Genomic DNA, 142820 nt, shown 5'->3' on the forward strand with positions numbered 1-142820 from the left:
TGGAGCCATCCCATGCAAGACAGTGATTGGCACCTACCTGCATGGCGAAGTCCATGGTGATGCAGCTGACCTGGATGATGTCAGGAGCAGTATCACAGTGCCTTGTGTCCTGATGGACCTGCTTGAGGTTGCTGAGTGTTATCCAACCCTCATCATCACTCCTCCTTGTCCTCCTCATCACCACTGGACTCATGCTCTGAGCTCTGGTGCTCCTCAGGGGTCTCTGGGCTAACAGAGGTGGCTTGAGCTTTCTGGGGTGGAGACAATCAGTGATGGCACATGCAGTGGAGGTCAGAAATGCCAGCCAGACCAGGGGTGGCACAGCCAGCAAGGAGAGGAGGCAGTGGGTCTCATCATCAGCTCCTGCAGCTCCTCCTCAATGCTGGAGAGGGGGTCTCACCAGCTCTCAGGGGCTGGGCTGAGACCTTCCCTGGGTGCTTGTGGTGTGGGGGAACACAGGATAAGGGCTTTTTGCCCACTGCTGCCCAGGGACTCTGCAGGGCTGCATCCCCAGCCCCAGTGCCTTACCTTGGAGCACTGCAGCTCTGTCCCTTACCTTGGAGGGCAGGAAGAAGCCAGTGAGGTGTAGGGGGGACCTTGGGGTGCCACAGGGCAGAATTAAGCCACACCTGGGGAGGGACCAGGATGCTGGAGGACTCTGAGGATGGGGCCCCATCCCTGGGGAAGATATACAGACCCAACTTCTCTTGGGGGTCCCAGCAGAGGCAGCCGGGGCCATTGGTCTCAGCCCGCAGCTGGCAGGTGAGGGCAAGAACCTGCAGGTCGATGGCTGAGAGGCCGGGCTGGTCCCTAGTCTTATTGGAAAAGTCAGTCACTGGAAGGGAAGGGGAAAAAAAAAAAAAAGGAGAGGAAGGCAAAGAAGGAAAGGGAGCAGTTCGTCTGGGTAGTGGGGAGCCCCTGCTCCCCCCCCCCCCCCCCCCCCCGTAGGCTTAAGTTGCAGGTTTAAGCTAATATATCAAATACAATAATGTGTATGAGTTTAATGTAGTAAAGTAATTATTACATAATTAGTAATATTACATAATGTAGTAAAGTAACTATATTACATAAAAATGTAATAAAGCAAGTTGTTCTAATTTGCTGACATGTAGGGAGTAAGGAATGTCCAGCTGAAAATCAAAACCAAGATGCTTTGCAGGTAAAACTGCCCCTTCCTTCCTCCAGTTTTCTATTTCACATACATGTGTCTGGAGTGTACGTAAATGGTTGCACATCATGCGATCTTCCAGCATTGGTTACCACATATATTCCCACAGAAACAGCTGAGGTTATTTGCTGGTCATGATATGGTGGCACCTTCACAATAAGGTGATTCTGCAATTCAAAAATAATTTAAAAATCACATTAGAAACCTTATTTCATTATTATTTACCTTTGTAAGCTTAAATAATAGGTTTAAACTAACAATAATGTGTGTGCCTTTAACATAGTAGAATAGGCCAAACTGTTCTAACTTGCTAACACATAGAGAGAAAGAAATGTTTGGCTGATGGGAAGGAACATCACAGGACTGATAACAACTAAGGAGACAGTAAATAAGACAAAGGATGCCAACCTTCAAGATAGCAGAGTGGCATGCAGCACGGAGCGAGACTGGAACAGAACAGAAGCAAGGACCTACCAACTGCTAACTCAGCACTAGGACCTTGTGAGCATGTGCAAGCACTGAGATCATTCAGTAAACACAGGAAGATTGACAGAGACCACCAAAGACCCCCACTCAGCAAGAAAGTGCATGCGTAATTAAAATGCAAATATTATAATTAGTTCATGAAAAAAAGTAAATATGCATGAGTATGCTAAATATATAAGCCGCTGCTGGTGAGTAACGGGTGCTTTCACCTTTGCGAAATGATTCGCGTATGCGCCCAGCGCTGCAATAAAGAATGCTGCTTTCTAAAATTCCAAATTGAGTCTTAGAGAGTTTCTTCGACTGTCTTTTATGGTAACACCCCGAGGCACAATGCCTGGGCCATGCTACAGGGCTCCGCAGGACCATCCTGGTACTTACCGAGGAGTAAGAGATCGGGCCCCAGGCGTCGGAGGTGCAGCTCGTAGTGCAGTGCGGCCAGGCAATGACACACCGGCCGGTCCCGGATCTCGGCCAGCACCTCAGTCACAATGTACAAGTTCTGGGCGATGTCCTGCGGGCAGCACCGTCAGCATGGGCCAGATCCCCCGGTTTCCCTCAATCCCTCCAGGTGCTCCCCAGTACCTGCAGTGGGGTAGTGCTCAGGAACATGCTGGTGTCAGCCACAATGTGCACCCTGCACACCCCATAGCCCCATTGCGTGGCATGTTAGGAGCTGTAGTCTCATGCAGAGTATGCCGGGAGTGACAGCGTCCACAACCCGCATGACCGCTTCCAAGCAGCGTGGTCAGGTAACCGATTTATGTCACATAACAGAGGATGCTGTAGCTGGAAGTGGAGTGGTTATTGGTATTTCAGGCTGTGGGGCAAACCAAGACTTGGTCTGGATGCGATGCTTCTGTCTGATGGTTAGGGCTTGGGGAGAGGGAGATGAGATGTTATGTTGGGCTGCGGGTGCTGTTCTGGTCCAGGCTTGGTGAGGTAAGGCTCAGCCTTGGGCGGCGGGTTCCTTGGACTGGGTTTCCTTGGTTGCTGCTTCCCCTTTGTGGTGCCCTTGGACGGACAGCCTTTGTTGCTCACAGGGAGGCGGCAGGGCTGCCTCCTGCTCTGGTGGACAAGGGTGGGCCGTCGGTAGTAGGAATCTCAGGCAGGGAAAGCTGGGGAGAGGCGGCCTTGTCCTTCGAAGGAGAGAAACCTGTAGGCATGAGGGAGCACACCGGGACCAGGCTAGCTCAGGAAGGGTGGAAAGCTGCGCCCTGAGCATGGAGGGGGTCCTCTGGAGGTTGAGAGGTATTTAACGTGATCCGGGACGTCAAAGTAAGCAACAGAGAAATGAGGCAAAGAGAAAATGGGAAGAGTCAAGATTTGAAAAAAAAAAAAAATATAAAAAAAATAGATGCAGCCCAAGTGGGATGGGTCTTTGTTGGCTTCTTATGTAGGAGGGGTGTGGTGAGGAAAGCAGTGGCTGGCTCTTGGGGGTATTGCACGTCACAAGATGCTCAGGCAGGGATCAGAGTCCCCACTATGGGCCTGTCCTGGGTTCAGCAGTAGCAGTCATTTTTCTCCTTCTTAGTAGCTGGTGCAGTGCTGTTTTTTTGACTTTCAGCCTGGGAACAGCGCTGATAACACCGATATTTTTAGTTGTTGCTAAGTCATGTTTACTCTGACCAAGGACTTTGTGAGTCTCATGCTCTGCCAGGGAGGAGGGGAAGTCGGGAGGAAGCAGAGACAGGACACCTGACCCAAACTGACCAAAGAGGTATTCCATACCACAGCACATCATGCCCAAGATGTAGAGCTGGGGGCAGTTACCCAGAAGGGTTTGATCACTGCTCGGTCAGGCTGGGTATTGGTCGGCAGGTGGTGAGCGGTTGTATTCTCTTCCCGTTATTTCCCTTATCATTCTTATTGGTGGTAGAAGTAGTGGGTTTGTGTTATACCTTAGTTACTGAACTCTTATCTCAACCTGTGGGAGTTACATTCTTTTGATTCTCCTCCCCATCCCTCTGGGAGTGGGGGGAGGAAGGGGGGGAGTGAGAGAGAGGCTGCATGTCTGGGCTTAAACCACAATAGGGCCCTTGCCCCTTAGCGCAATACCTGAGGTGCAGGTTGCTAATAGTGGCATGAGAAAGGCCTCGAAGGACAAGTTTTGCTGTTGGTCGGTCCAGCGGGCGCATGTACCTGTGTTCTGTGGGCCTTCTTAATGGCACTAATGAGGTAAGCAGTGATGTGGAGCTGGAGTGTCATAACAAACATAAAGAGGTAACAGTAACTTGAAGGAAGGTCAGGGTGATCTGTGGGCTGGGATAATGGCAGTAGGAGTAACTGTAGTAATAGCAAGTGCATTTAGTCTTATGTAAGATCTCCCTCCATAAGTCAGCTCTCCTCCACTGGTGAGTGGGTGGGGATCAGCATGTCTTAGTGAGCCTCCTGCCTCTATCTGATAGAGTTGAGACAGTGGCCAGTGTGGTACCAGGCAAGGTTTTCCAGACAGAGGTGGGGATTGTACCAGGCATAGGCTGGCTCTGGGCAGAGTGTGGGGTACTGGGCAGGTTTGCCATACTGGGGGTGGTGAGGTCAGGTTGTGTGGGGCTGGCATGGAGAAGGGGATGGAGGGCAGAGACACTGGTTCATAAGAGGGGGTTAAAAAAGGATTATGGCTTTGGGATGGAGCTTGGTAAAGTCTAATTATGGTGTAGGGAGGGGGTAGGAATGAGAGACTCCAGTGCAAAGAGGGAGGTGATAGAGGCTGGAATGTTGGATAGGCTCTTCTCCCCTTTTTGTCCTTCCCTCCCCCAATCAAATTGGCAGGTGCTCCAGGCCAGGGCCAGGCAGGAGGGGTGCCCTTGGCTTTGGTGGTTTGGGGGGAGAGGATCAGATTTAACCCCATCTGAACCCTTGTCACTGCCCCGGACAACAGGACTGAAAGTCCTTTTTGCTCTTGCCCAGGGATGGGCAGCAAATGCCCTCTTCTGCCCTGTTGTGTCAAGGGCTTGTGCAGGCAGGGACCCTCTGGTCTGTGACCTTGATACCTACCATAGGCACAGCCTCTCCAGCTCTTCTGCCTAGGAAGTGCAGAGAGGAGTGCTGCCCACAGGCTCAGGAGGACAGGACAAGTGATAGCTGATTCTGTGGTCCCAGACAGAGCACCTTGTGCTTCTGCATGGTATGTGACCTCATCCTTCTACTCCATGGTCAGTTGTTTTGGCCCAGCCATGTGTTCTGCTGGGTATTGCAGCCTGCATCCTTCCTGCCTGATCCCTGTCCCTGGCGAATGATTCCAGGGGGAAGCTGCAGCAGAAAGGGCAGGGGGAAGCGTTGTGCCTGTGGTGACAGTGGCATGGTGCCAGAGTGAGGAAGTGGTGAGTGCTTGGGGAATTGGAGATCTGGGCTTGTAGCCTGCTCTGCAGTGTGATCTTTGTGTTCGAAGCAGCTGTGTGTCTCCATCCTCTCCACAGTGTGTTAGAGTAGATGGGACCAGTTTTCCTGTGGGATTTTGCTGCTAGGAAGAGACCTAGACTGTCCTTGAGGGATGTGGCTGCTTCCCCATACTGTGACTGTACCTTCCTCTATTCTGCTGGTGTCACTGCCTCATCCTTTCCATGGGATCCCCTGCATGGTTGCCATGCAGGCTGCTGGTGAGCTGGTGGTTGTGCTGCTGGTGGTGAGCTGGTGGTGGTGCTGCTGCTGGTGAGCTGGGGTAGACTGCTGGTGTGTGCTGCTGCTCTGCAGCGTAGAGCAGGGTGTGAGACAGTGTATCTTTGGAGACTGCTTGCTCCTCATGCTGGCTGTAATCAGCAGCCACCTTTGGGTCAGGGTGAGCTGCAGCCACCAAAATGAGGTGTCCAGAGGGCTGAGCACTGCCCATCTTGGCTCAGATTTCCTCAGGCTGTGGCAGTGCTGTTGAAGAGGGGTTTGTCTCCCTAGGGTGCAGCATTGTCATTGCCTCTGGTGCAGGGCTGATTTGTCAGGAGTGAGAGGGAACCTGTGTTCACCAGGTGTGTACCTGTCCATTGCCAAGTCTACCTGCCATGTGGGTCACTTGCAGTCATGGCTGGGCTACATTTGAGCTCAGAGGGGCTGACCTGGGATCCCAGTGCAGCCTTGGCTTCCTCCACACTGTGGGAGCGGTGCTAAGGGGTGTCTTCCCTCTCTGCTTCCAGACAGGGGTGATGCCATGGCCGCTGTGAGCTCCAGCAGGGCCAGGGCCGGGCCACCCTATGAGAAGTCCCAGCTCTCTGTGAAAGGTGGATTCTGCTGCCTTGCCGGACATGGGGTGGGGAGCCCCATGGTGGAGAACCTGGATTTTGGGTGTTTCTGGTCTGGTTGTATGTTCTGCCTGCACCCCAGGGTGGGAGACCTTCTCGGGGGGAGCAGGGGCTGGGGATGGCAGCACTGCCCTGCATCCTATGGATGGACACTCAGGTAAGTGGGGCAGCTATTGGCTGGGCTCTGCTGCTTCCTCTCCTCGGCTGCCATTGGGACATGGCTCCATGGCCCTGCCAGGGCCGTGTTGGTCCTCCCGTGGCCATGAGATTGCTTCCGACACCTGGAGCTGCGGCCCCGGCTCTGCCACACTGCCTCTCTGCGGGCACTGCTGGCCTGGGGGCAGCTGAACCTCAGCTGGTGGGTGCCTCTACCCAGCATCAGAGTTGAGGCCACAGTGATGGACCCCTTCTCTGGTCTCTGCAGGAATGTCACAGCTCAGAGCCACTTGGACCTGAAGGTGTGGAGCTGCCATACCCTGAGGAACGAGCTCCTGGACACTGCCTCTGTCAGCCTCAGCAACCTGCTGAAGAGTGGTGAAAAATGTATGTATGAGCCAGACCCCATGGGGGTCCCCAGCCTCTGCCCTGCCTGGGGGTCCTGTGCTCCACAAGGTCCTGCCCCTCACCTGCTTGGAGGTATGTGGTGGGGAGGAAAGGTGGTAACTGCAGCAGCCCCTTTGCAGTCCCTTCCCTGGAGGGGAACGAAGCAACATTGTGTGCCCTGGGCCACCTGTCAGGGCTGGGGAGCCAGCATGTGACAGGAGCTATACCTCCTCTGTTAGCCAGAGTGCTGCAGCCTGCATGGAAACACAAACCCCACAGCTATTTGCTGCCATTTGTGGTCTCCAGAGTGTGGCTTGTGACAGCAGCTGCAGCATAAAGGTAGCCATTCAGGGCTTGGGCTGTGCAAGCAGCTGCACAGGGCTGGAAAAGGTTTATTCTCTTTCCAAGCACAGCTCTGCTGCTTGTGAGATACAGACCTGGTATTGAGCAGGAAGAGGGGCCTCCTGTGCCCTGGGGTGATATTGGGCTGGTTCGGACTCTCCCCAGTTGTCAGGGGCTGGGGTGAGTTGCTTTCCCTGGCACTGCCAGCTGCCAGCTATGGAACTGTGAGGGTGTCCCCTGTGTGGACAGGCTGCTGTGCCCCTGGGTGGCACCTTGTCTTGCTGGGGAAGTGTGGAAGCACCTTGTCTTGCTGGGGAAGCTTCATGGGGAGCTGTGCTGCTGCTGCCACCACCATCATCTTGCAAAGCCAATGAGGTCCTGAACACCTGCCCCAGGTATTTGCAGGGCTAGGCTGCCTGCCTAGGCAGCCTGCAGTAGGGGTCTCTGCCACAGGGCACCCTCCCCTGCAGCTTTTTCTTCCCGAGGTGTGCAAATGACATGCTGGGCTCTTGGAGCCACTGCTGCTCCCACCCTACCTGCCTGTTCCTCTGCAGGGGCACAATCGGCTCTTTCATTAGCAGACCTCCCAGGGGGCTGTGTGGAAAATGAGTGGAAAAGGCAACTGGCTGTTCTAGCTTGTCTGTTAACATCCACCAGAAAAAACATATCAGATGCTGTGTGCTGAGAGAGAGGGCTCTTAAAGCTGTAGAGCCACATGCTCTTGTTTGCCCATCTTGTCTAGCCTGGAGCCTATTCCCTCCTCTCTGCAGACTTGCTGCTTGGCTTTTGCTGCAGCTCTCAGTGGGCCAGAGACTGCTGCCAATCCCCCAGAGGTCCCATGGGAGCCTGTGTTCCTGGGAGACCCCTTCCTAGAGTGGGCTCCTCACCTGCTGAGAAGAGGGGAGCCTGTTCCCTCTGCCTGCCAGCCTGGGGAAGTGGCAGGTCATACAAGGATGTGCAAAGGGCACTTGGGATTTCAAGCCATCCCAAGTCAGACACTTAATGTTCTTATGCATCCCATGACCCTCTGCCTGGGGAAGGTGGAGAAATGCATGTGCCCTCTGCTGCTGGTGGGGGCCTGGCCATTGTCTCTTCATCCTGGAAAGCACTCAGCAGGAGTGTGTTGGTCCTGCTGGGCAGCAGACCCACTTTCTAGCTTAGCTGCGTTTGTTATGGCTTTGGTGAGGTTTTCTGTAAGTTACTGATATGTGAGTGGCCTTTGGTTTATGTTCTTGTAGTTGTTCTACTTGGTGCAAAAGAATTGTTCTGGTTGCTCTGCTTTTGGGCAGGAGTGGTGTTCTTTCTGCTGGTGATGTCTGTTGCAGTGCATGCAGGGCTCCTGCCTGCCAGGAAGATGTTGGAGCTCTCCCTGTTCTTCCTGTTGGCTCTTGCCAAGCAGGCCTCACTTTGGGTGGAAGACTCTCAGCTAAGAGGCCTGGAGCCTGGAAGAAGAGCTCAGTGATGAGCCTGGTCAGGCCTGAGGTCCTAGGAAGATTGGGAGGGCCTGCTGGAGCTACCAGCCTGATCTGTCAGACAGGAGCTCCTGCTCTGGGTGGGTCCACCCTTGCTTTCTGGCTCACAGTGCTTCCCACCACCTTGGCAGTTGCCTCAGGGCCTCTCCTCTGGCAGGCAGGACTTTCAGAGGGGATTGCTGGGGAGATGATCAATCACAGAAAATGAGCTGGAGACTTGCACAGAGCTGAGCTGCTCCCAGGCTCCTGTAGAACAGCTAATTCATAATGGCACAGCCCCCTGCCCTGGCCCCCAAGCTGCTGCCTGCTGCAGAGGCACCTCTTTGTTCCCAGGCTCCAGGAGCTCCTCACCTGCTCCTCCTGTGAGGCCCAAAGAACAACCCTGTCTGGCCTTGCACCACAGTCTGTGTGGAAACCAATACTGGGCCTTGCTGTTTTTTCCTGGTCCTACTGTGTGCTGAGTAGTGGATGTCTGCACAGGCTCTGGAGTGAGCCAGGCTGCAGCTCACAAATGAAAGTGCTTGCTTTTATTGCTCGCTGCTGGAGTTGCAAGTTCCATCAAGAGGCTTCTGTTTCTGGAGGAAACCACATGCCAGGGTTTTACAGATCCTGCACAGTCTTTTCTTTCCCTACTGCTGTGCCCCAGGCAGAGCTGCTGGAACTGGGCCTTGTGGGACCCTCCAGGAAGTCAGAAGCAAACAAACCCCCCCCCCAAACCTCTGGAAAGCTGCAGCTTCTTCCTCTGTAATGTCAAGGGATGTAATGTCAAGGGAGCTCTGCTGCATGCCCCAGCAGCAAAGGCTTTTAGCAAGGAGTTGTGAAGGCAGAAACTCAAACCAGTTGATGTGACTGGTCAGTGAGGTGCCTGTGTAGTGGTTGGGCCATGGTCTCATCAAAATGGTCATCCAAGTCAGTAAGTCACAGTGGGGGCTGGACTGTGCCTATCCTGTGTCACCTTTTGGGTGTCACTTCCCAAGTGTCCTGTAGACTGATGGGACCATGACTACCAGCATTCTCCCTGTGCCCTGGCTACCTCCAGGTTTTCTTTGGATGGGAGGCTGCTCTCTATGCCCAAGCCAGTGGGTCGGCAGGGTCTGCTGGCTCTGGTCAAGTTGTACCCTGTCAGGGCTGTTTTGCAGACAACCAGCTGTGCCTAGTCAGAGGCAGTGGGCTTTCTGGCCTTTTCTCATCCTTCCCTCCTAGGCCTGTGATGGTTTAGAGGAACAAAGCAGAAGTCTGAGGTCCTCCTGGTTATACCTGGCAGATAAATGGAGTGATACACAGTTACAGAATCATAGAATAGTTAGGGTTGGAAAGGACCTTAAGATCATCTAGTTCCAATACCCCTGCCATGGGCAAGGACACCTCATACTAAAACATGTCACCCAAGGCTCTGTCCAACCTGGCCTTGAACACCACCAGGGATGAAGCATTCACAACTTCCTTGGGCAACCCATTCCAGTGCCTCACCACCCTCACAGTAAAGAACTTCTTCTTTATATCCAATCTAAACTTCCCTTGTTTGTTTTAACCTGTTACCCCTTGTCCTGTCACTACAGTCCCTAATGAAAAGTCCCTCCCCAGCATCCCTATAGGCCCCCTTCAGATACTGGAAGGCTGCTATGAGGTCTCCACGCAGCCTTCTCTTCTCCAGGCTGAACAGCCCCAACTTTCTCAGCCTGTCTTCATATGGCAGGTGCTCTAGACCCCTCATCATCCTCGTGGCCCTCCTCTGGACTTGTTCCAGCAGTTCCATGTCCTTTTTATGTTGAGGACACCAGAACTGCACACAATACTCCAGGTGAGGTCTCACAAGAGCAGAGTAGAGGGGCAGGATCACCTCCTTCAACCTGCTGGTCACTTTCCTTTTGATGCAGCCCAGGATACGGTTGGCTTTCTGGGCTGTGAGTGCACACTGCCAGCTTGTGTTAAGTTTCTCATTGACTAATACTCCCAAGTCCTTCTCCACAGGGCTGCTCTGAATCTCTTCTCTGCCCAACCTGTAGCTGTGCCTGGGATTGCTCCAACCCAGGTGTAGGACCTTGCACTTGGCATGGTTGTCTCTAAGTTGCTGGTGGCTGAGACTGAGCTGGAGCCAGGAGCATGAGCAAACCTTCCTACTGCCTGGGGAGACTTAAATTTTACCAAGGACAGTAAAGTTTATCCCTTCCCCTAAACTCTGGGTTCCCCCTTGGTTTAGGGGTGGCTGTGGAAGTCCAACTTTCCCCTTGCCCCTTCCTGGGGGGGCCTGTAGCCACAGCATGGAGTCGTGCCTTTAGCTGCAGGTATGCACAGCAGTTAAGCTAGCCCTCATCTGAGCACCAGGGAGGTGGGTGCTGCCCACCTGACAGTCCTGAGCTCTGGGGCAAGCCGCTGCGGCTTGGTGCTCCCACTGATGTTATTTGTTGCCCTGCCTTCTCTGTCTGGTGCCAGGGTGCTTTCAGGACAGGGTTCTGGCTCTGGGATTTGATTCATCTGCAGATTGATGGAGGGGGTAAGTAGGTTGCTGGTTTTCAGGGTAGCCCAGAGGATCTACTTGTCTTCTGGTTGTATAATAAGCAGCAGTCCTGGCTGCTCTGGAGTACAGATTTGATTGTGTAGAGCCATTTGAGTGGAAACTGGCCTTTGCATCCAATGGAGCTGCAAAGAGTGTTTGGGGAGCTGAGAGGGTGGGAAGCACTGTCTGTCTGAAAATCTTCCTGGCTGTGTGTGTGGAGATGGAGCCACCCCACTCAGGGAAGTGGCAGCTCTCTGGTGCTTGTGCCTATGGGTGTCAGATGTATGTGGCTCCTGGAGGTCCTGAAGGGCTCAGCCTGGGGCCGTTATCATGCTATCTGCTACCAGCCTTGTTTTGTGGAACCATAAATCCACTTAATGGGCTGGGTGGGAATTCCAGCTCACCTCTGCTAAATGGGAGTTCTCATGCTGCATGCAGGGCACTGTAAGTAGCTGAACTGAGACCTTATTCAGGCCCAAATCACCCCCATACCCCCTCCCAAAATAATAATAATCATTTTGACATTCTGGCTGCTGGTGGGACACAGGCAGCCCTTTGTGCTCAGCTGCTCAGGGGACCCTCTGGTAGTGCAACAGAAATGTCCCTTTGTGCATCCTGCATGCTGGATGGGGACAGTGAATGAAGGTTCTGCTAGTGTTTATTTTTTTAAAAAAGCTGAAGGGGTGGAGGGGGGCGAAGGAAGCTGGCTGGGAGGTTCATGTTCACATCCTCCACTTGGAGACACCTTGTCTTAGCTCCTGCACTGCCGCCCCTCAGCTGGGCACTGGCACAATGAGGGCTTGTGCATCTCGGCTGCCAGGTGCTTGCATGGGGGAGGGTGGGGGGTGGAGGGGACCCCTGGAGTATGTGGGCATGACTTCCACATGGCTCAGAGAAAGTGCAAATTCCTATGGCTTGGAGCAGCCAGGGAGAAACAGGGTCTGGATTTGTTCTGTTTTTCTGGTTGTGCTTAGTAGCATCTTCTATCTTGGGCTCTTAAAAATGCCATTGAGATCAGTTCCCCTTGGAAGCAAACTGGGAGCAACTCCTTTAGGCAGATGGGTAAGACCAGGCTTAGAGAACCCCTTGATGGATGATTGGTGGGTAATGAGCAACAGAGTTGGGCTCCAACCTCCATACTGTGCCACCATGAGGGTGGGCTTCTGCTGTGCCTGGGCACTGGGGGCACCTGCCTCCTTTGCACTAAAAAACTGAGACTCTATCTCAAGATCAACATGTCCTGCAGCCCTGTTTTCACTGTAGGCCCCGGGGGCCCTGCCAGCATCTCACACTGGAGCTTGAGATGGCATGTTCCCATCTTCCCCCTCCCACTGGCAGGTACCACACCCTGTCCCCGTGACAGACCAGGACAAAGCAGGGTGGTAAAAAATGGTGCAGTTGTGTCATGAGTAATCTGTGTATAATAATATTATTTGAGCATATGAGTCAGGAAGAGTCTGTGCTGGTGTCCTGGGCTGGTATACCAGACTGGTGCTGCCAAACTTTCCTGGCTTTCTGTTATGGCTTAAGCCCAGCCGGCAACCCAGAACCACGCAGCCCCTCGCTCACTCCCCCCCCCCCCCCTCCCCCAACTCCCGGAGGGATGGGGAGGAGAATCAAAAGAATGTGACTCACACGGGTTGAAATAAGAACAGTCCAGTAACTAAGGTGTAACACAAATCACTACTGGTGCCACCAATAATAATAATAATAATGATAAGGGAAATAACAAGGGAAGAGAATACAACCACTCACCACCTGCTGACTGATGCCCATCCCGACCCAAGCAGTGATCAAACCCTTCCGGGTAACTGCCCCCAGTTTATATAGTGGGCATGATGTTCTGTTGTATTTGTGGTTCTGTGGTATTCTGTGGTTCTTTGGTCAGTTTGAGTCAAGTGTCCTGTCTGCTTCCTCCCGACTTCCCCTCCTCCCTGGCAGAGCATGAGACTCACAAAGTCCTTGGTCAGAGTAAACATTACTGAGCAACAACTAAAACCACCGGTGTTATCAGTGTTGTTCCCAGGCTGAAAGTCAAAAACACAGCACTGCACCAGCCACTAAGAAGAAGAAAAATGACTGCGACTTCTAAACTCAGGACACTATCCACCCCTTATTCCATACCATTCACATCATGCTCAAATCCCACATTTTCAATACACTATCACTCCTATTTCACACATATATATATATATATGTACATACACATCCACACAGAGAGAGAGAGAGAGAGATCGTTCCTTAGAGCATGGACCAATCCCTATAAAGTTGCTGAGTCCATCCGGTCCATGATGTCAGGCTCCATCTCCTGTAACAGTCTTTCAGAGCAGCAGAGGCTGTGTGGTGTTAGATCGTTGGAGAACTCGTCTGGTTTCATCAAAGTTCATTTTCCGTTGGGATGATGGTTGGAGGGAAGTCAGGGCCAGTCGCTGGTGACTTGAAGACATCTAGTTGGTGGGCTATAAAAGTGCTACATAGCAGGCAACAGCACACAATTGAGTTCATTGGCTGTTTTCCCCCAAAGTCAAATAACCTTCAGGTATACATCAGAATTCCCCATCTTCCCACATTACCCACCAAGTACGTCCGGGACCCTGAGCAAAAGCAATCCCACAAGTGGGTTTGCCTGTACCTGAAGCAGGAATAACCCAGACTGTCTTCCCCAGAAAATTCCTTATGTGCACCACAGGAACTTTATCCCCTTCTACATTATGTAAAAGTTCTGACTGGGCTGGGCCAGCCCTGTTGGCAGATCCTCTGGTGTTGACCAACCAGGTGGCCTTTGGTAAATGTGTATCCCAATGCTTGAAAGTCCCACCACCCATTGCTCTCAGTGTAGTTTTAAACAGTCCATTGTACCGTTCGATTTTCCCAGAGGCTGGTGCATGGTAGGGGATGTGATATACCCACTCAATGCCATGCTCTTTGGCCCAAATGTCTTTAAGGTTGTTCCAGAAATGAGTCCCATTGTCCAACTCAATTCTCCCTGGGGTGCCGTGTTGCCACAAAATCTGTTTCTCAAGGCCCAGGATATGGTTCCGGGCAGTGCTGTGGGGCACAGCATATGTTTCCGGCCGTCCAGTGGTTGCTTCCACTATGGTAAGCACATGGTGCTTGCCTTGGCAGGTTGGTGGGAGTGAGATACAATCAATCTGCCAGGCCTCCCCATATTTATACTTCAGCCATCGTCCTCCATACCAAAGAGGCTTTAACCACTTGGCTTGCTTAATTTCAGCACGTGTTTCACAGTCGTGAATATCCTGGGAAGTAGTGTCCGTTGTTAAGTCCACCCCTTGATCATGAGCCCATCTGTATGTTGCATCTCTGCCCTGATGGCCTGAAGAGTCATGGGCCCAACGGGCCAAAAATAATTCACCTTTATGTTGCCAATCTAAGTCCATCTGAGCCCCTTCAATCTTAGCATCTTGATCCACTTGTTGGTTGTTCTGGTGTTCCTCAGTGGCCCAACTCTTGGGTACATGAGTATCTACATGGCATACCTTCACCACCAGGTTCTGCACCCGGGCAGCAATATCTTGCCACAGTGCAGCAGCCCAGATCTGTTTACCTCTGCATTGCCAGTTGCTCTGCTTCCATTGCTGCAACCACCCCCACAGGGCATTTGCCACCATCCATGAGTCATTATAAAGTACTGGCCACTTTTCTCATTCAGCCATGTCCAAGGCCAGCTGGATGGCTTTCAGCTCTGCAAACTGACTCGATTCACCCTCTCCTTCAGCAGTTTCTGCAACTCATCGTCGGGGACTCCATTCAGCTGCCTTCCATCTCTGATGCCTTCCCACAAAACAGCAGGACCCATCAGTAAACAAGGCATATTGCTTTTCACTTTCTGACTGTTTATTATATGGTGGGGCCTCTTCAGCATACATCACCTCCTCCTCTGGTGAGATTCCAATATCTTTGCCCTCAGGTCAGTCCATGATGACTTCTAGAATTCCTGCACAACTGGGATTTCCTTTTCAAGCTTGTTATGTAATTAGTGCAGCCCACTTTCTCCATGTAGCATCTGTTGCATGATGTGTAGAGGAGACCCTGCCTTTGAATATCCAGCCCAGCATGTGCAACCGGGGTGCCAGGAGGAGCTGTGCTTCAGTACCAATCACTTTGGAAGTAGCTCGAACCCCTTCATAGGCTGCCAGTATCTCTTTTTCAGTTGGGGTATAGCTGGCCTCAGATCCTCTGTATCCCCGACTCCAAAAGCTGAGAGGTCGAACTTGATTCTCCCCTGGAGCTTTCTGCCAGAGGCTCCAGGCAGGACCATTCTCCCCAGCTGTGGTGTAGAGTATATTTTTTACATCTGGCCCAGTCCAGACTCGTCCAAGGGCTACTTCATGAGCTATCTCTCATTTAATTGGCTCAAAGGCTTGTTGTTGCTCAGGGCCCCATATAAAATCATTCTTCTTCCAGGTCACATGACAGAGAGGGCTTACAATCAAACTGTAATTTGGGATGTGCATTCTCTAGAAAACCACAACACCCAAGAAAGCTTGCTTCTTTCTTATTAGTTGGTGGAGACATTGCTGTTATCTTGTTGATCAGATCTGTGGAGAGGAGTGGGTCTGAGAGCACCCCCGGCACCCCTGAGCAAGAGTCCCAGTGCCAGCAGCTACCTCCTCTCCCAGGTAAGGCTTCAGCCCCTGCCCTCTCCACCTTGCACATGGGCTCCCATGGGAGCAAGCGTGTGGTGGGGCAGGAGCTGGAGCATCAACAGGCTCATACCCTGCCTCCATGATGGCATGAAAGGAGAGGTGCTGCTCCAGGCCCTTCTCCAGGTGCTCCACCAGCTGCACCTGTGGCTTAGCCCCTTCCCTTGCTGTCCTGCGTGGACTGAGGAAATGGCTTCTGTACTTAAATGCAGAAAAGGGCTCCTTGTGGCAGAGCATGTGTGGAGACATCAACTGACATCTGCTAGGGGAGCGAGCAGAGCTTGTGCTGGACAGGGGCTGGTACATCGCTTTCCCTTGGCTCCTTCTCTTCCTCATTGGGAGATGAAGCTGGTGAAATCTGGTAATCTTTAATGTGGCCACTCTCTGGTGTTGCCAGTTCTGCAAAGGCCTACATTTACCTTCCCTGGTGCTGCACTTGGAGTTGCAGGGTGCTGTAGGGATGGGCTATGCCATGGCATGGCAGTGGGCAAGGAGAGCACTTCAGTGCAAAAGCAGGGGTTCTTGTGTGCTGGTGGGTCCCTTGTGGAAGGAGGAATGCAAGGAAGGAGGGTAGAACTAGTAGGTGTCTCAGTCATTTTCTTCACTCATTCAGGGTCCTAGCTGTCTGGATGGGACCCCAACAGCATGGCTGCAGCCATGGAGGGCAGATACCAGCTTCCCAGTACAAACTGCTTTGGAAGCAGACCAAGGTAAGGGTCCTGTGCTGGTAGCACCTCTCAGTCCATTAATCAGTGGTTGCTGCAGCCTTAAGGCAGATGAAGTGTCAAGATTGTCCTTGTGCAGCAGATGCCGCTCTGGATCTCCCAGTGAACCCCAGCAAAGCAGCCCAGAGAAGGTTTGGAGCAGGCCAACCTCTTGGATGACAGCAGAGCTGGAAGGTGCTGGGGGTGGCCATACAGCCAAGGTGCAGCTGACCTGAGCCTTTCTTGAAGTATTTGTTTCTCAAGGAATATCAGGTCTGTGATGGTCCAGTTTCTACCAGTTGCTCTACTGGCAGCCAAAGGAATGGTCGGTTGGGGAGATGTGGGGCAGGCTGTGACTAAGTACAGCAGTTGGTCTGCAGGGGTCCCTTCACATGGGGGTTACAGGCACCCTAGATCTTGCCTCAAGCAAGGCACTGGGTCAGGCTGGGAAGCCCAGTGCCCCTCCAGGTGATGGTCACATGGAGATTCTTCGGAAGGTCCAGGAAGAGCAGGAGAAGCAGAGCAAGCAGAGCTGTATGGAAATAACAGCTGCTTCCAAAGGAAATTATCTACCTACCGTGGAGGCAGCTGACTTCTCCGGAGTAGAGTATGGGTCCTTTGTGCTTGGAAATGCTGTTTGATGTTTACTCTGTTTATACACAGAGCCATGTTTATTTTCATGGGCTTGTTGATGGATGCTGGCAAATTTGCTCATAGGGTGGAAATAAAAGGGTCATTCTTTGCTCCTCGGCTATTTCTATGCTGTCCCCTCAAGGGAAACTGCTTGGTCAGGACTTCTCTTTCTTCTGAACAAATGTCATCTTGGGATTTGCTGCTAACCTTGGCAACAGGGTGTGAAATTCCACAGCCCTCTGTGCAGAAAGAAAGCAGAGCCCAGAGGTCCCCAGCTGAGAGCTGGTGCCGTGGATGCCAAGTGAGTTGCCACAATCCCCGGTTTGTCTTGTAGTGGTTCTTCTGACAGCAGGGAATGAAGCAGCTTTGTTTGCTGCTTGTCCTAAGGAGAGGCTCCAGCTGGTGAGCCACGTTGGTGTTACGTTCTGTGAGAAACCGCTGTTACCTGTCATGAGCTTGTGCAAGCTTCAGTGATTTCTTCAGTGCAGCATCATTTGCTTTCTGTGCTTGTGTGATGTCCAAAAGTCACCTCTCAGTTAGCAATGGGCATGAGCATCCCTGAGGGCTGGCAGGAGACACTCCTCTGGGTCCCTCAGATGAAGTATTTCTCTTTGTGAGACCCCTTGCCCTGCAAAGCCCCACGTGTGGGTGCAGGATGTCCCCAGGCATGTGACTTCTGGTGTGACACAGCAACAACAAAAGGCTGCTATCACCAGTTGCAGCCCTGGCACAGGCAGAGGGGAGGCAGGCAGTGCTGCATGGCAGGTGTGCTGCCTGCTGCTGTGGGGGGCTGCTCGGGGCCTTAGGGAACAAGCTGGGAGATGGGTCAGCTGGAAGGGGGTGGGTAACAGGAATAAACTGGGTTCAGGGTTTTGGAGCCAGGCATCTCTTTGGCTGCATGTCCTGCTGCCATGGGGCAAGGGGCTGTTCTGCCCCAGCTCCAGGGTGATGCTACATTGGTGCCACCTCCGCTCCGGGCACTGCAGGCGTGAAGGCTAGGTTCTGGGGACATGGCTGCCTCCTCCCCCCTTTGCAGGCATAGGGGGAATTTCTCAACTCTATGTTTCAGGAGCTGAGACCCCCTGCCCATGTGGTGCCGGGGTTCTCCTGGTTGTGTTTCCTGGTGGTTGTGCCCCGATTCCCTGCAGCCAGCACTGGCTCCTGGCTGCGTGTGCTGCCCTCCCTCCACTTTGGCTGCAGTTTAGGATCTGGCGTGCTGAGACCAAGACTGATGCTTCCACCTCTGCTGGCATCTCATGTCAAGACCTGGCCACCACAGTGGGAGAAGGTGGCCGTTCCTGGGTTCCATGCCCAGGCCCCACATCGATGTTGTGGTGTGGGGGCTCTGCCTTGGCAGAAGGTGGGGAGCCAAAAGGTTGATGTCTCCCTGGCTGACACCAATTTCCTCTTTGGCATCATCTGTTCCCTCTGCTTCCAGCCCAGGAGTGGAGATGGGGCAAAGCATTCGATGGGGCAGCCACCCCAGGTCCCCAGGCAATGGGGCACAGCAGGGGTCTTGTCAGTTGCCTGGGTAATGGGCTGCCCTCTGCACACCCCATTTTGTCCTACCAGCATGGCTACAAGGGGCTGTTCCCATCTGTGCTCTGCCTTGTTTTCTCCCCACTCTTATTTTAGGAGCATGTTCCCAGCCCCACTGCTCTCACATGGCCTTGCTGGCTTTGTTTCCACATGTCTATTAAAAGACAATTCCCAGATGGGAGCACTCATAGGAGGGCTGGGCTGGGCAGCAGGCTGCCTAATTCAGGCCTGGTAACTGTGTGGCCAGCTGGCAGCCTGGAAACATCTTGTTTTGGTTTCTAAAAACTGTCTGGACAGCTCTGAGCAAATCTGTGCTGAGAAGGGCAGGGACCAGATCCATCCTGTTCCTTGGGCGCTGCTCCCAGTGGGACCAGCTCCTGCAGTGGTACCACCTACCCCAGTCCCCTCTGGCTGGGGCTCTGGGGGCCATGCTGCCTCCCAGCCTTGCCATGGGGTGAATGTGGGGAGGTGGGTCCTGGCCAGCTTTTGGGAAGTGTGTGGTGACACTGTGCCCTGCTGAGCCCCATGGATGGGCAGTGAAGGGCAACCTTCACCTCCTAACCAGGGGAAGAAGAGCCTGTTCTGCACCTGCAGCTGCTCCAAGTCCCCAGGTGCTGGTGGATGAAGCAAACCCCCAGCACACAGTAATGCTCTAGGGGTAGCAAGGGTTTCTGGGGTGAGTTCACTCTCTGAGGAACCCTTTTGCAGGGCTGCCATCCTGGGAAGGTCTGGAGCAGGTCAAAGCAACCTCAGCAGCTGCTCTGCCCATGGCTCTGATCTATTTTTGACAACCATCTCCTGCTTTCCCATGTCTCCTCCCAATCCCAGTCCTTCCTTTGCCCACTGTTGTGAGTTGCTTCCCAAAGAGAGTGGCTTTGGAGCCAGTGGGAGGAACCAAGGGCTTGCTGGAGCTGGTGAGGGTAGCATGACTGATATTGCACCCTGTCACTGCCAAGCTTCTGTCCCCTCCCAGCTCCAGCCCCAAGATGTGGGGACAGATTGCAGGTTTTGCGCTTTTAAGGGGAGGACTTGGCTGCGGCAAACAGACTTCCTCATCCCTGCAGTCCTCACCCTCTGTGGTCACTGCCCTGGGCTGTGATCCTGGGTGGAGGTGGCCAGGCTCAGCCTCTGCTCCCCTGGCCTCGGATGCAGCATTGCAACATCCCCCCAACCCCCCCCCCCCCCCCCTTCCCCGCTTGCGGGAACAACCAGGCTCTTCATGAACGTGAAAACCCAGCCTTTTCCTGAATGCCTCCGGGCTGCCTCAGGGGTCTTGAGCGGTCGGAGGGGGAGAGTTTTCTTGGGGGGTGCTGCAGGCAACCTGCCTGCAGAGGTCAGGCTGCCCTGGCTGGGGTTATGGTGGCAAGGGAGCTTCGGAGTGGCATAAATAGAAACCCCCTGAGCCAGTCACAATCTGGTGTATGATTTAAGCTCTCATCTTTCCCAGCTGCTTGTTCCCTCCTTTGCCAGAGGCCACAGCTGTTCCAGCAGCAGCAAATGCCTGCACCTTCCTCACCTGCTTTTCTGAAAGGCTTGTAGCCGGGCAGGAGGCACCAGTGAGGGTTCCCACTGTGCTGCAGGAGCCGGTGTGGAATCTCTTCTGGGAGTTTTGCTGCATGGATGGACAGAGCAAACTGGCTTGGTGCTACAAGCAAGTTTCTGGCCATGACAGCCTGGGGTTGTTCCTTGGTACATAGGGTGGCCAGGGTGAATGTTGCAAACAAATGCAAGGTTGCTGTTACCCAGGTTACTCTTCCGTGGGACTCTGCCACTGGCAGGTGGGTGCTGGGACCCATGAGCAGGTCCCTGGTGTATCTCACCTCCTGCATTTCTTTCCCTTGCAGGGCACACCAACATGTGGCTGGAGTGGCCAGGCAGAACACAGGGAGTGGAGAGCAAAGTCCTAGAGCCAGGAGCAGGCACCAGCAGCAGGGCAAGAGCACACAGGATGCTGGCATGGCCAATGACACAGGTGAACCAGCACCCATGGGAGGGGGAGGGCAGAGCTTGTGGGGCTCTTGTGGGAGAAAATGCATTTCTGCTAAGATCATAGAATGGTTCGGGTTGGAAAGGACCTTAATGTTGCAGCAGGGAGGAATCATCATGACCATTGTGATCAATAAGCACAATTCGTTTATTGGGCTTCTACCTTCGGTTAATATAACGGTGAATGTGCAAATACTAGGCACTTGATTGGTTCTGGCACAAATAAGGCATTGCGTAAGCTCATTATTTTTGCAGTTAAACTGTGTACTTTTATATCCTCTATTTTTATGTGCTTATCTTGTTTATTAGTTAGTGTCCTTGTCTGTAATTGGCCAGAGCATGGCGCTTCCCTCCAGATGTCCCTCAGTTCCTCATTATCTGGTGCTAGTAAGTCTGCACCATTCTCTAAACAAATGTTCTATTTCAGCTCGTTGATGGGAACGTGATCTTTCTCTGTTAGCCACTTCTCCACACCTTAAAGATCATCTAGTTCCAACTCCCTGCCATGGGCAGGGACACCTTCCACTAGAGCAGGTTGGTCTTGTATTGCCTGGGAATTTCCTATCTGGGAATTAATTGATTCGTATTGATTTGATAAGGGGAGGACCTTAAAAAGCTAGGTGGATTTACCAGGTTAATAAATGGTTAAAACAGTGGTGCCATAGTCAGGGGTTTGGGTATCTAGAACATGGGACTTGATTTGGGAGGCCAGGTCTACTGGAGGCTGGTGAAGCTGGTCTAACAAAGGGGAGGAGCGGTTTTGGTAGGAGGCTTGCCAGGCTGGTCAAGAAAGCTTTAAACTAGATGTGTTGGGGGAGGGGGGCATCATTCCATCCCAACACACCCAGTCAGTTGCCAGCACCTATAATAAATGCTCGGAGCAATGCAGAGACATTTCAACCGCTCCAGCCAATAAGCCAGCTTCATTTGGAGCTCAGCTCAGATGCCTCTATAAGAATGTCCGTACTATGAGAAATAAAAAAGAGGAATTAGATGTGTGCATGTCTACGAGGATATGATACAATAGATATCACAAAAACATGGTGGGATGGCTCCTATGACTGGAGTGTTGGAATGTCCGTACTATGAGAAATAAAAAAGAGGAATTAGATGTGTGCATGTCTACGAGGATATGATACAATAGGTATCACAAAAACATGGTGGGATGGCTCCTATGACTGGAGTGTTGGAATGGAAGGTTACAGGCTCTTTAGAAAAGACAGGCCAGGCAGATGGGGGGGGGGAGTTGCTGTTTATGTTAGGGATAGTCTGGAGCATATGGAACTCTGTCTGGGTACAGGTGATGAGTCAACAGAGAGCTTGTGGGTCAGGGTCAGAGGGAGAACAGCGATGGGGGACATTACTGTGGGGATGTGTTACAGACCACATGATCAGGACTATTCTGTGGATGAAGCACTCTATAGACAGATAGGAACAGCCTCACATTCACAGGCCCTTGTCCTCATGGGGGACTTCAGTCGTCCTGATATCTGTTAGAGGGACTGTACGGCCCAGCACAAGCAGTCCAGGAGGTTCGGTTCCTCGATTGAATGGAAGACAACTTCCTTCAGCAAGTAATAGAGGAGCCAACAAAGAGAGGTGCCATACTTGACCTCATGCTCACCAACAGGGAGGGGCTGGTTGGATATATGATGCTCCAGGGAAGCCTTGGTTGTAGCAATCATGCGATGGTTGAGTTTGAGATCCTCAGGACAGTGAGAAGAGCGTGTAGCAATCTCACTGCCCTGGATTTCAAGAGAGCAGGCTTTGGCCTCTTCAGGAACCTGCTTAGTAAGGTTCCATGGGATATAGCCCTGGAGGGCAGGGGGACCCAAGACTGTTGGTTGATATTCAAGGATCACCTGCTACAAGCTCAGGAGTGTTGTGTCCCGACTGGAAGGAAGGCCAGGAGACCTCCTTGGATGGATAAGGAGCTGATGAGGAAAATTAGAGGGGGAAAAAGTGGCTTATAAAAGGTGGAAACAGGGATAGGCGGCCTGGGAAGAATACAGGCGGTCTGGGAAGCTAGGGACCAGGTTAGGAAAGCTAAGGCCCATTTATAATTAAACTTGGCTATGGATGTGAAAGATAACAGGAAGGGATTCTATAGTTATATTGCAAATAAAAGATGGAATAGGGACAACGTGGGGCCTCCCTGGACACTATCAGGAGAACTGTCTACCTTGGATTTTGAGAAGGCTAAGGTTCTTAATGACGTCTTTGCCTCAGTCTTCACTGGCAAATGCTCTGACCACACCACCCAAGTCTTGGAAGGCAGATGCAGGGACTGTGAGAATGAAGACCTTAGGCCCACTGTAGGAGAGGATCAGGTTCAGGACCATCTTAAGAACCCGTACATGCACAAGTCCATGGGACCTGATGAAATCCATCCATGAGTCCCAAAGGAGCCGGTAAATGAAATTGCTAAGCCCCTGTCCATCATATTTGAAAAATCATGACAGTCAGGTGAAGTTCCAGACAACTGGAAAAAGGGAAATATAACCCCCATTTTCAAGAAGAGAAAATTGGAAGGTCCGGGAAACTACAGACCAGTCAGTCTCACTTCTGTGCCTGGCAGGATCATGGAGCAGATTCTCCTAGAAGGCATGCTAAGGCACATGAAAAACAATGTGATTGGTGACAGCCAGCATGGCTTCACTAAAGGGAAATCCTGCCTGACCAATTTGGTGACCTTCTATGATGGGGCTACAGAACTGATGGACTGGGCAGAGCAGTTGACGTCACCTACCTGGACTCGTGCAAAGCGTTCGACGCTGTCCCACATGACATCCTTGTCTCTAAACTGGAAAGACATCAATTTGAAAGATGGACCACTTGGTGGATAAAGAACTGCCTGGATGGCAGCACGCAAAGAGTTTTGGTCAATGGCTCAATGTCCAGTTGGAGACCAGTAATGAGTGGTGTCCCTAAGGGATCAGCGTTGAGACCCGTCTTGTTCAACATCTTTGTCAGTGACATGGACAGTGGGATTGAATGGGCCCTCAGCAAGTTTGCTGATGACACCAAGCTGTGTGGTTTGGTTGATATGCTGGAGAGAAGGAATGCCATCCAGAGGGACCTTGACAGGTTGTGAGGTGGGCTGATGCCAACCTTACAAAGTTTAACCATGCCAGGTGCAAGGTCCTACACCTGGGTTGGGGCAATCCCAGGCACAGCTATAGGTTGGGCAGAGAAGAGATTCAGAGCAGCCCTGTGGAGAAGGACTTGGGGGTGTCGGTCAATGAGAAACTTAACATGAGCTGGCAGTGTGCGCTCACAGCTCAGAAAGCCAACCATATCTTGGGCTGCATCAAAAGGTGCGTGACCAGCAGGTCAAAGGAGGTGATCCTGCCCCTCTACTCTGCTCTTGTGATACCTCACTTGGAGTACTGTGTACAGTTCTGGTGTCCTCAACATAAAAAGGACATGGAACTGTTGGAACAAGTCCAGATGAGGGCCATGAGGATGATGAGGGGTCTAGAGCACCTGCCATATGAAGACAGGCTGAGAAAGTTGGGGCTGTTCAGCCTGGAGAAGAGAAGGCTGTAGCAGCCTTCCAGTATCTGAAGGGGGCCTATAAGGATGCTGGGACTCTTCATTAGGGACTGTAGTGATAGGCTGAGGGGTAATGAGTTCAAACTTAAACAGTGGAAGTTTAGTTTAGGTATAAGGAAGAAGTTCTTTACTGTGAGGGTGATGAAGTACTGGAATGGGTTGCCCGAGGAAGTTGTGAATGTTTCATCCCTGGCAGTGTTCAAGGCCAGGTTGGACAGAGCTTTGAGTGACATGGTTTAGTGTGAGGTGTCCCTGCCCATGGCAGGGGTATTGGAACTTGCTAATCTTAAGGTCCTTTCCAACCCTAACTGTTCTATGATGCTGTGATTTTGGGAGGGGGGGAGCAGAAAGCTGATGTGAAATGCTGCCTTTCAGCTCTAGCTCCTGGTCCTGCTTCCTTTCCTGAGGCTGTGACTGGTCTCTGGTTTGGTGCAGTGCTGTACTGGGTATGAATGCGTTGTTCTGTTCCCTGTTCTCACCCAGCCCTTCCTCGTGCCCTTGCTGTCTGTGGGATACTCCCTCAGGCTGTGGACAGAGGTTTTTGTTCCCGAGTACAACTTGGCTCCTTGGCTTTGCTTTTAAAATATGTTTTATTGTCCCAGCCCCAGCCTCCCCAGTGTCCTTATGACTGTGCTGTCCTTGTCACTTGTTTACCACTCACCCAACCTCTGTGTCTCCAGCAAGTCCTGTTGGTGATGGTTTTACACTGGAGGATGGGTAGATGAGTATTTTTGGTGGCTGGGATTAATACTGACACCCTTAGTTGTGCTCTGTTGGAATGCCTCTAGAAACCAACCTCTTCCTCCTCAGTTTGGTACATTTTGGTGACATTATAATGTTTTTTGAGCAGACTGTTGCAAGAACGTTCTCCATTATATTTGTCACAGCTGTAATTTCATCAGACAATAAAAGGAGATTATTTCAAGGCATGTTTTCTGCACAGCCACATTGTTTAGCCCTAGCTGTGTTCACCTGGAGCCCTTCCTTATCAGGTGAACTTTGGATCAGCTTTTCCCCTGCTTTGTCCATGACTGAGATCAAACCGATCACAATGTAGTTACCTGAGTCATTCTGCAGGTTCCCTTTGAAGACTGGCACAATGTGATTGAAGCTTCTAAAATTGCTCTTTTCCAAGGCTTGTTAGAAATGAGTAGTAGTCGGAGACCTCGTCAGCTTAGTCTTGCAGGATTCTGGTGGAAGTTGCTGTGAGCCTGCTGACCTGGAAGTCTTTCTTGCCTGTAGGTGCTGCCTGAGGGGCTTCTTTAGTTGCTCATGCTGTGTACCAAGATTTCTCTGGTGCTGCAGGATGCTGTCCTGCTACCCTCCAGCTGAAAAGCAGAAGTGTCCTGAGCAGTTTGCCTCTTCTACAGTGTTTGTAGTTCTTCAGTCCCCTGTCTGTGGGGGTTTATACAGTTTTGAGGCTTTTTCCTACAATACTTTTAAATACTTAGGCTTGTACGCACAGATACTTCGCTTAGTTTTCTGTTTCTCAGGTCTAACTTGTGGAGCTCCGTCTGTATCCCTTACTACTTTGTTACTTGTTGCTGGTTTTTTTTTTTTAATGCTTTTGCTTTGCCCCTGGAGCCAGGATGTCTTGTGGCGAAAGTTATCCTCTGCTGGACTGCCAGGTCTCAGGGTTTTTGGTTATCTAATAAATGTTCATAAAACAAATTCCCTTTCATTTTTCTTGTCTGCATTTTCTTCCTTATCAGTTTGCTTTGTAATTCCCTTTGCTTTGTCTCTTCCACTTCCTTTTTCCATAAGCTCAGTGGAATCCAGCAACATTTAGCTCTTACCAGTGCAGCTGACTTGCTGAGCCTGGGCTTTCCTCTGCCTGGGAGGATGCTGCACAAGCAGTTTCTGAGCTCCTGCTTGTACCTGAATTCCCAACAGGCACACAGTGTGTTTGCAAGTTGCAGAAGAGATACTGAGCTTTTTTCTTGGAACAAAGGCATTAGCAGTGGTTCCCAGAGGGATCTGACTGCTGGGTGAAGGAGGTGCTGCCATTGCTGTAGGCTGAGAACATTGCAAGTCCTGTGTTTGGGTGGTTAGTGGCTGCCACCCACCACGGGCTCTGCTTCTAGGGCTGCATGGGTGCAGTAGATTAGCCAGGACCCCATTACCCTTTCTGGGTGCTGACATCTCTGTTCTCTGCCTTTCCAGTGAACGGAGATGCAGTGGGTGCTGCAGACACTGAAGAGGAAAGGGCAGCAGCAGGAGCAAGCATAGCTGATGGCTCAGTCACTCCTGCTCTTCCTGCCTTGACCAGCTCTGTAGAGTCAGAGGAGACAGCCTCCAGCTCCAGTTCCCTGCCAGCCCTGGCAGTGGTGCTGGCCCTGGGTGTTCTGCCCCCGGGTAAGCTCTGACTTCTGCTTGAGACTTTTGTTCCCTTGAAGGGGCCAGTTAGGGGGGACATGAGCAAACTGGGGCACTGCTGTGTGCTGGAAGAATCATAGAATCATAGAATAGTTAGGGTTGGAAAGGACCTTAAGATCATCTAGTTGCAACCCCCTGCCATGGGCACCTCACACTAAACAATGTTACCCAAGGCTCTGTCCAACCTGGCCTTGAACACTGCCAGGGATGGAGCATTCACAACTTCTTGGGCAACCTGTTCCAGTGCCTCACCACCCTCACAGGAGGGGGCTGTGCTGCACTGGGAGTTGGTGGAAACGATGGTCCTGAGGGTGCCTGTTGGGGTTCCCTGCATCCCTGGTCACCTGGCACAGCCTGTCCTCTCTCATCTGAGCCCTCTCTCTGGGACTTCACTGTTGTGGATCCCTCCTCTGTGCTGGGGTCTGATCCGTATCTGTTGTGGGTCTCAGGTAATATACAGTGATTTGTGTCTCTGCATCAAGCAGCTTCTGGGCATCCATGCCCAGGGGAGCAGCAGAGTCCTCTGCTGTCCTGGGGATGCTGAAGGGATCAGTCAGAGAAAAATGCATGAGAGCATGGATTTCCAGGGAGCTCCCTCTGAGCAGAAGGGCAGGAGCATGCACTCCACAGACACTGTGGAGACATTGGCCACTGTTGGGGGGAGGTGGGCAGGATCCTCACATAGCTATGCCTGTTCTTCTCCCTGGTGTGGGTGCTGTGCATCCTCCTCCTCTGGGGGATGTGGGGAAGGGCATGGGAGGAGAACTGGGGCTAGCTGAGCACTGTTGGTGGGCATGCTGGCTCTTGGTGGGGCTGCAGTCAGGCTCTGGGCTCAGCTCCTCTCTGTGCTGCAGCTGGGTTGTTCTCCCCTTGTATTTCAGACACCTTTAATTCTAGACTGAAAATGCAAGGGGGGGGGGGGGGGGGCTGAAAATGGCTTGTGTTTCGTATGAAGGGAGCTGTTTATTTTCTTTTGGCTGAGGTAATGCCTGGAAGGTCAGGACCTTGTTCGTGTGTCAGTCACAGGTAATTAGGGTTAACAGCTCAGTGTGTCTTTGTGCAGGGTGTGTGTTTCTGTTCTCTGGCCTGGGCACTTCCTGTTTCCAGGCAGCTGGAAAAGTCCAGTGCTCTGAAAAAGGTCTTTATTCCAGCCAGAGCTTGTGCCCCTTTCTGCTCCTACCAGGTAGACTGAAGGTCTCCTTTTCCTCATCTCTGCACAGCCTGAGTTGGAAACAGGCTGTTGTTTCTTTCCAGGGGGGGAGAGGAGCCCGTGGGTATCTCAGGATTGGGGTTTCAGAGGCTCAGGAAGGTTGCAAGCATGGCTTTCTGAGAGACATCAGACATGCATTTACCTGGCCCAGACAGGTGGAAGGGTGGCCCATGTCCCCCTGTGCCTGTCTCCCTGCAGTGCTCACATGCCAGAAAATTGGGCATGTCAGAGCAGGGAGGAGGATAAAGCTGTGTGCTTTGGGAGATGGCTGGAGAAGAGCAGTGAAGGGGTTGTGAGCCATCCTCTAGGCTGAGCTTGTGGAATTTGTATCTCTGGAGACACCTTAGATTATCACCCTGTGTATCAGTCCCTCCCTGTCCTCACTCATAGGACCTGCAGGGGGAAAATAAAGCAAAACCCTCTTGCATGTGCTGTCCAAATCTTATGCTCATGCTAGGCTGGCTTGAGTAGCAGCTGACCTGCTCGGTCAAGTGGAGACCATGTACCAAGGTCTTCCCAGATGATGGAAAGCAGAGAATTGAGTCTGTTGAGCTCTCCATGGTGTGAGATCTGCCCTGAGAGCTGCCGGACCAGGTTCTGGGTTAATAGAGTTTTGCTAAACACAGATTGCACAAACACACTGTGGCCCTGGGGTGGTGTAAATGAGCTTCTGGGGATCTCTTGAGACTTGATCTAGGGCAGCTGATTTTTGGCTGGCTCACCACACAAGGGTGTTACTTTGACTAGTGGTTTGGGACCCAGCTTGGGAGATGGGGGTGCGGCTGCCTGGGCTGATAGAGTCAGTGATGTCTTAGGCAGAAGGGATGCAGACAAACCCAGGCCACTTCAGCTCTGGCAGCAGTGTACTCTGCAGAAAGCCGTGCAGGATAGCCCCTTGCCGGCCTGGCTCCCAGGGGATGGCTGTGCAGAGAGCACAGCAAAGCCTGTGAGTTCTTGCTCTGCCGCTCACAGGAGCAACATCCCCTGCACAGGTGCCAGTTGCTCTGGTGCTAAAGAGGTGGAAAAAGCTGTTATAGAATCATACAATAGTTAGGGTTGGAAAGGACTTCAAGATCATCTAGTTCCAACCCCCCTGCCATGGACAAGGACACCTCACACTAAACCATCCCACACAAGGCTTCATCCAACCTAGCCTTGAACACCGCCAGGGATGGAGCACTCACAACCTCCCTGGGCAACCGATTCCAGTGCCTCACCACCCAAACAGGAAAGAATTTCCTCCTTATATCCAATCTAAACTTCCCCTGTTTAATTTTTAACCCGTTACCCCTTGTCCTGTCACTACAGTCCCTGACAAAGAGTCCCTCCCCAGCATCCATATAGGCCCCCTTCAGATACTGGAAGGCTGCTATGAGGTCCCCACGCAGCCTTCTCTTCTCCAGGCTGAACAGCCCCAATTTCCTCAGCCTGTCTTCATACGGGAGGTGCTCTAGTCCCCTGATCATCCTCGTGGCCCTCCTCTGGACTTGTTCCAGCAGTTCCATGTCCTTTTTATGTTGAGGACACCAGAACTGCACACAATACCCAAGGTGAGGTCTCACAAGAGCAGAGCAGAGGGGCAGGATCCCCTCCTTCGACCTGCTGGTCACGCACCTTTTGATGCAGCCCAGGATACAGTTGGCTTTCTGGGCTGTGAGCGCACACTGCCAGCTCATGTTCATTTTCTCATTGACCAGCACCCCCAAGTCCTTCTCTGCAGGGCCGCTCCGAATCTCTTCTTTGCCCAGTCTGTAGCTGTGCCTGGGATTGCTCCGACCCAGGTGTAGGACCTTGCACTTGTCGTGGTTGAAATTCAAAAGGTTGGCATCAGCCCACCTTACAAGCGTGTCAAGGTCCCTCTGGATGGTATCCCTTCCCTCCAGCATATCAACCAGACCACACAGCTTGGTGTCATTGGCAAACTTGCTGAGGGCGCACTCAATCCCACTGTCCATGTCAGCGACGAAGATGTTAAACAAGAGCGGTCCCAACACCGATCCCTGAGGGACACCACTCATTACCGGTCTCCAGCCAGACATCGAGCCATTGACCACAACTCTGTGTGCGGCCATCCAGCCAGTTCTTTATCCACCAAGTGGTCCATCCATCAAATTGATATCTCTCCAATTTAGAGAGAAGGATGTTGTGTGGGACAGTGTCAAACGCTTTGCACAAGTCCAGGTAGATGACGTCAACTGCTTTACCCTTATCCATCAATTCTGTAGCCCCATCATAGAAGGCCACCAAATTGGTCAGGCAGGATTTCCCCTTAGCGAAGCCATGCTGGCTGCCACCAAGCACCTTGTTGTTATTTATGTGCCTTAGCATGCTGTCCAGGAGAATGTGCTCTAAGATTTTGCCAGGCACAGAGGTGAGACTGACTGGTCTGTAATTCCCCGGATCATCCATTTTCCCCTTCTTGAAAATGGGGGTTATATTTCCCTTTTTCCAGTCATCGGGAACTTCACCTGACTGCCATGATTTTTCAAATACGATGGCCAGTGGCTTAGCAACTTCATTCGCCAGCTCCTTCAGGACCTACGGATGGATTCCATCAGGTCCCACGGACTTGTGCACGTTCAGATTTTGAAGATGGTCTTGAACCAGATCCTCTCCTACAGTGGGCCCAAGGTCTTCATTCTCACAGTCCCTGCATCTACCTTCTAAGACCTGGGTGGTGCAGTCAGAGCCTTTGCCAGTGAAGACCGAGGCGAAGAAGTCATTCAGAACCTCAGCCTTCTCCAAATCCTGTGTAGCCAGTTCTCCCGAAAGCTTCCTCAGGGGGCCTATGTTGTCCCTAGTCTGTTTTTTGTTTGCTACGTACCTGTAGAATCCCTTCCTATTATCCTTAACATCCCTGGCTAGGTTTAATTCTAACTGGGCCTTAGCCTTCCTAACCTGGTCCCTAGCTTCCCGAACAACATCCCTGTACTCTACCCAGGCCGCCTGTCCTTGCTTCCATTTTTTATAAGCCTCTTTTTTCCTTTGAATTTTCCTCAGCAGCTCCTTATCCATCCAAGGAGGTCTCCTGGCCCTTCTGCCGCACTTCCTTCTAGTTGGGATGCAGCACTCCTGAGCTTGTAGCAGGTGATCCTTGAATATCAACCAAGAGTCTTGGGCCCCCCTGCCCTCCAGGGCTATATCCCATGGAACCTTACTAAGCAGGCTCCTGAAGAGGCCAAAGTCTGCTCTTTTGAAGTCCAGGGCAGTGAGCTTGCTACACGCTCTTCTCACTGTCCTGGGGATCTCAAATTCGACCATCAATGTCCTTCCTGCTTTCTGTATGAGCCCTGCCTCAGTCTCCCAGTATCTCCTTTAATCTGTGGGAGCCAAGGACAGCACTTCGGCCTCTTGGAGGGGTGGCAGCTTTTCCCACTGCATGCTGGTGGGTGTGCTGAGCCCCAGCCTTCCTGCTTGTGCCGGGCTGAGTGCAGATGGAGTCAAGAGTGGCTGGGTTCATGTGGGTATTCAGAGGTATTTATTCTGCTCAGATAGCTGTCTCTGAATATCTGTACCAGATGTGGCAGGCACAAAGGCATCTCACACATCTGGGGCTCTGGAGGGTGCTGGAAGGTGTTGTGAATAATTCCAGCCCCAACAGAGACCAGAACCTCCTTCACATCCTCCTGGCTTGGGCAGAGCGTGCTTCCTTATGGAGCCAGGGAGCGTGTGTGGCACAGGAGCAGCTGATTGCAGCGCTCAGGGCCTTTGGTGCAGGATCCTGGTTCTCACATAGGGGCTTCTGAGCAGACCAGTAGCAAAAGGGGAGAGGGTAGGAGAGGCGCTGGCTCCTCATCTGGTTCCTGTCAGTGATGATCCTGCATGGGGACAGCTGGCCGTTAGCACAGTGTGTATACACAGCTCTGTTTCACCTGTACAAAGAGGTACATTATGCTGCCTGGCAGAAGGCATGGGGCTGTGGTTTCTTACATAAAGAGGGCATTTTGTTTGGACTGCTGGGTTGCCTCAGCAATGCCACTTCACACCGTCTGTTGCTCCTGGTATCCACTGCTGGAGCCCTGCGGGCAGCTGGAGGGAAACAAGTGAGGGCTGACACGTCACAAGATCCATGCTTGCAGCAGTGGTGCACATGGGTGAGAGCTCCCACAGTCTAGTGCTTGCTCAAGCACTGATCTTCCTTGCTGGTGGCCATGTGGCAGCAGGCACGGGACAGGAATGCCAGCTGGACTTAGTGTCCCCAGAGGAAAAGCCCGTGGTTGTGTGTCTCCCCAAACTGCCCCTTGTGGGATGCAGGGAAGCTCAAAAAGGCTGAAGCCAGCTAAGACTGGGCAAGATGATCTGAGCAAGGCTGGGTGTCCCACCATGTCCCTGTCTCTCAGGCCATTGCTGTGTGTTAGCAATGACAACAGCTCATCCCAGCTTGCTGTTTAACAGTGGTAATTTGCTGTTTGTAGGGCAAAGCAGCCCTCAGCAAATTTACTTTCCAGATCACCAGGGAGCTGCTGACCTGAGGAGCATGTGAGCTTGTCAACTGTTTGTATAGGGTGTGAGATGGGAACAGAGGACATCAATCAGTAGCTGCCACCACCATCAGCTTTCCCTAGTCCTGCGTGTCTCTTTGCAGTCATGAGAGCACCCAGAGGAGTATCTGAGAGGGGTCCAGAAACTCTCTGCCCTAGAGGAGTCCTCATTGTGGGATTTCTGGTCTCTAGAATCACAAAAATGGTACCTGGGGGCTTGAGAGCCTCTTGTCATAAAGGACTTCCAAGTCTTCAGAGCCATATTGATCACAGAACCTGTTGTTAATGAGTCTGGAGGACCTGTCCCCTCCAGTAACAACTGCTGGCACACCAGTTCTGTGTGCACAAGGCTGAGGTCCTGTTCATCTCTGAAGCACTGTATGTCAGCATGGATAGAATGGGTGGGATGTCAGGCTCGGGTTGTCCTCTCTGTAGGCAGGTGGTGCTGCAGCTTTTAGATCCATCCAAAGGAGGCTGTTGCATACAACTGACCTTGGAAAGACAATGCTTGAAGGGTTTTAGTGGGATACTGACTTCTGCAAAGTCTCACGAGTGGAGTTGTGCCTTGGAGTTTTGGTTGTGAATATTATTCCTCCACCTGAGCCTTGTGCCGGGTCCGTATCTGGTTGCTGGTGCCAATCTGAAGTGCCTGCAGTGCAAGTCTGGGAAGGGGCTTCCCAAAGCTCTGCCTGAAGTGGGCAGCATTCCAGCCAGTGCACTTCCTCAGCCCTGCCTTCTCCCTGAAGATGTCCAGGGACCTTCTGCCATCCATCTCATGGGGTGGACATGCTTGTGTCTTCAAGAATTCCCAGCTATGCTGATTTTAGAGATTTTAATTTTATTTTATTTTTTTTTTTTTGCTGTCCCAGTGCTTTTATGCTCATGAAGCACTGGGATCAACCTTAGTGATCAGGAAACTTCAGGCATTTTCCCTCTGACAATGCCCAATGCTGCCCAGGGGTAACCCAGGAAAAGGGGTGGAGAGACAAAGACTTCCTGATGCCAGAACAGCACCGGGTAGTGCTGGCTCTGCTCTCACATGCTCACCTCTTCGGGCAGTGTTATGCTTGGCAGTGCCTCACTATCAAAGGTGTACAGGCACAGCAGGTCCTGCCTTGAACATCAGAGAGCATGACTGGTGTCCCTAGACCTGTTGTACAGATAAGACCCAGTGTTGCTGACTGGTAGCAGCACCTGCAGATGTTACCTGGTCTCTGCAGATGCATTAAGTTGACAGTGCTTTTGAGAAGCCCATAGGAGCGAAGCCAGCAGCTCTGATTTGGGTTAGACAATCTCTTGGCTTAATCCTGAGCCTGGCATTCATTTTCCCTTCCTGCTTTTGGGGAACTGACTCTATCTTGGAGTGCAAGAGTGCCTTCTGCCCAGGGCAAGGGTTTCCAGGCTGCCTGCATGGCTGCTGGACTGCTGGAGTCCCCAGCTGATGGCACCCTGCCTGGGCTTGGGAACATGGCAGAAACTCCCCATTTCTGCCTTCCCACCACTTTTGAGAGCAGTGACAAGGCTGTGATGTGCGTGACCTGTGGTTGTGGCTGAGGTCACTGTTTGGTGGCTTCAAAAACTCCCTGGGGAGTTTTGAGGGTAAGCAGGGTTGGTGCAAGCCCAGGTGATGGGACATTAGTGCTTACAGCATCTCCTTCACAGGGGCTGCTTTCTGCAAACCCCCATTTGTTGCTGTCACAACAGAAGCTGATATATTAATTTTCTATAACATTTTGTGATGATTAATTGAGACAGGGAATTGCTTGAAGGAGTCCAGCGCAGAGCCACAAAGATGATTAAGGGAGTGGAACATCTCCCTTATGAGGAGAGGCTGAGGGAGCTGGGTCTCTTTAGCTTGGAGAAGAGGAGACTGAGGGGTGACCTCATCAATGTTTACAAATATGTAAAGGGTAGGTGTCAGGATGATGGAGCTAGGCTTTTTTCAGTGATATCCAGTGATAGGACAAGGGGCAATGGGTGTAAACTGGAGCATAGGAAGTTCCACGTTAACATCAGGAAGAACTTCTTTACTGTAAGAGTGACAGAGCACTGGAACAGGTTGCCCAGGGGGGTTGTGGAGTCTCCTACACTGGAGATATTCAAGGCCCGTCTGGACAAGTTCCTGTGTGATGTACTGTAGGTTACCCTGCTCTTGCAGGGGGTTGGACTAGATGATCTTTTGAGGTCCCTTCCAACCCTTGGGATTCTGTGATTCTGTGATTCTGTGAATTGGGAGGGAGACCAGGGTGAGCAGAAGTGTGGCAGGAGAACAACGGATCTGTCAGCAGCTGCCACCTCTCTGTTGCAAAATAAAAGCTGACAAGGAAAGCTCAGTGCTCCATGGAGCTTTTACCTTTGCCAGGGCATACACTTTCATGAATTAATTAAGGCAAAGCATGGTTTCAGTGTAGCCTTGTAAAGCCAGGCCTTCCTATCACACCGGCTCCCCTTAGGGGCCACCTCCCAACCAAGTGCCTTGTGGCCATGTGATGCCTTTAAACAATATCTGTCAGCAGTGAGAGGGAGGGCTGCAAAGGAGAAAATTCATCTCCAGCCCAAACTCAAAGGCTTCCCTTTAAAGATGTATTAAGAGAAGCCAAATAAAACTGGCATAAAAAACTCACAGGACATAAAACTGACCCTGTGTGAAATCTTATGCTGACCCTCCTACTTTCTGGAAGAAATGATGAATTTATGCTCCAAATGATGCCTGTTTCCAGAAAGCAGGCTGCTGCAAGCACCTCTCTGATCATCTTGATCTAGCAATCCAAACAACTGCCATGTAGACCTGCTCTCATTCTTTATTTTAAAGAAAGGTTAGGATGCTGTAGCTAAGCAACGTGAGGAGGTGGGCTTGCAAATCTACTAGCTGCAGCTCTCTGGACATTCTGGGTAATAAGGTGATTGTTAATTACAGTCACTGATCTGGGGGGGAGGCTGGGCTGCACAGCTGCGGTCTGAGTGGATGGGCACATGTGCAAACAGCTTTGCTAGGGAGGCTGTTGGGGCAGGATTTAAGGTAGATGAAAGTGCCTGTGACATCGCTTGGTCCTATGTGCAGCAAGGCTCTGGTTCTGGTTGCCCTGCAGATGCAGGGGCTGCAGCTGCTAGATCCATGTTGCTTGTTCCAGCTGAACCCTTCACTTCTCTGTGTTTGAGGAGAGGACAGGTGCCATCTCATCTACCTTGGGTTTCCTTGACATCCTCTCCCGAGGGGTGCTGCTCTCCCCAGCTGGCCCTGGAGTAGGGGACAGGTGCCTGGGGAGTCCTGCAGTGGGATGCAGTCACTCTGGCTGGCATTGCAGAGGGCAGTTTGTTTTGGGAGCTCCCCCTCAGACAGAATTTGGGCTCTGGGCTAGCAAATATCAGCTGTCTCATTATTACTTTTTTTTTTTTTTTTTTTTTTTTTTTTTTTTGCAGGTGGGAACAGCGAGAGCTGCCTAATGGTAAGACAACAAGACCATCACCTGGGAGAGGCCTCTTCCTCCAGGGTGAGGGGCTCTGAGGGCAGCTGGCATCTTAGATACTCAACTAACTTCTTGTAGCAGACACACAGGAGTCTGTGCAAAAGGGGGGAAGGTGGCAGGAAAGTCTTTTCATTCCTAAAAGGAAATAGGGTGAGATGACCAAGTGTTTACTGGCCTGAAAACACATGCTGTATCCTCAGAAAGGTCTTTTCAGCATTTGTAGAAAGGAAAAGGCTTTCCAATCTGATAGATTTTGACCTCTGTTAGAGGATTATTTTTTTTAACAGTCCACAGAAACCACTGAACACCTGAGCAGCAGAACAACCACCTGTGGGCAGAGCAGAGGGGTGGGCCTTTAGTATGGGATGCCAGCAAAGTCCCCCTGAGGACCAGGAGAAGGGAGAGGGCGGGCTTCATGTCATCTGGAAAAACATGCTTCTAGATGAGGACTGAGCTCCTGGTGAGCAAAAACATGCATGCTTAGTGTGCCCCAACCTGGAGTTGGACCCTGGGCTCTCTCAGAGGGGCCTCTTATGTTCTCAGCCACACTGGGGTCTGCTTGTGCTTGAGAAGACAATGCTGCTCAGCTCCATGAGACCTGCAGGAAGCACTCTGCAAAACTCATGTTCAGGAGGGCCATGCTTTCATTTGCAGGAGTAAACAGTCTTCAGGTCACAAAGACTATACACAGCCCTGGGATCCGTGTGCTTTTCAGAAGCTTGTTGAATTCTCACCTCTTTGTGCTCCTAAAAGCAGAGAACTCAGTACAGCCAAACTGTACAAGTGTTCTCTAGACTGAGTTTGTTCAGGGCTGGAATGACTGAAGTGTGCTTTAACCACCAATGTAATGTGTGAAAGTGAAATACAAACCTGTCCTGTTCTTTTCCATGGGAGCCTTCAGGTTCCTGTGGGCACACGCTATCTTTAGTTAAGCTGTGATCTCTGCAGCTGCTTTCTGATCCTGCAACAGCTTTAAATGTCTGCTGTTAAAAGAGGGAAGCTGTTACCTGGAAAGGTAGGTTTAGGAGTACCCCACATATGTTCCTTCCCTTCTGTGCAGGTTTCCAAGCCAGTGCCTTGCCTTTGTCGGAGGTCAGCTGTCTTGGAAGAATGCTTATGGCATCCTGGTATGAACTTGGCTAGTGTGTAGGCATCCCATCTAGGCTTCATGTGCCTTGCACAAGACTTACTTGTATTTTATATTTCCTTCTGGTGGATCTTTGCCCAAAAGAGCCCTTTCAGCTGTGAAACTGGTGGTTGTGCTGGAGATGGGAATGAGGGGTCCTCATGTTAAAGGGTATCTTAGTCTTGTGAGAGGAGCCAGAGAGCAAGTGTCTGAAGTCAGCCTGTAGTGTCAGAGCGCAATGAAAAGTCATGGTCTCCATAGCTGGACATCTGGGTCCAGGCAGCTCTTGTGTCTTCCTCTCTTGGAGGACTATGAGTTGCTTTTCTCACCTGTATTTCCAAGGGGCAGAACTCAACCACAAATTCTCTGCTGAGTCCCTGCATGAGGAACATGAGGGGAGCATGGCAGCTGGGGAAGTGGCTTGTAACCCCATGCTTCTCTCAGTTGTGCTTTCAGCACATTCTGGGGCAGCAGCTGGATGTTCTCAAGCTGCTGTTAAGTATCTGGGGCCCCGGGGGCAGCCCTCAGACAAGGGTAATGGGAGGGTTCCTCTGTGTGCCACCGTGGTCTGTGCCTTCTGCTGTGCCTCCTGACCTCTTTGGGGTTTATTTCTGCTGCCTTCACACCAGCATTTGTACTGAGTTGACATATGGCAGCTGGAAGCATCTGCCAGCAAGACCCACCAAGCTGTCTGAGGATGAACAGTGACATCTTCCTCTGGTGCTTCCAGGTGGGAGAAACGTGTGGATCCTCGAGGTAGGTATTACTACATAGACCACAACACCCAGACCACCACATGGCAATGCCCCACGGCTGAATATGTCAGGAACTATGAGCAGTGGCAGTCCCAGCAAAACCAGCTCCAAGGAGCCATGCAGAAGTTCAGCCAAAGATTCCTGTATCAGGTGAGAGCTAGGGTAGTAGTGGTGTCAGGGATCTCACCCGGTTCACCCACCAGTCTCACCAGGGAGACACAGAGTGTGGGGAGGTGCTTGCTTGTTGGGCTGTGTTAGAGCCCACAAGCTCCTCTGCATGTGGAGAACTGCCTGGGAGTAACTTTATTTTTATAAAACAGCTTGCATGGCCCTGAAGGGTGGTGGAAGGTGTCCTTAGCATCCTGTCCCCAGTGTCCCTGAAGTGCCAGCATGGCTGGGCACATGCTTTCTCTCATGGCTCCCATCAGGCAAGCCTTGCTGCTGACCTGCAAGGCTTACAGAACTTGCTGCATGCTGTAGGAGCTGGGCATGTGCTGAGGAAGCCATGGGAGCCTGGTCTGTAGCAGGAGGGGAGGCTCTTAGGGATGAGTTTATCTTGCCCCAAGTCTCCGTTGGGCTGAGGACAGCGTGGTTGGGTCCTGGGTGACAGCAGGAGTCAGCAGCAGTAGCCGCAGACCCAATGTACAAATGATGACATGGTGAAGGCTGCAAGAGCCAGTGGACCAGAGAGCACAGGGAACAAGCACTTGCTTGGCTTGGTGAGCTTCCTCCTGCTTTCTCTGCTTCCCCTGGTTCCTGGTGTGGGCTGAGTAGTTGTGCTTCCTTGCTCAGGGAATGGACTTTCAACAGCCCTGCAGAGCAGTAGCTTCTGGGCAGAGACCACTCTTGTCCTGGCCTTGCCTTTGCTGCTAGAGCTGGGACCTGGCTTCCAGTGGTGTTGAACACCCTCTGATAACTGGGACAGTGCTGGCAGCATTTGTGCTGCAGTGTGAGCAATGCTTGGGAAAGAGCCAGGCTGGAGCATTTCCGCCTCCCAGAGCAGTGATGTCCCAGTGCTGTCCATTGTCAGGTGGGTGAAAAACATGGCTCTTGCCAGGAGGCAGGAGGTCTGCAGGGCAAGTTTTGGGTGAAGGTGGGCAGAGCAGAGTGACCAGCTTCTCCCCAATGCTTATCTCATCTTTGAGAAAGCCAGGAGGCTGGCATGTCCCAGCAGTGCTGGTGTGAGCTCTGTGCTACAGTGAGGAGCTCGGATGCTCTTTGGGAGGGGATGCAGCCAGAGCAGTTGTGTAAAGTCCATTCTGCTTGAGGCACAACTGGGGGTGCAGGAAGCTGCTCTGCCCCTCTCTTCCCCCTGCCTGTTTCTCCTGGACAACTCACCAGCCCTTCCAAGCCTTGCAGCAGGAGCTGGATTGCCACAGCTCTGCTGCCCACTGCCAGCCTGTGCTTCTCAGCATAGGAGGGGGCTTCCACTGGAGGCTGAACAGGGCTCCAGGCCTGTCGCTCGCTCCCATCTCCAGCAGCACCAGCCTTGGAGCTGCTCCAGTGCTGTGCAACTCTCCCTGGCCAGGCTCTGCGGAGAGCAGAGGGAGGGACTTGTGCTCCAAATTTAGCCTGATGGAACGGTTGTACCTTTTTTTGTCAAGCTCTCTGCTGCCAGCAGTGATGTCTTCTTCTTTGCCTCCTTCCCCAAGGGGCTTTCTGCTTTTCTTTGCCATCCCATCTCCAGCATCCACCTGCCCTCCTTGCTAGGAGAGGAAGGTGGGGAGGTGATGGATGAGCAGTGCTGCAGCCCTGGGCAATTCAGAGCTATCTCCATGCAGCCCCTGGGGGAAGCCACAGTTTATGGGGGGCCAGGGTGCAGCCAGGGACTACTCTGCCACCTCAGTGCTGCAGGGCTCCCCAGGCTGTGCCTGCATGCAGCATCCCTTGCACCAAGTGATCTTGTTGGCACAAGGGGCCAGGTTGTTCCCAGGGGCTGTGGAGAGCTGCAGGAGGGATGGCTCCCCAGACCTCTGCCCCAGGCTCTTGTGTCCCTGTCCTGTTAACTTTAATTAGCTGGTTTTAGGTCACAGTGAGGTGATACTGCTGGATGTGGCTCAGCTGTGGCTCTTTCTGGCCTGTCTGGGTAGGGAGAGAGCGGAGACTGCCCCACACCATGCTGGGGCAGTGCCTCCTGCGCTCAGTCCTGGCATGTGGGTATCAGAGCCAACACTCAGAGAGGCACGGACTGTGCCAGCCCCATCCCTGTCATCCCCCAGGACATCCCTGGGGTGTTGGGCTGCCATGGGTGACCTGAGTGCTGGTTGCTTGTCTCAGAGTGGGGGGCCCTGGCATTTCCTGAGCCCAGGCTACCTCTGATCCCCAGCCCAGTGCTGAGGGCTGGGATGTGGCCCCTCTCTGGCAGCTGGGTTTCAGGAGGTACAATGAAAATGCCTTTTTGGTAACAATGTGTTTCTTATTTAACCGTTAAAAGCACTTGCAGGCCTCCTCCCTGGACCCCCAGCTGTCGGGGCTGCGCATCCATCCCCAGGGACCTCCATTGGAGCTGGAGATGGGGGGCTCAGGCATGGGGCAGCACTCCAGCCTGCTCCCTCTGTCCCAGGGCATCCTCCAGTTCAGGCTAGGTGATGGCCACTGGCTCTGCCTGCCCTGGGGAAGAAGAAAGGTGCTTTGTGCAGTGGCCCCCAACCTGCCGGGGGGGTGGCAGTGCGCGAAGCTGTCCATCTGCGCGGGATGAATGTGGCCTCAGTGCAAGGGCATCCTGCACCCTGCTCAGGAGGAGGGGGCCGCCAGCCTGCCAGGAAGTGCTGGGCGTGGACTGGGCTTGTGGGAATGATTTCATTGGAGAGGCCTGCGATATTTTTTCCCCTCTTGTGTGTGGCTCTTGGAGGAGGCTGGAGGTGTATCTGGTGGGGACAGGCGGTGGAGCTGTGCACATCTGGACCCTGCCATGCTGTCCCACTTCCCTCTGTGTGGCACAGCCCCTGCCACACCACCCCCTTGGCTGCCACAGCCTCTGTTTAGTGCTTTTTTTTTTTGTTGTTGTTTTTTTGTTTGGTTTGGTTTGGTTTTTTGGTTTGGTTTTATTTTTTTTGGGGGGTGTGGGTTTTTTAGTTCTCTGGGATCTGCAGGCCAAGGGGAGGCAAGTGGGAACCGGGCTGTTCGGCTTACTGCTGCGATCCACTCTTCCCAGGCATCCTTCCCTGGTTTAATTTTGTGGGTTTGCCCTCTCTATTGTCTCTAGTCATCCAGTGCTTCGTCTGACAGTGATCCTCTTGGTCCCCATCCTCCTGGCTGGGGTAAGTACTGAGCCACCTCACCACCACACTCACCGCACAGCCTCGATGGGGACACTCCTCTGTCACCCAGAGCAGGACCCTGGGAGCACAGGATGGTGCTGTCAGCAGCTCCTGCACTCCCATCCCTGGTGTTAATGGGAATGGTGGCTGGGGAGCCAGTATTCCCTGTGCTCTGCTGCATGTGGGGCTGAGCCTGCTGTGATTAGCATGATCTCTGATTTGAAATCCAGCTTTTTTTCCTTTTTTCCCCTTTTCCTGGAGGAGTTCCCAACTTCTTTCAGCTACTGAATGCAGAAATGTTTGTGGTTGTTCTTTGGACTGGGGGAGAGGTTGGGGATCCAACTCCTCACTTGTCCCCAGACCCCCTCTGCTGAGCAGGGTTCCATCCCACTGCTCTACGTGCCTCCCGGGATGCTCTGTCTCAATCCACAGTGAGGCTGGGAGATGGCAGGAGCAGGGCTGGCTGTCTTGCCCCCATGGTCCAAGCATTGTGTGCCAGAAGGTTTTGAAAGATCTGTGTGCCATCCCCAGCGAAGAGAGGCCCCCTCCATGGTGAGAACATCCCTGAAGAGGGCAGGCTGAGATGCTTGTGGATGCAGATGGGCTGTGCTGTGCCAGGCAGGAGAGGGGTTAAAACTGTGGGGAGCTTGGAGCAGGACAGAAGGCTCAAGGCTGCTAAGAGGGGGTCTCCAAGGGCAGGGTCTCTATGGGGACAGTGCTGGAGCCTTTGCTGTCATGCTGGGTGATCCACCTCCTGCATCGGAGATGAAAGGGGCCCTGTCTCCGGTTTCAGCTGGGCAGACTGGGGGAAGGCACAGCTCTGCATGGATTGAGCTCCCAGGATGGATGCAGTCCCAGTCATCATACATGGGGCCTGCCAGAACCATGGTGTGTGAGCTGCTTCCCACAGTCTGGGGGTGAGATGGGGTGAGGGGGGGGCTGTGGTGGCTGGGAGGTGACAGGGCAGTGTGTGTGCAGGGTGTCCCGGCTGGCATGGAGCAGGGCCCTGCGTGCTGGGAGTGATGCAGGCACATGGAGGGAAGGAGGTGTGTTGTGTGGGGCACATATGTTGTGGGGAGGCAGTGGGTGGGCACAGGGGGTGGCTGTCGAGAGGCAGAGCGGGGTTGTTGGTGGGCATGCAGGCAGAGTGAGAGGGGCTGTGCAGTGTGGGTGCAGTGGGGTGTGGAGCGGGTGCAGAATTATCAGCAGGTCATGGTGCCCAAACATGGCTGGGAGGCTCTTGCTCTTCAGAATGTGAAAATGGTGTTGGAAGTGTGTGTTGGGAAGGGGGTGAGGATGCAGGCATGGAGGGGGTTTGAGCAGTGCTGGGGTGAGTGGCAGGGTTGTTTTATGCTTGTGTGCAGCAGAGGAGGGGGGTTGGTGCACCAGCAGTACAGCCATGCAGGGAGCTCGGATGTGTTTGAGGAAGCACCTGCAGATCCACAGGGAGGGCTGCTGGGCTTGTGGAGTGCTGCGTGTCTGAAGGAGGGTGCGTGTGCCACCTGCCCAGCAAGGTGCATGGACAAGCATGCCTCCTGTGCCAGCCTGGCAGCATGTTGGCAGGGCTGGCCTCTGCCATGGCACCTCCCACTTGCTGGCCTTCCCTGGAGGTGTGTCAGCTTCTGCACTAGAAGAAATGTAGGGCCTTTTCCAAATGAGCAGGGGTAGTGCTGGTGGGGAGGTAGGACAGAGGAGCTGACAAACTTCTCATGAGCTGGGAAGGGGAAGGCTGTTCTCTAGACTGTGGGTCAGCACTGGCCAGAGTGCTCCAGCTAACACTTCCTCTTTCTCTTAGAGAGGAGACAGGACAGTAGGTGAGAGTATTACGAGAACCACAACACACAGACCACCCAGTGGGAAGACCTTCGCACGCAGGGGTAGGCAGCCTGTGGGGGGAGCAGGGAGGATGCTTGTGGTTTTGGAAGGTCCATGAGATGGGCTACTGGGTGCCAAGAGCTGTTCATGCAGGGGACTGAGCAGGCTGCAGTGTTGGGGAGCAAAGAGCACCAAGAACTGCAGGCAATGAGCGGGCATTGCTGGAGCTCCTGAGGGTGGGATGCTGCAATCCTTGGCATTGTGGAGCAGCTCTCCAGCTTGCAGGAGCTGAGGGTGGAGATGAGGAAGTCATAGGGAAGACTGCAGGTTTTTCTGGGCAGAAAGAGGTGCTTTCTCCTTGCCCTGTCACCTTCCCTCAGGGCTCTTCTTGGGCTCCTGAGAGCTTTGGGGCAGTGGTTCTCCAGAGGCCTGCCCCAGCTGAGGACCTGGCCTAGGCCTCCACTGAAGCTGCCTCTCTCACAGACCGGGAGTGAAGCTGTAGCTTGCAGGCAGGTGCTCGCTAATCCCATACTGTGAATACCTTCTTTGTCTAGCACAGAACTGAGCTTCAAATTGAAGGTTGTCCCCAAGAGCAATAATTTGGAGGGCCGCAGTTGAGGGTGAGATGCCTGAGGTGCCTGCCTGGTGACCCCTTCCTTGTTGGCAGGATGATCCAGGAGCCACCACTGCCACCCGGCTGGGAGATGAAGTACATGAATGAGGGTGTGCACTACTTCGTGGACCACAACACTTGCACCACAACCTTCAAGGACCCACGCCCTGGATGTGAGTCTGGGTAAGTGCTTCTGAGCTGAGCTCCTCACCCTGCAGCCTGGCTGCACACTGGGAGCTGGGGCTTGGGCTGCCTGCTTGCAGCTTGTGTCTTCCTGTAGTCGTGACACAGAGTAGGGAAAGTGGGTAAGCTTTGTTGCAAAGACACTGAACAGTGGGTTTAGGGGCTCACATCTGGTTCTGACAGAGGAGAGCTGCACCCCAGAGTTCTTCCTTCTGCCCGGCAGGCGATGAGGATGTTGGGGTCAGGCAGCTTGTGCCAGGCAGCTCAGGATGCTGAGCCAAGGCCCATGCTGCTTTTGCAGGAGCAAGCAGGGTGGCTCCCCAGCGGCATATGACCGGAGCTTTCGCTGGAAGTGCCATCAGTTCCACTTCCTTTGCCATGTGAGTAGAGTGGCCAGAGGGCCCTGGCAGCTCAGAGCTGCTGTGCTGGATGGGTATGTGGATGACCTGACCCCATGGGCTGGTGTGAGTCAGAGGAGCCACTGTGCCAGCCTGCACAAAGCCTTGTGTTTCTGTCTTGGTTGCAGTCAAATGCATTGCCTAGCCATGTGAAGATCAGCGTGTCCCAACAGATGCTCTTTGAGGACTCCTTCCAGCAGGTGAGGAAGTGCTGGGGCTGCAGTGCCTGGGGAGGTGTGGAGTTGGCCCTTGCACCAGCCCGCGGTGACCCTTCCCCTTGCTTCTCCCTAGATCAAGTTGTATGACCTGTGGCGCCGCCTGTATATCATCATCCAGGGATAGGAAGGCCTGGACTACAGTGGCATTGCCAGATGAGCACTGGGTGCTGGATCTGCTGCTGGATGGAGCTGTGCCTGCGGTGTGGAGCCCTAAAGGGTAGTGCAGGCACAGGAGTCTGTCTGGCAGCTGTCCCAGGTCCCCAGCCTTTCTGCAGCACCTGCTTGGGCAGAGGAGCCTAAGGGTGTTCAAATGGGAAACAGTGAGTTTTAGGAATGGTGGGACAACTTGAAAGCATTGCACTGGCCTGTCCTTGGCACAGAGAGGACTGGGGGACCCAGTGTGAGCTCTCCTGCTGCCCTTGGGATATGGGGTGATGGGTGAAGTGGCTTCTTCTCCCCGCAGCCAACAGGCCCTGTGTTTCCTGGGACAATCGGTGCATGCCAGGTGTGGTGCCTGCCCCAAGGATGGCATTACTACAGGGCATTGGGCTGCATCTTGGCTGGAGGAGGGTCCTGTGCCCCCATGAGGCCCCGCCAGCTCACTCAGGGTGCTTGCCTTGGTGCTGGGCTATCACTTCCCCTGCCTGCTGCCATTCCAGCACTGCTTTGCTCTTGCCCACTCCTCCTTTGTGGTGCTGCTGCCCCTGTCTCTGGTGCAGGAGCTCCTGCTCTTCACCTCTCTCTGTGTCCTGCCAGTGGTTTTACCCTATGGTAGGTTACGTCATGCTGTTCTACCACAGGGTAGAACCACGGACGGGATGCCGGGGCTGCGTCTGAGGACTCCTGTCTCCCTGCATGGCTGGGGGAGCAGAGCCACGATGGCTCCCATTCTGCGCTGCTTTGAGCTCAGAGTGGAGCTCCCAGGGGAGCCTGTGTGGAGAGACTCAGGGCGGGTGTGCACAGTAGTATATGTGTGTATATGTGTGACAGCCTGGGTGGGACTGAGCCACATGGTGCCTGCTGGGACCCCCAGTTCTCCAAGTGGGGCCTCTGGCAAATTGGAACTTCTGTTGCTGATGTCTCCAGAAGTGCTTCACAAACTACACACTGCACCCTTGGGGCAGAGGACACCCTCACAAAGTCACACCAGCATCCAACACCTGCAGTAGCACCCCATGGAGATGGGGACCTAGTTTGTGCGGGGTGTGCTGTGGAGGCACAGTGCTGTCCACTGCTGGGGCACAGCCCCTGGGTGCCCAGGCTCCTTGAGCTGCTTGTCACCGCGCTCCCTCTTCCTCTTGCCCCAGGGAGTGGTTCTTCCTCCTGTCCCACGAGGTTCTCAACCCCATGTATTGCCTCTTCGAGTATGTTGGCAAGAACAACTACTGCCTGCAGATCAACTCTGCCTCCTCCATCAACCCTGACCACCTCACCTAATTCCGCTTCATCGGCCACTTCATCACCATGGCTAAGAGCTCAGGGTGATAGGCGAGAGTGGTTAGGGAGGCACTGGGGGGAAAGATGCTTCATTCATGTGCATTCATTCATGGAGCAGGGGCCTTGCGGGGGATGGGGTGGTCAGTGGGGCAGCCTGCCATGGCTGTTCTCAGCTTGGTGGCATCACCCTCCTTAAGCCCTTCTTGTTCAGGTGCGGGTCTATGAGAGATGGGCCTTTGAGAGAGTGTGGTGGGGAAGGCTGTGGAGTGATGTATTTTAAATCCAAGGAATGGCTGTGGAGCCAGAGGGGACCTGGTTTCCCAGGGGTGGTGGCATGTGTGGCTCCAGGTCTTTGGCTATTACTCCAGGTGCTGTTTGGTCTGCAGCTCCAGGGACTAGTTTTAGCCCCAGTAGTGTGAGATTTTCCAGCTGCCCAAGACCCAGAGTGGCTCCTCCCGTTCATCTCACATTCCCCAAGGCCAATGTGCTATGGGTTGCCCTGCCCAGGGCTGGCAGGGGTTTCCTGAGCTTGGGGAAGGGTCCCTGGCCCACAGCCCTGCAAGGTGTGCACAGGAGGTAGCTGCGAGCTGCTCTGGACCTCACTCTGCCCTACCCTGTGCCTTGCAGGATACCAATAAAACCCCAGACTATTACTCACCGCTGGGCTGTTCTAGACAACAGCATTATTTTTGGCTGCCTTTGCCTTGGTGCTCCTGGAAGCCAGAGATTCAGGGAAGTTGCAGCACAGCTCTGTTTAAACAAGTGCTCTTAATAGAGCTGTGAGGGGAGAAGGAGATGTGGTGGAATTCGTGGTAGGGAGGGGAGAAGGGCTGTGAGCACACCTGTGCCGGGCAAGCTGCCCCTGGGCAATACTTCCAGGGGGAGCTTGGTTTGCCAGCTGGGAGTGAGTGCTGCAGCTCTGGGACACTGTGAGTGATTCCCTTTTGCTCCGTAGCTGCCCCAGTGGTGGAGCATCATCTCGCCTCATGGGTCTGTCCTGGCATCCCCCGTGACCTGGTGTCACTTTCCCACTACAGGCTCTGTATCATGGGAAGTTCATCAATACTGGCTTCATGCTGCCCTTCTACAAGCAGATGAACAAGCTGCCCACACTGAAGGACCTGGAATCCATCGACCCTGAGTTTTACAACTCCATTGTCTGGACCAAGTGTGTCTTGTGCTCCTTCTTGGACCCAACCTGTTCTGCTGTGGGGAGGCAGTGCTCCTCCTCACAGCCCCTCACTGCTTCCAGGTGCCTCTGTCAGAAATCACATCCCGGTGTTCCCCTACAGGGAGAACAGCCTGGAGGAGTGTGGCCTGGAGCTGTACTTCATCCAGGACATGGAGATCCTGGGCAAGGTCACCACCCATGAGCTAAAGGAGGGTGGTGAGAGCATCCAGGTGACAGAGGAGAACAAGGAGGAGTACGTCATGTGAGTGATTGTCCTGAGGCCCTTGACAGGCCATACTCTCACTGGATGCAGGGCAGTTCTGGGGTTGGGAACACAGGGTTTGGGATGTGGCCAACTCCCTGGGCTACATGGCCTGTGACAAGTATGGGCTGGTGCAGTTGGCTGGGCTCTGCTGCAGTCTGGCTTACTGCTGGTTGGGCAGTTGCCAGTACTTTCAGGAAAGAGGATTGGGGAGAGAGGTTGAGACTTCTCTCCCTGTCCCATGGCTGCTCACCCTGCCTGTCTGCTGCTAGGCTGGCTGGGGGCTGCCAGGGCCATCTCCTGATGAGGCTCCAGCCAGGGGATATGGTTTGTACCCCTTAATCTCCTGAAGACTGCTGGTCTGTGCTCAGGGTTGTCTGCTGCTCATGGGTTCAGAAGCAGAGAGACAAACCCACTAGTGGGGAGCCCTGGTGATTTGCAGGAGCCCCTCTCCCCCTCCCCAGGCACCCCTGCAGGTCCCAGGACCTTCCTTGCTGGCGGGAGGAATGGTGATGGTTCCCTGTGCTGCTGGCTACCTGCCGACAGCCATCTGCCTCCCTAGGCTGTTGACAGACTGGAGGTTCACGCGGGGCATAGAGGAGTAGACCAAGGCTTTCCTTGATGGCTTCAATGAGGTGGTGCTGCTGAAGTGGCTGCGGTACTTCAACAAGAAGGAGCTGGAGATAAGCTGGTGCCTGTGCTGGAATGGGGGACATGGAGGTTCCGGTGCTTCTCAGCTGCAGGCTGCCTGGGAATGGCACATAGTGATGGGCTCTATTCACAGCCTTTGCCACTCGGCTCTGCTGATGGGGAGGTGGTTGGGTCTGTGGGGTGGCTTGTTGGGTCCGTTAGCAAGAAAACATCTCATAAGAGGCAAGGAATTCCTCCAGCCAGCTCTTGCCCAGTGCTGGAGCCTGTGCCTTGTGAAGTCTGGCACTGGAGGAGTCAGTGCTCTGAGGGGTGGGTGCAAGGCCCTGGTTCTGTCCCCAGCTGATGCTATGTGGCATGCAGGAGATTGACATAAATGACTGGCAGAAGAATACCATTACACCAAGAACAGCAAACAGATCCAGTGGTTTTGGCAGGTCAGTCCCAGTGCCAGCAGCATCTCCGACCCACTCCACAGCCCTGGGATCATCCTTTGCCCATGGCCTGGGGCAGGCAGCCTTGCAGGCTGTCAGGAAGAACAAAATGCAACCATGAGCACGTGTTCAGCAAGTAGCATTTGGCTGTGGCTGGCAGAGGCCCTGGTGCCACTGCTGAGGACAGCAGGCAGCACTTAGTGGTCAGTGTGCTTCTAGCTGCTCTTGGGCAAGATGACAGAAGGGGGTGATATGTAATAAAACTGTGCTGGCTTGGGCAGTGGTGCTCTGTGCTGGCTTGGGCAGTGGTGCTCTGTGCTGGCCAGGAAAGAAGGGGGTTAGAAATGGCTCTGAAGGAGGGCAAGGCTGGGTAGAGCTGCTCTCTTCAGACCCTTTGGGATGCACTCTTATCTGAGGATGTAGGAATGGAGGTGAGGGCTGGACCACCCTGGGCTGTGTCCCAAGGTGTGGGGTAAGTCATGGCAGGAGCTGTGCTGCAGGATGGTGCCCCAGGCCTGGCTGAGCTGCAGGCTTGACAGGGTTCCCACTCTCCTGCTGTGTCCTTGTCATAGGTGGTTAGAGATGGACAATGAGAAGAGGATCCAGCTGTTGCAGTTCATAATGGGGATGTGCTGCCTGCCCATTGGGGTTTTGCGGAGCTCATCGGTGCATGAGCCCAGGGGGTCTTGGGGAGCTGAGCGGGGGCAGTGGCCAAGCGTGGGGCTGGTGGTGGGACCTGGCTGTCCGTGTGTCCATCACAGAGTGCAAGGCAGCCCGCATCAGTGAAGCAGCTGTGATGTCTGAGCATGGTGATTTCATCTGGTAGTGTGCTGTACCCGGACACATTCCTTAGCCATGAACCATGCTGCCAGAGTTAACTTTGTCAGTCCAGTTTGTAATCCCATTTTGAATGAGATTTGATTTTTTTATTTCATTTTGATTTCTGTGTGATGAAACCCCTTTACAGAAAACCACAGTGTGGCATTATTCTGCTCTCATCCTTTAATTTGCTGCTTTTTGGGGGCCTGTACCAGCCTTTCCCTTACTTTCCTGGAATTAGTGTCGAGCTAACTTAACTCACTAGTTTATTTTTCTTGCTGGCAAATAAGGTTTTTCCAGCCCCCTGGAACCTCTCCAGCATTTACTATCAATTAAAAAGTGACCTCAGTGACTCATACTTCCTGAGCAAGGTCCTTTAAAACTCTCAGATAGACCTGTTCAGTCTTGCGGGTCCATGGATAAATATGTTTTAGCATTTGCTGTTTAACTGTCCTGTTTGGAAGCCATGCTGTTCCCTCTCTGTGCTGCCAATATGCTTGTCAGCTTTTTCCTTTCTTCTTTTTGTATGTTCTCTCTGAAGGGGTCAGAACAGGAAGAGTCCTGCTATGAATTTATGCCCTGATGTGTCTCTAGGATCATAAGGGTGTGTGATGGTGTAGTAGCTAGTAGTATGTCAAAGGGTTTTCTTTTCAGCTTCTGGACATGTAATGAGATTTGCTGTGCTCATAATTAACAGGCAGCAACGGGCCTCAGAAATTCTGCATCGATAAAGTTGGCAAAGAGATGTGGCTGCCTTGGAGCCATACACGGTAAGTCATTTCTCCTCAGCTATGTTAGGAGCATGTGGGGACAACAGCAAGCAGCCTCTATGGGGCTGCCCAGAGCCCTGGGCACTCTGTCCCATCCACCCATGTTCCCAGGGGACATAGCTGCTGTTCCTGGCTGTGCATCTTATGGCAGCTGCTGTGTGCAGCTGAAGCTGGAGAGGATCCTGCAGTGGGAAGGAGGATTGGGATCGTGGTGCTGTTCACAGTCTCTGCTGTCTCTCCAGCTTTAACCATCTGGCTCTCCCTCCCTACAAGAGCTACAAACAGCTGAAGGAGAAGCTGCTTTATGCAGCCGAGGAGACAGACAGGGGTGATGGGGTTTTGGTGCTTTCCCGGGGAGGGCCCTGAAGCGCTGCTGGGCATAAGTTCCTGCCCACAGAGCCCAGCGTTGAGCTCTCTCCACAGGATGGTGCACAGGCAGCTGGGATGCTGTTGCTCTTGTTCCTGGGCGAGAGCTACATTTAATGCAGTCCTGGGGGAAATGGGTCCATGTTTCCCTCCCTAAAGAAATTCAAGGTGTGACGAGGTGTTTGCACTTCACACTTCACTGGCTCTGCTCAGCTTATGAGGCACGGGCTTGTGCAGAGGGGATGGGAAGAAGCCCTTGGCAGGCAGCATGAGGTGCACCGAGGCTCCCTAGTCCTCCCCCTTGCAAACACAGTTAAATGAGATCTGTTTTTGGCACAGGCTATTTTTCCCTAGTGTTTTCTTTTTCATGGTACTTTAATAGATGCAGGCAAGGAGGGGAAATAGCTCTTGAACTGATTCTTGGGTCACTTTTGAGTCCTATCCAGCAACCTGCAAAAGGAACAGGGAATCACAGTTGATGTTGCACTGTGCGAGGGCCAGATCCACATGGTCCAAAGCCAGGGCCTGGCTGACCATACTTGTTTTATATTTATTTAATTTGTAAGCATGTGGCCCCTTTGCAGTTGTGTGTCATTATTAAGTGGTTTGTTGCTCGGAGCTGGTGCTCCACAGCTCTGGTCTTGTTGGGGCACATCTGACCTTTGCTTGGTTCACAGGTTCAGCCCAACTCCCTGTTGTTTTCTCTGTCATTGGCTGGGCTGGTGGCAGGAGCTGCAGGTGAAGGCAGGATCAGGCCTCTGTCCCTTGTCTTGGTGCCACCTCTGCTGCTCCCCGTTCCCCCAGTGTGTATGAGTGTTGGTGTACATAGCTGTACATAAAGGAAGTCTATGGATACAAGACACTGCAATAGCTTTTGACTGTTAACCGGCTAGCTTTGTACTGCACCATTCTGCCTCAGACATGCTGACCTGTACAATAAATGATAAAGCATCTTTCAAGGTGTGTGCCCCTGGTTGCTGTGTTGCACGGGGACAGCCTGGTGCAACCCCCAGGATGCCTGGGCCGTGATGGGTGCCCAGAGCTCCTTAGTGGTGTCATAAGTAAAACATAGTTTTTCCATGCACACACTGTGCAGAAGGGTCAGGCTTCATCCAACCTCTAATCCCACTCAGCTAAAAATGGTTTCAGGATCCTTTGCCAGAGCTGGAGCTACCTCCCTGTGCCACTGTGTGAAACTGAGCAGCACCTGTGGAAGAAAATTAGGTGCATGAGTCCAGTGGCCACAGGCTGGTAGCATTCAGTAAAAAAATCCAACACAAGCAAAACTAACCAAACCCACTGTTACTATCACTGGGAACAGCCTGCATCCAGTAATTCTGCCATGACTTTGCTTTCAAGCAGCAGCCTTGGCTCATTAGTTCTTTGTGTGTTTGGAGGGTTTGGGGGGGTGGGGTGGTGGTGGTGTTTTTTGTTTGGTTGGTTTGTTTGTGAGTGATCTTTGCCTTTGCCAGCCCAATCCCAGCAGGAATGCTGCCATTGCTGTTGGCACTTCCCATTCTCCTGGCACCAGTGTGCCAACACAGCACTTGCAATCACCTGGAGCCCCAGGGTGCTCCCACCCTGGCCGGGGTGGTGGCAGGCTCCCACCTTCTCTCCCCTCCATGTCTCCCTGCAGAGCATCACACTAGGCCAGAGTACTAATTGTCACGTAACAAGAGAGCCAACCCCAATCTTGGCATTGGCCAGATAAAGGACAGCAAAAAAATAAATAAGATTTTACTAGCCCAGCACAAAGTAAAGCTAAAAAAAAAACAGCATCAGCCCCTTCCCTGGTCACTGTGTGGTGCTTCTGGAACTCAGCCCCTCCTGCTCAGCTCAAAAATGAATTTATGTGAACAAACCATTTCTTAACTAGGAGCAAAAACAGTGTTGGGCAAGACCAGACCTCATGTGAAGGCTACCAAAGTACTTGCTAGAAATCCTCAGCTGTTGGCCTCAAGGGGAAAGGAAGAGTGTTGCACTAAAAAAACATAACTAACATTTCCCCCTGGCTCTCAGCCCTCCCTGGCTGGGTGCTGAGGCCTCCCCATGGCTGCCCACTTGAGAAGACCTCTCTGGCCATGTCAGGGTGAACACAAAAAGTGGATACCAAAGCAAAGCAGAGTGCTGACCCTCCAACAAGAGATAGGAACCCAGCACCAAAGTGATTTAGTTTAAAAGATTTTTAATCTACAAACAAAAAACTTACACATTTTACTTTTTCTCCTTTTTCTCCTCTTTCTTGACATTGCTCTTCTCCTTGTCTTTCTCCTTCTCATCTTTTCTCTCCCTTTTACTCTCTTCCTTTTCCTGTCCTTCTTTCTTCTCTGCATCCCTGTTGGCAATCTTGTTGTTAATGAGGTTGTGCAGGGCAACCACAGAACGGATGAGAGAAGCCAGGTAAACCACCACCATCTGGTCATTGGTCTTCAGATAAAAAGCCTTGACAAACTCTTGCAGGTTGACATCTGGTAGCAAGTTGAAGACATCCTGGAGGTGGTAGATGATCTGGTGATTGATGGGGAGTTTGCTCATGGCTACTTTCTCTAGGTAGCTCCTGATGTCCAGAAGCTTGGAGTTCAGTCCCTTCAAGCCATGGACCTGATTTGTGATCCGCTGTGACAGCGTGCCCACTGTGGTATCCTTGATATCCCTGAAACACCCACCACAAAAAGAATAAGCATTAGAAGATTACTTTGCATTCTCATTAGCAGGTAGGTACATTAAAAGCTCTTTACAGCTTAAAAAGAAAAGCAGTTTGAAGCACAAGTGAAATGAATGCACCCAGTCAAAGAATGAGCACGAGCAGATGTATGTGATAAAGCAATCTACAATAGATCAGTGATGTATCTCGTGGTGTGTGTGTTCTCTTTGGAATAATATTTGTAACACCAGTTAGAGGGGAAGAGAAACAAACAACAGGATTTCAGAGGATGACTGCTCTCTTTTTTTTTTTTTTTTGCCAGAGAGCTACAGAGCCATCAGCAACACTCCCGTTCGGCCCTCACAAATGATATTCTGCAGCTTTGATTGCATGAATATATAGTTTCATCTTCTCATCAGTGGGCAGTCACACTTTTCACTAGCAATGAGCAAATATGCCAAGCAAGACTACTAAGTGAATACTCCCTAACATTTAAGTAGCATGTTGAACAAGAAGCTGGCACTGGGAGGTGCCAGACAGATGGGGTCATGGTCATTGCTAAGTCTCCCAAGAATGCTTTTATGTTAAAGGTGCTTACCGTAGCAAGTGTTCAACACCAACTTCCTCTGCTTCTTCTGCTCCAATCTCGCTAGTCACATGCTCAAATGTCTTGGAGGTCGGAATACCGTCCTTCAGGACACAAGGATAGAGGAGATACAGTCAGACCAAGCCACAGGTACAAAGGTGCATGCCTACTAGTCAGCACAGGCATCCCCCACGCAACCGGTGGGGCAGCTCTCACAATGCCACTGTGTCAGATTGATGCCTGCTTATAGGATCAAGAAGAGGCGGTAGGGCAAATTATAGCAAAACAGCACTTCAGAGGACTGAAGTACACAGCTCAGGAGAAGGCTGTAAGTGAATCACAATGCCTTTTAAAAGCACAGAATTTTAGAGTATGAGAAACCATATTAATGAAACCAGCACAGTCCACAAGACATCAGAGGAAAGGCTCTAGTTGGATTTTTCTTGATTTAATTAGGGTTACCCAACTGTTGCAAGCCCAGAGCTGCAAGCAGTTTCTTCTTTCCTGTGCTCTGTGTAAGTTTCAATTAATGTATTTTGCTGGTCTATATACTGGTGGGTAGAATGGAAAATATCACAAATATTTCTTACTTTTTTGATACAATCTTATTACATTTTGGGATACCTTTTGTCATCCCGGTATTTGCTCTCAGCCAGTTAGAAACACATATGCAGTTCCAGAAAGAAAAATACCAGTATGGAGCAATCTCATTAAAAGTATAACTTATACACTGGATATTAAGGAAGATGTTTAAAAGATTCACAGGCTGAATACCTGAGAATGCCTCAGAAAGGCAAAAGGATCAAACTTGTTTATATACATCCAGAATGTAATTTAAGTCAAAAACCTGCAAATGAAAAGCTAAAGCTGACTTACTACTGTACGTTGTTTGTCTGCATGGTACTGCAAGTGATTAAGTGTTGCTCACGCCTAACCTACCTGCCCAGCACTGCCAGGTGCACAAATGAGTAAGCACACAATTACTCCAAATACTTCTGCAAACAGGCTGATGTATCAGAGCGACATCTTAAAAGCGCTCCAATCTGTGACTTTCTTCATGGCCACGGACATGACAGAAACACTTAAGAAGCATCTAAATCACATGGACTGCTGGAGCTACGGAATTCCTCAGGTCAAACAGTAACACACAGCTTTTCTTCCAAGCACACCAGTGGATGAAAGCTTTAGTTACAAATGCATTATGACTGGGGTTTAAACTCTAGTGTCAGCAGACTTTGGCTGCAAGTCACAGGCCCTCACTAGTGAGTGCAACATCTTGGATGTCAAAGGCAACTATGTGCCATGGGATGCACATCCTTCAGAAAATAAGGCAATCTTGAAGGCCATCTTTTAATGGAAACCCCATTCCTAAGAAAAGGCAGAGAAATATGTTGAATACTCACATTGTGAACTTCTTCAACTGAAATATAAGCTTCTGTGGGCAGCCCCAGGTCCTTTGGCTTCACATCAATAATCACCAACACCTTATGGAAAAAGCAAACATTTCAGAAAACTGTTTCATTCAAAGACCATAAAAAAAAAGTCCCCCAAATCAGCTCTTCATAGCAATGGTACACCGGCTGCTCAGAGGCATTAACTCCATGCTCTGAGAAAAGACATCTATAGCTGTTTCAAAAGACTTGGATCTGAGTTTCTCAATCCCTTTGCAGCTACCAGGTCTTTAACACACTGCATCACCAGTAACAAAGTTGGGGGCCAAGGGTTCCTAGATCTCCATTTAGGGAGAGAGAGGACCCCCCTCCCCCAGCCAAAGAAGTGCCACACTTACAGAGTTAGGACAGTATACTTTCATCAGTTCGTTGATGGCAATGTCATTCTTGTGCAGCTTAGGGCCTGTGTGGTACCAACCAACTATTCTTTCTCTAGCTGAGCAAAACCAGAAAGGATTCTAAATCAGAACTGCATGGTAAGACAACAGCAGACAGATTTAGGCAGAGATCAAATTAACAAATCAAGGCTAAAAATCTGATGTGTGTGGGAAATAAATTACAGTAGGCAAGGCAATGACATGGGTAGTGACAAAGAGTTTACTAATCGTACCTATCATAACTTACTAACTGCATATATAACTTCATTCCTAGGTTCTTAACTAAAGTGGACTATTTCATATGATTTATTAATTTTGCAGATATCAGGATGCAACAGCTTGAAACTGACACCTAGAGATGCAAAAAATTCTAGAAATGCGAATTGTATAAGAATGACAACTGGTCCCAGGGCTAAGAAAATTTACAGGAACTGAAGTTATGACTGAACATTCAGCTCCGAGTAGTAAAGACACTTTTTAACTTCAGGGCACATCTGTACAGAACGGATTATAGAAAGTTATGAAATTCTTCAGAAATAATGGCATTTTGAAATCTGAGTTATTCTGAAATGCAAAGCTGTCAGGTGTCTTGGGAAAACTAGCGAGATATAAATTAATGTGTTAAGAACACAAACTACTTGCACAAATTAACCAGTGGAAAACCATCAGTGAAAGTGAAGCCATGCAGAGAATTAGCATGGAGTGGCTTCTTATGTGAGCAATTAACTCTCTACCTTCCTATGAATTCACTTCACCATACAGAGTCTTGAAAGTTGCTGGGAGCATATCCCTGATGGCAAGACCACCTCAACTTACCATTGACCTTCTTAAACATTCCGTACATGTTCTCCAGATAGTCATGGTCTAGGAACCACACAGTATCATCCTTGTCATCTTCATCAAAAGGTACTGGGAATAAAACAAAATATCAGTATTTAAGAACCCAACCTCCAGAATGAAGATTTTTACAGAAAGACTGAGGGTTGGGATATCTTTGGGATGCTAAAGAATAGTGGATTTTAATCAGTTTCAACTGTTGTGCAACACTGCTGCCCAAGCTAACCTGCCACATTGGCCAGTTCTCTCAGGCAAAGGCTGTCTCATCATTACTAACAGTTTAGAACTGAGGAAGGAAATGCAAAGCATTGTGAAGGTTATCCTCAGTGGACAACATCAAGCATTAGAGAGAAATCCTCCCACATACACAACTGACTCAACAGCATGCATGGACATTTGATATGATAAACTGAGTATTCCAGCAGACTCTATGGCTTGTCAATCAAGAGCAGTCTACTTAGAGAAAAATTAGTTTTCAGTGTAGAACACGTCATTGACATATTTACAGGCTACTAGAACACTGTGAGGCATTTAAGTAAGAACTATTTACCCTTGAGTAAATGACTAGTTATTTTATTAGCATGAATACAGGCAGACAGGCTCAGTTCTGAGAACAAAGACTAGTCTCAATCTTTTAATTTACAATTATAGTAAAAGCTTCATAGTTGAAAGGCTGTCAAAACAACAAAAAAACACAAACAAAACCACCCTTTTTTCAACTGAAATGGAAAAAAACTCTTCCAAAAATTGGGGGGGGGGGGAGGAAAGAGTCCACACCTGGGAGAAAAACTCCATGTAAACTGTGAAATTCCATACATAAACTGAAATCATTTTGCTCTGTCACAGAGTAGTCCTGTTGAGAAGGAAATTATCTAACTAACACAAATGGATCACCAAAAGCCATGCATTCAGGAAGTACTTTTACTATTACATATACATATTTAAGAGGAAACTATTTCAACACTATTAACAACATACTTAAGAACTAGCAAATTAATTAGACAAAATCTGAGGAAAAGGAACAAGGCTAAAATATACATTATGTCTTTACAGAAGTAGGTAACAGCTACATCAGCACTGAGCACTGAATTCTGTGCGACATGTTGAGACACTGATCACTTAGGAGGTCAGCAAGTCCGATGCAGCAAAACATTCACCAGCATTTTAAGAGGTTTATATCTGCTCCCAAAACATTCCACAGCATACAGTATTACAGGGAAGACACAGCACAAGACAGGCTGGAATAGGTGCATTTTTGACAGGCATAAGCATTTTTTTGTTAGATATAAGCTGATTTGTATATGGAGGGAATAATCTGTGCTCTGACAGAATGACTTAAAAAACCCAAATGCAATTCATCTATTAAATAATTTAGTAGGTTTGAAGGGTAAGACACCCAAACTCACCTGCAAAACTGTTGGACACATCTAGTATTTTTTTCTGCCATGAGCCCAGCAGCACACCAACAACACGCTTCTGATTTCCAACTTTTCCTATTCTAAATGGAAAAGGATGTCAATTCCCACGAAAATAAGCCCAATTCAGGGAAGAAGGTACTAGCAGACCCTCTGCTTTGCCCCATTTCTGCAAGTTAAACAGTACACAGATTGAAAGGGAAAAAGAGGCATTATGACTGTTTTATTACTAATTGTTAATTTACATCCAGAAAAAGACATCTCGGTGCTCTCAGAATCAAACCTTGCAAACCAGCAATGCTGAAAGAGGGCTGCATGGTCCAAGGCAGCTCACGAGAGGGATCAGGACCTGAAATCAGCACTGCTGCAGCATCGCCACAGGACAATGCGCTATAAAAAAGTAAGTTCTCTTACACTGCTCGGTGGCATCCACAATTTACTTTCGCAAGAGCAGGCTTGCTCGCCTTATGAGGTCTTATTTTTTAGTTTTTGACATTAAAACTCCTTGTCAATCGGCGCAATTAAGTTAGGCACGAGTTACACACTAGATGTTTAGAGGGATACGACTTAGCCCCCGCTCGGGCGCGCTGCTCCCCTCATAGCCCTGGTTCCCCCCTACCACGATCTGCCCGTCCCCCGCCGCGCCGCTCTCAGCTCGGCTCAGCTCGGCTCAGCTCAGCTCGGCTCGGCTCGGCCCGGCCCGACCCAGCGCCACAGCAGCGCCACACGCACCCAGCCCCACCTGTTGAAGTGATCGACAACGCTGAGGAGCACCAACGGGTGCACCACCACCCGATCCACCACCAGATCGAGCATAACACCCACCCTTGACTCCTTCTCACACCAGACAACCTTCCAACCGTTCAACCCCACTCCCAACTTGCTCCGCGCTGGGGCGGGGCTACCGCCGCCATCTTTAAGAGGCCATCATAGTCAGCAGCTGGATACCATCTTGGAGAGGCTGCGGGAGACAGACATTGCTGCCATCTTGAAAAAGTGCGCCCCTCCTACCGACAACGTGGCACTATCTTGGAGAAATGGGGTGGCTCCGCCCAGAGCTGAAGGGCGGGTACACGGAGGTGCTGATCCACTTTTTTTATGGCAGTGCTTCAGCGCACCCCACCTGTAGGAGGGTGGTTGTAGGGGCTGGTTCTGTTTAGTGGAGCACTGAAGAGGCAAAGTCAGAGTGAGGTGGGCAGCTTTATTGAGTGTGTCTGGACACAGTCAGTGGGTCCCTTATCCGCTTAAGTAGCTAGCAAGGGTGTTTGCCCTATAATCTTTCCAGGGACAAGTGGTTTCAGGAGCTGGTCAGCCTTTCCCTGTCCCCTCTGCTGCTCTCGTGGAAGTGAGCGTTGCAATTGCCTTTTTCTAGTTGTCAGGAATGTCTCCTAACCGTCATGACCTTTTAAAAACTGAGAGTGTGACCTTAGAATGGTGTCACAATTTTTTCATTGCCCCTAGACTGTAGGTTTAAAGTGCAGGTGCTGTTTTCTCATCTTGATAGTGGGAGTCCTAATATCATATGTAGGTGGTATCCTGACTTCCCCAGCTGTGTGTTTTGCCTTAATTTCTGTGTCTGCAACTTCAGGAGTCGTTGCAGCCTGGGCTAGAACTCTACCACCTTGCCTTTCATTCCAGAACTTCAGATAACTTCAGGGTTCCTAGTACCACGGTGATAAAAGTCTATGTAATTAGGCAGAAATCCTTATTACTGTTAGTGTTTGCTTTCTTCCATGGGGACTGTGTTAGTCTAACTTGTTTGTAAACATTTTTTCTTTCTGAAATATAATTTTCCTTGATGTAAGGGAGAAAGAGACTGACCTAAGCAGAGTACTTTAGGCTACTCTTTGTAGAAAAGATTTTGCATCTCAAGAGTAGGAACTAGTAGACACATAGATTGTCTTTTATGCTTAGAGTGAGAAAATAAAACCTGAGGCTGTTATTCCTGAGTTTGCTATAGCGGAATTATGAGAAGTATTAGTAAAATTCTTGAGGATAGCTTCACTGATTTAAAGCATTTCTATACTTTTCCCACATTACATGTTTTTTGCATATTTCTTGTGTCTGATCAGATGTCTGTATTCTGGGTGAGTACTAGGAACCTTGACAGCCATCAGCATTTCTAAACCTGAATCTAGATAAATTTAGTGCCAGGTGAGAGGCAAGTGACAGGGTCTCAGCTCAAGCTGAGCCTGTGCACAAGAACTACTGAAGTGCCCCATCCCTGGCAGTGTTCAAGGTCAGGTTGGATGGGGCTTGGAGCAACCTGGTCTAGTGGAAGATGTCCCTGCCCATGGCAGGGGGTTGGGACTAGAGGAGAGTCCCTATCAAAACAAACTATTCTATGATTCAATGCAATCTAGACTTTTGCAGTGCTGTTTAGCATCTTTTAACATGTTACGTTCAGCAAAAGCAGCATTTATTTACTAACTGAGAACTGGGGACCTGTTGTGGAGTCTTTTTAGATGCTATACCCTTTACAGTTGCTTTTAAAAACAATTTCTGCTCGAGTTTTTAGAGGCTTTTTTTTTTTTTCCAGCAAAGGGGGACCTCTGATCGTGAAATTCAGGTACAGCCAGTGTTCTTGTTGCTTGTTTTATCAATATACATATAAAACTTAATGTTCAAATTAACTAGTTTAATAGGTATTTTAGCTCATTGATTTTTGCGCATATCCTAAGTGCCATTACAAGCTACAGATATTTTAAATACCATTACCTAATAGAAGGAATGTTTTAAGCACCTTTTATTGATTTTTATTACTGCTTTATTTTGTTGTCTTGGTTCAAAATCAGTTTAACCACTCTGTCTTCAAGAAGAAATATATTGTTGGTGAAATACAGTCAATTTCCTAACCCCCTTTGACCTTGTTATATTCCAATAAGGAATTGCAGTTGTTAAATCATGTCAGGCAATAACCAAGGGACAGAGAAGATATAAAATTTGGAGCAGTGGGCCAGCATACCAGTAAGCCGTTTTGACCTTGGGCATTCAGACTTCGTATGTGATAATTGCACTTCAATTCTGTTCTTGGTTCTTGAGTCAGTCAGAAGAGATTTTAAATCTCAGCAAGCCAGGAAGGTTGTGGAAGGGTAAAGGGTGTATGATCCAGAGAAAATTAAGGGGCATTTTAATGACCTGCTGTGACTTTTTGTTAAAATTACTCTCTAACTTAGTGCATTTTAAGTTTCATTTGCTGAATTGTTTTGCTAGTAGTTTAGTGTATTGATGTTGTACACAAAATGAGTAAATTGAGTCTGGTCATAGGTATTTCAGTTATTTCCCTTCCCAGCTCTTTTGACTTGAGAAGTTTATCAGTATTATTGAGCCAATCAGCTGGTAGATGTAGACTGGGAAAGCAGACAATATGTTGCTTAATCAAAGACTTGAAAAGTACTGAATGTTGGTGCTCGATAAAAAACAGCTAATGAATTGATTGCATTGATGCTTGATGTAATTTAACTGTAGAGTGGCAAGCATCAGTATTTATATGAGTTGGCTCATGACTGTGGAGCTGAAACTCAAAGTTTAGAGAAGTTCTGCAGTACATGAGCACCTGGCAGCTGACCTGAAGTGGGAAGGGAGGGAGGGAGGGAGCTGTGTTCTGTTCTCTACATGGAACAAGTGATTCCATCATTAATTGCTGGGCTTCTGTTTGTTTATATATATATATACCAAACAACCCAGAAAACCCAAACATACACCTGAAGCCAAAACAAAACCCACAAACCCTAAAACTTACACATAACTTTTTTTCAGAGGTTTAAGAATGAGTTCTGGATTAAAAAATAAGAATCATAAAGAATAAATTCTTTTTTTTTGTTTTCTTGTTTGCCATTATTCTCTACCTCTTGATCTGTTAGGTGTTTTAAACTCTTCTTAAGTGCAAGGTGATGCTTACTAGTGGCACAGAAGGAAATCTTTATAGGCTTTTCCTAAAACAAGATCTGTTACTGTCAGCTGCTGGGAGGCATGAGGAAGAAAACTTTTGGTACCCAGATTCCGAGTGTTTTCTATATCTTTTATCATGTTCTGACCTCTTTTCCAGACTTGAGGATTGCACTTCTACTTGAGTGTCCTGGGTTTGCCAGTAGCCGTTTTGCTCCTTCTTAGTAACTGGTGCAAGCTTTGTGTTTTGACTTCCAGCCTGGGAAGAGAGCTGATAACACCGATTGTTTTTAATTATTGTTAAGTAATGTTTACTCTGGCCAAGGACTTTGTGAGTCTCATGCTCTGTCGGGGACGAGGGGAGGCCAGGAGGAAGCAGAGACAGGACACCTGACCTAAGCTAGCCAAAGAGGTATTCCATATCACAGCACGTCATGCCCGGGGAGGTAACTGGGAGCTACCCGGAAGGGCACGGTCTCTCTTCGGGGGGGGGGGGGGGGGGTGTCGAACTCATTCGGCGGTGCTATTGTATTCTCTTCTCTTGTTATTTTCTCTTATCAATATTATCATTGGTGGTAGCAGTAGTGATTTGTGTTAAACCTTAATTACTGGGCTGTTCTTATCTCAACCCGTGGGAGTTACATTCTCTTGATTCTCCTCCCCATCCCTCTGGGAGCAGGGAGGGTTGGGGGGGGGGGGTGAGTGAGCAAGCTTTTGTGGTTGAGTTTAAACCATGACATTCAGGAATCTCGCTTCCATCAGGAATTTGTCTTTAAACTGCAAAGTAATTATAAGCTTCAGAAATTTGTTGGGTTTTTCTTGTGTTTCTGTTTTTGGGTTGCTTTTTGGGTTCTTTTTATTTTTTTTATTTATTGTGTGTGTGTGTGTTTTGGTGTTTGGTTGTGTTTGTGGTGTTTTTTTGGTGGTTGTTTTGTTTTAATTTTCTGTTTTTAGTTTCTGTGAAATGTTTGAAATTCTGTGTCATGTTTGGGCCTCAGTCCTTATTAAATTGGTAACACATTCTGTGGGGAGAGTCTGCTTGCCAGCTGGTTTATAATTTAACTAATGCTGGCCTACAAAACTTCAGTAACACAGCTGAGGGACACTTTTAGTGTTCTAATCTCTTACCTTCTTTCAGCCTCTCAGTATTGGAGGTGTAGAGCAGTGGTGGAAATTTGTAAAGGGGGGAAACAACAAACAAATGTAAGTGATTCTGTTGGTAGTATCACAGAAGCATGATCATCTACAGACTAGGGAAGGCAGATATTTACTGAATGCATGCAATTTGTATTTCTAGGTGTTCTTTCCAATAATGAGTGTTAGAAACATAACAGTGCTTTAAATGAAAATACCAGCATGGCACAGTAATGACCTCAGTTCATAAAGGTGTCATGGTTTAAGCCCAGCCAGCAACCCAGAAACACACATCCACTTGCTCACTCCCCCTCCCTCCGCTCCTGGAGGGATGGGGAGGGGAATCGAAAGATTGTAACTCCCATGGGTTGAAATAAGAACAGTCCAGTAACTAAGGTATAACACAAACCACTACTGCTACTGCCATTTTATTCCCCAAAATTGAATCTCCTCTGCAGGTCCCTTGACCTTACTCTGTTTTATGGCAAAACCAGTCTTCAACAGGATTTGGATTATTTTTCCTCCCTTTCTCAAAAACTTCTTCCGCTGTATCACCCCACATGATAATGTCATCAATGTACTACAGGTGTTGCTCCTGTTCCTGTGCAGTCTGGATCAGTCTATGGCAGATGGTAGGGCTGTGTTTCCACCCCTGGGGCAGTCGGTTCCAAGTGTACTGGACGCCCCTCCAAGTAAAAGCAAAATGTGGCCTGCCCTCTACTGCCAAAGGAATTAAGAAAAATGCATTGGCAATATCAATTGTGGCATACCACTTGGCTGCCTTTGACTCTAATTCATACTGAAGTTCTAGCATGTCCGGTACGGCAGCACTCAATGGTGGTGTGACTTCATTCAGGCCACGATAGTCTACTGTTAGTCTCCACTCTCTGTTAGACTTTCGCACTGGCCATATGGGGCTATTAAAGAGTGAGCGGGTCATAATGATCATTCCTTGGCTCTCCAGTCTACGGATCAGCTTATGGATGGGAATCAGGGAGTCTTGGTTGGTGCGATATTGCCGCTGGTGCACTGTTGTGGTCGTGATTGGCACTTGTTGTTCTTCAGCCTTCAGTACCCCCACAACAGAAGGATCCTCTGAGAGACCAGGCAAGGTGGACAGCTGCTCAATTTCTTCTGACTCCAAAACAGCAGTACCAAAAGCCCATTGGTACCCTTTTGGGTCTTTGAAGTCAAAAACACAGCACTGCACCAGCTACTAAGAAGGAGGAAAATGACTGCTACTGCTGAACCCAGGACACAAGGTCAGGAACTGAGGTTTGGGTGGCTGTGTGGTTTGCAATCCCCTTCAGACTTAGAGCATGCTTTAGGTATACCTCTTGATGTGTATTTTTCCATCTTATCTGTGAAGGAGCTGCTGTTTGCTGGTCAGTAGCCTCTCCTTGGAAAGAAAGGTTCAATTACCCACATCACAGAGTCCCTTCTGGATAAAGAGGGTCTCTACCTACCTAAAGGGCTGAGTGCATAAAGGAGGATTATGTAAGTCAGCAGATGGTGGGCTGTGGGTGGGCAGGCTTGGGGTGTGGGGAGAAGGGTAAATCATGCAGAAGGCAGTAACACTTCAGCCTGATTTGCTCTTTCTCTGTAGCTTTCCAGTGTGTGCTAGTAATAAGTGACATCCTTAGGGCATTGGCTATAAAAGGTCCATGCAGCTGAAAAATACTGTTGCCCGATACTTTGGATCATAATCCAAAATAATGATTACTAATGTGCTCCTTTAGTACTGGTTGTCTTTGTTTTTAGAGGAAAAACCCTACTTTATTTTATTTTGACTGGGGTGGGGGAAACTGAACAGCTAGAGACAATGTCCACTGATGTAGTTTCCCTGAGGTGCCTTCCAAAATGAGTTTAAAAACCAGTGAAGAGAAGCTATGCTTTCTTTAGACCTGTTGATAATTTGTCACGATACATTTGTGCTACCAGTTTGAACAGGAAATATATTTATTTCCCTATAAATATGTTTAGCTTTGACCAAATAACTGTAGTGTCCTGTTAAGTTTTCTTTGGCCAAGATGTACCATAAACTGTTTTAGAAGGATTGGTGCTGCCTGGAATTGAACAAGGATAATGCAAGCCATGGAAGCAAAACAGAAATTCACCACAACATTAATTCTAATTTGTTTTTGTTAAACTGTAATTCATTGAAATCCTGACATCATATACTGGGCACATGATGCTATAATGAGTGTCTTTATTCAGACAGCAGTTTGATTCTGAAGACATCCAAATAACCATTTTTGTCCCAAATGCCTGTTCTAGACTGTAATCTCTAAAGTAAACTTTTAAATCTGTAATTATAAATTGATCTGTCCACTTTATGATATGATCTTTATGTATTGTGTTGTAGTAACTTGCTTCCCCATAGGGTACTGTTACTTGACCAAACATATATGTATATATAGAATCATAGAATAGTTAGGGTTGGAAAGGACCTTAAGATAATCTAGTTCCAACCCCCCTTCCATGGGCAAGGACACCTCACACTAAACCATACCACCCAAGGCTTCATCCAACCTGGCCTCGAATACTGCCAGGGATGGAGCATTCACAACCTCCCTGGGCAACCCATTCCAGTGCCTCACCACCCTAACAGTATGTAGAATTTGTGCTGCTTACTGTAATTTGGCAATCTGCGAATATTGTTGTTACTGCCAATGAATTTTAAAACTTTTGTTCATACTCATGGTTTAGCTGGTGACTCCGATAATCCTGTCCTTGCAACACTAACAGTGATATTTTGCCTGATAACTTTTGGGTGTAGAATTGTCACTTTCTTTATTTAAAAAGGGTTTGTAGAAATATTGTCAACATGTAATGTAAATTTATGGAGAAATCTTTCATGCTTTATGTTGCACACTTCTGTTTTTTGTTGCCCTGCCCAGACATCACAGGGTATAGAAATGCCAGATTTTTTTTTTTTTAATAACTAAATCACTGACTATTTTTTTTCTATATTTCAGTGCAGAATGATTTTACTTATTTTATTCTGGTACCCTTGCTGCAAAATTATTTTTTGGAAAGTAGTGGTAACAAACAGTTAAAGCACAACAGGTTCTAGTCATACTCATTTTTCCACACCTTGAGGACTAGCATATTCTTTGATATTTTATTCGTACAAAGCAAGTCTTCAAAAACACTCAGAAGCTTTCAAAAGCAATTGCTGTCAGTCCTTTGATTTATGATGAGGTGCGTTTATCATGGAGATCAGCATACCAGGAGCCATTTTCTTAAGTGGTAAAGCCAAGTGATAAAAGTATTTCCTTTGTTCTATAACTAAAACACATTCCCTATTTTTCAAAATGTGTGTTGGACTTCCTGGTTTGTAGTTTGGCTGTGTTCCTGTAATGCACTTATAAATAATGAAAAATTGCTAACATGCAGATGCTGATGATGAATCTGGGAAAACAGACTGTCTGAAAGAAGCTTACTTTCAACTTTGGCTTAATCCCTAGCTTTTTCTCCAGTGCTAATTCTTGTGTGAATTTTTAATAACACTTTTTAAGCTAGAGGGTTTTTTTTCTGTGTGGCTTTTTTCTCTTTTGTTTGTTTTGGTGGGGGTTTTGCTTGTTTGCTTTGTTTTTTTAAAGTGATCATGTACCTCCTTGCAAAGCCTAAAGAATTGTGGTTAGGAAGTCATAAAAATATTTTAAATAAAGAACCATGTTCATAGGTTGTGGTGCTGTTTTGCAAGCTCCATTTTTTTCATCTGTTTCTAAACTTGTATTGGAGGGACTTTCTGAATGCAGTTCTGTAATGTTAGCAGATAGAAAAGTTTAGCTTCTTGTCTAGACCGTAATATTGATGGCTTGTGTGGGCGCTTCATTAACAGATGTAGCTCTGTGGGAGAAACTGATTGCAAAAGTATCCTTGCAGGTGAGCAAGGGGCTTGGAATCTGACTATAAACTGAATATTAAAAAAGTAGATTGTTTTTTCCATTTGTGATAAACAACTGTCGTGGTTTAAACCCAACCACAAACCTTGTTCACTCATTCCCCCCCCCCCCCCCCCCCCTTCTTGCCCTTCCCCTGCTCCTGGAGGGACGGAGAGGAGAATCGAAAAGAATGCAACTCCCACGGGTTGAGATAAGAACAGTTTAGTAACTAAGGTATAACACAAATCGCTACTGCTACCACCAGTAATAATAATGATAAAGGAAATAACAAGGGAAGAGAATACAACACCTCAACACCAGCCGACCAATAACTTGCCCCACTCCCCCCAGCCAAGCACCAACCGATACCTTGTCCAACCCTGCAGTCCCCTAGCCCTTCTGGGGTAACTCTTGGTTACATCCTGGGCATGATGTGCTGTGGTATGGAATACCTCTTTGGCTAGTTTGGGTCAGGTGTCCTGTCTCTGCTTCCTCCTGGCCTCCCCTTGTCCCCCGCAGAGCATGAGACTCACAAAGTCCTTGGCCAGATCAAACTGAAGCAGCAACTGAAAACATCAGCCTTATCAACACTGTTCCCAGGCCAAAAAAATCAAAACACAGCACTGCACTAGCTACTAAGAAGGAGAAAAATGACTGCTACTGCTGAACCCAGGACAACAACATACATAGTTTGCTTCAGCAAAAGCTTACTTTATCTTTTTGCATTGTATTCTGCTTAAGCACAATTGCATAGGCGGACGGGAAGAATGTAAGTTCCTGAAACTGTGAAACAAACAGGAACAAGGGACTTTTATGGCCAGACATAGGACATATGGCAGTCATGCTTGACCAAACCAACATCTAATCTGGAAGTAACAGAACAAGTTATGTGATAAGGGCTTTAGGCACATGCATGGGGTTAAGTAGTTCAAAAGGTCATATCAAAGATGACTACTAGCCTTTATCAACTAGCTCTTAAAAGACCCTCCTGGATATGTGCAGAAGAAAGAATAAAGATTGCATCAACCATCGGGAGGTAGGATTCATCTTCCTGAAAGTCCTATGAATATGTAAAAGCCTTGACTATAAGAACCTTTGACTCTGTACTCACAAGTGTGCATGTGGGATATGAAGGCATGCACCCAGTGCTGTAAATAAACCTTTGCTCCACTGACTTTGTCCCCATTTAAATTTTTCTAAAGGTAAGTGTGTTTCTCACACATGTAAAAATGCTACCACCTTCAGTCTCTTCCTGGGAAAGAGGCACATTGCTGCTAACACTGGTCAGCTGCTTAAAGTAATGGGAAATCCAGTCATGCTCAGCTGCATAGACACCTTCGAAACAGAAGCAGGAGAACAGACTTGCAGAGTACTTGCCAATACAATTTTGAATAGAACAGTCTTTAATTGTAAATGTGAAACTGTGCGAAGTTGCTCTTGATATTTTGGCTTCAGTTGGGCTGCTACCATAACATATGGAAGAATGAGTCTGGAAAAGGGCAGAGGCATTAGATCTTGTTTGTATTTAAATCGGTGCCATGCTATGGTGTCTGTATAACTACAGCAGCACTGCAGCGGTACCTGTTTGTCTCCAAGTTATGCAAACAGTGATGGATGGGCTTGGAAGGCATTTTGGGCAATAGCTGTTTCTTTGGTTTTTATTCTTGGTTTCTTTTATAGACGGACCTTTAAGAAAAGCTGTGCTGTAAGCAGGTTGCACTTGTGGCAAAGTTAGAGCATAGCTCTCGAATGTGGTCTTTTATGAACAAAAAACACTGAATGAAAGGGCCAGTCTGACTGTGGTCAGTAGCAGGTTTGTAGATAAGTGTTAGAACAGGGTGAAAATACACTGGTATTGTTAGAATAAGAAATGTGGAATGCAGGTCTTGCCAAACCTATTTATAGATTTTAGGCAAACGCTCTTCAACTGTACAAGAGGTGTGTGGGGCAACCAATTTTTCATTCACTGTATGCTGCATTAAAGAATTTGGAAGTAGGACTTGTACTATTATTACCCTAGTTCAGATGCAGAAGGGAGCAGCTATTACACCAGCCAAAAGACTCTGCTATAGCTGCTGTGCTAGCTTATGGAAACTAAAGCTTTGGCTGACCTGTTGTGGCAATCACCTGTAGCACAGGGACTTTGCAGATCTCTGCTGCTGTTTTATGTTGGCACTTGAAATTTAGCAAGAAAAGATGTAGTGTAGGAGGCCCACCTTCTTATATAGCTGTGTATGCTACTTCTGATACATTGCAGAACCTTTAGTATATGATATTTAAGGTCAGAAGTTAAGTGGGTATTGGTTTGGGGGGGGGTTTGTATGTTTTGTTTGGTAGGTTGGTTTTGTGCCTTTTTTTCTTTTTTTTGTGTTGTGGTGGTTGGTGGTGGTGTGTTTTGTTGTTTGTTTTTTAAAAAAAACAAACTTGGACCTCTTCTACTGTAGTGTCTTGAAAGATCCCAAAGCTTTGAGAGGGAAGGAAAAAAAAAATTGGGTTGATTGGGTTTTGGGTGTGTTTTTTTGTGTGGTGTGGGGCTTTGATTTTGGTGGAAAGCATTCCTTACTGGTGGTGTATCATGGAGACAATTATCCAAGTGTTATTTTCATATTAAAGCATTATATGCTGTGTTGGTTGATGTAAAAATGCATAAGGTTTTACTAAAGATTCCTTTCTCAGCTTATGGAAAAATGTTGTTCTAGCTTATCCATTCTCAGTTTCTGGTGATAGTCCTTTTAATTTCCCTTTGCTCATCTTGGATTCTAGAGAAAGTTAATTATCCACTGAACTTGATAGAAGATTTTTTTTTTTTTTTTTTAGACTGGGGTATGAAGGTAACACCACAAGAGGGTACTATAATTTTATAAAATTTGCCATGGTAAGTTGTTTATTAAGGTAAAGTGATTATAACCTGCAGAGTTAATTTTAATATGCTAATGTACCACAGCAAGTTGGAAACTTAAATGATACAATTAATTTAAGTTTATTGAAGGTAGAGAAGCTTAGTGAGGTCATCTCTATGTTATATTAAGATTGCATATAGGCTTATCAGTTTTAAAAGTAATTTTTCTCAGCAGCAAGCTTTAGAAGGTTGTTGTGTGTACTTTATTGACCTTTGCATGAGGAAGTCAGTGTAGTTCTGTGAAAAAGAACCCTTTACTCTCTGTGTGCAGAAAGCTAATGTTGGATATGTACAAGTTTTAACAGTTTTAACCTGGAAATTTATTAGGACTTTTTTTTTCCATTTGCAATGGAAAAATGCATCTTCTGTTTTTTTGGGGTTTTTTTTTTTTTTTTGCTTGTTTTTGTTTGTTTATTTGGTTGGGGTTTTTTTTTTGGATTTTTTAAGTGAAGTAATTACTATTGATTAAACTTTTTGATAATACATTAATGTGACTTGCTGTTGGGCACATAAGTGCAGAAATTGTGTTGCTCAGTTTTGGGTAGGAGTGGGTATTGCTATTGTTTTGTTTTTGAAGTGAATATCATGGCTTTTGAACTTTTATGTCATTGCTGTGTTCAGAGGATACCTTCCTGAGCCCTAGAAGAATAGGGTAGAAATGAATTTACCAAAACCAGGCTTTTTGAAAACCTTGGTGTGATATTTGGCCAGGGAAACTAAAGTATAAAAACTATAACAATATAAAGAATGAGGGAACTAAAAAAGAGTACAGCAAAGCAGGAGTTATGCAGACTAGTTTCAACATGTTGTTTGTAGGCAGCCTGTTGTTATTTGGTAGTTTATCTATCTGGAGCAGAAGTTATAGGAACAGCATAACTGCTCCTGGTGCAGGGAAGCCATGATTTCAGGTGAGGTTTTTGGGATGCATCCTGCATATGTGGAGCAGCACTGTGACAGGTAGTAGGGTGTCCTGGGTTCAGCAGTAGCAGTCATTTTTCTCCTTCTTAGGAGCTGGTGCAGTGCTGTGTTTTTGACTTTCAGCCTGGGAACAGCGCTGATAACACCAATGTTTTTAGTTGTTGCTCAGTAATGTTTACTCTGACCAAGGACTTTCTGAGTCTCATGCTCTGCCAGGGAGGAGGGGAAGCTGGGAGGAAGCAGAGACAGGACACCTGACCCAAACTGACCAAAGAGGTATTCCATACCACAGCATGTCATGCCCAGTATATAAACTGGGGGCAGTTACCTGGAAGGGCTAGATGACTGCTCTGGTTGGGCTGGGTATTGGTCGGTGGGTAGTGAGACAAGGGGGGCACAAAATTACAAAATGGAATATATATAAACCTTTAGAATTAGTTTTGAGTAATGTTAAGTTTAGCAGCTTTGTAACAGTAGCAGTGGAAAATTACTGAGGTGCAGGAAGAAAAAAAAAATAGAGTACAACTAAAGAACACACTGAGAATTCTCTCACAAGATAAATCGTTATAGTTGACATAGTTTTAAGAAAAATAGTCCAGAAAAACAGGATACAGGGATAAGGAGTATCTGGGAACGCCAGGTGTCCAGGATGGGCTACAGCTAAACTAACTGATAAGTAGGAGGATAGGAGTCTCTGGTGCTAACGAACCAATTAAACTGGTATAAACATCTACTGCGCATGCTTCAAAGGCTGCCAGAAGTGATGAAGATTGTTGGAAGAAGTAAACGACCCTCAGAGACCACCACCACAATTCTGTACGCATGCGGGGAGCTTTCTGGAAAATGATGTAATCAATACGTAGCCTCATGAATATGTATGTATGCCCAGTGACTATAAAAGGACAGTGTGTGTGGCAACTGGGGAGACACACGTTAGGTGGAGCTATCCCCCGTGTCTCTCGGCGCCGCAATAAAGAATACCTGCTTGTCAGCTTGAAAACTTTGTTGGCAAGTTTGTTCCTGGAGTTTTCTCCGAATCAATCTGGCGACCCAGATGGGACCCTCTCTGCTCGGCTGCAGGACCCGCTGAGGACAGGGCTCCCTAGGGCCCTCGGGAATTTTTCCCCAGAGGGACCCCTCGACTCATTTGGATCACTGCGGGGCAGACAAGGACCATCTTCATAAAAAGGTATTCTTTTTTTATATATAGTCTGTAAGGTGCAGGGGGCATCTCGGTTTGGTTTGGTTTGGTAAGCGTACGCATGGTTTGGAAGCCTTCCGTAAATCGAGATAGGAAATCTCGTAGGTAAAGGCGTATACCCGGCTGCTAGCGTCCGTTTGGTATACACCCACGAGAAGCAGGGGGCTTCTTGTGGTTTTGGGTCCTGCAAGACACAGGGGGTGTCTTGTGGAAACGGTTTTGAATCTTACTGGTCAATTTGTTTTGTGGCTTGTTACGGTGCTGATTTTGGTCGTGTGATTTTGGTATTAGTGAACTGTATTATTAATTGTGTGCTGTTTGATAGAATTTTAGTCTCTGTATTTGTTTCAAGTGTTGTAACTGTGTGGAGTGTGTCTGTGGGATCCTTAGTGTGTGTGAGTGAGAGCTTGATAATGGGAAATCAGCAGAGTGGGGAGATTATGAAAAAGAGTCCTTTAGGGTGCATTTTGGCTCACTGGAAGGAATTGGGAGGGTCTCCTGGGGCCTCAGTAAATAAGAAAACATTGATAAAATACTGTAACCAGTGGTGGCCTTTGTACACTCTGGAGGATCAGGAAAAATGGCCTAAAAATGGAACTCTGAATTATAATACATTGTTGCAATTAATGTTGTTTTTGAGGCGGCAAGGAAAATGGGATGAAGTAATATATGCAGATATGTTTTTCACATTGCGAAATCACCCAGAATGGCAGAAAGAAAGTGGAATTAATATAGCACCTTTGGATCCTTTAATTTTGGCTTTAGAAAAAGAAAGGAAGCAGGCAGGGAACAGATTGCAAAGATGCTGTTCTGGTTGTGATATTGGGGAAATTTGTTTGAAACTTAAGAAACAAGCTGAGGATAATAGGGTGGAAGATAGAATGGAGAATTATGTTTCCCCAAAAGTACCGGATCAGAGACCACCTCTGATTGAGGAGGAATCCTCTGATTCAGCTGAGGAACAAGAACAAAGTGTAAAACAAGAACAAAGTGTAAAGCAAATTTCCTCCTCTCCTGTTGCTGCCCGGATTCGTAGTAAAACTAAGACTGTCCTGCAAGCCCCTCTGAGGGAAGCAATGGGACCGGAGGGACGTACTAAAATAAAAGTGAATTTTTCTTTAGGAGATTTGGATAATTGGAAGCAGATTGCAAAAGAGTATCGAAATGACCCTATAGGGGTAGCGAAGAAATTTGAGATACTGGTAAAAAGCCAGGATCCTGACTGGAAAGATATAGATGTAATCCTGGATGCATTAACAGAGACAGAAAAACAATTGGTTATAAAAACTGCTTGTACTCAGGTAAATGCTCAGATTACTGCAGGGGCGATAGAGGGGAGAGTTGAAGATCATATTCCCCTTACAGCCCCAAATTGGGATTACGATGATGATGAAAATTATGCGTCTTTAAAGAGATATCAGAATTGGATTAAATATGGGCTTGAAAATGCTGTTCCTAAAGCGGTAAATTGGTCGGTGCTGTTTGAAATAAGACAGGGGCCGAGGGAGTCACCGACAGAGTTTCTGGATAAGCTCAGAGAAGCTCTGCGAAAATGCACCACACTGGATCCTTCCTCAGAGGAAGGAAAATTACAGCTTGCAAATTCCTTTGTGGGGCAGTCATCGGATGATATCAGGCAAAAGCTTCAAAAGTTATCTGTGACTGAAATAAGAGATATGGAAAAGTTACTGGAAGTGGCTTGGAAAGTATACAGAAATAGAGAACAAGTTAAAGAAAAGAAATTAGGAAAGGTTGTAACGACAGCTACAATTGCAGCATTGGGACAAGTGAATGAGGGATATAGTGGAATGAGGGGCAGAGGTCATGGCCGAAGAATGGGAATGAGAGGCAGAGATCATGGCTGAGGAATGGGAATGAGAGGCAGAGGGGGGGACTATAGGAGAACTCCCCTTAGTCAGGATCAATGTGCAAACTGCAAAGGATTTGGACACTGGAAGTGGGAATGTCCACAGAGAAAACAGCAAACTCAATTGACCACTGAATTGGAATTAGATTGACGGGGACCTGGGGAATCTACCCTAGCGGATCCACTGGTTAAAATCAAGCTAGGGGCCACAGAAAAAGAAGTGGAATTTCTCATAGATACTGGGGCAACTTATTCAGTTCTGAATCAAGATTTGACATTTAAAGGAAAAGAGTCTGTAATGGTTGTGGGAGCTACTGGCCGTCAGGAAAAGGCATTCTTTCTAAAACCTTTAAAATATAAGATAGGAAAACAAATTGGGGTACATAAATTTCTATATATGCCAAATTCACCCAAATCATTATTGGGAAGAGATTTATTAGAACATTTGGAGGCGATTATAACTTTCAAAAGAGGTGAAATAGAACTAAAAGTAAAAGAGGACCAATTAATTGAAGCTATGAGTGTGTCATTAATTCAACAGGAAATCGAGAGATCCAATTCACCTGAAATAGAAGAAATCCTCAATCAGGTATATCCAGGAGTTTGGGCATCAGAAATTCCAGGTAAGGCAAAAAATGCTTTGCCTATTAAAATTGAAATAAAAAGGGGGGCCTGCCCAGTTCGAATAAAACAGTATCCTTTAAGAATACAAGATAGAAGGGGAATTAAAGGAATAATTGATAATTTTTTAAGATATGGTTTATTAGTGGAATGTGAATCGGAATATAACACACCCATTTTACCAGTAAAGAAAGCAGATGGGAAAAGCTATAGGCTAGTTCAAGATTTAAGAGCAATAAATAAAATAGTAGAAGATATTCACCCTGTGGTGGCTAATCCATATACTTTATTGACCAAACTAAAACTAAATCAGAAATGGTTTGCCGTCCTGGATTTAAAGGACGCTTTCTTTTGCTTGCCATTAGCCAAAGAAAGCCAAAATTTATTTGCTTTTGAATGGGGAAAATCCTGATACAGGAAGAAAAACCCAATTAACTTGGACGGTATTACCTCAGGGGTTTAAAAACAGTCCAACAATTTTTGGAAATCAGTTAGCACGAGAACTAGAATCCTGGAAGCCACCTACTCAGACGGGGACTCTGTTACAATACGTGGATGACCTGTTAATTGCTACAGAAACAAAGGAAGAATGTATCCAGTGGACAGTGGAATTATTGAATTTTCTGGGACTGAATGGTTATCGGGTATCCAGACAAAAAGCCCAACTAATCCAAACCCGAGTTTCCTATCTAGGATATGAAATAACAGGAGGACAGAGAGAACTTGGAACTGCCAGAAAAGAAGCCATTTGCCAGACTCCTCGACCATCAACCGTCAAGGAGCTCCAGACATTCCTGGGAATGACTGGATGGTGCAGACTTTGGATCCATGATTATGGAGTTCTGGTAAGACCACTATACGAACTGTTGAAGGGAAACCCTCCCTCTTTGGACTGGACTGATAAAGCAGAGGGGGCTTTTAGAAATTTAAAGATAGAGCTAATGAGAGCTCCAGCTCTGGGACTTCCGGATGTAACTAAACCATTTTGGCTATATTCCTATGAAAAACAAGGAATAGCCTTGGGGGTCCTTGCTCAGAAACTAGGACCATACAGAAGAGCAGTGGTGTATTTTTCAAAACAACTGGATGAAGCGAGCAAAGGATGGCCCGGATGCCTAAGAGCTGTGGCCGCAGTCATCATGAATATTGAAGAGGCTCGCAAATTCACCTTGGGACAGAAGATTACTGTGCTAGTGTCCCATGCGGTATCAGCAGTCCTGGAGCAGAAAGGAGCCCACTGGTTATCTCCTTCACGTTTTTTAAAATACCAGGCCACCCTTGTAGAACAGGATGATATAGAAATTGTGGTCACTAATGTTGTGAATCCAGCATCCTTTTTGCAGGAACAATCAACAGAACCACTAACACACGACTGCTTGGCCACCATAGAGACTGTCTATTCAAGCCGGCCAGACTTGAAAGCAAAACCTCTGGAAGATGCTGATTCTTGGTTCACTGATGGCAGTAGCTTTGTGAAAAATGGTGAACGAAAGGCAGGATATGCCATTACCACCACTTCACAGGTAATAGAAGCTAAGCCTTTACCTGCAAACACCTCTGCCCAGAAGGCAGAAATAATAGCATTAACGAGAGCCCTGGAATTGGCTAAAGATCAAAGGATAAATATTTGGACTGATTCTAAGTACGCATTTGGCGTGGTACATGCACATGGAGCTATCTGGAAAGAACGAGGACTTTTGAACACACAAAGGAAACAGATTAAACATGCGGCAGAAATTCTACAATTGCTAGAAGCTGTTCAGCTACCTGAAGAAGTAGCTATTATGTACTGTAAAGGACATCAACAAGGTGACTCTGATCAGGAAATTGGAAATAATTTGGCTGATTTTGAAGCCAAACGAGTAGCTGAACAATCTCAAATCATGTCCTTAATCCCTGACGGCAAATTAATAATTGAAAAATCTAAACCTAGATAATCAACAGAGGATAGAAAATTGATTGAAGATTTAAAGGGACAAGAAAATAAAGAGGGTTGGGTTCAAATACCTGATGGGCGAATTGTAATCCCCTATAACCAACTCTGGAAGTTAGTTCAGGAAGAACATAATAAGACTCATTGGGGTAGCAACTCTTTACATAAATATTTAGATAAACAAGTTGTAGGAAGGAATCTATACACCACAGTTCAATTAGTAACAAAACAATGTCAGCTATGTCTTAAGAATAATCCTAAAACTGAAAATAGAAATCAAATTGGGACAATTGGGAAATTATCCAGGACAGCAGTGGCAAATAGATTTTTCTGAATTACCAAGAAAAGGGGGTTATCGATATTTGTTGGTGTTAACGGATACTTTTTCAGGCTGGCCAGAAGCATTCCCTTGTAGGATAAATAATGCAAGACAGGTGATTAAGACATTATTAAATGAAATAATACCTCATTTTGGGGTACCAGCGACAATTTCTTCCAACCGGGGTTCACACTTTAGTGCAAAATTGTTACAAGAAATTAGCAAAAAATTAGAAATCGATTGGCAACTACATGTTCCATACAGGCCTCAAGCCAGTGGGCAAGTAGAAAAAATGAACCATCTGATTAAACAACAGATTAGTAAAATATGTCAAGAAACAAATTTATATTGGTACCAGGCGTTACCACTGGCTCTATTAAGAATTCGAACTAAACCTCGGTCGAAAGAAGAGGTTAGCCCATTTGAGATTTTGTATGGAAGACCATATCAATCCCAGTTTAAAGGGGAAAGTCTTCAGGAAGTGGGAGAAGGCTATCTCCGACAGTTTTTGATTAATTTAGGAAAACAGTTGGAAGAGATAAATAAGAGAGTAGTAGGGACAAGAGCAAGAGGTTTGGATTATCCGATTCACCCTTTCAGATCTGGAGACTGGGTTTATGTTAAGAATTTTTCAGGAGATCCTCTACAGGAGAAGTGGAGCGGACCGTACAAGAGATTACTGACCACCTTTACAGCAGTGAAGATAAAGGAACAACCTGCTTGGATACATTATTCAAGAGTAAAGAAAGCACCAGAGCCACGGAAAACATGGCAGATCGAACCTTCAGGACCCTTACATATGAGATTGCGTCGATCATGATTTGGACTTATGTGATAACTGGCGCACAAGCTTGGGACCAGAATTTGTACCTGAAATTAGTGCATAATGTTACTAATATTTTTAATCGTAGTGACTGTTGGGTATGTGCATAGTTGCCTAAATCAGGAGAAAGCCTGGATCTCCCATTGATTGGAATTCCAATTCACAACACAGAAACTTAAGAAACAAGCTGAGGAGTTGTATTCTCTACCCTTGTTATTTCCCTTATCATTATTATTATTGGTGGTAGTAGTAATGGTTTTGTGTTATACCTTAGGTACTGGTACTCCGGGAGCGGGGGGAGTGAGCGAGCGGCTACGAGGTTCTGGGTTGCTGGCTGGGCTTAAACAACTACAGAGCCTTGGGCATCATGGTCTAGGGTCTAGCATCCCTGCCCATGGCAGGGGGGTTGGAACTAGATGATCTTATGGTCCTTTCCAACCCTAACTCTTCTATGATCCTATGATTCTGAGCTGATGAAGTATGGTCACTGTTAGGTAACAGGCTGACCGCTCCAGTAGCAATGTGAGGCCCATGGAGCACAATAGCTCCAGTGGCTTTGGCCATGCAAGGCAGAGACAGTCCTGAAGATTACTCCAGCATTCATCACACAAGCCCCCACATCACATACCTGATGGAAAACAGCTTCACACAAGCTCCCACATCACATACCTGATGGGAAACAGCTTTCCATTTTTCTTTGCAGCACTTGGAAATGGAAGATGCAAACCTCACATAAGGTATTGCTGTCTCACGTTCTTAGGATGAATATTTCATTTGGAAGCATTCATAAAGGACCACCATGAAGGAAGACACGAGTGTACATTGAAACTGCTCTGTTTTTCTGAGGAGTTACAATGTCAATTCCTGAAGACCAGCAGGATAAGATAAAACTTGTGCAAGTAACTGGTACATGGGCATGGGACAGCAGAACTGGAGAATTAAATTCTTTGGTTCCACTTCACTGTAAAACATTACACCTGTGTGCTGTTCCCTAAAACCACCTCCAGAAAAATAATTATAGAAAATACATCTATGTCCAAGTTTGTGACCAGCCTTGCAGTGCCTGGCAAAATGAAAGACAGACATGAATGGGCACAACTTGCCTTTTTCTGCTTTTAAGATAGCCATGGTTTAAGCCCAGCCAGTAACTCAGCACCACGCAGTCACTCGCTCACTCCCCCCTTCTTCCCCCTGCTGCTCACTCTCCTCTTCCTCCCCCTGCTCCAAGCAGGACGGAGAGGAGAATCAAAAGAATGTAAATTCTATGGGGAGAAATTAGAACAATCCAGTAACTAAGGTGTAATATTAAACTACTAACAATAATAATAAGGGAAATAAGGGGAGAGAATATAAATCTAAAAAGGGAAGGGGAAACCCCTCAATAAACACAAGTGATGCACAGTACAATTGCTCCCTCTGTGGTATTGCCAGGATGACAGCACACCTTGTTTAAGTGTTTTACTAGTTTATCCAGATTTTGCACCTGTTCAGGGGTGAAGTTCCAAAGCACTGGAGGGGCCAACTGGCCTAGATACTTGCCCATACTATCCCACACACCCTGCCACTCATGACTGTCCAGCCTTGGGGAAGATGATCTGGTGATATTCTTAGATAGTTGTTTGACCTTAGACAAGACCTGAACTATATTCGGCAAAATGCTGATTCCCAGAAAAAGGAGCAGGCTGGTTTCAAGGCTACTCAAAGGATATTCATGATCTTTAAAATTCTCAAATGCTGCTGTAAACCTGGTGGGGGAGCAAAAGGCACAGGAGGATGGCTCCTCCATAGGTTGACCCCTGGGGGGGGGGGGAGAGGAGAGAGAGAGGAGAAAAAAGAAAAAAATAAGTGTAATTGTAGAGGTGAAGGCCACACTGAGAACACGTACCAGAGCAGTTTCATGATCAATAATTCTACTGTATCACAAGCCATTATCATAAAATACAACAAAACTAGAACCTTAGCCCAGCTCCCAAAACTAATAAACACTAAAACAGTAAATCCTGGCTGCAAATAAGGTATAACATGCTGAAACTCTGAGAGCAAATAAATCAACATTGTGATGAGTGACTATTAATCCAAAACAATGAATGCTTATCACAAATACATTTTGACACACTCAGGTCAGATCTGTCATTATCTCAACCCTTCATGCCCCACGTTGGGTGCCACAAAGGACTTGTAGTGGTTTAAGCCCAGCCGGTAACTGAAAACCATGCAGCTGCTCGCTCACTCCCCCCCTTCTTCCCCCCACTGCTGGAGAGATGGGGAAGAGAACCAAATGAATGTAAATCCCACAGTCCAATAACTAAGGTATAATACAAAACTAATACTAATAATAATGATTAGGGAAATGTCGTGAAAGGAAGACTTGGGCGACTCAATATGAGTTACCAGCAAGCTTCGTTTATTGGGCTTCTACCTTCGGTTAATATAACAGTAAATATGCAAATACTAGGCACTTGATTGGTTCTGGCACAAATAAGGCATTGTGTAAGCTCTACATTTTTGCAGCTACACTGTGCACCCCCCCACCATCCTCTTTCTCATGCACTTATCGCTTAGTGTCCTTGGCTGTAATTGGTCATAGTATGTTGCTGTTTGCCGGTGTCCTTCAGTTCCTCATTATCTGGCGTGAGAAGTCTGCACCATGTTCTACACAGATGTCTTGTTTCAGCTCGTTGATGGGAACGTGACCTTTTTCGACAAGCCAATCCCCCACAATTCCCCCGTTTTTCTTTATGAAGGAATAAGGACTGAGTCAGGAGTCGTTGTAAACAAGCAGAACAACACTGCAAAGCACAACCAAGCAACAAGCCCCCTATAATTATGAGACCTATAACGGCAAAGCAGCTTGTAAAGCAAATGTATATGTAGTTCTATGAAGCGAACCTCGATTTTCAAATAACTTGAGTAATTCAAAATCTGTACTTCTAAAATCAGCTAAATATTTCCGAAGCGCTATAAGCGGGTTACATAAAAGTTATTTCGACAGACTATACAAAAAGTCTTTGTTTCAGCCAACTGTGGCAAAGATATCTTATAGACTGACAACCACCACAATACAATTCTACTGTAGGGTCACACTGATGACAAAAACTACAGAGTTATCAAAGCACTTGTTGTATCACCAATCTCAGTTGTACCACTATATGCCTGTGGCCATGGACCGGATCTAGGAGGGCGACCGTGTTCAATGAAAGCTCTGTGTTGATTAAGGAGTTAAGTTCTTCTATTAGTGGCTGTAGCGCTCGGCGCAAGCGACACTCCTCCCGGGCCTGCGAGTCAGGGTCCATACACTAGCTCGGAGATACCGTCACTGGAGCTTCTGCAGCAGCCGGTCTTAGCCACTTGGATGGTACCCACAAGGGTCCTGCGGGAGCAGAAACACAGGCGTAACCACGGCCCAGATATACTACTGCCGGTCCCTGCCACAAACCTGTATTAGGATCTCGATAGTACGCCTTAAAAGAAGGCTTTATCTTTTGCGCTTCTGTTTGTACAAAGTGCTTAACAACCGCTGGAGTTTGTTCATCACCAAAGATACATAGATAATTTAACGTATACAATGTTAAGGAAATCCGCTCTTGAACATCTATTATGTCTGAATGTTTCTTTTAACGTCCAAGCGGATGGCCACTTACTCAGAGAAACTAGGGTAATATCGGCATCAGAGTCAAGCAATGCAGTCAAAGATATCGAGTGATTTCCTCAAGTTAATATTGCTGTAATCTCTGGGCGGGTTGCCATTGATAGAGAAAATAGGGCGAGTCCTCTGGTAGATCCAAAACCACCGGTGCCACGAACGGTTTGATGTGCTCCTGATATTAACTGCGAAATGGGCACAAGTTGTGCTATGCGTGTGACTTTTGGTATATGCAGAGGAGGATAGTCAGTCTTTGCCATAATCTTAATTTCACCCATATAATCAGCATCAATGACACCTGGAACAATGAATAGTTCTTTCAACGCAGATGATGATCTCCCCAGTAGCAAGGCTCCTATAGGCTTATTATTTAAATTCAGAGGACCATACATTCCGGTAGAGAGCAATGACACGGTCTTATCATATAAGGTAGTATCTGCTGTGGTTGCCAAATCCATTCCGAGGCTGCCGGTGGTGGCTGGTTGCAGGGCGATGGAGTTTGATTTGCTGCGTACACACGTTGAGGTGCAGGGGCTGTAGGACCCATGCTTGGGATCATCGCGCGACGGGTCTTGGTGCTCCGCTGCCTGTTTCCCGACAGGTTCTGTTTATGTCGACAGGTAGCAGCACAATGGTTGTCCATTTGACAATTAGGGCACCAAACCGAGTGGTGGCAATCTTTTCTCATGTGCCCATTTTGACCACATCTAAAACATCGAGGACCCTTGACCATACCGGTGGCTTGCAAAGGTGCCAAGGCCGCTAATACTTGCAAATGACTTTTTTTGAATTGCCTCTCCCACTGCTTTTACTGCCTCAACCAACATTGCCTGATGCCCCATAGGTACCCGTGCCATTCGTTCTAACATCTCTTCTACAGTGGCATTTGCAGGTAACTGAACAAGTATCTGCCTTACAGCATCATTACAGTTCTGTATTGCACACTGACGCAGTAAAATACCATGCATGTATTCTGGAGTACCTGACTTCCTTATAGCATCAGCTACCCTATCCACAAAGGTACTGAAGGGCTCGTCCTTTTTCTGTGTCACTTTCATGTAGGCAGGAGCTGCAGTAGTATCTTTAATCTGTGATAGAGCTCGCAAGTCTAGTCTCATAGATTCTTTTAACAATTCTGAACCTAGCTGGACTTGAGCCTCCTTAGTGGAGAACTGTCCAGTTCCCATCAGGTGTTGTAATTGCACCCCAATCAGGGGATCTCCCTGGCCTTGCTGAACTGCAACTGCCTCTTGACAGGCTTTCTGCCAATATATGTTCCATAACAACAACTGCGAAGGGGTGAGGATTAATTTCACAATACTTTTAATATAACAGCAAATCTGTTCCCCAAATATATGACAACATTTGCCTAGTGGGTTCAAACTGAATGCCTGTAGAAAAAACAGTTTGCCTTAACTGAGATAGCAATTTCCAATTTAAGGGAGACTTTTCAGCATTTACTGCCTGACCTTGAGCGTTAATCTGGTACTTAACAGGAAAGGCGAGAATCTTTTCCTGCAACGCCTGCAAACAATCAGAATCATTGTTTGACAGAGCCTCTCTCTGAATAGATTTCCAATCTATCACCTGGATTCGCATTTGTCTACCTGTGCTATGCAACTTTACCTTTTTTTTTTCTTCTGTCTTTTTTTTTTTTTTTTTTTTTTTTCAAAAGTTGTTCACCCTGCTTTGCACAGCTACAAACAGCAGCCTGCTCAGGAGCAGCTACAGCTGCCTGCCTGCTTCATCAGCAACCATAAATACCTGTCAGCAACCACACTTTTGCATTAACCCTTTCTTGCCTGAAATGTTAAACCACTACCTGTTAAAAATTTTTACATGAATACGATAACAAAAAAATACATAGAACACCATCTGCTCTCATCACACACACACACATACGTATGCATATGGGATCCCACAAGCACATTTCACACAACTACAATATTTGAAACACAAAATCCAGACAATCATTACTCCCACTACACAGTCCCACGTACAGAACGTGGCACAAGGACTCTGTGAAGACTATCAGGAAACCAGCTCCAACAAGCATCATCGCACTGTGAGGTGGCAGGCTCAGCCCTAGCGAGCGTCCCCGCAGAGGCTCTGCCTCCCCCACATCGCATGAGGCTTGGGCTTTTATACTGACCAAAATGCACACTCATTCTGACACAGGTGGCCAGCCTATGTCAGAAGAAGTGGCCAGCAATATCTATAAAGGTTTCCAAGCATCAATAGAATCATAGACATATTTGTCAATTTCTAGTACATGAGTATCACAGAGAGACTGTATCAAATGAGTTGTATATGGGACCGCAAGTCCACGGTCTGCCACAGTCCTCCCGATACCCCTGATAAGGGCATACGAGAGACCTTCCCACCGTGGGTCTTGATCCAGCACATACATCACAGGGAAAGCACACAATACATCTGCATCCCACACCCATCTTGCTTCTCCCTTTACAGCCGCCCATTTATCATGAGGATCTGGGGGATATAAATTAGGCTTCTTTTCTGGCTCCATGTCAAAAGGATCATCCAGGTCAGCATCAGAATTAACAGGCGTCAGAACTTCAGAAGCAGCAACAGCAGCCTGATGAGCACGCACAGGCTCCTTCTTGGGGTTAATAGGGTCCGGGTCAAAAAGACTGTCTTCATCTCTGTCCTCAGGCTTTGCAGATGTGGTGGCAACTGGCAGAGGCTCAGGGGTGGCCAGGGGTGGGGGTGGGGGGGCACTGGGTTTCACGATCTCACTTTTTGACTTTAACGTCTCTAAAATAGTTCTCCAAATGACTAACAAATGTTTCACAGTGTCACTGCCTTTTGTGGCTGTGTCCCACAACTTAACTCGTGCACCATTCCACAAAGAGACCTCAGATACGGTAGACTCATCAGCCTCTGGATAATGCGTCTTCGACCATTTCAACATTAAATTTAAGTCTGTCTCTTTAATACCGCGCTTTTCTAAAAAGCAATTTAATAAATTTAGGGCAGCTTGCCTCTCCATACCCCCTTTTAAGGTGCTCGTGCTCCGTTGCCCTACGAGGGTTCGGCTGCTCCTCCTCCTTGGTGCAACACTGTTGATACAGCCACTGCAAGTCCGGCGGCGCCCAGATCCCGTCTATACAGTCGTCCTTTTGCGCGATGCGCCGCTTTGACCCTCCGGGGCAAAATCGGAGCCAAGTGCCAGTTTTCACGGCCGTGGTGTTGTTACTATCCAAGCGAAGACAAGTATCACGTCGGGGTCACCATTTGTCGTGAAAGGAAGACTTGGACGACTCAATATGAGTTACCAGCAAGTTTCGTTTATTGGGCTTCTACCTTTGGTTAATATAACAGTAAATATGCAAATACTAGGCACTTGATTTGTTCTGGCACAAATAAGGCATTGCGTAAGCTCTACATTTTTGCAGCTACACCGTGCACCCCCCCCCATCCTCTTTCTCATGCACTTATCGCTTAGTGTCCTTGGCTGTGATTGGTCATAGTATGTTGCTGTTTGCCGGTGTCCTTCAGTTCCTCATTATCTGGCGTGAGAAGTCTGCACCATGTTCTACACAGATGTCTTGTTTCAGCTCGTTGATGGGAACGAGACCTTTTTCGACAAGCCAATCCCCCACAGGGAAATAAGGGGAGAGAATATTAAACTATGAAGGAAAAGGGGGAAAAAATAAACACAAGTGATGCACAATTCAATTGCTCACTACCCACTGACCGATACCCAGACTGACCTGGGCAGCAACCTGCCCTTCCATGTGACTCCCCTCAGATTATATACTGGGCATGACATTCTGTGGTATGGAATACCCCTATGGCTAGTTTGGGTCAGGTGTCCTGTCTCTGCTTCCTCCCGGCTTCCCCTCCTCCCTGGCAGAGCATGAGACTCAGAAAGTGCTTGGTCAGAGTAAACATTACTTAGCAACAACTAAAAACATTGGTGTTATCAGTGTTGTTCCGAGGCTGTAAGTCAAAAACACAGCACTGCACCAGCTACTAGGAAGGAGAAAAATAACTGCTACAGCTGAACCCAGGACACAAGGACAAATTATCAAATTAAGAATTTTATATGTTTTTTTTCCTTGTTATTCTTATTTGGGATGGGGGGAGGAATTATTTTCACAAGGTATATCTTAAGATGACTGAAGATCCAATGGAGACCCAGAACAGAGTAAATCCCTGGAACACACATTTTCAGGATTTCGCTATTATTCATACACAAAGGCTTCAAATAGCTAGTAATTTGGGCACAGACAAAATGAAAAATTGTGTCTGCAGAGATTTCTGTATCCCATATTTGAATAAATTTAGCATTTAAAATAATGTAGTATCATGTATTTCATAACAAATTGGCAGATTTATCATTATCTCTGTTTGTAAGGTCCTTTGGGAACATGGGGCAAGACCCTGCCCTGGACACCTGTAACATTAGCGCAGGACAACAACATGCCGGAGGGATGGAGAGCACCACCAGCCTGAGGTGCCGGGAGAGGCACACATGAAGTCTGCAGCCAGCCTCAGGACCACCACTGCAGTAATCTCCCTTCGTTTTACAAATAAAATAACACATCTGAAAACTATTGGAAAGACACATAAATCTTGCAGCATCATACACTTGACAGCAGCGTGAGCTTGGATCGTGATCACAAGTTCCTACCTTAGCTGACTTATAGCTGTTGCGTTCTTGGGAGACCAAGGTAAGACTTTTTACCTGAAAACAAACTCATTCATATTGGACACCCGGCTCAAGTTTTGAGCTATGACAGGACTAATCACTGGGAAGTTACTCCTGCAAAAGCACAGACTCTCCATCTCTGTACACATAGAGATTTGAGTTCCTCTGTGAAGTCAGGCATTGATCAAAAACACATTATTGGGCTCCATGGTGGTACCACGACCACAGCTAATGGTTTCCAAAACATGGGTCAGGCTGGTCAGGGGCAGCAATAGGAAGAAAATTCTGATTGTTATGGCCAACTAAGTGCTTCCCTGAAAAATCAAATTTCATCCTGCTCCAGTGAGGCTTCTACAAAGTTAAGCCACTTGGTTAAATCAGACTTGCCAGAGGTATTCATTAATTGTATGTTCCACAGATGCTGACCTCCAGCCTGCTAATAGGGTGTGGCACTGGCAATGTGCTGTGTATCTTCAGATACTAAAATAATGGGATTTGTTTTCACATGTAGAGTGCTCAGTGGTGCTAGATGCTTTGAGTCACAGTCTAGATAATTTTCAATTTAATCTCGTGGAAATTCTGAGTGAACCCTGCTTCTGACATTTCCATATTTAGAAGTGTTTGGTGTTACATTGTAACAACATTCTTTTTATTTAGCATTTTTGAGTACAATGAATAACCTAGACTAAATATAAAATGTATGTATATATATTGCACTATGAAAACCAAGATATTTTTAAACTAGTCTTTCATTTGAATACTTTGAGTTCATGCAGAGCCTCTATTTCTTTATATGGGTAACCAGAAGCAAAGAGTAATCTGTTATGATAACATACAAATAAGTATGGTGCATTCATACGAGACCAAACACTGAAGTAATAAAAAGGAAGGAAAACTACACAGCAGGACAGATATTTCCAGCATTAATGTAGCATTTTCACCTGCTGTGCAGACACAAAAAATGCTGTGTACATGAATTAATACTTGTTCTTATTTGTTTTCTCACCTTCTTTATAGAGCAGAAGCCCTATGCACATCTATACTTTCAATATTAAGAAGCATCCATACCTGTGAAGATAATTTCCATTTCACACGTAGAAAATGTGGTTGTCATGTACAGTTCCCAGGGGAAAAATTTTAAAAGTTATGCCAAAAAATAAGAAATGTCTGTTTGACTTTCAGCCTATCACTAAAATACAAAAATAAATAAATAAATAATAAAAAACCTTACATCCTCTGAATGCTTGTCCAAATGACAACAATAAGATCTAAATCAATTTAATAACATATCATCTATACTTGCTGGTCAAGTAAAGCTCAGCATTGAGCTCCTGGACTTTATGTAGGTGGAGACTGGTCTCAGGTTTCTTATCTTAATGTTTTGTGTTAGCATTCTTTTAAGATTAATACAGGCCCGAAAAAAGTCCTGCATGTGCAATTGGGTCACATGTTTATTTTCATCATCATTCCTCTTGCAAAGTTTAACTAGTTTCTTATAGATTTGTAAAATATATTTATATTTTCATGGTAGACAGATATGTTTTAATGTCAAAGCAAAAACCATGAAAGGAGATGGCTCTAACAAAAAACATCATCTAAGTGTAACGGCAAAAGGCCAAACTCATGATTATCACAGCAAATCTAGAACAGATGACGGAACAGATCAATCTATGAGGATAATTCGTTACCCTACTCCACTTAACTGATGCCACTCAGGCAACAGAAAAGAGGCAAACCCCATTCCATTTTCTCCACTGTGAAGGTCTCCTTGGGAAAGACATGACAGAAACCCCAGGTGTCTGATGACATTTCTTGGTGCACTGGGAACATGGATCTTGGACACAGATGAGAACCTGCCAGTGCTCATGCAAGCTGTAATGTTTCAGCCATACATCTTCTTAAGGAAATTCACTGTCTAGCATGACTTGAACTGTTGCATTCAGACCAACACCTCTCCAATTTTTTTCCTTCTGCTTTGTCTTCCTAGTCCCAACTAAGATCATGGTCCCTTTCTCTGATGTGTACATCCAACCATAAGACTAAATGAAGTTGGTTTTACCAAAGCATACCTTTCCATTATTGCCTTCAGGCATTCCCTGTTTCTCCTGACTCATCTTCACAAACAGTGATGTGTTTAGGCTTACAGCTTGGCCATTACTCAAGTTTCATTTTTCTATTTCTTCCATCAAATCTAATTTCACATTCTTCATGCCTGACATTATTAGGACACAACTTTTCCTTTCCATCCAACTAAATGCCTTGATCAAGCCTTTATCACATAACATCATAAATCCTACAACATTCCTCTCTACAGCCTTGATAAATACAACCTTGTTCAAATTCTACCCACTTAAAAGTTTCCTCAAGAATTATTTTCTTGACATTTTTAATATGAAAAATCCATCTTTTCAGTTCTACCTATTGCTTACCCTCTTTACTATACAAAAAAACAAAACTATGCATATTTTTAAGGTACTTCATCACTTAGAGTTACAAGCTTATAAAGGGCCATTGCCTTTATTTTTTTGTTCACTGTCAAAATCTTTATCTTCACTCCACTGAAGACGTTTGTCAATTCATTTTGAAGTAGGGTATTTTCATCTTCTCCCATAATACATTTGCACAGAAGCATCACAAATATCAGAATTTGATCAGTTATGCTGCATCATTTTATATCAGGAGATACATGCATCATACTTCACTCAGCTCAGCAATTAAAATCAAAGTGTTCTGAAATCTCTGGCATTCTTATGAGAAGCAATGATATAACAGTCTTGATTGCCTTTGTTCTGCTAATTAAGAGGGAAAAAACTTGGCTTTGCCAGTGAGTGCATTAGTGAACACAGTACAGTAACACAGTACCATAAGAAACTTCATAGCAGATAATTTTGTCTTTCTGCTTTCTTAAGTCTGCCACAAAGTTGGAATAATTAAGAAGATGAAGTCTAAGCAGCCCCGGTAAATTAGGCTAAATCTGGTATCAACACAGTTGGGATATTTATTTGCTTGTTTAAATTACTTAAGTGATGAATTTCATTATTTTCTTTTAAATTGCTCAATGCCTTACTTTTAAAATTAGTCCCCTAAGAAGCAGAGGCACAGTGCATAGTGCTGTTTAAGTTAAAAACTTATTATACTTTAGAAGATTATCATAATATTGCATACATTAATTCTTATTTAATAAAAATTTAATTGTGTATATAATTTGATAATTCTTGGAAAAAAGTTACATTCAAGATTTATGTGAATAAACATTCTTATTATAACCCAATTTTGCCATATTTTGTCTGCGGTCTTCCTAAATGGGACAAGACTCATACCCAGCGAGTATCACGCTCTTTTACTGTTACACAAATGTCCTTAAGTCTAGCCTCCTGTTCTTGTGGAAGATGTAAAAGACTAAAACAGTCTGCCTTGCTTCATTAATGAAGTTCTGATTATGCTCCTTGGGCACATCTTCAACACAGAGACACAGAACAATCACAGAAAGCCATGACAGGAAGGAACAGCATGTTGTTGCTATTGGAGAAACTACTCCTTTTCCATTGGAGTGCAGTTCTTGGGAGAAAAACAGATCTCTGGAAACCATTACAAACAGTGATCACAGTAAACCTGGATCTGTTTTCTGCAGAAGCTGACTCATTATGACCTTCTAAAATGGCCAGATTCCGTACAATGTGCCAAAAAGTCACGCTCAACAGTATCTGTTTATTTCCTCATACAGGGACAAAAATTCAGCAATAGAGAGCACTCACTCAAGATGCATGGGCAATGGAGATTTGCTTGGTTTACAAAATAGATAAAGCAGAGCCCCACTGGTAAGGACACTGTCACTGCAATACTCATTTCTGTGAGTTTTCTACAATACATGGGCATCAGAAGAAACCTGGCAGGTTTTACTGGTAACATGGATCAATCCTTGTATGACTGTGGTTTCATACATCCACCTCCTTGCATCAACAGCAGGTTTGCAACACTGGCCTTGTCAGTTTGGTGTACACTCCAATATACACAGATGCTATGTGTAGATTTTAACACTGCAAATGGGCACTGGAAGGGGGAAAAAGAAAAAAAGGCATTTTTTTCATTTTCAAAATAATTTGGAAAATTCCATTTTGTTACATCATTGTCAACTACAATATCTAGCAAACTAGCCTCTCAGCTGATTTGTTGATGCGCAATCTGGTTTCCCATATCCTGGGGGGGGGGGGAACATTGATCTCAGGATCCTCCTGATGAAAGTAAAACTCATTCAAGATCACGGAAATGAAAAATTAGTTATCTTCTGTAGAAATAAGGAGAAAATATTTTTCTCCTGTGTTCTACTGACACATGATTTCTTTCCTGTCTCCTAACGTAGCTCTCTGTGGACCTCAATGAAATCTCCAAAGACAACAAAGGCCACTGTTCCAGTTCTACACCCTCCCTCTCATATCCCCCGCGGCAGCCCTTGAGAATTAACACGCATCTACCTTGCACCAATCATTCCCTATGTCATAGTTTAAGCCTAGCCAGCAACCCAGAACCACACAGCTGCTCACTCATTCCCCCCTTTCCTCCCCCCGCTCCCAGAGGGATAGGGAGGAGAATCGAAAGAATGTAACTCCCACGGGTTGAGATAAGAACAGTCAAGTACCTAAGGGATAACACAAAAGAACTGCTGCTACCACCAGTAATAATAAAGATAAGGGAAATAACAAGGGGAAAGAATACAACCACTCACTACCCACCGACCGATACCCAGCCCAACCGGAGCAGTGATCTAGCCCTTCCGGGTAACTGCCCCCAGTTTATATACTGGGCATGACATGCTGGGGTATGGAATACCTCTTTGGCTAGTTTGGGTCAGGTGTCCTGTCTCTGCTTCCTCCCGGCTTCCCCTCCTCCCTGGTAGAGCATGAGACTCACAAAGTCCTTGGACAGAGTAAACATTACTAAGCAACAACTAAAAACATCGGTGTTATCAGCGCTGTTCCCAGGCTGAAAGTCAAAACCACAGCACTGCACCAGCTCCTAAGAAGGAGAAAAATGACTGCTACTGCTGAACTCAGGACACTCTATTACCTGTTGTGATGCTGCTCCACATATGCATCCCAAAAACCTCACCTGAACTCATGGATTCCCTGCACCAGGAGCAGTTATGCTGTTCCTCTGGTGTTGGCCAACCAGGTGGCCTTTGGTAAATGTGTATCCCAATGTTTGAAAGTCCCACCACCCATTGCTCTCAGTGTGGTTTTTAACAGCCCATTTTACTTTTCGATTTTCCAGAGGCTGGTGCATGGTAGGGGATGTGATATACCCACTCGATCATAGAATCATAGAATAGTTAGGGTTGGAAAGGACCTTAAGATCATCTATTTCCAACCCCCCTGCCATGGGCAGGGAAACCTCACACTAAATCATGCCACCCAAGGCTCTGTCCAACCTGGCCTTGAACACCATCAGGGATGGAGCATTCACAAACTCCCTGGGCAACCAATTCCAGTGCCTCACCACCCTAACAGGAAAGAACTTCCTCCTTATATTCAATCTAAACTTCCTCCGTTTAAACCCGTTACCCCTTGTCCTGTCACTACAGTCCCTAATGAAGAGTCCCTCCCCAGCATGCCTATAGGCCCCCTTCAGATACTGGAAGGCTGCTATGAGGTCTCCACACAGCCTTCTCTTCTCCAAGCTGAACAGCCCAAGCTTTCTCAGCCTATCTTCATACGGGACATGCTCCAGCCCCCTGATCATCCTCGTGGCCCTCCTCTGGCCTTGTTCCAACAGTTCCATTGCCTTTTTATGTTGAGGACAGTAGAACTGTACACAGTACTCCAAGTGAGGTCTCAGAAGAGCAGAGTAGAGGGGCAGGATCACCTCCTTCGACCTGCTGGTCACACTCCTTTTGATGCAGCCCAGGATACAGTTGGCTTTCTGAACTGGGAGCGCACACTGCCAGCTCATATTAAGTTTCTCATGGACCAACATCCCCAAGTCCTTCTCCACAGGGCTGCTCTGAATCTCTTCATTGCCCAGTCTGTAGCTGTGCCTGGGATTGCTCCAACCCAGGTGTAGGACCTTGCACTTGTCATGGTTAAACTTCATAAGGTTGGCATCAGCCCACCTCACAAGCATGTCGAGGTCCCTCTCGATGGCATTCCTTCTCTCCAGCATATCAACCGAACAGCTTGGTGTCATCAGCAAACTTGCTGAGGGTGCACTCAATCCCCCTGTCCATGTCACCGAAAAAGATGTTGAACAAGAGAGGTCCCAACACTGATTCCTGAGGGACACCATTCGTTACTGGTCTCCAGCCAGACATTGAGCTATTGACCACAACTCTGCGGCCATCCAGGCAGTTCTTTATCCACCGAGTGGTCCATCCATCAAATTGATGTCTCTCCAGTTTAGAGAGAAGGATGTCATGTGGGACAGTGTTGAATGCTTTGCACAAGTCCAGGTAGGTGACGTCAACTGCTTTACCTTTGTCCATCAGTTCTGTAGCCCCATCATAGAAGGCCACCAAATTGGTCAGGCAGGATTTCCCTTTAGTGAAGCCATGCTGGCTGTCACCAAGCACCTTGTTGTTTTTCATGTGCCTTAGCATGCCTTCTAGGAGAATCTGCTCCAAGATTCTGCCAGGCACAGAGGTGAAACTGACTGGTCTGTAGTTTCCCGGGTCTTCCAATTTTCCCCTTATTGAAAATGGGGGTTATATTTCCCTTTTCCCAGTTGTCGGGAACTTTACCTGACTGCCATGATTTTTCACATATAATGGACAGGGGCTTAGGAACTTCATTTGCCAGCTCCTTTGGGACTCATGGATGGATTTCATCAGGTCCCATGGACTTGTGCATGTACAGGTTCTTAAGATGGTCCTGAACTTGATCCTCTCCTACAGTGGGCCTAAGGTCTTCATTCTCACAGTCCCTGCATCTGCCTTCCAAGACTTGGGTGGTGTGGTCAGAGCATTTGCCAGTGAAGACTGAGGCAAAGACATCATTAAGAGCCTTAGCCTTCTCAAAATCCAAGGTAGACAGTTCTCCTGATAGCGTCCTGGGAGGCTCCACGTTGTCCCTAATCTGTCTTTTATTTGCAATGTAACTATAGAATCCCTTCCTGTTATCTTTCACATCCCTAGTCAAGTTTAATTCTAACTGGGCTTTAGCTTTCCTAACCTGGTCCCTAGCTTCCCAGACAACATCCCTGTATTCTTCCCAGGCTGCCTGTCCTTGCTTCCACCTTTTATAAGCCTCTTTTTCCCCTCTAATTTTCCTCATCAGCTCCTTATCTATCCAAGGAGGTCTCCTGGCCCTTCTGCCACACTTCCTTCTTTCGGGGTCTATTCTTGCAAAATACCTTAGACTTATTAGATACCAAAGGTCCTATAAACCTATGCAAACCTGTTGGACTTGAATGTTTCTGCCTCAGAGGTGGTGGTTACCATGCTGGCTCAGCAGGTGAAGAAACTTGAAATAGGTTGTAAGACCCTGTAGTCCTGAATTTGGGAAAAACATGCTATTTGAGTGGCAAAATTAGTTGAAGGGAATGTCAGCAAAATCTACTCATCTTCTTTATGGGTAATATATGCTCCATTTCTAGAGAAGGGATATTAGACCCTTTTTGGCTAGTTTGGAAACAGCTGTTTCTTAGTGGTCCATGTATAAATCCAGAGTGCCTGTGTCTGTGTGTGTGCAGGCTCCTCTCCCAATGTGTAAAGAAGCATGGAAGCACTGCAAAGAGCAAGAAAGACCTGAGGGGTGGTAGGTGGTAGGATGCGTGTGTTCCATGTTAACACCTGTGCTGGAATCCCCATCTCGCACAACTCATGCTTTTATTCCACCAAGGTCATTAATTTATGCCCCTTAAAGTGGCCACAAGTATGTGTCCTCTCTTGTTGAGGTCAGGCTATTGCAGTATTGGAAGAACCTCTATTTTTAGGGTAGGAGAAGAAAACTTTTCTTGCCAGGTAATATAACTGTAGGGCACCTAGGTTTGATAATTTACAGATAGCTTTTGGGATCCCGAGTTGCGGTCAATACTTCAGTGAGTATAAGTTATGTAGTTTGGTGATTTTTAAGAATAGTTATTGCCACAGTGCTTGGCAAAGCCAACAGTAGAAGCAACTACTTTATCAAAGGTTTATTTTCTTTCTTGGTGGTTTGTGTGTTTTTTTGTTTTGTTTTGTGGTGGTTTTTTTTTTCTTTTTTTTTGTGGTTTTTTTTTAAGGCATTTCCTCTGTTGAAGCTGGCTACCTTCTTATGTATGTTTGATTCGTGGTTTTCTCAAGGTTCAGATGAAAAATGTCAGCTGAAAGATGTGTACTGTTAATGAGCAATCACAATGGCACCGGTGATTTTGGTGAATTTTAGTGATCAGAGAATTGCAAAACTAGTCTTCTGTCCTCAAAACAGGCACAGGTTTCTCCTTCATATCTCAGTCTGTTCCTTGACTATGGACAGACCTTTTGAAAGAGTAAGGATGGGGAGGTAGTCCTTGGTTGTCATGTTCTTGCTTCTAGTGAAATAAATTGTGTTCATCATGATAAGGAGCTAGATTATGATCCATCAATCCCTGCTTTCAGGCCATTGAGCAGTAATCTCCATTTAAGTTGCTTTGGCTTGTGTTGGTGACCTGACTCTGAAGTTCAATATTACATTGCTAGTTCCAGGTCCTCTAAACTTGCTGGTTTTGATTAGTATTACTTCTGCTGAATTATTTGCCTATTGCTTCTCACCTGTCCTGGGAGATGTTTCCCTTGAGGTGATGGAAGCTTCTGCTATAACTCCATCTGAACCCCACTGGTTGGCTGGGCTGGCACTGACTTGCTCCAGAAGCGCAGGTGGAATAGCTTGAAGTTTTATATTCTGATGGTGTTCTAGTGGGAAAGAAAAAAATTAAAAATCTTCTCCTTGTATGTTTATTGTATGACAAGCTGGGAACAGGCTGCAAATATCGCTGGGTTCTCCAAGAATTGATTTGGAGCAGAAGGGTTTAAGGAGAGAGCAAAGCTGCCATCTGTGACAGCACAGAGTCACAGAGAGGAAAGTTATATATGGGGCTGGGACTGACAGCTTGGCTGTTCTTTACTCACATGCTAATAAAAAAACTGTTCTGGTGGAGCTATATTGTCCAGAACATGCAGGACTAAACAGATAGTTATTTAAGCAGGAGGAAAACTTGGAAAAAATAAAATGTTAATAAACATCTCATCTTTCTTAGTTTCAAATATATATAGAATCATAGAATCATAGAATAGTTAGGGTTGGAAAGGACCTCAAGATCATCTAGTTCCAACCCCCCTGCCATGGACAAGGACACCTCACACTAAACCATCCCACACAAGGCTTCATCCAACCTGGCCTTGAACACCGCCAGGGACGGAGTACTCACAACCCCCCTGGGCAACCCATTCCAGTGTCTCACCACCCTAACAGGAAAGAATTTCCTCCTTATATCCAATCTAAACTTCCCCTGTTTAAGTTTTAACCCATTACCCCTTGTCCTGTCACTACAGTCCCCGACAAAGAGTCCCTCCCCAGCATCCCTATAGGCCCCCTTCAGGTACTGGAAGGCAGCTATTAGGACCCCACGCAGCCTTCTCTTCTCCAGGCTGAACAGCCCCAACTTCCTCAGCCTGTCTTCATACAGGAGGTGCTCCAGTCCCCTGATCATCCTCGTGGCTCTCCTCTGGACTTGTTCCAGCAGTTCCATGTCCTTTTTATGTTGAGGACACCAGAACTGTACACAGTACTCCAAGTGAGGTATCACAAGAGCAGAGTAGAGGGGCAGGATCACCTCCTTTGACCTGTTGGTCACGCTCCTTTTGATGCAGCCCAGGATACGGTTGGCTTTCTGGGCTGTGAGCGCACACTGCCGGCCCGTGTTCATTTTCTCATTGACCAGCACCCCCAAGTCCTTCTCTGCAGGGCTGCTCTGAATCTCTTCATTGCCCAGTCTGTAGCTGTGCCTGGGATTGCTCCAACCCAGGTGTAGGACCTTGCACTTGTCATGGTTGAACTTCATAAGGTTGGCATCAGCCCACCTCACAAGCGTGTTGAGGTCCCTCTGGATGGCATCCATTCCCTCCAGCATATCAACCGAACCACACAGCTTGGTGTCATCAGCAAACTTGCTGAGGGCGCACTCAATCCCACTGTCCATGTCAGCGACGAAGATGTTAAACAAGACAGGTCCCAACACTGATCCCTGAGGGACACCACTCGTTACCGGTCTCCAGCCAGACATCGAGCCATTGACCACAACTCCGTGTGCGGCCATCCAGCCAGTTCCTTATCCACCGAGTGGTCCATCCATCAAATTGATATCTCTCCAATTTAGAGAGAAGGATGTTGTGTGGGACAGTGTCAAACGCTTTGCACAAGTCCAGGTAGATGACGTCAACTGCTTTACACTTATCCATCAATTCTGTAGCCCCATCATAGAAAGCCACCAAATTGGTCAGGCAGGATTTCCCCTTAGTGAAGCCATGCTGGCTGCCACCAAGCACCTTGTTGTTATTTATGTGCCTTAGCATGCTGTCCAGGAGAATGTGCTCTAAGATTTTACCAGGCACAGAGGTGAGACTGACTGGTCTGTAATTCCCCAGGTCTTCCATTTTCCCCTTCTTGAAAATGGGGGTTGTATTTCCCTTTTTCCAGTTGTCGGGAACTTCACCTGACTGCCATGATTTTTCAAATACGATGGCCAGTGGCTTAGCAACTTCATTCGCCAGCTCCTTCAGGACCCGCGGATAGATTCCATCAGGTCCCACGGACTTGTGTGCGTTCAGATTTTGAAGATGGTCTCGAACCAGATCCTCTCCTACAGTGGGCCCAAGGTCTTCATTCTCACAGTCCCTGCATCTACCTTCTAAGAACTGGGTGGTGCAGTCAGAGCCTTTGCCAGTGAAGACCGAGGCGAAGAAGTCATTCAGAACCTCAGCCTTCTCCAAATCCTGTGTAGCCACTTCTCCCGAAAGCTTCCTCAGGGGGCCTATGTTGTCCCTAGTCTGGTTTTTGTTTGCTACGTACCTGTAGAATCCCTTCCTATTATCCTTAACATCCCTGGCTAGGTTTAATTCTAACTGGGCCTTAGCCTTCCTAACCTGGTCCCTAGCTTCCCGAACAACATCCCTGTACTCTACCCAGGCCGCCTGTCCTTGCTTCCATTTTTTATAAGCCTCTTTTTTCCTTTGAATTTTCCTCAGCAGCTCCTTATCCATCCAAGGAGGTCTCCTGGCCCTTCTGCCGCACTTCCTTCTAGTTGGGATGCAGCACTCCTGAGCTTGTAGCAGGTGATCCTTGAATATCAACCAAGAGTCTTGGGCCCCCCTGCCCTCCAGGGCTATATCCCATGGAACCTTACTAAGCAGGCTCCTGAAGAGGCCAAAGTCTGCTCTTTTGAAGTCCAGGGCAGTGAGCTTGCTACACGCTCTTCTCACTGTCCTGGGGATCTCAAATTCGACCATCTCGTGATTGCTGCATCCAAGGCTGCCCTGGCATACCACATTCTCAACAAGCCCTTCCCTGTTGGTGAGCACAAGGTCAAGCATGGCACCTCTTCTTGTCGGCTCCTCTATTACTTGCAGAAGGAAGTTGTCTTCCACACAATCGAGGAACCTCCTGGATTGCTCGTGCTGTGCAGTGCCATCATTCCAACAGATGTCACGGTGGTTGAAATCCCCCATGAGAACAAGGGCCTGAGAGCGTGAGGCTTTTCCTATCTGTCTGTAGAGTACTTCATCCACAGGTTCTCCTTGATCAAGCTGCCTGTAACAGATCCCCACAGTAATGTCTCCCACGGCTGTTTTCCCTTTAACCCTGACCCACAAACTCTCTGTAAACTGCTCACTTGTCCCCAGACAGAGTTCCATACTCTCCAGCCTATCCCTAACATAAAGGGCAACTCCCCCTCCCCGCCTGCCAGGCCTGTCCTTTCTAAAGAGCCTGTAACCTTCCATTCCAACACTCCAGTCATAGGAGCCATCCCACCATGTTTCTATGATGCCTATTATATCATACCCCCGTAGATGTGTACACATCTCTAATTCCTCTTGTTTGTTCCCCATGCTATGGGCGTTTGTATAGAGGCATCTGAGATGAGCTCCAATTGAAGCTGGCTCGTTGGCTGGAGCAGCTGGAATATATCTACATTGTTCCGAGCATTTATTATAGGTGCTGGCAACTGACTGGGTGTGTTGGGATAGAATGATGCCCCCCTCCCCCAACACATCTAGTTTAAAGCCTCCTTGACCAGTCTGGCTAGCCTCCTACCAAAACTGTTCTTCCCCTTCTTTACCAGAGCAGCTCCACCAGCCCCCATTAGATCTGGCCTACTAACTTCAGTCCTATGTTCAAGACACCCAAAACCCTGACTATGACACCACCCTTTTAACCATCTATTGACCTGGCCAATCCTCCTAGCTTTTTCTTGGTTCTCCCCTGTGTCCTGGAGAATTGACGAAAAGACTATCTGAGCACCAGAGCCCCTAACAACCTCTCCCAGGGCTCTGTAGTCTTTCTTTATGGTCCCCAGTCTACTACTACCTATATCCCTAGCACCCACATGGATCACCAGGAGCGGGTAATAGTCCATGGAACTTACTAGAGCAGGTAGCCTCTCTGTAACATCCCTGATCCGTGCCCCTGGTAGGCTGCACACCTCCCTCGAGACGGGGTCAGGCCGACAGATGAGTGCTTCCGTCCCTTTCAAAGTAGAGTCCCCTATTACTACGACCCGCCGCTTTTTTTTTGCAGCGCCAGCAGAGATCTTTACCCATGCATAATCCGGCTGTTTGTGGTGCAAGTACGTTTCCTCGTTAGTCTCCTGCAGGACAGCAAAGCGGTTCTGCGTGGGGACAACAGATTTAGGAGGAAACCCCTTGCCTTTAGTTGTCCTTTTCCTCCTTCTTTTGTTATTTTTCTTTGTCACCAATTCCCAATTTCCCGGGTTGGTGGCCTCCTTCTTTCCTTCATGAGCTGGAGGGGAAGCTTGAGGCCCCCGCACAGTATGGGGCTGGACCAAGCAGCCCTGCTTCCTCTCAGCTACCCTGACATCTTGAAGCCCACTAATAGCACTCCACAGCTCAGCCACCTGCTGCAGGAGGACCTCCACCAGGGAGCACCGAGTGCAGCCCTGCCCATCGTGCTCCTTTCCCTCACAAGACCAGTGCAGGCACCCTCTACACTCTGAGCTCTGCACTGCAGCCTCCCCTGTCATCTGCTCTGTCTGGGTGCCTACGCTGGCCACCGCTGGGACAGCCAGAGCAGAGCTCCCAGAGCGGGCCCTGGTCATACGACAGGTGCTCACCATCCCGCTCGCCTGCCTGCGCAAACTGCCTCGTCCCGCTCTGTTCGCTGCGCTCCTGGTCGCTCGCGCTCTCTGGGGCAGGTTTTTAACCACTCAGGGTTGGTGCTGCTGCTCCTGGCTCTCCCCCCCCCCGTGAGTCAGCGGCTCGCGTCCGCGGAGCTGCCGGCTCCTGGGCAGGTCCTGTCGAGGACTTGAAGCTCCCTCGGTAGCTCTGGCCGGTCTGAGTTGAGGCTCCTGGACGCTGATCTCTCCCCCGCTCCGGTGTTAAAGGCGTCCTCTCTCGAGCTACTCACCTCAGCAATTGACCGGCAATGGTTGGTGGCGCCCGGTTTGAATCTCCCGCCGCTGCTCCTGGCTCCGCCTCCTGTGAGTCAGCGGCTCGCGTCCGCGGAGCTGCCGGCTCCTGGGCAGGTCCTGTCGAGGACTTGAAGCTCCCTCGGTAGCTCTGGCTGCTCTGAGTTGAGGTTCCTGGACGCTGATCTCTCCCCTGCTCCGGTGTTAAAGGCATCCTCTCTCGAGCTACTCACCTCAGCAATTCATACCTTGTATTAATTAAATAGGGCAAATGGGCAGAGAAGGGGGTTTGTACTGCCAGTAAATATTGAAGCTGTGATCTTGTTTGAATTAAGATGATGTCTTCTGGGTGAAAGAGATCTACAGAGATCCGGGAGTGGGGGGAGGAAGAAGGGGGGGAATGAGCAAGCAGCTGCATGGTTCTGAGTTACTGGATGGGCTTAAACCACAACAGTGATTAATCACAAGAACAACTTAATGGCCATTATGGTGGATATTTTAAAATTGAGATTGGATCATTTTCTAAAACCTGCAGTTTAAGTGCAACTATTGAGCTTTAAACCTGAAGTAATACAGAAAATTCTGGTGGCCTATATTATGCAAAGTGTCAGATCAAATCATCATATTATATTGAGTCCTATGAATTAATAAGGCACTTTTGTTTCTGAATAAAGGCAACCTCTAATAATTTCCTGTTTCTTGAATAATTCAGCATTCAATCCTACCATTCAGTGGTTTTGAGATGATGTTTTATTACATCAGTGTGAATTGTCTGAATGTGGGATTTCTTCAGTGGTGATCCAAAGTATAGAAAATGAATGATAATGCAATGAGCTGTTGGAAGAATATATTAAAAAATAAAAATCCTTGATGTTTCTACCTTTTTGTGTATCCCTACCTGTTCTCTCTTAAATTTCCTGTGCTTTATATGACTGTGGTACACCCCATGTTAACCATGCTGTTATGCAAGGCTGTAGTGACAATCCCAGCTTTAATTTCGTTGCCTTTTGTGAATGTCACATTAATATTGTCTGTTTTATTATTTGGTATTTGCCATATTTATATATGTATGTCGTATTAATAATAGAGAGCAGCGATGGGCTAAACTGCAAGGAACTGAGAGGAGTGACAAAGGAGATAAAGGGTTTTAATTTCAATAAACTGCACACTAACATATACCGTTAAAAAAAAAATACTCCTCTCTGAAATATGATGCAACACAGAGTGAATACAATGAATTATGGACACAAAGATAACACCAAAGAGTGGCTGGACTGTCATCCTCAATCAGAGGTATGCCTTTTGGAAATGACTTTGAAGGTTAACTTGGAATAGCTTTCCAAATTGACTTTATATTTCAAGTGCAGAGGAATTGATGGATGGATGGAGGGGTAGTCAAGGAAATTAAATGTGGGTGAACATCTGCATGAACAGAGATTTTTATACAGGATAACACCTGACCTATTTATATTATAATGTGATTATATATTGTGCCCAGAGTTCTGTAACGATGATACACTGTAGAGCTTTGTCTCTTTCAAACACGATCTCCATCAGTCTGGTCCTGTAAACAAGATTTACCTGCTGAGAAATTGCTACATGATATATTTTCACAGTGCTCAGAAAGCAGGATGCAAATCTCCATCAAGGTGGTGATGCCAGTCAACCTAACTTCTGTTCTTCATGAGGGGAAATGAGTCGCGGCTTTTTATCTTTGCCATACTTTCCACTGGAAGGTCTTGTCAAAATACCTTTGCTTCATGAGATGCTTCCATTTGGGATCTACATGGCAATTCTCATCTTGGCCAAGGTGCTGATGGGATGGTTCACTTTGGTTGAAATGGGAGATGGCTGTTTCCATGAGTGACTGGTGATAATGGGATCAGCAAAGAGGTTGTCATTGTGGCTCTCTGAGTTGTCAGATGTGCAGGACTTGAGTTATCCTGTGTGTGTTGCTGGATGTAATCCAGCTGTGAAATCCTGAGGTCAGAGGACAAACAATGGGGGAGCAGTAGAAGATGTAGTAGTGAGGGGCTTTGGCATGGCTGCTGTGGTGGGGCAGTCCGCAGTGCATGCCTCTGGACTTCCTGTGGCACACTCTCGCCTTCGCACCACCCTGCCCTCCTCACATCTACAAATGTTGTGATAATATGTTTTTCAGTGTCATGGTTTAAACTCAGTCAGCCACGCAGCTTGCTCTCTCACTCCCCACCCCTTCCTCCCCCCCCCACTCCCAGAGGGATGGGGAGGAGAATCAAAAGAATGTAACTCCCACGGGTTGAGATAAGAGCAGTCCAGTAACTAAGGTAAAACACAAACCACTACTGCTACCACCAAGAATAATACAGATAAGGGAAATAGCAAGGGAAGAGAATACAACTGCTCACCACCTGCCGACCAATACCCAGCCCGACCAAGCAGTGATCTTGCCTTCCAGGTAACTGCCCCCAGTTTATATAGTGGGCATGACGTGCTGTGGTATGGAATACCTCTTTGGCTAGTTTGGGTCAGGTGTCCTGGTTCTGCTTCCTCCTGGCTTCCCCTCCTCCCTGGCAGAGCATGCGACTCAGAAAGTCCTTGGTCAGACTAAACATTACTAAGCAGCAACTAAAAACATTGGTGCTATCAGCACTGTTCCCAGGCCTAAAGTCAAAAACACAGCACTGCACCTAAGGAGGAGAAAAAATTACTGCTACTGCTTAACCCAGGACACTCATTTAAGTCTAAAACCCGACAGACTCCTAATTGTCTTTAATACCTACAAAAAATTGCAGTAGCATTTATTGTATATGTTGGTATTTTTTCTTTTTTGAAAACAGCTTATTCAGATGCTGTCTTCGCATTGCTATACTTGTATTTATTTCCTCTCCCCTTGCTTATATTTACTTCCTCTCCTCTTTCAGATTTTCCTATTTACTTTTCAGTTCCTTTCCTTTTGAACATGATTACATCTTAAGCACATACACTTCCTTACATGTGTTTGTTTTTTGTGACAGAGGATCTATTTGTATTCAGATATTTTTCTTTTCATATTCTATTTAATTTCTTCTGCCCAAACAATGACCCAGTGTAGATGAGAACCCAGGTTCTGCTCATGCGCAGCCTGCCAAATGCATCCACATTTAATCTGCACAGATCCTCCTACAGGAGCACATTAATAGTTGAATAGTTAATTAAAAACTAACATGCGTTTGTGTTTGTGTATGTTAAATGAAATATTAACTCGTCCTCAGAAGTGCTGTGCTGAATGCATCCTTCTCTCCCTGATCCTTTGCCTCCCTGTTTTGAGCCCACCTCCAGCACTGCTGTTCAGCTCCTTGCTTCAGCCTCAGCCTGTTTTGAGCCCACCTCCAGCACTGCTGTTCAGCTCCTTGTTTCAGCCTCAGCCTGGTCCTTGCTGGTGCTGAGGTGTGCCTAGGCTCACTGAACAGGAGAAGCTTGTGGTGATTTCGGCTGCCCAAAGTTTTCATGATGGCAGTGCTGGAGTTCATAGAGCAGAAAATAACCAAAGGCTGCTCTAGCACTGCCTTAGTGGTGACAGACTGGCCAAATATGATGGGAAAGAATAAGTGGATGAAGCAATGACAATTAAATTTACAGATCAATGTGATAAAAAAAATAAAAAGTAAACCCCCCCCCCATAAACATAATTGACTTTTCAGAGGAAATTTTTCTCTAAATTGAAGAGACATCAATTTGATAGATGGACCACTCAGTAGATAAAGAACTGGCTGGATGGCTGCATTGCAAAGAGTTGTGGTCAATGGCTCAATGTCCAGCTGGAGAACAGTAATGAATGGTGTCCCTCAGGGATCGGTGTTGGGACCGGTCTTGTTCAACATCTTTGTCAGTGACATGGACAGTGGGACTGCTGTGTCCCAGCAGTTATAACATCTCAGCAAGATGTTATAACTGAGCTCTCAGTGCAGGCACCCATGGAAGTGCCTTTGTAGCCCTTCACAAAAAGAGTGTTAATCTGGCCATCATTCTGTGGTTGTGATTTTTTTGTGTGTGTGTGTGTGGATTTTTGTGGGGTTTTGTTTGTTTGTTTGTTTGTTTTGGTTGGTTTTTTTTCCTTCCATCATTTTATAATTGCCCAAGGCAGTAACAGCTCTTAAGATCCTTGTCTGTCACCCTGGAGCCAAATGTTTTTCATGGAAAATTAAGGAGAGGCTTCAAAAGTTTGAGTTCTTTCAGCAATGAAATATAACTCCTCCAGTAGAAGGTATTTTGATGATGGATCCCATTACACCAAATAATGTAAGATGCAAGCATGCTTTTGCAGTTAAGAGGAAACATAAAGACTGGAGGCTTGTGCTCGCTTTCGCAGACTGCAAGTGCTGGCTCACCTGGAGAAGGCACCATGTAACTTGCAGGGACTTTGTCAAAGTGCACAGAGCCCAAAAGCAGAGCCGCCAGCTCTGCTGTTCTCACAGATGTTGATGAAACTATCTCCTTAAGCAGCACATCTGGACTGCTGCTAACTATTGCAGCAACAGCGAGAAGATGCTGAGCAAGGAGGTGGCTATTACTGGATTGAAAAGGAGGCAATTTGTCAGGATGATATGAAAAATGTGCATTAAATGTAAATTTAAAATTATAGAATTATAGATAGTTAGGGTTGGAAAATGCAAGAAGAAAAACTGTATAGAATTCAAAATTACTTTTAAATTGCTGAAAGAATGTATGGAAAAGTTTTAGGCAAAATAAAATTAGATCAAACCAAAATAAGAGTCCAGATCTGCTGAGACATATGTTTTGGGCAGAGTTTTCCTAAACTTGTAGCTTTAGCAAAATCTTCAGGTAACAGATATTATACTTAAATGTCCAACAGTGGCACTTAAATGTCCAACAGTTTTAACCCGTTACCCCTTGTCCTGTCACTACAGTCCCTGACAAAGAGACACTCCCCAGCATCCCTATAGGCCCCCTTCAGGTACTGGAAGGCAGCTATGAGGTCTCCATGCAGCCTTCTCTTCTCCAGGCTGAACAGCCCCAACTTCCTCAACCTATCTTCATACAGGAGGTGCTCCAGCCCCCTGATCATCCTCGTGGCCCTCCTCTGGACTTGTTCCAGCAGTTCCATGTCCTTTTTATGTTGAGGACACCAGAACTGCACACAATGCTCCAGGTGAGGTCTCACAAGAGCAGAGTAGAGGGGCAGGATCACCCCTTTAGACCTGCTGGTCACGCTCCTTTTGATGCGGCCCAGGATACAGTTGGCTTTCTGGGCTGTGAGCGCACACTGCTGGCCCATGTTCATTTTCTCATTGACCAGCACCCCCAAGTCCTTCTCTGCAGGGCTGCTCTGAATCTCTTCATTGCCCAGTCTGTAGCTGTGCCTGGGATTGCTCCAACCCAGGTGTAGGACCTTGCACTTGTCATGGTTGAACTTCCTAAGGTTGGCATCAGCCCACCTGACAAGCGTGAAAGCCGAGTCATCCTAGTCTTTCCCCTTTAGGACCATGTAAGGGGCCCCGGTGCCCTCTTGCACTTTAGCAATTAGTCATTAATTGTGTTTTGTGGCTGTGTGTGTGGTAGCACCATAACTGTACTTGGCCAGTTTGCAGCAGTGTTTCACAGTTAACTTTATAGAAAACTTAGCTTGCCCTGCTTCCTACATCACACCATGTCACATATCCCTAAAGCAGTCCAAATATGACATCAAACAATTTAGAAATAGACCCCTGATGTTTGAGTGGAGGCAATGAACATGCCATAGTTTAAATGACTGTGACCTTGCAGCTTCAGAAAATGCTCTGCCTCTTAAAAAAGAAAACACCCAAACCCCATGCCAGAACTCAACCCTTGCCAGCTGCTCTTTCCCTTTGGGAAGGGCAAGGTGAGCCGAGGCACCCAATGTGTGGTGTTTGCAGAGACCTTGGCCTTGTCACAGCTTTCACCATTATCCAGCCAATAATGGCTTTAGAGGCTGCAAAGAGTATTGGGGCCCTTCCAGCAGATGATTATACTGCATCTGCTGGCCCCATAAGTGAGGCTGCTGGAAAGCCGAGTGCCAGCCCAGGCTTCTGTCATGTTATGGTGTGCTATCCAAAGACACCAGACAAGGTCTGTCTTTGCTTTTAAATAAGTAGCTTAATCATTCTCTGCTTGTAATTAAAATTTTGGGGCAGTCACATGTGTTGTAAATCTGTACATGGAGAACTTAATTAATAAAAATTAGCCTTAAGTTGTGTTTACCTGAGCAATCGGAAACTAAACTCTCAGGATACATATGCTCCACTCTCCTATGAGCGAGGGTAAGAAAGCTTGCACAGAAGCTAGTCAAGGTCCAGCCTCAATCCCCTTTAATAAAAGCCATTATTTCAGCTTCTGTGCAGTGTGAAGTCTGGCCATAACTTATGATGGGATAATCTCCTGCTTTCAGTGGATTGATGCCAGACTTAGGTTTATCTTTGTTTTTCCCCGCAGATATTGTGGTTTAAGCCCAGCTGGTAACTCAGAACCATGCAGCCGTTCGCTCACTCCCCCTGCTTCCTCCCTCCCCCACTCTAGGAGGGATGGAGAGGAGAATTGAAAGAATGTAAATCCCACGAGTTGAGATAAGAACAGTCCAATAACTAAGGTATAATACAAAACTGCTACTACTACCACTAATAATAAGAATGATAAGGGAAATAACAAGGGGAGAGAATATAGAACTAAAAAGGGAAAAGGAAAAGTAAACAATAGACATAAGTGATGCACAATACAATTGCTCACCACTCGCTGACTGATACCCAGCCCGACATGATCAGTGATCTGGGCCTTCTGGGTAACTCCCCCCAGTTTATATACTGGGGCATGATGTGCTGTGGTATGGAATACCCCTTTGGTTAGTTTGGGTCAGGTGTCCTGTCTCTGTTTCCTCCTGGCTTTCTGTGCCCCTCCTCACTGGCAGAGCATGAGACTGAAAAAGTCCTTGATCAGAGTAAACATTACTTAGCAACAACTAAAACCACTGATGTGTTATTAGCGTTGCTCTCAGGCTAAAGTCGAAAACACAGCACTGCACCAGCTACTGGGAAGGAGAGAAATAAGTTACAGCTGAACCCAGGACAGCAGAATTGGCTGCTGTGGCTTATGAAGCCTTTCTGGTCCAAGGGGCATTAGATACAATAGCAGTGGCTGTAAGGAGTGTCTCCACCATCGCATGCTCTTTGTGGTCGTGGTTTTCCTGCTACCCTTAGCCATGTTACTTGCTCTGTAAGGACTGATAGAATGGACTCATGTGCCTACACTGTGATAATACTCAAATTTTCTTATGCTTTTCCATGCATAAGTGTCAGTGGTCAGTGGTGTGACCCAGTACTCAAAGGTCTACTTGAGAAGACCAACGCAAGTCAAGGATGGAGTTTGTTGCCCTCAAACCAACGTGAAGTAGCTTACTGTGGTAGCAATGTGCTAGTTGCGGCATGATAACCTTTGTGGTGCCTGGTGGCTGTATCTCTGCCCCTCTGCTGGGGACAGTCACCTGCTGTAGTGCTGGGGCAGGGAAAGCCCTGGGAAGGGTTTGCTGCATGGTGCAGCCCTGTTTGCCCAAAGGCTCTGACTCAGAATCAGTCAATTCAGAAAAAATTATGAAACTTAAAAAAACCCCAATGTTTGCTCAACAAGATTCTGTACAAAACATTTGTGACTTAATTTTATTCCCATTGTCTAATATTTTATTGATCAAACTCTACATTAACTTTCATTACTTTCTGCTGAGGACTGATGTCAAGTACAGCAACATATAGTTACATGTCTTCCTTGCTCTGTGAGAGCATGGATACAATCTTCATGCTTGTCGTGGTTTAAGCCCAGCCAGTAACTCAGAACCATGAAGCTGCTTGCTCACTCCCCCCCTTCCTCCCCCCTCTCCCAGAGGGATGGGGAGGAGAATCGAAAGAATGTAACTCCCACGGGTTGAGATAAGAACAGTCCAGCAAGTAAGCTATAATACAAAACTACTACTACCACCACCAATAATAATAATGCTAAGGGAAATAAAAAGGGGAGAGAATACAATTGCTTACCACCCACCGACTGATACCCAGCCCGACCCAAGCAATGATCTGGGCCTTCTGGGTAACTCTTCCCAGTTTATATAGTGGGCATGATGTGCTGCGGTATGGAATACCCCTTTGGCTAGTTTGGGTCAGGTGTCCTGTCTCTGCTTCCTCCCGGCTTCCCCTCCTCCCTGGCAAAGCATGAGACTCAGAAAGTCCTTGGTCAGACTAAACGTTACTGAGCAACAACTAAAAACATTGGTGTTATCAGTGCTGTTCCCAGGCCTAAAGTCAAAAGCACAGCACTGCACAAGATACTAAGAAGGAGAAAAATGACTGTTACAGCTGAACCCAGGACATACCTCAATACAAATATTTATCAAAACTCTCAATATTTTTAATAAACAGATGGAAATTATATTTCACTCTGGTTTGCTGTAGGTGGCCAGCTAGCATGTGCTAACTGTCCACTGCAGATTATCCCTCCTTAGAGATGGGTCAGTGATTTAAATTCCTTATGAGACCACATGTCACAAGTAATGCAGGGAAATTGTGTTTAGTTTGTACAAGGGCTTGCTTGGAAAGTCATGTATGAAATGCAGGCAGCCAGAGCAAATATGAGTAGTCAGTTGCTTGCACATTTGGAGAAACATGGATGTGTTCAGTGCATGTGGAAGCCACATGAACGTGCAGGGTTTTGTATTTAAAATGTTAGCTATATTGATCTACTTGTACTGCTTTGTGATGAATTTGATTTTCATTTAAGAATACATCTCTCTTATTAGAGGTTCACAGCATGGATGCCCTGATCTCTAGCTGGTCTTTTTGTGAATTTATGGTCTGCTTAGGCTGTGTGGGGTGATTTTTCCTTTACCCAGCCCCTTCTTTCTCTCCCTTTCCCCCTGCTTGTATCATTTGCAGTGTGTCTCAAAGCATATCTGTGGAAATCATCATTTTGTCAGAGTTTCTATTTAATAGCAGCTGTGCTAGCAAGTGCAGTGTGCAAACTGGCGGCACCAGGACAGCATCGGGGGGCACGCCGTGTTTTTTTTGTTTGTTTTCTTTTAGCCAAGCCAAGTGCAAGGTCCTACACGTGGGTCAGGGAAATCCCAGGCACAGCTGCAGGTTGGGCAGAGAAGAAATTCAGAGCAGCCCTGCAGAGAAGGACTTGGAGGTGTTGGTCAATGAGAAACTGTACATGAGCTGGCTGCAGTGTGCGTTTGCAGCCCAGGAAGCCAGCTGTATCCTGGGCCGCATCAAAAGAAGCGTGATCAGCAGGTCGAAGGAGATGATCCTGCCCCTCTACTCTGCTCTTCTGAGACCTCACTTGGAGCACTGTGTACAGTTCTGGTGTAAAAAGGACATGAAACTGTTGGAACAAGTCCAAAGGAGGTCCATGAGGATGATCAGGGGGCTGGAGCACCTCCTGTATGAAGACAGGCTGAGAAAGTTTGAGCTGTTCAGCCTGGAGAAGAGAAGGATGCATGGAGAGCTCATAGCAGCCTTCCAGTATCTGAAGGGGGCCTATAGGGATGCTGGGGAGTGTCTCTTTGTCAGGGACTGTAGTGGTGTTACAAGGGGTAACAGGTTCAAACTTAAAAAGGGAAAGTTTAGATTAGATATAAGGAGGAAGTTCTTTACTGTGAGGGTGCTGAGGCACTGGAATGGGTTGCCCAAGGAAATTGTGAATGCTCCATCCCTGGCGGTGTTCAAGGCCAGGTTGGATAGAGGCTTTGATGACATGGTTTAGTGCTAGGTGTCCCTGCCCATGGCAAGGTGATTGGAACTAGATGATCTTAAGGTCCTTTCCAACCCTAACTATTCTATGATTCTGTTAGTGCACTGGGACAAGACTTCTGATGGAAATACTTAATTCTCAAAGCAGTGATGGATAACAATAAATCCTTTGTGACATGTGGATTTGCATTTAAGATTCTTTCCTGCTCCCACTGTCTGCAGAATATTTTACTGGACTTCATTTCCACTGTCCTGAGTCTAAACTCATAATCACCTCTTGTGATGCTTCATCTTGAGCTGATACTCCTCTGTTGCTCCTTCATTTCTTTGGTTTTCAGAGCCCAGTCTCCTTCTCATCCCTCTTCCCATCCCCTGACATCCTTGGCCAGTTTTCCTATATCCTCCACTTCTGTTTTACTTTAGGGCTACCCCATCTCACCATCCCCAGTTCCCCATCTCTTGACCCATCCCTGCTCCTCACCAGCTAAGCTGCCATTGCAGATCCAGTGCCAAAGGTGTTCTCAGCCCCTCCTGATGTAATTGCATTGGTGCTGAATCACTGCAGGAGAAAGTCAAAAGGGAAATAGGGTTTTGATAAATGCAGATCATTTCCAGTCAACTCGATTCCCAGGAGCAACCACACCACTGACTCTCAGGAGCCTGGAACTGGGATGCATTTATGTTCAGCAGTGTGCTGACATGGTCCCACACAGACTTGCTTCCAGTTGTCTGCATGGGATGCCCTCTAAGATGGGTATACATTTGCTAGGAGAATGAAATTTTCCAGAAGTGTTGTTATCAGTACTTTGTTCTTAAATTGAGAAGGTAAATTAAGTGAAGAGCTGGGAGGGTTTGCCTTGGACAGGAGCTATTTAGTTGCCTCAGATCTGTGAATGGTGAAGGAGTGAACTTGCTCTTGAGGCTGGCAGAGGAAAGGAGGGCATTGACTGGTATCCCTCTGGAGAAGATCAATTCAAGACAGGCTTGGAAAGTTTGAAAAATGGTTGGAAATTATGCAGTTGAAATTCAAATAAGAGACACCTAAATATCCATACTTACTCATCTATTTATTTTCCCTTCCTAAATACAAACAGGAGAGAAACTAGTTAGGTAGCAGAGCTGCAAAAAATTTCTGGAGGTAACTGCAAAGTGATTTGACTTGCCGGTGGGCTGGTGTGTTAATGTCTTGGTCGTGCAGCCTTATGGGATGTGATAGCTTAATATATAAGGTATAGTTATTACCTTGCACTGGTCAGAGCTTGCAAAGACTCACATTCCAATATCTGGTTGGAGCATCACACTTTGCAAAAGATATGAAGTACTTGGAGGAAAAACAGAGGAGAGCAAGAAGAAGGACAGCCCTGTTTGCTGGGGAGATGGCGGGGGGGGGGGGGGGGGGGAGGGGGTCAGCCTGTGCAGAGCTGGAGGGCTTCTGTGTCAGGAACAATAATCATCCATGGTGAAACACACAAAGGTAGAAAAGTACTGTTTGTCCACTTCGGCTCCTCTCTGGAGAGTCCTGCTTTGACTGCTCCCTGGAAAGTCCAGCTTTGGTTCCTCCCCAGAAAGTTCTGCTTTAGAACTCCCCAGAAAAGTCCCGACCCTTGGAGAACTTTCTAGATATTGCTGGTCACTTCTTTCGACGTAGGCTGGCCCCCTGCATCAGAATGAGTGTGCATTTTTGTTAGTATAAAATCCTGAGCCTCATGCGATGCGGGGAGGCAGAACCTCATACCACCCAGGTCAACGCTGCCTCTGCAGGGACACCTGCTAAAGTTGAGCCTGCCACCTTGCACTGCAATGATGATTCTCGGAGCTGGTTTACTGATTGTCTTCACAGGGTCCATGGGGTTGGTAAGATAACCAAACATCAGAAGTATCCTTTACTGTATCTGTTAGTATCTCTATATTTTCCTATATTAATAAAGTAGTTGTGAGTTCTCTATTTGTCTCTCGTTTTCTCTCACCTGGAATCCTTGAACTCTGGAACAGCTTCTCATGGTGGTGGCCCAGGGAAGGGGTTTGGAAAGAGTGAAGCTGTTTAACATATCACAGGGTAGCAACAGGATATTCAGTGTATGATGCTGATATGAGTGCAAAACCTCCTTCTTCTCTACCCATTTTGAAGGCACTGCATCATCAACCTACTGCAATTTATACTTTTTAGGTGGTCTTCCATGACTCTCAGTTTTTGACCAAGGCTCCTACACGTCAACACCTCTGAGGCCTCTTTCTGCTTGCTGACTTGGGCATTGCAATGTATTCCTTCAAATCTCTGCCCATCACATGAACAAACCATCTCTATTCATAAAAAAGCAGCCCTCAAATCAAAGAGGCAAAGAAAATGCTGGGTACTTGATGATGGGCTAGAGGCAGAACTTTTATTTTATGCTTTGTCCCTGCAATTTCCCCTTTTGTTTTAAAGGGTATGACTTTAACAAAAATAGTCAAAGGAAGAAAATAAAGTTTAAAAGTTCTGGGAATGATCCAAGATTTCCATGCTGAAAATCAGTTATTGCCTAATATTTTAAAGGCAAGATCACCATGCTCTGGCAACAGGCCAGTTCACCCACATTCACCTGCTTTGTACTTTATTCACAAGAGTCAAAGATCTTGCGAATAATACATTTTATTTCTTGAGAGTTTTGAGTTTCAAGGGTGTGCTAATTCTTATGGATAGTACTGCCAGCAGAGGAAGGTGACTTCTTACCCCAATCTGCATGCTTTTCAGTGTTGCCCACAACAAATAAAATTACAACATGAAATAAAATGATTGCTTTTGGAAATAATTGCAAGGTGGCATAATTAGACAGTGGGCATTTTTAAGGTTGTCCTGGGTTCAGCAGTAGCAGTCATTTTTCTCCTTCTTAGTAGCTAGTGCAGTGCTGTGTTTTTGACTTTCAGCCTGGGAAAAGTGCTTATAACACCCATGTTTTTAGCTGCTGCTCAGTAATGTTTACTCTGACCAAGGACTTTCTGAGTCTCATGCTCTGCCAGGGAGGAGGGGAAGCCAGGAGGAAGGAGAGACAGGACACTTGACCCAAACTAGCCAAAGGGGTATTCCATACCCCAGCATGTCATGCCCACTATATAAACTGGGGGCAGTTACCCGGAAGGGGTAGATCGCTGCTCGGGTAGGGCTGGATATCAGTCAATGGGTGGTGAGCGGTTGTATTCTCTTCCCTAGTTATTTCCCTTATAATTATTATTATTGGTGGTAGCAGTAGTGGGTTTGTGTTATACCTTAGTTACTGGTCTGTTCTTATCTCAACCCATGAGAGATGCATTCTTTTGATTCTCCTCCCCATCCCTCCAGGAGTGGGGGGAGGAAGGGGGAGGGAGTGAGTGAGCCGCTGCGTGGTTCTGGGTTGCCGGCTGGGCTTAAACCACAACAGTTCTTTTTGGCACCCAATGTGGGGCACAAAGGGTTGAGATAACTACAGATCTGACCAGAGTGTGTCTAATCGTATTTGTGAGAAACATTTATTGTTTGGGATTAGTAGTCACTCATCACAATGCCGATTTATTGGCTTTCAAAGTTGTTGCTCTTATCTCAGAGTTTCAGCATGTCATACCTTACTTGTAGATGGTTTTTACTGTGTTAGTGTTTATCGGCTGGGGGTCTTGGGCTAAGGTTCTTGTTTCATTGTACTTTATGGTAATGACTTGTAATACAATAGAATCATTGATCATGAAACTGATCTGGCTTGCATTCCCAGTGTGGTCACCACCTCTATACTTTGGGAGGCATATAATAGAAGTGTTTAGCAATTACACATCTTTTTCCCCTCCTCCTCAGGTGGTTAACCTATGAAGGAGACATTCCCTTACCTTCCCACACCCCCCCCCCCCCAGACTGTTTACAACATCATTTGAGAGTTCTGAAGGTTTTGAATGGCCTTTGGATACCATTGAAACCTGCCTGCTGATTGTGATGGAGATCACCATGTTCGCATGCATACAGAGTGTATTTTACCCACGACCATTTTGTCTGGTCTTGAAAGTTAAGCAGAGTTGGGTTTGGGTCCTGTCTAGGGTTAGATGATGATATAGGAGGACAAGGAGATTTTCTTCAAGGCTGGACAGTCACGAGTGGCAGGGTGTATGGGAAGTGTGGGCTTGACGATCAAGTAGTGAGGTGGATCGAGAACTGGTTGAAAGGAAGAAGGCAGAGAGTTGTGGTCAATGGCGCAGAATCTAGCTGGAGGTCTGTGACTAGTGGAGTTCCTCAGGGGTCGGTGCTGGGACCGGTGCTGTTTAATATTTTCATCAATGACCTGGATGAGGGAACTGAGTGCACCCTCAGCAAGTTTGCTGATGACATAAAACTGGGAGGAGTGGCTGACACACCAGAGGACTGTGCTGCCATTCAGCGAGACCTGGACAGGCTAGAGAGTTGGGCGGGGAGAAACTTGATGAAATTTAACAAGGGCAAGTGTAGAGTCTTGCATCTGGGGAAGAACAACCCCATGTACCAGTACAGGTTGGGGGTTGACCTGCTGGAAAGTAGTGAACGGGAAAGGGACCTGGGGGTTCCGGTGGAACAGGTTGCCCAGGGGGGTTGTGGAGTCTCCTACACTGGAGATATTCAAGGCCCGCCTGGACAAGTTCCTGTGTGATGTACTGTAGGTTACCCTGCTCTTGCAGGGGGGTTGGACTAGATGATCTTTTTAGGTCCCTTCCAACCCTTGGGATTCTGTGATTCTGTGATTCTGTGACAGTATGGGAAAGTATCTAGTCCTGTGGGCCCTTCCAGTGCTTTGGAATTTCACCACTGAACGAGTGCAAAATCCAGAAAAATTAGTAAAACACTTAAATGAGGTGTGTTGTCATCCTGGTCATACCAGAGAGGGACAAATCATGGCAACATGCTGAGGCTTTGCCTATGCTTACAGAGCCCTGTTCAATACTATCCAGCACCTTCAAGGGAAAAAAATATCTCTGGATCTGATGGCAAAGCAACAGACAACACAGCTACTCAAACTCCAAATACAGCAGCTACACCAACTCTAGTGACAAGTACAGCAGTTATTCAAACTCTGACTACAACAAATAACACAGCTACTCCAACTCCAAGTAGAGCAGCACCACCAACCCCAGCGACAAGCACAGCAGCTACACCAGCCCTAGTGACAAGTACAGAAGTTAATCAAACTCTGACTACATCAGAAAATGCAGCTAATCCAATTCCAAGCACAGCAGCTACACCAACCCCAGCGACAAGTACAGCAGGTACCCAAACCCCGACAAAAGATACTGCAGCCACTCCAACCACAGTGATAATCACTGCAGCTAAATCAGAGGACCAATTCGTACCAATGACAGTTGCCCCTGTATGCAAGGGGAAAAGCAAAAAAGAGGCAAGAAAGATAAAGCAGGATAAAGAAACCATGCACTTACTACCCGGTCCAGCATCTGATCAGGAGTTATTATTACGTGAATCAGATGAAGAAGAAGAAGAGGTGACTTCTCAACACTGGACTTCAACTGATCTACGGAATATGTGAAAAGATTTTACCCGTCAACCAGGGGAGCACATCATCACCGGGTTGCTCCGATGCTGGGACAATGGGGCTGACGGTCATGAATTAGAAGGTAGGGAAGCTAGGCAGCTGGGATCACTTGCTAGAGAAGGGGGAATTGACAAAGCAATTGCAAGAGAGAAAAAGTCCCTCAGCCATTGGAGGCAGCTCTTGGCAGCTGTGAAAGAAGCCCTTGGACCAGTCCGGACCGGGCCAGATGTAAAAAATGTACTCTACACCACAGCTGGGGAGAATGATCCTACCTGAAGCCTCTGGCAGAAAGCTCCAGGGGAGACTCGAGGTCGACCTCTCAGCTTTTGGAGTCGGGGTTACAGAGGATCTGAGGCCAGCTATACCCCAACTGAAAAAGAGATACTGGCAGCCTATGAAGGGGTTCGAGCTGCTTCAGAAGTGATTGGCACTGAAGCACAGGTCCTCCTGGCACCCTGGTTGCCCGTGCTGGGCTGGATATTCAAAGGCAGGGTCTCTTCTACACATCATGCAACTGATGCTACATGGGCTGCATGTTTCTGGGTTGCTGGCTGGTCTTAAGCCACGACACTTTACTATGCTGGAGCTGCAAAAGATGGAAGTAATTTATTTCCTCTTGGCAATGCTCCTTTCTCATCTAGCATTTTATCAGAAATGTTAATCCAACAAGCATTAAGTGTGTATTTGGGGGAGCAGGAAAGGTAATGGAGGAATGGAGAGAGAAGGCATTTAAAATTAGCTTTGAAATACTGTACATCTCATTAAAAATGTAATCATGTATAAAATGACATCAATGAAAATGTATCTAAAAGTGCAAGGAAAAGGTGTGATACTGGGTATAATAGTCTGGATTTTAATTTAGTCAGTTTGCAAAAAAAAAAAATCCCTTCAGGCTAAATAAAACAGTTTCCCTCCCAGGTATTGTATGGACAGCTAATTTTCTGTACCTTTCCTTCTAATATTCAACCTTATCGCTTTCTGGATAGAGGTTTCAATATACTGTAGAATATGTTTTCTTTACATTTTCTATTAATGCAATTAATTTGCATGATAAATTATGAGAGGTAGAAAGATGATAAAAATAAGGAAACCATTTCTTTATTAATTTTGTTTAAATTAGTGTAACTTTTCACTGACTGTGCTTTTTACACAGAAAACATATGTAGGAATTATTTTAAGACTCTGTATTGCAGTTAGAAAAAAAATAATATTTGACAGCAAGCTCCCTGCCTCACGTGCCACTCTACATGTTCTTATTTTCATATGTTTTCTTCCTGCTTTACACTGTGTCTAATGGTACTTCTGGTCCAGTTTGGTGAAATCACCATCAACTTCATTCCAGAATCTGTAATACAAGAACGGTTTTAGATGTATTTTAAACATGTATTACATAACGCTGAATTTGGTTTTGGCTTTTGTCGTGGTTTAAACCACGACAGCTTTTCAAATCCCTTCCTAATGTTAGTTTTGCAGTCTTGGAGGGAGCACCAGGAAAAAGCCCCAGTAAGCATTTATTGTAAGTGTTCTTGGTTTAGAAGGTGCGAATCTGAACACCATTGACAGAGATGGCTGTGTCTTTCCCTGAGCTGCCCTGCTGGGCACCAGGGTGGGATGCTGGGCAAGGGTGTGGGGCTAGACCCAGTGCTGCCCACCTCAGTGTCAGCTCCCGACTCGTAATAACTTCCAGCTTTTGGGGGGTTGCTTCTCAGCATAGGGAGAGAGTCTGGGTTTAGTTGAGGAATAGCGATGAAATGCTCAAAGGTGTTCAGGTAAAACTGTGTTCCTGGCATTCAGTCCTGAGATTCAGGTGGCTGTTCATACATGATGAGCTGGATGGAGGCATTGCTTCTTTGTCTATCTGCAAGCAAAGTCATTTTATCATCTTAAAACTGTGACTTGTGCATCCTTGCCCTCCTTACCTGCTCTCTGCTCACAGCTCAGGGTTTGTTTCAACAGGACAAAAATTTGATCAACTTTATTCACAACTGTTAGTTCAAAATACATTCTCATCATGTTTCCTTTTCTTCCTGTTTTCACCTCACAAGCACTTCATTTGGGCACCGTAGCCTGCCCTGCTGACCTGATAAGGAGAATAACTCCCTTGTGTTCCAGTAGGCACAGACCTTTCCTTTTGCTCAGGGAGGCTCACAGGAATTGGCTTTAAAGTTGCAAGTTTCGAGAGAAGTTTATTTGAATCCATTCTAGTAATTTGTTTTAAACTGGTTAATGTTACCAAAGCTAAAGGGAATCTCCTGAGACCCTGTCACTGAGGAGAAACCCAGGGCCTTTGTTTTTGTATTTTTTTTCCTTTCCTTCTGAGATTTACGGTAACTAAACACAAAGCAATTAAAGTTTTACAGGTGGAAGAATGTAGTAAGTCTCCCTAAACATAGGCAGAAGTGCTTGGAGGATTGCTTCCAAAGTAAATCCCAGTAAAACTGATGACAAAGGTATGTTGCGGTGTGTGGCTGTGCTGGCACAGGCATGAGTGGGGTATGCCTTGCCTCCCCCCTGGTGCTGCTCCCCTTCATAAACCCATCGCAGTCTGCCATCCCACACTCAGAGAACATACATTTACATGGTTACAAGTGTATTTCTATATGAACACTTAAAAAGAGAGGTGTATATATAATACTACATTGCTTAATGCATTCCACTGTAGCATTTTTGTGATATTTTTTCCTATAACCCTTAATTCTGTTGGTGTTTTCTGCAGACATTTGTAAAGAGACAAGAAAAAGCACCCTCAATGGAGATTTGTCAAAAATGTCCTTGCCCACTTTTCTGTCTCCCAAATGACATTTAATTGCTGTAGAGTTGAGTTATAAACTTGTGAAAATTGCCTGTTTCCTTCTCTGTGCTGTAAAAAAAATATAGGGAGCACAACAAAATAATAAATAAAAATTGTAATTTCAGATGTTGCTGCTGCCTCAGCAGCCTGCTGCACTGCAGGCTGGGTTTAAAAACAATCCTCCATGCATACTTTTTTTTAACAGAAAAGGTGAAAAGGAGATTATTTAAGTTTAAAATTCCAAAAGTTGGAAAATGCTGAACTAAATTTTTTTTTGAAGACTGATTCTTGTCTCCTGAGTACATGTGGAGTGCTGCAGGCTCACACTGCAGTGGTGGGCTCTGAACATCCCCCTGCGTCAACACTGTGCATCCCATAGCTGGGAATCACAGAATCACAGAATCCCAAGGGTTGGAAGGGACCTAAAAAGATCATCTAGTCCAACCCCCCTGCAAGAGCAGGGTAACCTACAGTACATCACACAGGAACTTGTCCAGGCGGGCCTTGAATATCTCCAGTGTAGGAGACTCCACAACCCCCCTGGGCAACCTGTTCCAGTGCTCTGTCACTCTTACAGTAAAGAAGTTCTTCCTGATGTTAACGTGGAACTTCCTATGTTCCAGTTTACACCCATTGCCCCTTGTCCTATCACTGGATATCACTGAAAAAAGCCTAGCTCCATCATCCTGACACCTACCCTTTACATATTTGTAAACATTGATGAGGTCACCCCTCAGTCTCCTCTTCTCCAAGCTAAAGAGACCCAGCTCCCTCAGCCTCTCCTCATAAGGGAGATGTTCCACTCCCTTAATCATCTTTGTGGCTCTGCGCTGGACTCCTTCAAGCAATTCCCTGTCCTTCTTGAACAGAGGGGCCCAGAACTGGACGCAATATTCCAGATGCGGCCTCACCAATGCTGAGTAGAGGGGGAGGAGAACCTCTCTTGACCTACTAACCACTCCCTTTCTAATGCACCCTAAGATGCCATTTGCCTTCTTGGCCGCAAGAGCACATTGCTGGCTCATGGTCATCCTCCTATCCACCAGGACCCCCAGGTCCCTTTCCCGTTCACTACTTTCCAGCAGGTCACCCCCCAACCTGTACTGGTACATGGGGTTGTTCTTCCCCAGACGCAAGACTCTACACTTGCCCTTGTTAAATTTCATCAAGTTTCTCCCCGCCCAACTCTCCAGCCTCTCCAGGTCTCGCTGAATGGCAGCACAGTCCTCTGGTGTGTCAGCCACTCCTCCCAGTTTTGTGTCATCAGCAAACTTGCTGAGGGTGCACTCAGTTCCCTCATCCAGGTCATTGATGAAAATATTAAACAGCACCGGTCCCAGCACCGACCCCTGAGGAACTCCACTAGTCACAGACCTCCAGCTAGATTCTGCGCCATTGACCACAACTCTCTGCCTTCTTCCTCTTAACCAGTTCTCGATCCACCTCACTACTTGATCGTCAAGCCCACACTTCCTTAGCTTATCTGTGAGGATGCTGTGGGAGACAGTATCAAATGCCTTACTGAAATCAAGAAAAACTACATCTACCGCTCTACCATCATCCCTCCACCTAGTCACTTCCTCATAGAAGGCTATAAGGTTGGTCATACATGACTTCCCCCTCATAAAACCATGTTGGCTGTTCTTAATGACCCCCTCATCCTTGATATGCCTAGTGATGGAGTCAAGAATAAGTTGTTCCATCATCTTTCCTGGGATGGAGGTAAGGCTGACCGGTCTATAATTACCCGGGTCCTCCTTCTTGCCCTTCTTATAGATTGGTGTGACCTTTGCCATCCGCCAATCCTCAGGCACCTCGCCCGTTTCCCACGACTTACCAAAGATGATGGAGAGTGGCCTAGCAATGACCTCCGCCAGCTCCCTCAGTACCCGTGGGTGCATTCCATCCGGACCCATCGATTTACAGATGTCCAGTTTGCATAGCTGATCCCTAACCCAATCCTCATCTACCAAAGCAAACTCCTCCTTTGTCCTGACTCCTTCTGGGGCTATAGAAATCCGGGGCCCTCGGGGAGAGTCTGCAGGAGTAAAGACAGAGGCAAAGAAGGCATTCAGCACCTCTGCCTTCTTTATATCCTCTGTCTCCAGGGTACCCACTTCGTTCAGCAGTGGGCCTATATTGCCTCTTGTTTTAGTTTTATTTGCTATGTATTTGAAGAAGCCCTTTCTATTGTCTTTAACCCGACTAGCAAGATTGAGTTCCAAGGAGGCCTTAGCTGTCCTAATTGCCTCCCTACATCCTCTAACAACTGTCCTATATTCCTCCCAAGCGGCCAGCCCCTCCTTCCATAATCCATAGATTCTCCTTTTCCACTTGAGTTTGCCCAGCAGCTCCTTGTTTAACCACGCCGGTCTCCTAGATCCCTTACTTGACTTCCTACTCATTGGGACGCTCCGATCCTGAGCTTGGAAGAAGCGGTCCTTGAACGCTAACCAACTATCTTGAGCCCCTTTACTGCCTAGTACACTTTCCCATGAGACTTCCCTTAGCAGTTGACTGAAGAGGCCAAAGTTGGCCCTTCGGAAATCCAGAACTGTGGCTTTGCTAGGTATTCTATTCCTCCCACACAGGATCCTAAACTCCACCATCTCATGGTCACTGCAGCCAAGGCTGCCATTGACCGTCACCACTTCGACCAAACCCTCCTTGTTGGCGAGTACTAAATCTAGCAGCGCTGCTCTCCTAGTTGGTACGTCCACCATTTGCATTAAGAAATTATCATCAATGCACTCGAGGAACCTCCTAGACTGTGAATGACTGGCTGTGTGAGTCTTCCAGCAAATATCGGGGTAATTAAAGTCCCCCACGACGACTAAGGCATGTAGTCGCGAGGCTACTTCCAGTTGCCTGTAGAAAGCCTCATCAACTCCTTCGTCCTGATCAGGAGGTCTGTAATAGACCCCCACAACTGTATCACCCGTGTCAGTCAGCCCCTTGATTCGTACCCACAGACATTCCACTTGCTCCTCATCCGACCCCGGACAGAACTCAATACATTCTAGTTGCTCTCTCACGTAAAGAGCAACTCCACCACCTCGCTTCGCTGACCTATCTTTCCTAAAAAGGACATAGCCATCCATGACCACATTCCAGTCATGTGAACTGTCCCACCATGTCTCTGTAATCGCCACTAGATCATAACCTTTAGCCCGCACACAGACTTCTAACTCCTCCTGTTTATTCCCCATGCTGCGTGCATTGGTGTACAGGCATTTCAGGGAGCCAGTCCTAGTACCCTTTTTCCCCTGCGGGACAGGGTCTAAAAAGCTATCCTTTCCCACAAGTGAAACAAGAGATTGATAGTCCTCCTTAGCCCGCCATCCTTCAATCCCTAGCATGTTCCTCTTGGGCTTGTCCCCAACAGGCCCAGTTAAATCCCCTCCCCCCTTCCTAACTAGTTTAAAGCCCTGTCAATAAGCCCTGCTAACTCCTGCCCCAAAACCCTTTTTCTTCTCTGGGACTGGTGTATCCCGCCTGTCACCAGCAAACCAGGTGTCCCATACAGCAGCCCGTGACTGAAAAACCCAAACCCCTGCCTTTGGCACCAGTCACGTAGCCATACATTAACCTGCAGAGTCTTCTTATATATCCCTTCACCCTCGCTTGCAACAGGTATGGAGGCAAACACCACTTGCGCTCCAGACCCTTTAACCAGCCGTCCCAGGGCCCTGTAGTCTCTCTTCATTGCCCTTACGTTCCTCGTAATAATTTCGTCACTGCCAACCTGAAAAACCAGCAGGGGGTAGTAGTCAGATGGCTGCACCAGTTCAGAGAGCTTCTTTTTAACATCTCTAATCCGAGCCCCAGGCAGGCAGCAGACCTCCCTGTGGGGTGGATCCGGTCGACAAATGGGCCCTTCTGTTCCCCTCAGAAGGGAGTCACCCACCACAATTACTCTTCTTTTCTTCTTGGTTGGGGAAGTTCTGAGGTATGTGGGTGAGTGACTAGCCCTGGGTGACTCACTAGATAGATTTGCCTCACCATCTCCATTCACCTGGCCCTGAATTTCCAAGACCTCGTACCTGTTATTCAAGGGCAATTGGGAGGGAGGAAGGGATTGTGAGGGTTTTCGCTTACCTCTCCGAGGAGGAACCTCCCTCCATCCATCCTTGTCCATTAAGCTCTCTCCTTCTGTCTGATGGCAGGAGGGAAGGGGATCCATATCTTGTTGAACCACTTCCCTCTGCCCTTGCCTTAGGGTGTGGTTCCACCAATCTATTTCACTTTCACACTCTCTAATGGCTCTCAACCTTTCTACCTCCTCCCTCAGTTCAGCCACCTGCCTGAGCAGGTCATTTATTTGCTCACAGCGAACACAAGCAGTGTCACTGGCTCCCTCCAATACAAGTGCCAGGCTCAGGCATTCGCTGCAGCCAGAGACCTGCACAGCTGCATGTCTGCAGGAAGGCTCAGTCTGGATACCCACATTAGTACTCACTACAGCTTTCGATCGTGTTGTAACCATGATCTATCTGGTCAATCAATCCGTCTACGTCCCTCAGCACTCCTTCCCCCTCCTGTACTCCAGGCGAGTCCTCTCGATGAGGCGGATGGAACGCTTCCCTGCCCGCTCCCCTGCCCGCTCGCCTGCCCGCGCAAACTGCCTCGACCCTCTGCTTCGACGCTCTCTGTTTGCCGGCTCTGTTCGCCGCACTCCCTGGGAAGGTTTTTTAGCCACTCCCAGCTGGTGCCACTCCTCCTGGCTCCGCCCCCTGTGAGTCAGCCCCTCGCGGGAGCTGAGCTTCCGAGTCCTGGGCAAGTCCTGTTGAGGACTTGAGGCTCCCTCCTCAGTGGCTCTTGTCGCTCTGAGGTGAGGCTCCTGGACGCTGATCTCTCCCCTCTCCGCTCCGGTGTTGCAGGCGTCCTCTCTCAAGCTACTCACCTCAGCAACTGATCGAGAGTGGCCCTTGATGGCCGGTTTGAATCTGACACCGAGCCTCCTGGCTCCGCCCCCTGTGAGTCAGCCCCTCGCGGGAGCTGAGCTTCCGAGTCCTGGGCAAGTCCTGTTGAGGACTTGAGGCTCCCTCCTCAGTGGCTCTTGTCGCTCTGAGGTGAGGCTCCTGGACGCTGATCTCTCCCCTCTCCGCTCCGGTGTTGCAGGCGTCCTCTCTCAAGCTACTCACCTCAGCAACTGAGCCTCATGCTTATATGAAGTTCGCAGTACTGATCACAGCCCCTGACCGAGCATGATCTGTAAGTGTTGTGAATCTTTTCTTCTGCATTTTGCCCTGCCCTGTGCTCCCTGATCCTTCTGCTTTAGCTAGCTGTCTGCTATTGCTCTGCCCCACACATAACCAGACCCTCCCGACCTGGGTGGCAGCTGCATCTTGTGCTGCACAGAGGCTTGAGTTTTATGAGAAACCCTTCTCAAATCCCCTGTCAGTGTCTCCTCAGTGATGCTCAGCACAGGCACTCCAGGCAGGGCCAGAAACCCTATACAAGCATTTATGTCACTGACCCATCTCCTTTTGTGCTGCCTTTTTTCCCCCCCTTTGTTTTCCACTGTGATTCTCTCCTACCTGGGTTATCCTTACTGCTCTCTAGTTCCCTGGAAGTTTGACTCCACTAAGATTAATGCTACTAATGGGTGTATTAACTGGCATAATGTAGTAAATTGGGACTTAATTTCATATCTGTTATTTATCTCCAGAGGTGGCCAAATGCTTTGCAAAAATAAGGTATTGATCTACACATGTAATATAACTGTATAAGTGTTTGGACATCTACATTAAATAATTTATTTTTATATATGAGGAACTCATGTTCTATGTTTCATCCCAAAGAGCAATCAGATCAACGTGTTTCACCTGAGAAGCAGAAAATGTGATCAAGTTTTATGTATTACATCAAAGAATGAATTCTGCATTAGTTTTTACTTGTTTCTGTCTGCCAGAGGGGAAAAAAGGCCAGTGGTGTTTGAACTGAAGTAAGACAACTGGTTTTGTACTAAGGAACAATAAATACACAAAAGGCTGCAGGAGCTCCTGGTGAGTCTGCTTCCACAGCATGAAAGAGAATTGTGCTGCAAACAGAATATCAGGGAGGCAATACAACTGATCAAATAATCTCAGTCATTAATGGTTTATCAAGAAAAAATGAGGGCCACTGTCATGGTTTAAACCCAGCTTGTAACTTAGAACCACACAGCCACTTGCTCACTCCCCCTGCTTCTTCCTTCCCCCCCACTCCCAGAGGGATGGGGAGTAGAATTGAAAGAATGTAAATCCCACAGGTTGAGATAAGAACAGTCCAGTAACTAAGGTATAATACAAAACTACTACTGCTACCATCAATAATAATAATACTAAGGGAAATAAAAAAGGGAAAGAATATAAAACTAAAAGGTGAAAAGGAAAAAAAAGCAATAAACACAAGTGATGCACAATACAATTGCTCACCACCCGCCCACCAATGCCCAGCCCGACCCGAGCAGAGATCTGGGCCTTCTGGGTAACTCCCCCCAGTTTATATACTGGGCATGATGTGCTGTGGCATGGAATATCCCTTTGGCTAGTTTGCTAGTTTGGGTCAGGTGTTCTGTCTCTGCTTCCTCTCGGCTTCCCATGCCGCTCCTCACTGGCAGAGCATGAGTCTTAAGAAGTCCTTGATCAGAGTAATCATTTCTTAGCAACAACTAAAAACATGGGTGTGTTATCAGCATTGTTCTCAGACAAAAGTCAAAAACACAGCACTGCAGCAGCTACTAAGAAGGATAAAAATAACTGTTACAGCTGAACCCAGGACAGCTACCAAAGAAGAGCAGAAGACACTTTTCCTTTGAGTTCATTTCCCTTTGAGTAGGAGCCCTGTGTGTACCTTCACTCCGTGAGTATTTGTACCATCATATATGTTCAAGCTAGAGATGCAACAGCTTCCCCTTGGGACCAGACTTTTTAATTTTTTTAAATATTTTCTGCTTTTAGTTTCTGTTTCTATTCTTTGTTTGCTGCCTTTATCTTCACTATGAACAGCCAGAGGACCTCTGGTGTGGTCATTTTGCTTTTCAGAATTTCAGTCTAGTGGTAATCTAAATCTTAGGAGCCCTCATTGTCTATGATCCCTTTCATGTAAGACTATTTGCTCTACTTCAATGGAGAGAAATTTTCAACCAGTTTTCCCAGGATAAATGTGGATCCTCTTGCTGAAGAAGACATCTGCTCACTTCTGTCTATTCATTGCTTAGCTCACTGTTGACTTGCACCTTCTGGTGAGTTTGGAGAAGCTCTCCCTTTCTGCCAGGGATCTACTTCAGAAGGACCTGAATCTGAACTATTTCTTGGGCAGCCCTTGGATGCTTGTCCATCTGCATATGGAATTTCCATACAAGAGTGGCAACCTCATAGCAGCCTTCCAATATTTGAAGGGGGCCTACAAGGATGCTGGAGAAGGGCTCTTCATCAGGGACTGCAGCGATAGGACAAGGGGTAATGGGTTCAAACTTAAACAGGGGAAGTTCAGGTTAGACATAAGAAAGAAGTTCTTTACTATGAGGGTCATGAGGCATTGAAACAGGTTGCCCAAAGTGTAGACTTAAATTGTAGGTTTAAACTAACAATAGAGCGTGTGGCTTTAAAGTAACATAGTAGAATACAGCAAACTGTTCTAACATGCTAACACGTAGAGAGAAAGGAATGTTGGGCTGACGGGGGAAGGAACATCATGGGACTGATAACAACTAAGGAGACAGTAAATAAGATCAAGGATGTCAGCCTTCAAGATAGCAGAGTGGCGCCCAATGTGGAGCGAGACTGGAACAGAAGCAAGGACATATCAATTGCTAACTCAGCACTAGAACCTTGAGAGCATGCGCAAGCGCTGTGGTCATTCAGTAAACACATTGAGAAAGACTATCGATGACCACCAGAGACCCCCACTGAGCAAGAAAGTACATGTGTAATTAGAATGCAAATATTATAATTAGTTCCCGGAATATGTAAACAATTTCCTGGAAAATCTGTAAATATGTATGAGTATGCTAAATATATAGCTGCTGTTGGCAAGTAACGGGTGCGCCCACCTTAACAAAAGTGTGTGAGCCCAGCACTGCAATAAAGAATGCTGCTTTCTAAAACTCCAAATTGAGTCTTAGTTTCTCTGACAGACTTTTGCTGTGACAATTTGGCACCCAAACAGGGATCCTCTGCCGTGTTTTCCGTGGATCCCGGAATCTCTGGGACCTTCACGCTGGCATCAGGGAATTTCCCTGAAAGGAACCACAGATCCCAGACCAACTCAGGACCTTGGTAAGATCCCTGATTTTATCTCTTTAAAAAGGCATTCTTTCTGGTCCCTTTCTAGGTAAGGCACAGGGGATGCCCTGCACAGTGGGTAAAGGTAGTCTGGTTCTGGTTCTGGTTGTCCGGACTCTGGTATCTGGGTGGAGGTCAGGATTATGGGTACCACTGCCTCCAAAGAGGGAATCCTGAAGAAGTCCCCACTGGGTTGCATTTTGTAGCACTCTGGAATCTGGGTGGAGGTCAGGACCAGTGCCTCCATAGGGGGCTTTGAAGAAATCCCTGATGGGTTGTATTTTGAAACACTGGAAACAAAGTGGTGGACCCCCGGGTGGTTTGGTTACTCAGGAGACTCTGGTAAAATACTGCAATCAGTAGTGGCTGTTGTACAAACTGGATTTTGGGGAAAAGTGGCCTGTGAACAGCACAATTAATTATAATACTTTGTTACAGTTGATGTTATTCTTGAGACGAGAAGGAAAGTGGGATGAAGTAGCTTATGCCAAAATGTTTTTCACTTTGAGAAATCATTGGGAATGGCAAAAGGAGTTTAGTTTTAAACTTGCACCCCAGGATCTGTTAGTATTGTCCTTGGAGAAAGATAGTAAAATTCACTTAAATGCTGTTGCTCTTTGTATAGCATAGGACAGTTATGCACTAAACATCTGAGGAATGCAGAGGAGGATTTGGATTTGATGGTAGCCCCCCCGAGAAGGGGTATTGTGAATAACAGGGCCAAAGGTGCTGACAATGAGAATCAAGCACAAGCACAGGCACCGGCACCGGAAAGGGAGATGTTAGAGGGGGGTTTGAAGGATTTTTCCCTACAGCAGGGCAAACTAGGGGAAAACAAGGGGAAACTCATTGTGCCTTTAAGACAAGCTGTGGGCAATGATGGTCTGGTCATGATAAAGAATCTCTTTACCATTATAGATTTGAATATTTGGAAACAAGTGACTTGTAATTATGCATCATGCTTTTGAGAGTGTTGACAGGGATATCATTATTCATATGGCTCAGACCGCAGTAGATCAACAAATAACAGCAGGCACATTGGCAGGTACAGTGAATCTTCACGTACCTACCACCAATCCTAACTGGGACCCTAATCGGGACCAGGACAGGGAGGCTTTGAAAGAGTATCAGAGGTGGATTTTATTTGGTATTAAGAATGCGGTCCCCAAGGCAGTGAACTGGTTTAAGCTATATGAAATAAAGCAAGATATAAATGAATTGCATTCTGGATTTGTGGAAAGATTTAAAGAAGTGATGCACAAATATACTACTATTGATCCTGAATCAGAGGAAGGAAGGAGAGAATTAGTCCATTTAATAAAAGGTCAATCCACTGAAGATATAAGGAAAAATGTACAAAAGCTTAAGGGGGAGGACCAATATGATTTGGGAAAAATAGTGAATGTGTCCTAGGAGACCTATTGCAATCAGACCACCATTGCTCTGGTGCAAGTTCTCTGAAATGGTTCAAATGGTGGTGGGAAGGGGTTCAAGTCCCTGATTAATATATATATTATTGATATAATACAATACTGTGTATTGTGGGTTATAGTATGTCAACTAGGAATCTGTTATTGTATATGCGAGGGCATAAGGTAAACCCCGAAGTAAAATCAGAATGTTTAGGAAAAAATTGTTGGTTGTAGCTATCACCCAGGAAACCAGGAAAGGGGGGAGTGGCCCAGGAGGAAAGGGTCAGAAAGAAGGATTACATGGAAAGGCTTGTCAACAGACTTCATGGATTGCACCGGAAGAGAGAATGCCCTCAGAATCAAAATAAACACCAGAGATTTAGTGGAATGTCAGGACAGGCAGAGAAATTTATTACTTTAGATGAAGATTGAGGAGGACAAGGGGAAGATTCAAAACCCTACCCAACAGAGCCCCTGGTTACAGTTAGGTTGGGGAATGATCAGGTAAAATTTCTTGTAGAAACAGAAGCTACTTGTTCTGTTATAAATACTTGTAAAGGACAATTAAGCAAACAAAGAGCTTCAGGCATTGGTGCCACAGGGTGGACAGGAACCCAGACTTTCTTTCAACCTTTAAATTTTAAAATTGGCAAACAGGTATTGATTTACATGGGGGGTTAGGGGAAAGAACTACGACAATTGTGGGAGCCACAGGGAAGGAGGAAATACGGCCATCCTTGCAGCCCCTAGATCTGTGATTTAGAGGGAAGGAATTAACACACGAATTTCTATATGTACCTGAATGCCCCATTCCCCTTTTAGGACAGGACTTATTAGCTAAATTAGATGCAAGGATTATTTTTGAGAATGGTGAATTAATAATGCAAGTCCCCGAATCAAAAGCAGGACAGATCTTGGTTCTTAAAGATAAACCCATTGCTCAAATTCCAAAAGAGGTAGAAGAGGCTGTGATACCAGTAGTTTGGGAAACAGAAATCCTGGGAAAATCAAAAGCAGCTCAACCAGTAACAGTGGAACTAAAAGATGGGGTTAGGCCAGTAAGAGTTAAACAATATCCACTGAAACTAGAGGCAAGATCCGGGGTTATAAAAATAATTGAGAAATTTTTAAAATATCGAATTTTGGAAGAATGTGAATCAGAATATAACACACCAATTTTTCCAGTAAGAAAACCAAATGGTGAATATAGGTTAGTACAGGATCTGAGGGCAATAAATGAAATAACAAAAGATATCCACCCAGTAGTAGCAAATCCTTATACACTGTTAACATCTGTGAAGGAAAAATATAAATGGTTTACAGTGATTGATTTAAAAGATGCCTTCTTCTGCATTCCTCTTGATAAAAATATCAGGAAACTGTTTGCATTTGAATGGGAAGAATCCACAAAGCAGACAAAAAACGCAACTAACGTGGACCAGACTACCACAAGGATTCAAAAACAGGCCAACCCTTTTTGGGAATCAATTGGCTATGGAACTGGAGGCATGGACTATTCAAGAAAAGGTACAGGTACCGAGATCACAATATCTCTTATTGCAATACGTAGATGACATCTTTATTGCAACAGAACAGAAATCATTATGCATAAAAGTGACTATTGAAATCCTGAACCAGCTAGGCCTGAATGGTTATAAAGTCTCAAAAGAAAAGGCACAAATTGCATGTACAACTGTGTTGTATCTACGATGTGAAATTTCACAAGGACAGCGAAAGCTAGGAATAAACCGCATAGAGGCAATTTGTGCCATTCCAGAACCACGGAATTTACATGAGCTAAGGACATTTTTGGGCATGGCAGGATGGTGCAGGTTGTGTATAATGAATTACGGACTCATTGCCAAACCCCTGTATGAAGCCCAAAAATCACATGCTTTTGTTTGGGACAAACCACAGAAAGAGGCCTTTAAAAGACTGAAGAAGACGTTAATGAAATCACCAGCATTGGGACTCCCAGATTTGACAAAGGACTTTCAGTTATTTGTCCATGAGAGACAGAGATTGGTGTTGGGAGTATTAACCCAGGAAATTGGAAGCTGGAAAAGACCAGTAGGATATTTTTCAAAGCAACTGGATCCGGTAAGTGCGGGATGGCCTTCGTGTTTAAGAGCAGTAGCGGCAACTATTGTTCTAATACAGGAGGCCAGAAAACTGACTCTAGGAAAACATATTGAAGTGTCTGTACCACATATGGTAACAACTGTCTTAAAACAAAAAGGGGGGGGATTGGTTATCCCCTAGCCGAATGATGAAATATCAAGCAATCTTAACAGAACAAGACGATGTAAGTCTAAAAACTACTAACTTGTTAAATCCAGCAGCTTTTCTAGGAACTGACCTAGAGGAAGGAATTCTTGAACATAACTGTATAGAGGTCATCGAGCATACATATGCAACCAGAACGGACTTAAAAGATGTACCTCTTGAGCAACCGGACTGGGAACTTTTCACGGATGGAAGCAGCTTTGTGGAGAACAGGACACAGTATGCAGGATATGCTGTGACAATGCAACAAAAGGTAATTGAAGCAAAAGCATTGCCTCCTGGGATGTCAGCTCAACGGGCAGAGCTGATAGCTCTTACAAGAGTGTTGGAACTGAGTGACGGTAAAAAGGTAAATGTATGGACTGATTCAAAGTATGTGTTTGGTGTAGTACATATACACGGAGCATTGTGGAAAGAACAAGGACTGTTGTCTTCACAAGGGACTAATATAAAATATCAAGAAGAAATATTAAAACTGATAATTGCTGTGCAAAAACCCAAACAGGTAGCCATTATGCATTGTACAGCACACCAAGGAGGAACTTCGAAGATATCCGAAGGAAAGACACTGGCAGATCGGACAGCTCAACAAGTTGCCCGGAAGGTATGGAACATGATGGCCCTGATACCTCTCAAGGTAAGCCCACTCCATACCTATCTTCCACAAGACCCAAAATATTCAAAAGAAGATGAAAAACTGGCAGGATTTTTAAAGGCTCAAAAGAATTCTGAAGGGTGGTATACAACAACAACTGGACAGGTAATAGTACCACCAGCAATAATGCGAAAAATCCTACAAACTGAACATCAAAAATGTCATTGGGTTGCAGAAGCATTGGTAACTTATTTAAGGCGAGGAATAATTTCCACACAGATGTTAACTATGGCAAAATCAGTGGGGTCAAAATGTGAAATCTGTTTGAAAAATAATCCAGTAATAAAAAGACAAATTAAGATGGGGAGAATTAGTATAGGAATGGAACCAGGAGATTATTGGCAGGTTGATTTTGAGGAATTACTAAAAGTACAAGGGTACAAATATCTGCTAGTAGGGGTTGACACTTTTTCTGGATGGCTGGAGGCCCTTCCCTGTCGCACCAATCAGGCAAAGGAAACGGTGAAATGGTTGCTTAGAGAAATCATTCCACAATTTGGAGTCCCTTTAGGGATATCGTCAGATCGGGGTCCACACTTTGTTGCAACCATAGTACAAGAAGTTAGTAAACTATTAGGGATATGGAACTTACATACCCCCAGGAGGCCCCAATCTAGTGGACAGGTAGAAAAGATGAATCAATAAAGAGACAAATCAGTAAAATATGTCAAGAGGCCAGAATAAAACGGCCATAAGCATTACCTATAGCTCTGTTACAAATCAGAATAAAACCCAGAAGTGGAATGTCAGTAAGCCCCTATGAGATCCTCTATGGAAAGCCATACTTGGCAGGAACCCTCCACAGGAACTAAAGTAGGATGGGCTATGGAATCCTTATTTGCTCAAGTAGCATCATATCGGAATAGAGAAATGATTTATGATCTGATTGGTCAGACAGAAAGATTAGCTAGAATAACAAAAAAGGGATTCAGAGATATAAATTTGCAGTTACAAGCAACGACTAAAATGACCTTGAAGAACAGAATGGCATTGGACATGTTACTACTTAAAGAACATGGTGTTTGTGAATATTTGAAAGATAGAATAGACCATTGTTGTGTTCATATTCCTAATGTAACTGCGAACATAGAATACGATATTTCCCAGTTGACTATAGTTGAACAAGAAGCAGAAAAAGAGAGAGAATATATAGAACAGAAATGGATTGGAGCACTCTTTGATAGTTTGGGCCTTCACCTCACAGGATGGGTCCATTCCCTCGTGCAAACTATAATTGTGATACTGATTGTATTTTTCATGCTATATTTGATGTATGTTTGTATCCGAAAGGAAATAGCCCAAAACAGTGCATGGACCCATCAAATCATAGGAGCAGTAACTAGGGAACATCCAAAGTACCCCACACCTCCACCTACTTATCAAGAGACAGCTACCTAAGAGAATGAAATACTTAAGTCGAGTGAAGTATTTTCAAAGGGAGGAAATGTTAGAAAAAGGGGTGAAATTTTTACGATAACTATATAAATAGTAGAAATTATTATAATTGAAAAATTTATAAATCAATAGTGTGGCTTTGGAAATACTGTAATTTTGCAGTATTGTTTGTAGTTTTGTACCATAGTTATTCAGTAACCAATGTTAACAATGGTAGGCCAGGTGGCAAGAGCTAACATAACCATATATGGCGAAGGGCATATGGGTGGATTTAAGAAAGTATTGTGAAACTCTATCGAAGCAGAAATTAATGGACACACCAGGGTAGTCAAGTGAGAATAAGAGAATGCTGGCATCCACACAATGGTTGGGATATATCCAAAGAACAGAAAGGTGAAAAGGACAGAGCAAGGAAGACTTCTTACTTCATCTGAGGAAGACTCCTTACTTCATCAATGCGACCACCAGAGGGGGCTGCGCAAGCGCAGAAGAGGCTGATGTCATAATAGACTGATGTGGTAATCCTTGATGCATATGTATTAGTTAATGATGTAATCCGTGTTGAATATGTATTAGTGACCAAATTTTAGTGTATAAATTGCGAACGCGATGTGACGAGGTCAAAGCCAGATTTGGGCGAGTGCCCCTGACTTCCCAGCGCTGCAATAAAGCACCTCATATTGATGCAGAGGGTTAACCAATATACAAGGGGGTTAGAGGAATTCGATTGCTTAAACAAAAGTATTGTCTGTTGTAAACACCTATCATGCTTACTAAGCAGAACAAAGGCACAAACTACCGATAAGGGGAGAAGCAGAGATCTGGCTCTACTGATAAGCAACTATTGACAAGGAAATGCGAATGTCTGGGTCTATTGATAAGGGGGAGAAGCAGATGGTTTATGGCTGGGATACCAACCAAACCCTAAAGCCATGCACGAAGATTAAAAGGTGAAAAGCCCTATCGTCGACCGATAGGGCTACTGCGAGCGATCCTGAAGGCGGATCGGGAGAGCCCGGGTTTTCGCTGCATCCCAAGTTTTGGGAGCCTGGACGGACCTGCTAAGGGAAGCAGGTGAAGGGTAGGTGAACCCACCAGGTCTCCGCTGCATTTCAGATTCTGAGAACCAGGATGGACCTGCTACCATAAGAAGCAGGGGAAGGGTAAGCAGAACCATAGTGTGAGTGTGTGGGATACCATGTGTAAGGGTTTGTGTTTCTGTGTGACTGCGACATAGCGTAGCTACGAAGCGAGTGTGGAGTCCTAATCCGCGGTTCCGTGTCTCCGTGATGGGAGCGGCCGGAGACGGATGAAGTGTCTATGTTTTTCTGTCCTGTGTCTTGTCTGTGTATAATCATGAAGCAGCTTAGAAAGTGGGGGAAGGTCCAGCTACCCCTCCCGCAGTGGATAGCTTTACGAAATACAAGGGCAAGGGAATTCTGTATGTGCCTTGTGGAAGTGTAACTGTGTGTGACGAGTGGCATTTCACGTGGATACGTCATTTCACGTGGATATTGTGGCTGTGTGCCCTGTGGAAGTATGTGCCCTGTGAGAGTGTAACTTTATGTGATGGGTGGCTTTTCACGTGGATATTGTGGCAGTGCTTTTAGTGTGTATCCCACTTTTATAGCCACTCAGGGTAGTGGGGCAGATACTGCTCAGGGTGTCTTATGAAACACTGGCAGGTTTGTGGAGAAAAGCCACAAAATCCTCGGGGACTTCTGGGAAGTTAGAAAGGAAAACTGAGAAAGGGTTTGTAAAGGGAGGAAATAAAATGGGAGTACAACAATTAATGTCTCTCTTTTGGGGACAATCCACGGGGGATGTTAGGAAAAACTTCATAACCTGACATATGAGTGCATAATAAGTTTTGAACAGTAGAACCTGCTGTGGATACTAGGGCAGTGTAAATTTTGCTGGAACCGAAACTATGATCTAACGACAGGGGAATTGATCTGCAGAACCCAGAGATACTATCTTACTGAATCCCCTGAGAATATCATAAAACTTGTGTGTAGGTGCTCTCATATTTTTTAAGTGCATTTGCGGAGCACTGGGAAAGAGAAGCTATAGAGATTTGTAAGAGATTCTTTGAAATGGGAGCCGGTCAAAACAAGGGAATTCTGAAGAAAAGCCCATTGGGTTACATTTTGGCACATTGGAAAGAACTGGGAGGTTCTTCTGGGGGCTCGGTAAACAAGAAAACATTGGTAAAATATTGTAACCAATGGTGGCCTTTATATATTTTGGAAAATCAGGAAAAATGGCCTAAAAATGGAACTCTGACAATTAATGTTGTTTTTGAGGTGGCCAGGAAAATGCAATGAAGTAATGTATGCAGATATGTTTCACTTTAAGAAACCACCTGGAGTGGCAGACAGAATGTGAAATTAATATAGCTCTGCCAGATCCCTAATTTTGGTTTTGGAAAAGGACAGGGAAAATCAGAAAGCTAAGCTGGAGAGATGTTGTTCAGTCTGTGATATTGGGACAGTCATCAAGAAAATTAGGTATCACAGGTACCCCCGAGAGGAGCACCCTCTGCCTCTGTCCTATCAGGTATTGATAAGGAGGAGGAAATTACTGTCACTGGCAACAAGCAGCACATTTACATTCAGGGTTAAGAAAGGGTTAAACCAGAAGTGCTGTTGCAGAGGCAGGCATCTGTAACCCCCGCAGAGCAGGGTGAGCAGCTGTGAAAAAAAATAAAAAAAAATAAAAAAGGAAAAACCAAGGGGGAAAGGAGGGGAGCTCCCGCAGTTCCTGTGTTTGAGCATGGGATGGGTGCTGGGGCAGACAAACAGACATGTTGACAGACGGGATTGAAGGGTTGATGAACATATATGGATGGGAGTGAAGGAGGAAGCATGGAGAGTGTATAGGAATCAGGAACAGGTAGAAAAGAAAAAGCTGGGTCGTGCTATAGCCACGGCTGCGCTGGTTGCTTTGAAAATGGTGGAGGAGGAACGTCGGGCAGAAGTGGGGGAGTGGCCTCCTCCTCTGTGGAATCGGATCGGTGTGAGTGCTACGAGGAGTTTGGACGATGGGAGTGAGACTGCCCTGGTGGGGGGGGGGCATGGGGTGGCTCGGGTGACTGAACTGGAACTAGACTGACAGGGACCAGGGGAATCTTCCCTAGCAGATCCACTGGTTATAATGGGGCTAGGGGACAAAAGAAAAAAAGGAAGTGGAATGTTTGGTTAATACGGGCGCAACGTATTCAGTTTTAAACAAAGCTTTAATGCCTTTGGGGACGATTATATTATGATAAAAGGGGAGACTGGCCAAGGTGAAAAGGCTTATTTTTGTAAACTATTAAAATATCAATTGGGAAAACAATGGGACATCCATAAGTTTTTGTATATGCCTAACTCCCCAAAAGCTCTTTTGGGGAGAGATTTGTTAGAACACTTGGGAGCGACCCTTACTTTCAAAGGAGGCGAGATCACTTTAAAAGTAAACGACCAACAGTATATAGAGATGTTAAAGCTTAGTTTTGATCACTAATCATGTCGAGGGAGAAAGTCAGATTATCAGGTATTCCCAGGGGTATGGGCTACAAACATACCTGGAAGGGCCAAAAATGCACCCCCGATACAGATAAGCTCAGATAACCTTTCGGGCGGGATTGGGTTTCCTGGAATATAACGAATGAGAGGTTCGATATACCTAACCAAGCGAGTGTGGACCCTTAAGTACTGCGGTTCCCATCTCCCGCGAGGGACTGGGCCAGGAACAAGGGGGAGCGAGTGAGTGCGTGTTCGGAGATATTCCAGAAGATGGGGGCGAAGGGCAGCAAGCCTTCGACTCCCATGGGATGGGTACCCATTGTACCTAAGAATACCCCTCTGGCATATATCTTAGACAATTGGAGATGTCTCCCTGGAACCTTAGGGAAAGATAAGCAAAAAATGATAGAATATTGTACTAAGATATGGGGAGGGAAGAAGATTTTTAAAAATGTTTTTTGGCCAGTCTATGGGTCAGAAGAAGATTGGGTAAGACAGCAATTAAACCTCTGGGTTAATAATAAAAAACCCCTTAACCCTGAGGAGAGTCAATATGCGCAAGTGTGGCTAAAAAGACTGGGAGCTAGACTTTACCCGCTGAATGAGATAAAAACTAAACAAAAGAAAAAGAAGGTATAATATGAAGCGGGGATAGATACTAAATATGTATAGGCGTAAGGGAATAAATGTAAAGGAAAAACGACCCTGGGTGTGCATACTTTGGAGGAACGATCCCCATGCACCTCAGCGCTGAATAAAGCATACCTACTTTACAACTTTAACGAGTTGTGGAGTCAATCCGCGTATCAATTTGGCGAGCCAGCCAGGAGGCCTCTGTTCGGCTGCAGGATCGGGTGAGGAGCGGATATCCTAAGCCCCCTCCAGGCCGCTTGCCTGGAGGAGCTCCGCTTCTCATCCGCTCACTGCGGGGACAGAGAGCGACCTGCGCCGGCTGCGGAGAGGCGGTATGCTTGGAATTTAGGTACTTTGGTTGGCCTGTAGGGCGTACGCGTGGCCGGGCTGCTGGTAAGGCGTGCAGAGACGTCTGGCGCACAGCGGAGTTCCCCTTGGCAGGTAGGGCTTGCAAGTTGGGGGCTCGTCGACTGATAGCGCGGCAGTGAGCGATCCTGGAGGCGGATCGGGCGAGCCCGGGTTTTCGCTGCATCCCAAGTTTTGGGAGCCAGGGCGGACCTGCTAATGACCGTGTAGGAAGCAGGAGAAGCGTAAGCGGAACCATAGCGTGAGTGTGTGGGATCCCATGTGTTTCTGTGTGACTGAGACGTAGCGTAGCTACGAAGCGAGTGTGGAGTCCTAATATCACACAAGTCCAGATACCCATTGAAATGTGGTCATATCTGATAAACATAGGCTCTGGCTTTGGAAAAGCTTCCCATAAGGAATGAAAAGGAAAACAGACTGGTATTTCAATTCTCAAAGGCTTTGGCAAAAATCACAGTGACCTCACCTAAAAAGCCCAGAGGCCACCACCTCCCTCGAAGGCCCTGATAAAGACATCTTCCCTCATTCTGATACAGGGTTAATGAAATGTACAAAGGAAAATACAGGGGATTGTATAAGAGAGTTAGAAGAATCCCTTGCTTAAACAAAAGTATTGTCTGTTGTAAACACCCATCATGCTTACCAAGGGAACAAGTCACAGACTACTGATAAGGGGAGGAGACAGAGGCCTGATTCTACTGATAAGCAACTATTGACAAGGAAATGCGAATGTCTGGGTCTATTGATAAGGGGGAGAAGCTGATGATTTATGGATGAGGTACCGACTAAACCCTAAAGCCATGCGCGAAGATTAAAAGGTGAAAAGTTTAAGAAGAGGAAGACTCATTTACTTCATCTTGAGACCCCTGCCCATGACCAGAGGGGGCACTGCGCAGGCGCAAAGGACCTTCTAGCTCATTATAATACGAAGCGGGGACAGATACTAAATGTGTATAGGCGTATCAGTAATCTAATGCATATGTATGCCTTAAGGGAATAAATGTAAAGGAAAAACGACCCTGGGTGTGCATACTTTGGAGGAACGATCCCCATGCACCTCAGCGCTGAATAAAGCATACCTACTTTACAACTTTAACGAGTTGTGGAGTCAATCCGCATATCAATTTGGCGAGCCAGGCAGGAGGCCTCTGTCCGGCTGCAGGATCAGCTGAGGAGCGGACATCCTAGGCGCCCCAGGCCGCTTGCCTGGAGGAGCTCCCCTTCTCATCCGCTCACTGCGGGGACAGACAACAACCTGTGCCGGCTGTGGATAAACGGTATGCTTGGAATTTAGGTACTTTAGGGGGCCTGTACGGCGTACGTGTGGCCCAGGGCTGCTGGTAAGGCGTGCAGAGACGTCTGGCGCACAGCGGAGTTCCCCTTGGCAGGTAGGGCTTGCAAGTTGGGGGCTCGTCGACCGATAGCGCGGCAGCGAGCGATCCTGGAGGCGGATCGGGCGAACCCGGGTTTTCGCTGCATCCCAAGTTTTGGGAGCCAGGACGGACCTGCTAATGACTGTGAAGGAAGCAGGAGAAGGGTAGGCAAACCCACCAGGTCTCCGCTACATCCCAGGTTTTGGGAGCCAGGACGGGCCTGCTAATGACCGTGTAGGAAGCAGGAAAAGGGTAAGCGGAACCATAGCGTGAGTGTGTGGGATCCCATGTGTTTCTGTGTGACTGAGATGTAGCGTAGCTACGAAGCGAGTGTGGAGTCCTAATCCGCGGTTCCGTGTCTCCGCGAGGGGAGCGGCCGGAGACGGACGAAGCGTTTATGTTTTTCTGGCATGTGTCTTGTCTGTGTATAACCATCAAGCAGCTCAGAAAGCGGGGGAAGGTCCGGCTACCCCTCCCGCAGTGGATAACTTTACGAAATACAAGGGCAAGGGAATTCCCAATGTGCCTTGTGGGAGTGTAACTGTATGTGATGGGTGGCATTTCACGTGGATATTGTGGCAGTGCTTTTAGTGTGTATCCCACTTTTATAGCCACTCAGGGTAGTGGGGCAGATACTGCTCGGGGTGTCTTATGAAATGCTGGTGGGTTTGTGGAGAAAAGCCACAAAATCCTGGCGGACTTCTGGGAAGTTAGAAAGGAAAACTGAGAAAGGGTTTATAAAAGGTATCAAAGAAAATTTGAGAAGATGTGGTTACAAAGGAGAAAATAAAATGGGAACACAACAATTAATGTCTCTCTTTTTGGGACAATCAACGGGGGATATTAGGAAAAACTTTGTATGAGTGCATAATAAGTTTTGAACAGTGGAACCTGCTGTGGATACTAGGGCAGTGTAAATTTTGCTTTAACCGAAACTATGTTCTAATGACAGGGGAGTTGATCTGCAGAACCCAGAGATACTATCTTACTGAATCCCCTGAGAATATCATAAAACTTGTGTGTAGGTGCTCTCATATTTTTTAAGTGCATTTGCGGAGCACTGGGAAAGAGAAGCTATAGAGATTTGTAAGAGATTCTTTGAAATGGGAGCCGGTCAAAACAAGGGAATTCTGAAGAAAAGCCCATTGGGTTACATTTTGGCACATTGGAAAGAACTGGGAGGTTCTTCTGGGGGCTCGGTAAACAAGAAAACATTGGTAAAATATTGTAACCAATGGTGGCCTTTATATACTTTGGAAAATCAGGAAAAATGGCCTAAAAATGGAACTCTGAATTCTAATGATTTTTTTTTTTTTTTTTTTTTTTACAATTTATGTTGGTTTTGAGGTGGCCAAGAAAATGCGATGAAGTAATGTATGCAGATATGTTTCACTTTAAGAAAGCACCTGGAGTGGCAGACAGAATGTGAAATTAATATAACTCTGCCAGATCCCTAATTTTGGTTTTGGAAAAGAACAGGGAAAAACAGAAAGCTAAGCTGGAGAGATGTTGTTCAGCCTGTGATATTGGGACAGTCATCAAGAAAATTATGTATCACAGGTACCCCCGAGAGGAGCACCCTCTGCCTCTGTCCTATCAGGTATTGATAAGGAGGAGGAAATTGCTGTCACTGGCAACAAGCAGCACATTCACATTCAGGGTTAAGAAGGGGTTAAACCAGAAGTGCTGTTGCAGAGGCAGGCATCTGTAACCTCTGCAGAGCAAGGTGAGCAGCTGTAAAAAAAAAAAAAAAAAAAACATTATGAAAAAGGGAAAACCAAAGGGGAAAGGAGGGGAGCTCCCGCAGTTCCTGTGTTTGATCATGGGGTGGGTGCTGGGGCAGGCAGACAGACATGTTGACAGACGGGATTGAACGGTTGATGAGTAAATGTGGATGGGAGTGAAGGAGGAAGCATGGAGAGTGTATAGGAATTGGAAACAGGTAGAAAAGAAAAAGCTGGGTCGTGCTATAGCCACGGCTGCGCTGGTTGCTTTGAAAATGGTGGAGGACGAATGTCGGACAGAAGTGGGAGAGTGACCTCCTCTTCTGTGGAACCAGATCGGTGTGCTTGCTATGTGGAGTTTGGACGCTGGGAGTGAGACTGCCCTAGTGGGAGTGCCATGGGGTGCCTCGGGTGACTGAATTGGAACTAGGCTGACGGGGACCAGGAGAATCTTCCCTAGCAGATCCACTGGTTATAATGGAGCTAGGGGACAAAAGAAAAAAAAAAAAAAAAAAAGGGAAATGGAATTTTTGGTTGATACGGGCGCAACGTATTCAGTTTTAAACAAAGCTTTAATGCCTTTGGGGACGATTATATGATGATAAAAGGGGCGACTGACCAAGGTGAAAAGGCTTATTTTTGTAAACTACGAAAATATCAATTGGGAAAACAATGGGACATCCATAAGTTTTTGTATATGCCTAACTCCCCAAAAGCTCTTTTGGGGAGAGATTTGTTAGAACACTTGGGAGCGACCCTTACTTTCAAAGGAGGCGAGATCACTTTAAAAGTAAACGACCAACAGTATATAGAGATGTTAAAGCTTAGTTTTGATCACTAATCATGTCGAGAGAGAAGTCAGATTGAAGATATCCTGGATCAGGTATTCCCAGGGGCATGGGCTACAAACATACCTGGAAGGGCCAAAATGCACCCCCGATACAGATAAGCTCAAGGAGAGAAAACAGCCTGTCAGGATTAAACAATACCCCGTGAAAAGGGAAGATAGGGAAGGAATTTTTTCCAAATGATTGAGAATTTCCTACAACTAGGACTGCTAAAAGAGTGCCAATCTGATTTTAAGACCCCTATTTTACCTGTTTGTAAACCTTATGGGTAATACCGGGTGGTATAGGGCTTATGGGCTGTTAACAAAATAACGACCCTGTAATAGTAAATTCATACACTTTGCTAACATGCTTAACATCAGAGCTAACATGATTTACTGTTCTAGATTTGAAGGATGCTTTCTTTTGCCTCCCTCTCCATGAAGCTAGCCAGAAAATCTTTGCATTTGAATGGAAAAGCCCTAAGAGTGGGTTCATAATCCAGCTCATGTGGATGGTGTTGCCTCAGGGATTTAAGAACAGTACCACCCTGTTTGGAGAACAACTTTCAAAAGACTTTAAGAGTCCTGGGAGGCCCCACTGGAAGAAGAGAAGTTATTGCAGTACATAGATGACATCCTAATAGCTACCCAGACAGAAGAGGCCTGTGTGGCCTGGACAGTATGACAGGATGGTGTAGATTGTGGATCTAACATCATGGACTAGTTGTTAAGCCTCTGTATGCACTACAACAAGAATCTTCAGTGACAAGAGAAGCGACTTGAGCCTTCCACCAATTAAAAACGCCTTGAGGTTGGCACCAGCCTTAGGACTCCCAGATGGGAGTAAACCATTCTTTCTTTTCTCCCATAAGAAACAAGAAATTGCCTTAGGAATACTAGCACAGGACTTGGGCCTGTAAGCAATTGGACTCTGCAGCTGAAGAATGGCCTGGGTGCCTCAGGGCCGTTGCAGCAGTTGTACTAAAAGATTTACCTTGGGCCAGAAAATGTGCTGGTGTCCCATACAGTGTCTGCAGTGCTGAAAGTGAAAGGCGGGCACTGGCTTTCCCCACAAAGGTTTCTGAAATATCAAGCCATCATGGTGGAGCAAGCCTCATCAGACTACTGAGGCCACATATTCCAGTCGTCCCGATCTGAAAGACACCCCTTTAGACGACGCAGAAACCCGGTTTACTGGGAACAGCTATGTCATCAGTGGAAAACGACATGCTGAAGTAATAGAATCCAGACCGTTACCCATAAACACCTCTGCACTGAAGGTGAAATTGGTTGCTCTGACTAGAGCTCTGGAACTGGAAAAAGGAAAAAACATAAATGTCTGTACAGACTCAAGATATGTATTCGGAGTTGTGCATGCACATGGTGCCATTTGGAAGGAGAGGACTGTTGAATTCACAAGAAAAAAAAAAACATTAAACATGCACAAGAAATACTGAGACTGTTGGAAGAGGTCCAACTACCTGAGAAGGTGGCAATTATGCACATCAAGGCACACCAGAAGGTGAGCTCAGAATTGGAGGAGGGAAATGAGCTGGCGGACAGAGAGGCAAAAGAAGCTGCAAAAGGTGAGATAACAATTGAAGGAGCTTTAATCCCTGATGGGAAGATTTCTCTAAAAGGTAAGCCAAACTATAATAAAGAAGATCAGAAATTAATTATAGGTCAAGATGAAGGGTGGGCTAGTACACCACAGGGAAAGATAATTGTTCCCTCATCTTCGTTATGGTCCTTAGTAAAGAATGCACATCAAAACACACTGGGGAGTCGATATAAATATTTGATAAGCAAAATTATGGCTAGAACTCTGTATGCTATTATTCAACAGGTAACTCACCAGTGTAATCTCTGCCTCCAAACAAACAAACCCCAAAAGTAATCCTAAACCCAAAATGGGTCAAATTGGGAGGGGCAACGAACCAGGACAACAGTGGTAGATCAACTTTACAGAACTGCCAAGAAAAGGGGGGTATAGATATTTGTTGGCACTAACGGATATCTTTTCAGATTGTCCAGAAGCCTTTCCAACTAGAACTGTGAAGGCCTGAGAAGAAACGCAATTGATACTAAAAACATATGCCTTGATACAGAACAAGGCACTTCTCATTTTGAAATCCATCCAGACATTACTCAAAGGACTGTACTTGTATATATTGTACTTGTATATATTGTGTATGTGTGTGCTTAAGGAACTATATTATTTATGACAGAGCTATCCATGTTCTTTCTATCGATTTACAAAAGTGATTTTGATATACATTGTACATTTCATTAACCCTGTATCAATCCCCCCTTTTCTATAAAGTGAGTAAATTCTTTTACTCTTCAGACAAGTTCCTCTTTCAACCAGTTCTTGCGGAAGGTATCTCTCAGCACCTTATTATGTGTATTTGGATTTTATCAGTTGGTGGGATATAACTGGTGCTGAATATGCAAAGTCACACCCAGTGATCTTAGTAAAATTATAAAAACAAAATTAGAATGATTCTTAACAGTCATGATTTCATTATCATTATCCTCACAAAAGCACAAGCAGTTCTTAAGCACACACATACACAATATATACAAGGTGCTTTATTTAAGTTACAGAACCGGTTTCTAGTAAAAGTATGGTGTATTGACCTTTGGTTAGGTCTGGTAAAAGCCTGCCTGTAATATGCAGCGAAAAGCTGCGTTTGGCTGGGCTAGTAGTAAAGCCTGCCTGTTAGACGCGGTGAAAGCTGCGCTTGGTTGGGGCTAGAGAGCTCTCGGGGTAAAAGCCTAGGCGCCGTCCGTTAGACAGTAGCGAAAGCTCTGCAGGTTCGGCAAAGGTGGTTATGGTATTGGTATTTCTGCTGCAGGATCAGCATCTGTCTGTATAATTCCTGTAACGTAGTGGTAAGTGTGTGTGCGTATTTTGGAGATCTCTTTGTATTTACAAAATGCCATTGGTCCCTAAGTCGTCTCCATTAGGTTGTTTTTTTTAAGTCACTGCAAGGAGGGTCGGTTTGGGCAGAGCATGCAAAAGAGTAAACTAATTGATTACTGTAATGTACGGTGGATGCAATATGAATTAGAAGACCAGGAAAATGGCCTGAGAATGGAACTTTACAGTATAATACCATCTTGCAGTTGATGTTGTATTGCAAAAGGGAAGGAAAATGGGACGAGTTTCAAGGGAGGCAGGAGCGAGCTGGAAAGCCCTGCTGCTGCCTTCCTCCCACCCACCTACCCCTCCTCCTTTACCCCTCTCCTTTGCCCACTCCCTTTCCCTCCCTTCAGAAAAAAGAAAAAAAAAAGAAAAATGAAAAAAAAAAAAAAAAAAGAAAAAAAGCAAAAAAAAAAAAAAAAAGATGAAACCTTTAAAAAAAAAAAAAAAAAAAAGAAAAGAGAAAAGATGAATGGCAGAAATCCTATGGAATAATGGTTGTTAAGGTAAATACTAATGAACAATGTAAGGGATGTGTTACTACTAAGAAAAGAGGTATAGGGTGTCTTGCTTTAAAGAATAATTTACAACATCAGAAAGATATTGAAAGCTTGGATTTGGCAGTTGCCCCATCAGCCCCACTGGCATTAAATGAAGAAAGGGGGGGAGAAAGAGGATTTTGTAATTAAAAAAAAAAAAAAAAAAAAAAAAAAAAAAATAAAAGAGAATGAATGTAGGCAGAATGTGATATAATCAATGTGCCCTTTGCAAGCAGGAAGGACATTGGAAAAATGAATGTCCATCAAAAGGGGGGCAGTTCATGTCAACAAGAAATCCTTTGGCAGGATCCAACATGGCTAAAACAATGTTGTTGGGGGATTTTGTTAATCAAAGCTGACTAAGCCAAGCAGAAAATAAAGAACCCCTTGTAAAGATCCAACTAGGAGAGGAGGAAGTAAAATTTTTTTTAATAGACACAGGGGCTACATATTCAGTTTTAAATGATTTACACAGGGGGTTAAGGGAAAGAACTATGACAATTGTGAGAGCCACAGGGAAGGAGGAAATACGGCCA

The 142820-nt window shown here is 46.9% G+C and overlaps 4 protein-coding genes and 1 long non-coding RNA gene across 5 annotated transcripts in view; 3 read left to right on the forward strand and 2 right to left on the reverse strand.

Moving 5' to 3' along the window:
* Window positions 1–1930, forward strand: part of LOC136004208 (nuclear factor of activated T-cells 5-like) — a 219307-nt gene extending 217377 nt beyond the window's left edge. The window contains exon 16 of the mRNA XM_065660496.1: window positions 1490–1930. The gene's annotated coding sequence lies outside the window, so the exon portion shown is untranslated. The remainder of the gene's footprint in view (window positions 1–1489) is intronic.
* The window catches only part of LOC136004451 (RNA-binding protein NOB1-like), a 6640-nt gene extending 1160 nt beyond the window's left edge, over window positions 1–5480 (reverse strand). Inside the window, 7 exon segments of the mRNA XM_065660935.1 lie at window positions 38–158; window positions 160–251; window positions 630–835; window positions 2033–2165; window positions 2237–2288; window positions 2693–2807; window positions 5237–5480. Of these exon segments, the coding sequence (XP_065517007.1) occupies window positions 38–158; window positions 160–251; window positions 630–835; window positions 2033–2165; window positions 2237–2288; window positions 2693–2807; window positions 5237–5480 (963 nt within the window).
* Window positions 5481–16276: 10796 nt separating this feature from the next.
* Window positions 16277–50574, forward strand: LOC136004211 (NEDD4-like E3 ubiquitin-protein ligase WWP2). Its single transcript, XM_065660506.1, has 15 exons — window positions 16277–16300; window positions 20122–20249; window positions 35306–35331; window positions 36413–36479; window positions 37209–37383; window positions 40439–40493; window positions 41287–41381; window positions 42976–43104; window positions 43406–43484; window positions 43631–43702; window positions 46195–46325; window positions 46450–46590; window positions 47153–47248; window positions 49189–49261; window positions 50305–50574. Exons 5-13 carry the CDS (start codon window positions 37298–37300, stop codon window positions 47193–47195), a joined length of 831 nt encoding a protein of 276 aa, XP_065516578.1. The 5' UTR covers window positions 16277–16300; window positions 20122–20249; window positions 35306–35331; window positions 36413–36479; window positions 37209–37297; the 3' UTR covers window positions 47196–47248; window positions 49189–49261; window positions 50305–50574.
* On the reverse strand, window positions 48565–57940 carry LOC136004210 (26S proteasome non-ATPase regulatory subunit 7-like). The gene is made up of 8 exons (XM_065660505.1): window positions 57680–57940; window positions 56929–57020; window positions 55502–55594; window positions 54647–54744; window positions 54261–54341; window positions 52870–52961; window positions 51837–52280; window positions 48565–50834 (listed from the first exon to the last, which is right to left on the reverse strand). Exons 1-7 carry the CDS (start codon window positions 57751–57753, stop codon window positions 51842–51844), a joined length of 969 nt encoding a protein of 322 aa, XP_065516577.1. The 5' UTR covers window positions 57754–57940; the 3' UTR covers window positions 48565–50834; window positions 51837–51841.
* Window positions 57941–70644: 12704 nt separating this feature from the next.
* Window positions 70645–85978, forward strand: LOC136004212 (uncharacterized). Its single transcript, XR_010608286.1, has 4 exons — window positions 70645–70855; window positions 73276–73357; window positions 84455–84770; window positions 85766–85978. It is a non-coding gene; the product is annotated as an uncharacterized LOC136004212 (long non-coding RNA).
* Window positions 85979–142820: the final 56842 nt, after the last annotated feature.

This window comes from Lathamus discolor, chromosome W, assembly GCF_037157495.1.
Source record: "Lathamus discolor isolate bLatDis1 chromosome W, bLatDis1.hap1, whole genome shotgun sequence".
Classification (NCBI taxonomy): domain Eukaryota; kingdom Metazoa; phylum Chordata; class Aves; order Psittaciformes; family Psittacidae; genus Lathamus; species Lathamus discolor.

Coding starts and splice junctions, on each gene's coding strand:
- LOC136004211 (XM_065660506.1), top strand. CDS start 37,298: ATGTCAGGAACTATGAGCAGTGGCAGTCCCAGCAAAACCAGCTCCAAG. Junction 41,382..42,975: donor TGGGGCCTGCCAGAACCATG/GTGTGTGAGCTG, acceptor CCTTGTTGGCAG/GATGATCCAGGAGCCACCAC. Junction 46,326..46,449: donor AACTCCATTGTCTGGACCAA/GTGTGTCTTGTG, acceptor GTTCCCCTACAG/GGAGAACAGCCTGGAGGAGT.
- LOC136004210 (XM_065660505.1), bottom strand. CDS start 57,753: ATGCTCGATCTGGTGGTGGATCGGGTGGTGGTGCACCCGTTGGTGCTC. Junction 54,745..55,501: donor AATGTTTAAGAAGGTCAATG/GTAAGTTGAGGT, acceptor GGTTTTGCTCAG/CTAGAGAAAGAATAGTTGGT. Junction 54,342..54,646: donor AAGTATACTGTCCTAACTCT/GTAAGTGTGGCA, acceptor TTTTTCCATAAG/GTGTTGGTGATTATTGATGT.